The sequence below is a fragment of the Lacerta agilis genome, chromosome 18, assembly GCF_009819535.1.
Source record: "Lacerta agilis isolate rLacAgi1 chromosome 18, rLacAgi1.pri, whole genome shotgun sequence".
NCBI classification, from domain to species: Eukaryota; Metazoa; Chordata; class Lepidosauria; order Squamata; family Lacertidae; genus Lacerta; species Lacerta agilis.
The window spans coordinates 1,572,764-1,714,784 of record NC_046329.1 but is presented as its reverse complement, the minus strand read 5'-3'; the positions used below and the strand labels follow the sequence as shown (position 1 = coordinate 1,714,784).

Genomic DNA, 142,021 nt, shown 5'->3' with positions numbered 1-142,021 from the left:
CAACATCACATTTTCAGACCTGTGAGGTGCATGTTTCCTGGGGGCTGGATGCAGAGAGATGGGCTCTTGTGGCATTTAAAGCCTATTATTATTATTATTATTATTATTATTATTATTATTATTATTATTATTATTATTATTATTATTATTATACTCCACCCATCTGGCTGGGTTGCTTCAGCCACTCTAGGCAACTTCTGACACATAATACCAAACATTAAAACTTCCCCATACAGGGCCTCCTTCAGATGTCTTCCAAAAGTCATTTGCTTATCTCCTTGACATCTGATGGGAGGGCGTTCCACAGGGTGGGCGCCACCACGGAGAAGGCCCTCTGCCTGGTTCCCTGTATCCTCTCACTTCTTGCAGTGAGGGAACTGCCAGAATGCCCTCGGAGATGGACCTCCATGTTTGGACTGGACAGTGATGGGGGTGGAGACGCTCCTTCAGGTATCAGGGCTTTCAAGGTCAGCACCAAAACTTTGAATTGTGCTCGGAAACGTACTGGGAGCCAATGCAGGTCTTTCAGGACTGGTGTTATATGGTCCCAGTCACCAGCCTGGCTGCCGCATTCTGGATTAGTTGTCGTTTCGGAGTCACCTTCCCAGGTAGCCCCACGTAGAGCGCATTGCAGTAGTCCGAACAGGAGAAAACCAGAGCATGGACCACTCTGGCGAGACAGGGAGGGTCTCAGATGGAGCTGGCAAGATTGACCTGCGCCTCTATGGACAGCCAAAAGTCAAAAATGACCCCCAGGCTGTACACCGGGTTCTTTAGGGGCACAGTTACCCCACCCAGGACCAGGGAATCCTCCACCCCCACCCACCCCCTGTCCTCCAGAAACAGAACTTCTGCCTTGTTGGGATTCCACCTCAATCCATTAGCTGCCATCCATGTGAGAGCAATAGTCTTCTCCCACATTTGTTTACCACAGTTCTAAGGCAGACTGGCTCTGTTCATGCAGGCTCCATTGAGGAATCATAAGAAACTCAGAAGAGCCCTGCAGTGGGATCAGGCCAATGGGCCACTTAGTGCAGCCTCCTGTCCTCACAGAGGCCGACCAGATACCCCAAATGGGAAGAAACCCCCCCCCCCCCCGCAAGCAAGACCTGAGTGCAACAGCCACTCTCCCCACTCGCCATTCCCAGAGATAGACTGCCTCTGATGCTGCAGGCAGAACATTTGGCCATCACTAAGTTCTTGCAAAGCCCAATTTGCACAGCAGGTTCAGCAACGGTGTTGTTAATTCCCCAAGATCTTTAGAAACGTCCATCCTGCCTTCTTTGCCTTGCTCTTTGGAACGCAACAGCCATTCCTTTGGCGTTGCCACACATCCATCTGTCAAGAAGCCCAGCAGGTGTTGAGGTTCCAGCTAAAAAACAAATTAAAAATAAATACAATTGGCAACTTTTTTACCTTGACATAGCTCCCTTCTGCCGTGAAAAATATCCTCGTTATGGAGCAGATAACTTCTGGATCCAAGGCAAAGTGACATCGTAGATCTCTCTCCTGCAACAGGGCCGTATCTTGGCAAGGCGAGGTCTCCCGTCTGCAGCGGAGAGGCTGCAAGGCTGAGGAGAGAGGGGAAGAGTCGCGCTGAAACAGGGCAGAGGTGGCTTCAGGGCTGAGCGCAGGGAAAGTTAACCTCCCCTTGGCCTGTCCATTTCTCCACGCCTGGTCTTTGAAGGGGCACTCTCTCTCTCCGGAGGAAATGCCTCTTCCAAATGGAGGCATTCTTCCATCTCTCAAGCTTTGTGTGGCCATGACGAAGCCATACAGCACAGGCAATATAGAATCGTAAGAGTTGGAAAGGATCCTGAGGCTCATCTAGTCCAACCCTCAGGAATGCAGAAAAATGCTGGCGTCTTATTTATACCCTGCTTGGCCCAGCCACTCTGGGCAGCTTCCAACATACAGGTGAAACTCAAAAAATTAGAATATCGTGGAAAAGTCCATTTATGTAAGCAATTGTTTTCATTAGCTACTGGAGTTTAATATATGAGATAGACTCATGACTTGCAAAGCAAGATAGGGCAAGCCTTTGCTTGTTATAATTGTGATGATTATGGCATACAGCTGATGAAAACCCCAAAGTTGAGATTGTTAATTTGGGGTTCTCATCAGCTGTACGCCATAATCATCACAATTATAACAAATAAAGGCTTGACATATCTCGCTTTGCATGTCATGAGTCTATCTTATAAATTAGTTTCACGTTTTAAGTTGAATTACTGAAAGAAACGAACCTTTCCACGATATTCTAATTTTTCGAGTTTCACCTGTATATTAAAACCTGCAACATTTAAAAAAAACCTTCCCTATTCAGGGCTGCTTTCAGATGTCTTCTAAAGGTTGTTTAGTTAACTCATCTCCTTGGCTCCGGGGTTCCATTTCTCCACACCTTCCAACATTTTCCCGATGGAAATAGGGACTTCCTAAGGAAAAGCGGGACATTCTGGGGTAAAATCAGAAACTGGGACAGCTTCTGTAAATCCGGGGCTGTCCCTGGAAAACTGGGACACTGGGAGGGTCTGGGCTTGGGGAGAGGGGCAGATCCTTTCCCTCCTCTTGTGAATGTCATTCATTGAGCGCTTTGGTAACCACAAGTTGACACTGAGGGGGCCCACAGTTAAAACTAGATAGCTGTGTCAATCTGCATCCGTTTGCCTCAAATTGTCACCTTGTCCTTCCCGCCCCCCATTTCACATTTTGCTAAATAAAAGCAGTCAGTGATTTACCAGGCCAGAGCCTGTCAGCAGAGAGGGAAATGTTTGCCGAGGGTGACCCCTGGGGTCCCGCTGAGTCTCTCCAAAAAGATAACCGGCTTCCATTAGTAAATAATTGCTTTGCCCACTTACGATCTCAAGGACATCCATTGCAGAGACTCCCCAAAGCCTCATTCTCAGCAGGGTTGGAGCTGCAGCCGTATATTTATGGGGTAGCAGCGCAGTGGGGTTTGGGGAGGGGGCAGGAGGTAGGGGCTTTCCTGGTGATTTTTTATCAGCTGCGAGGCAAGAAGGGTTATGATAATTTCATGATTCCCCCCAGTGAGGATCCAGATTCCCCTCGAGATTTTGCCACATTCACTTCTGCTGGAAAGTGTGCCATTTGGGGAGGGGGCAGACCCTTGGAGAGCCAGGCAGAGGCCCGGGCCAGGTAGATAATGTGGCCCTTTTTTAAAATTTTATTTCAAGGCTTGAACCATATCTGCATATAAAGACAAAATGGAAAATATAGATATACAATAGTGCTTTTTAAAAAATACATAGGGAAAAGGATTATTTTAAGTATTTACTTTTAAATAATGGTGAGCGATTGTGAATATACTGACCGAGGCCCCCTTTGGAATCGGAGCCCCTCCCTGTTGGGCCTGGGAGGGGGAGAGGCCGACTCCGTGGGCAGCGCAACGAGAAACTTTCTGGGAGTGTGGCTCACTTTCGAAATTTGGGGATCAGGGGGCTCATCAGCGCTGCACTTTGATAATTTCAGACCCCAGACAAGGCAGCCTTATGGCGGGGGCTCATTGGATCAGAGATGAGGAATTTCAGAGGTGGGGGTCTGATGTGGCCTCAAGACCTCTCCCCCCCCCCGACCCTCAGGGCTCCCCCCAAGCCACACCCCCTCTCCGCAGGCCACGCCCCTCACCAGTCCTGCTTTAGTGCTTTTGGCAGCCTGGAAATGTGCCCTTCAGCTCTGAAAATGCGTACCCTCCAACATTTCTCTGATGAAAATAGGGGTGTCCTATTGATCACAACCATCATTTAATATATATACACAACCCATTTGACTGGGTTAGCGGCAATATTTCAATAGAACCTCCATGGCCAGTCAGCGCCTACCTTTGAATAGAAGGTCCCATCCCTCCACGGTTTGTGCCATTCCCAAATGTTTCCTTTTCCTGCAGAGTCGGGGTCTCTGTAGGCACCTATTTGTGTGGCGTCATCTTGCAAACCTCCGCCAGGGAGAAAGGACGAGACGAGTCTTCCATCCAGCCCACAAATCTCTCTCGCAGCAGAGTTGCCGCCCGGAGTCCGGAGCCTGAGTTAACTTTGGAAAAGCTGCCTGGGCACTTTCCGTTTTCCTCCTGCCTCCTGTCCAAAGTGATATAAATGATGGTTGAACTCGGAGAGGAGGTTTTTATTGTGCTGTATATTTCTCTGTCTCCAGACAGTCTATTAGAAAGTTCTGGACATGGGCAGCTGTGGCCGGTGGTTCTCCTTGGGACTTAGCTGAAACACCAGTGTCGGCCAAATGAGGAGATCTGGTGGGCTGGAGGAGGAGGCCCACAGGTCTTCAGCTTCCACAGCCCTGTTTTAAAGCCAGGATAATAGCCCAGTCAGTAGAGCATAAGACTTTTAATGTCAGGGTCATGGGTTCGAGCCCCATGTTGGGCAAACGTGGGTTCGATAGATGGCCCTCGTGGCCCCTTCCAACTCTACAATTCTATGAGGACCTTATCCGTATCCTCTGGGCGCCACTGAGCTCTGGCTCCCCTCTGCCCCAGACTGCAGGTCCAATAGTCAGTGAAAATGGGAGTGGAGCTCAGCAATATCTGTGGGTTGCTATATCAGGTTCCCCCATCTCTGATCCAAGCAGCAGCACTGCCATTTCTCCGATGGAAATACAGACGTCCTAGTGCATGATAATGATGATGGTGATAATTTTATTATTTATACCCTGCTTATCTGACTGGGTTGCCCCAGCCACTCTAGGTGCCTTCCAACATATACAAAAACTTAATAAAATGTTAAACATTAAAAAGCTTCCCTATCCAGGGCTGCCTTCAGATGTCTCCAGAAGGTTGTCTAGTTACTTATCTCCTTGACTCAAGGGTCGCATAATTCTACACCAGGGGCCAGCAACCTTTTTCAGCAGGAGGCCGGTCCACTGTCCCTCAGACCTTGTGGGGGAGCCGGGCTATATTTTGAAGGGGGAAAATGAACGAATTCCTATGCCCCACAAATAACCCAGAGGTGCATCTATATATATAAAATGCAAGTGTCTCTGCGTCCATTCCGTGTGTCTCTGGGTTTTCGCAACTGAGCATGTGCCCCAGGGACACAGGGATTGCATGGAGAGAGATCGGGCCGCGAGCAGCGTCGGCAGTTCAAGCGGGGCGGTTGAATCCGAATGCCCGCGCTTCAGAAGAGAGGGGAATGCCGAGGAGGAAGGCCTGAGGCCTAGCAGCCCGGGAGCGGCCCATAGCAGTTTAAATAAAAATCACCACAAATGCTATTCACCACAAATATAGCTGCACCGACCCTAATGAGCATAACTGGCGCATGCGCTCTTCGCTTAAGGTCTTTCTCACGACAACCCTGCAAGGTAGGCCGATGGGAAGACCCGAGAAGTAACTTTTCGCAAAACCAAAAAAAAGAGACGCCCCACCGCCAAACAAAACCCCTCTTTCCTTCCCTCCTCACCGCGACCTACCCCCGATGCAGGCTAGGGGCGCCTTGAAGCCGCAGCTCTCCATGGCCCGCTCGACAATCTTTTGCTCGGGGCTCTTGGCCGGCGCCGGGAAGCCCCCAAGGGACGCCGGATCCAAGGCCCTCGCCTGCCTCGGCCCGTGCTTCTCGCCCACCAAGTGCTCCAGCAAGAGGCTGTACTGCAGCGCCCCGGGGGTCACCGCAGCTTCGTCGGGCCTACTCGGGCCCGTGGAAGATGAGGCCGCCGCCATAACTGTCTGTTCCCCACCTCAGAAAACCAAGACTACGGCTCCCATCATGCCTTGCACTGCAGCGCCCGGCTCTCCCAATAGAATTCGTGCTGCAGAGGCTCATGGGAAATGTTGTCCGCTTGGCTGTTTTTAAACTCAACACTGCGTAAGCGCCGCCTCTAAAGCAGCTTGCCTCCACTGAAACTACGACTCCCGTCATACACTCCAGGCGCGTCGCTCTGTGGGGATGGCCTTAAGCTGCATGGGACGTGTAGTTTTCTGGGGCTGGGCGTGCTAGGAGCCATTACATAGGAGAGAGTTTGCAAAGGAGAACCAGACGGGAGCATATTTGAGAAGGGGCAGGTAAGTGTGCTTCAGGTGAGGCAGGCCTAGGGTCCTTGAGGGATGCTGCTGAAGGGAGAAAAGAGGCACCCAAATTGTGTAAAGGGGCTCCCTGATATTGCAGAGGGAGACTGAATTATTATACCATATTATATTATATAATAAATTAATAATTACATTATTACAATGCTGTACTGAGGGTTGGGGTGGAATTATCAAGGTTGTAATTTGATTCCCAACTGGCCAAGTGTTTCAGCCATTGCACAAATAACTTATCAGGAATTTGAACAATCCCCACAACAGCCCTGTGAGGTTGGTTGGGCTGCAACTGGCTCCAAGCAGGCGCCTGCGGGGCGGGTGTGCAGCAGCTGGGTCCGCGCCCTCCTCCTCCTCCTCCTTCCTCGGCGGTGTTCCCCGCTACGCGGGTTCAGCGGTGGTCAGGGGTGCGCGATGGGGCAGCTTCCTAAGAGTCCTGTAGAAGGAGGGTGAGTGCCGCAACCTCCCTCCCTCAGGATCAGTCCTTCGAGAACTGGCTGGGCGGAAAAGCTAGAAACCCGCTGAGGCTGGAGGGCACCCCCAAATCCCACTTTCCGACCCACCCCACAACAAAAGAACAAAAATTAAAGAAACAAGTGACTTTTTAAATTTTTTGGAGCACATATGTTCTAGCGCCCGTTATTTTAACGGGCTGAAACCACTAGTTAAGTATATACTTTCAGGCCCTTTTTGTTGCCCTATATTTTCTTCCAGTGCTTTGAGGCCTAGTGAAGAGGAACAGAACCAATGCATACCACATGCATGCAAAAACAAAACTGAAACCTTTTTCTTTTCTGGTGACAACAGCACCTCCTAAAGGAAGAAATGTACAGTGGTGCCCCGCTAGACGAAAATAATTCGTTCTGCGAGTATTTTTGTCTAGCGAAGCGGCAATGTAAACTTTTTCGTCTTGCAGGGCAGCCTTCCGCTAGACGAATGCCATTCGTCTTGCGGGGCACCACTGTATCTTGTTCTTGCATTGGAGAGTTCAGTTTGTAACCTAGGACTTGCTTGCCCTCACAGAAATTAGAACAATCTGATACCATACATATTTTTTAAGAAATGATTTATAAAATATTTGAACCCCTTATCTTAAAATATTTTATTCATCGTGTTAAAATAAAACATTCCATAACCTATTTTTTATTTTTTCAATTTTTCGGGGGGGAAAAACAAAAAAGGCTTCAGGAAAAAAACAGGTTTTTTCCAGGCCTTCACATCTCTACTTGATCCAGGGGCAGTCTGGATATATACTGGCCTATTCCGACCTCATTTTCTTAATGGTGACCCAGACCATTCATAACATAGGAATATTCTTCACAACTCTGAGCAGGGCGGGGGGGGGGGGAGGGAGTGAAGTCAAGCAACAACAATTCACTATAATGCTGTTCACCACTCCTGCTTAGGCTGCACAGAAAAAGCATTTTGGTTCCTGAAATTCATTCCGATTGTGCAGACAAAATATAGCAGACAGAATTCTACAGGATGGGGTATTAGTGTGTGAAAACAGTCCAGATCCAAGGATCTCCAGGCAAACACCTCCAGATGGTGGAGATGTCAGGTGCCATCCTGTCACCCATTCATCTTCACTCGGTCGCAAGTGGGTGATATCCAGGTGCAAAATGTGCCTGATGCTTGGCTTATTTTGGGTTTTAAGTAATGAGTTTTTCCAAACTCTACCTGGGGATGTCAGGGATTGATCCCGGGACCTTCTGCATGCTTGGTCCTTAATTCTTCAGCCTTTGTAGAAGCCACTTCAGTATAGAATCATAGAATCGTAGAGTTGGAAGGGACCCCAATGGTCACCTAGTCCAACCCCCTGCAATGCAGGAACCTCAGCTCAAGCATCCATGACAGATGGTCATCCTACCTCTGCTTAAAAACCTCCAGTAGGGAGGTCACTTTACAGATATAGAGCCACTAGCAAAGAGGCAGAACGCAACAGTGGGAGATGGGCTGCTGTATTCCCTCCTCCTCAATCCAAACAGCAAACTAGGTGCAGGCAGAGAGCCTTCTTGGTAGTGGCACCCACCCTGTGGAATGACCCCCCCATCAGATGTCAAGGAGATGAGTAACTAAATAACCTTTAGAAGACATCTGTATCGGGAAACTTTTTAATGTGTAGTATTTTATTATGTTTTTATATATGTTGGACGCCACCTAAAGTGGCTGGGGCATATCAATCAAATGGGTGGGTATAAGCTGTTCAGGTTTTGCCACCATACCTGAAAAAAAGATATTTGGAAGTATTATTGATGTGCAGAATGCGACCTTGCCACAAGGGGGCAGGAGCTGACTTTGTCTCCTCGCCTGTCCATGATGCTAATTCTGTTTCCTAGGCAAGGAGCAAGGCTGGGAAAGTGAGTTCTTCAATCTGGCCCAAATTAGTTAGCTTTGTTCCTTTTCCTGCTGCCATTTTAAAGATCTCCAGCCAGGTGTTATGCAAGAGGAGACCATCAGGAGAGCCCTTGGGCTGGGTCAGTCCAAGGGAACGCCCCCCCCCTCCCCCAGTCCAGTGGCCAAAAAGATGCTCCAAAGGGAAGCCCACAAGCAGGTCTTGAATGCAGCAGGATCTCTTCCCTCCTGCAATTCCAAGAAACTGGCATTCAGATGCATTTACTGCTTCTAACAGCAGACCTAGATGATGATGAATAAATAAATAAATTAGGTAGTATACCGCCCTATACCTGCAGGTCTCAGGGTGGTTCACGTTGTAAAATCACAATGTAAAATATAGCTGTTGTGGCAAGTGGCCAATGGTAGCCACCTCTGTGTGTTTGTCTAATCTTCTTCTAGAGCAGTCGTAGAATCAATGGCCATCACACCCTCTTACAGGAACGAATTCCACAGTTTAAAAATGCACCATGCCAAGAAGTCCTCCCCGTGTAATTAATTGTTTTATTTAGTTAGAGCAGCTTTACCCTGCTCTTCAACCAAAAAGTCTACCAGTGTAATTAATTGTTTTATTTAGTTAGAGCAGCTTTACCCTGCTCTTCAACCAAAAAGTCTCCCAGTGTAATTAATTGTTTTATTTAGTTAGAGCAGCTTTACCCTGCTCTTCAACCAAAAAGTCTCCCAGTGTAATTAATTGTTTTATTTAGTTAGAGCAGCTTTACCCTGCTCTTCAACCAAAAAGTCTCCCAGTGTAATTAATTGTTTTATTTAGTTAGAGCAGCTTTACCCTGCTCTTCAACCAAAAAGTCTCCCAGAGTAGCTTGCATACAGTCAAAATGAAACAGTCCTTCCCTTCTTAAAGACTTCCATTCTTAAAGAAAACATGACACACAAGGGAAGAGGGACTGGGAGGGAAGAGGAAAATAGAAACTCGGGCGCCAGTTTCTAAAGAGTTGTTCCTGTAACAATCAGCTGGCACAGTTGAGGGGAGAGGAGACCCAGTGGAGCTCGCCTGTCACAGCAGATCTGATGGAGGGAGCCCTGCTTCCTATCTTTCCCACTGAGGCTGCTCCAGATGACAGTTGAGGGGAGAGGAGACCCAGTGGAGCTGACCTGTCACAGCAGATCTGATGGAGGGAGCTCTGCTTCCTACAGTTGCCATTGAAATTATTCAACCCCCATTGCAAATCAGGTTTATTATCAAAATTTACAGACTTTTAGCTGTTTCCATTGAGCACATCAAACAAAAGCAATTTAAATAGCTCAACACAGCAGATGCTTCGAGTGGTTTCCCCAAATTCAGCTGAAAATGCAACTTATACTGGCTTCTCCAGTCTCTTAATAGTAATAATAAAGAGGCTGAGGGGATATGGAGAGGAGCCTGATGGAGCTGGCCTGTCACAGCAGAGCCAACGGAGGGAGCTCTGCTTCCAGCATTCAGCTTCATCCTACGGCCCTGAGTCCTAGCATTACAAGAGAGGGAAGAGAAGCGGAAAGTAGCCACACTAGGTAGAGCACATATAGCCTGAGCAGGTATCTGGCAGCATATCCTGTTCTCCTGGCTGCCCTCCAGCGCTGCTCCCAAAAATACAACCTTTGGGTCCTTATGCTCCACTTAGCTGCAGATTCTTCTCCTTCCTTGCCTCACAACCCAGTATCCTGTCCCTGCCCCAATTTCTTCTGCACGTTTGAGCAAGGTGGTGAGGAGCAGGATGAATATTGCAAAAGATGAGCCTTGTGGAACTGCTGACGGCGTCTCTTTCCCCCCTTAAAACTTTCTCCTTTTGAAGTTGGCCGCAGCAGCCCAAGACGCTTGCTTGCAGCAACCCCCCCCCCCCGGGGTGAAGCAAGCGAAAGGACACCCACCCATCAAGCCCAGAAGGGGGTCACATTTGTGTCTTTTGGTGGCGGCAGGGAGGGAAAGTGGTGGGTGGCTTAATAGCAATATTGGCAGCGCTGCAAAATAATTAGATCCGGCTTGGACAGTTTCAAGCCGTAATGGAATCAAATTTGAGTTTCCTTTTTTTGGTGACCTGAAATGCGTAAGTAGAGCTTGCTTGCTGGATCAGGCCAGCGTCACATCTAGACCAACATCCTTTTTCTCACAGCGGCCAAACAAATGCCTCAGTGTGGAAACCTGCAAGCTGGATGCAAGCGCAAAGAGCCCTTTCCCCTCCTGCGGTTTCCAGCAACTGGGATTCAGATGCATTGCTGCCTCCAACTGCGAAGGCAGAGCCATCACGGCTAGTAGCCACTGATAGGCTTCCCCTCCTCCTTAAATTTGCTGAGTCCAAGTTAAGGCTGGGCGATACCTGGTTTTGAGCATCACTATTTATAACTAGCTAAATATCACAATACAGTGGTACCTCGGGTTACAGACGCTTCAGGTTACAGACTCCGCTAGCCCAGAAATAACGCTTCAGGTTAAGAACTTTGCTTCAGGATAAGAACAGAAATCGTGCTCTGGCGGTGCAGCGGGAGGCCCCATTAGCTAAAGTGGTGCTTCAGGTTAAGAACAGTTTCAGGTTAAGAACGGACCTCCGGAACGAATTAAGTACGTAACCAGAGCTACCACTTGTATAGCAATATATCACAATGTCTGAAATAAAGATGGAGCTATGCAGAGGCACTGGCTGGCTTCACAGTTTTCCCTGCATTGAGATTTTTGTATCTCTCTAACACACACACACACACACACACACACACACACCATGATTCGCCATAAATTGCCAGGTCAAAAATTATGAAACCAATATCATGATACGGACTTCAAAATGGTCAAAATATTGCCCAGCCCTAACACATCATGATTTGTGATGTATTGCCTGGTCAAAAACTATGAAATTGGTATCATGATAGGGACTTCAAAACTGATTTGGGCGATATATCGATATATTGCGCTGCCCTCGTCCCAAGTTGGTGCTTTCTGTGGGAAGGGGTTCCATATTCTGCGCTGCGTGAAAAAGTCATTTCTTTTATCTTTAGACAAACTTTGCTGGTGGGGGTGTGGAGGCAAGGATCCTGCCTGCCTTCCTCCTTCCACACCATCAACCAGCTGCTACATTCCCTTTTTCCTCCATGGCCAGCCGGATGCTTCTGCGCAAGCAGGGCCCAGGGGCAGCCAGTGACCCTTCACCTGCTGCCGGCACCCCAGCAATCATGATCTGCGGCGTACCGTCTCCGACGTCTGCCGCATTCCTCAGAACTGCCTCCGTCAGCAGCCCTTCCGCCCGGCTGCATCAGAGCAGGGAAGCATGGCAGCCCCCTCCTCTTCCACGAGTTGTAACAAGTCTGGATCAGCTCCTCCTTCCCACCTCTGCCTCCATCAGCAGAGCCTTTCCACCTGGCTGCCAAGATATCAAAACACCCCCTGGCTTCTCCAGCCTGGCTAAGACCGTCTGCCAGTGAGCCCCTCCCAGAACAGCCTCGCATCAACTGACTCGTCTGCTTGGTGCATCAATATTGGGAGATGCTGATAATCAGCCTGGCTAGGACTGACCGCTGTTTATTTTATATATATATTTAACATTTTTTATGTTATTTTTTGAGCATTTGTACCCCAAAATGCTCCCAGAATGGCTTTCATACAATACACCCCCTGGTGCCTGCAGGCTTACAGTCTACAAAGGCACGGCACACAAGGGGAAAGGAACAGGGAGGGAAGAGGAAAATCCAGACTCGGGCACTGGTTCCTATAACGATCAGCCAGCACAATTCAGGGGCAGGAAGTGCCTGGTGTGAGAGCCAGTGTGGTGTAGTGGTTAAGAGCGGTAGACTCGTAATCTGGGGAACCGGGTTCGCATCCCCACTCCTCCACATGCAGCTGCTGGGTGACCTTGGGCTAGTCACACTTCTCTGAAGTCTCTCAGCCCCACTCACCTCACAGAGTGTTTGTTGTGGGGGAGGAAGGGAAGGGAGAATGTTAGCCGCTTTGAGACTCCTTCGGGTAGTGAAAAGCGGGATATCCAATCCAAACTCTTCTTCTTCTTCTTCTTCTTCTTCTTCTTCTTCTTCTTCTTCTTCTGGTGCTTCCTATCTCTCTCCCTCTGAAGTAGTCTAGTGGAATGGCTTCCCCCCAGGTGACCATTGAGAGGAAAGGCAATGGCATGAGGCTTTCTTCCAAAGGAGCTCAAGGGAGCAAACCTGGTACTCTGCCTCCTGCCATTTCTTCCTTGTCACAATCCTGCAAGGTTAGTCTGAGCAACGGCAGCTGGCTCACATGGTCACCCAGTGAGTGTGGAAGGATTTGCACCCTGGTAGCCTAGGGCGAGCAGCAGTGTCTGTGCAGGTGAGCAAGTGGGCAGCTGGAGGGAGGAATAATTAATAATTTTATTACTTATACCCCAGCCACTCTAGGCAGCTTCCAGCACACATAGAAACATAAAAAATAGATCTCTCAGGCCCTCCTCTTGGTTCCTGGGATGAAGTGCTCACAAGCTCTATACAGAACTCCTTGAACCCCCAGGAATCAAGCCTTGTGTTTCTGTGTTTCTGTAACCTTATATTCCAGCCTTAGAGTTATTATGCTATCTATCCGGCTTTGAATTGAGACGGGTGCAGAAAAGTTCAGGGCAGACAAGTCGCCCTCCCCATGGCACACCAGAAACCCTACCCCATGTCCAGTAACCAATTTGGGGTGGGGCGGTTATCAAAATACATTTCTTTTAAAGATTTCTGGTGTGCCTTTAAACTCGAACCCTCATCAGGGTAGCTTCCCTTAGGACACAGAACAGGATTCAAATTTTTAAAAATCAAAGCAGGTGGAAACAGCAGTCAAAAGGCCAGCATCACATCTGTGTTTAACTTAACCACATTGCAAGGAATAAAAAAAACCCAAGGATTTGAACCCAGCAACAATACAGAGCTTAAAAGTTTGGCCTCTTAGTTAAAAGGCAGCTGGAGATAAATGACTTTCTCAAGCCCTGCCTTTGAGAAGCTGCCAGTGGAGGGGGTCAGACAGGTATCCCTTGGGTGGTGGTTCTGGAAGAGGAGAGCAGCCTTGGCATCACTCCAACCAAATCAGCAGCTCAAGCGATACTCCCAGAGGGCTGATAACTGTCCGCTTATTGTAATGCAAATCATTCCACGATGCGGCTAATAATATGCCAGGCTTCAGTGGCTTGTGACTTCCTTACAGGTTCACCCAAGCAGCAGCCCCGAGGCTACGAGGCTCCTGTCTCTGTCTTGCTCTTGACGCCTCTTGCCTTGTCACTGTGTCATCAGACAGGAGGATATAGAGGTAGACAACTGGGCTGCAGCCTTGAATACGCGTGTCTGGGAAGAAGATGCTGGGCACCTGCTTTGCATGCAAAAAGACCCAGGTTCGTTCCCATGGGGCATCTCCAGGTAGGGCTGCGGAAGACTCCCTGCCTGAAGCCCTGCAGAGCCACTGCCAGTCAGTGTACACAATATTAAGCTGGGTGGACGGTTTCATTTCACTTTTTGTATACCGCTTTTCTGTATTACTGTACACAGGGCGGTTTATGAGCTGAAGGAACAACAAAACAGACAGCAAAGATTGCACAGATTCTAATAAGAATCTGATCCAAGACAAAAAGAAGTCATAATAAACAACTTTATCAAATAAAGCAACATTCAAATCCATTAGAATATAATGTTGTTTAGTTGTGTCCGCCTCTTTGTGAGCCCATGGACCAGAGCACACCAGGCACTCTTGTCTTCCACTGCCTTCCGCAGTTTGGTCAGACTCACGTTGGCAGCTTCGAGAACACTGCCCAACCATCTTGTCCTCTGTCATCCCCTTCTCCTTGTGCCCTCCATCTTTCCCAACATCAGGGTCTTTTCCAGGGAGTCTTTTCTTCTCATGAGGTGGCCACAGTATTGGAGCCTCAGCTTCAGGGCTGATTTCCTTAAGAATGGATAGGTTTGATCTTCTTGCAGTCCATGAGACTCTCAAGAGCCGGGTGCCTCCCCCACCTGCTGTAAGACTCTGGGAGTTCCAGGCACCCACCCAGGGTCTGTGGTCCTTTGGAGGATTGAGACATGGCAGAGACTGACATAGCTTTCAGAAATATGGTTTAGTCACCTATTTACACCTTCAGTCTGCCTGGAGGGAGTCCTGATCTTACAGCATGGTCATTTCAAGAGGGGCTTGTGCAGCCCTAGATTCCAAGGCATCTCTCACATCCAGCCTTCAGCCAGCATACCCAAGATGGATCCTATCCTTCTCTCCCTTCTTCCCAGCACACCTTGCTTAAAAATCCTCTCTTTTCCTGCCACTTCACACCCAGTTACCCTGCAGCCTTCCAAACCCCCCCCCCCCCGGTCTCTGTCCACATCTCGGGGCAAGGGGGGAGGACAGTTATCCTCAATGGCCCTCTATTGTTCCTAAGTCGCCCTAGCTTGGCCAGGTCCTTTTGCGTAGGCTAGTCCAGGAATTCCTCTGCAGCTTGTTTTTCTCCCTCCACATCCCAAATAATAAAAAAATCCTACCATTTATTAATTTCTAGAGTTTAGAGGAAGGACTTTAACTCAGCAGAGGTGTGACTGCTTTGCATGCAGAAGGTACCAGGGTCTTTCCCCGCTGGGCTGTGAAAGACCCCTGAGTCTGAAACCCTGGAGAACCGCTGCCAGCCAGTGCTGACAGTACCAGTTAGGTGGACCAGCAGCTGCTTTTCCCATTCAGAAGGTCCCAGGCTTAATCCTCTAAGCTGTACCCAGGCAGAGCTGGAATATCCCCCACCTGCAACCCTGGAGAGGCATTTTGAATCACCGTAGATCAGGGTTTTCCAAACTCTGGTCTCCAGCTGTTTTTGGACTACAACTCCCATCATCCCGAGCTAGCAGGACCAGTGGTGAGGGATGGTGGAAATTATAGTCAAAAAACAGCTGGAAACCCAGCTTTGGAAAACTCTGCTAGTCCTGAGCTTGCAGGTGGTCTTGTTAGGGAAATATTGGGGTATAAGAGACACCCAATATCTATCTGGTGTCAGAAGTGGATATTAGGTGTTGAACTCTGATATTTCACTTACAGTCTTCCTTGACAAATCGGGTCCAGGGCGTCATTCGATTCCTAATCTCTCCTGATTTTCTCTTCTCTTCCCCCCCCTCCCAAATATGTTGGGGTCGCTTCCCTGCCCCAGGTGTCTAGCGGGAACCTGCTTGCCATTCTGAACCGACACTACCAGGATCTTTCCTGCCTGGCCTTCACAGACGACAGCAGCCACTTCCTCTCTGGAGCGAAGGACAGCCTCGTGATAGTGTGGAACCTGTACAGGTAAGAGATGGACAAGCTGGAAGGTGTGCAGAGGAGGGTGACTTGAGATGATCCTAAGTCTGGAAGCAAAGCCTGATGAGGAACTGTTGAAGGAGCTTGGTATGTTTAGCCTGGGAAGGAGGGGAGTGAGAGACCATAGAATGGTGGAGTTGGAAGGAACCCCAAGGGTCATCTAGTCCAACCCCCTGCAATGCAGTAATCTCAGCTCAAATATCCATGACAGATGGCCCTCCAACATTTGCTTTAAAACCTCCAAGAAAGGAGAGTCCACAGCCTCTCAAGGTAGACCGTTCCACTGTCAGAACAGCTCTTGGTGTCATGAAGTTCTTCCTGATGTTGAGTCAGAATCTCCTTTCTTGTAACCTGAAGCCATGGGTTCGATTCCTTCCCTCTTCCATGTGACAGCCTTCGCTTGAGATACTGGAAGATGGCTCTCCCACCCGCTCTCAGTCCCCTCTTTTCCAGGCTCAGCATTCCCAGCTCCTTCAACCGTTCCTCCTAAGGCTGTGGGGGACTGATACAATAGCCATCTTCCAACTCTACGATTCTATGATCCATCTAGCTCAGTGTTGCCTACATAAACTGGCAGCACCTCTCCAAGGTTGCTTTCCTTCTCCGTTTATATCCCTTCTGACCTAGAGGTTGGACTAGTTGACCCTTGGGCTCCCTCCCAGCTCTACGACCAGACGATTCTAAGAGGCAAAAGTCTTTGACGACCTTGCTTGTTCCGTTTGCAGAGGTTTCCTATTCCGCAACCTTTTGGCTCACTCGTGTCTGTCTCTGGCTGACTCTCTTCTTAAAACGAAGGCTCGTTTTCCGACGCTTCCCACCATGGCTGGCTTTGATGCAGCCCCAGAACTGCAGCTCTTGCAGAGCACAGCAGGCAGTTTCCAGGGCGGGGTTGTGGGATGGTGGCGGTTGAGCCCGTCGCGCAGACCAGTGGTTGATCAGAACGAGGCGAGGGTGGAACAGCAACTCGTGCAGGGACCCTGCGGGCAGCCTCCTCCTCCTCCTGGAAGAATTTAGGTTTCGTAGCGCAAGAGCTGCCAGGATGCCAAGCCGCCTTCTGTTTGCCTCCCATTGCAAGCAGGCACCCAATTCCAGTTAACCAGGCTGCTTTGGGGGCCCTTTGACAGAAATAATGGCACGATGGAAGCCTCTGCCTCGCCTCCCCCCCCAAAAAAACTTTGCACGCTGCGCCAGAGTTGTTTGCTGGCTCCCTCCCCAGCGAAGCAGCAGTTGGCATGGAGATGCCAGCACGTCCCTGACCCCCTGGGCCAGCAGAGCTTTTGACAGGCGGCTTCTCTTCCTTAATTGCTTTGGCCATCGAGGCTACAAGGACAGCCAGCCGGAGGGGAGGCTCCCATGGTTGGATCCCGCAGCCGCTGTTCCCAGCCTCCTTTGCTCTCCAATGTTTGTCGACCATCATCCAGTGGCGGAGGGTGCTCTAAGGACAGCAGTGCCACCCTCCCCCGATCTCGCAGCCCTTAACCTCTTCAGTTTCAGGAGATACAAAATGTCATCATGTTGGGGAGAGGGCCGTGTTGTCCTCCAGGGGGCCGGAGGTGAAAGTGGGTGGGGCAGCAGAGAAAAGAAAGAAAGAAAAAGTGGGTGTGAATGAAAAAGAAAAAAAAGGAAATATACAGTTACATTACCATACCTTAATATAAGGTAAAGGGTAAAGGGACCCCTGACCATTAGGTCCAGTTGTGTCCGACTCTGGGGTTGCAGCGTTCATCTCACATTAATGGCTAAGGGAGCTGGCGTACAGCTTCCGGGTCATGCCAGCATGACTAAGCCACTTCTGGTGAACCAGAGCAGCGCACAGAAATGCCATTTACCTTCCTGCCGGAGCGATACCTATTTATCTACTTGCACTTTGATGTGCTTTTGAACTGCTAGGTGGGCAGGAGCTGGGACTGAGCAACGGGAGCTCACCCCATCGCGGGGATTTGAACCGCCGACCTTCTGATCAGCAAGCCCTAGGCTCTGTGGTTTAACCCACAGCGCCACCCACTGTGTATACAGCTTTGTATATAAGAATTTACGGCTGTGTATATTCTTATTATCCTAATGCACATTTAATTGTCAATAACCTAATAGATTCTGTGCCAGTTCCTTCCAAATATCATTGTATTTATGCAAAGAAAGTCTGTGTCTATAAGCTGTTCCTACATTGTCATGTTGTCAAGCCATTGATTAAGGGGAATTGTATCTCCATTCTTCCAATTCATCAATATCAGTCTCTTGGCCAACATTAGGGCACGTAGAATCCATTTTCGCTGTCCTGTTGTCAGTTTCCATACAATGGTTTCAAGAGCATATTCACCTCTGAAAATCTTTGAGTTTTTCCGTAGTGCATTGTTTACATAGGCCAGCACTTTCTCCCAAAACTTAGTAAGTGTGCGACATAGCAGAAGCATATGTTTCAAAGAACCATTGTCCGTATTACGTCTCCAACAGAGAGATACATTAGATATACAAACATCAGGGAGTCCAGACTATAAGAAAACCAACACTGTCTCCCGTGAAAAGCTTGAGGAGAGCCAACTGCAGACATTTCATTGCTTTTATTTGGACAACTGCATCCGGAACTGAGCCACGTTCCCTCACACCCGCCATGCGCGTTTCCTGAGACCTCCGCTTTCCTTGCCCCGCTTGCTGTGTGCTGAGGCCTCTTCCTTCCACCCTTTCCCCAGCGTGCTGCAGGCCGAGAACGCCCAGAGCCCAGAGCCCCGCCATGTGTGGTCGAGACACAGCCTTCCCATCACGGACCTCTGCTGCGGCATGGGCGGCCCCATGGCCCGTGCCGCCACGGCCTCCCTAGATCAGACGGCGAAGGTAAGGGCGGCCAGCACGCCAGGGGAGCGGAGTTCCGCTCCTCAGGTAACAGGGACTGGCTACACGGGGAGGAGTGGTAGGGGGTGGCAGCCAGGGAACCCCCAAGGGAAATCCTGGAGGAGGAAAGCTCAGGGATTGGTGGTGGGACACCGAGGAGGGTGGTGTTGGGATACTGAAGGGGCAAGAGGGTTTAGTGAGCAGGAAGAGCCGGTGACAGGGAGCAGTTCAGAATCCAGGCTGAAGCAGAGGAGGGGAGTCAAGAGGCTGCAGAAGAACCAAGGACTCTCCCTCTATGGCTGCAATAAGCTCCCCTTCCCCCTGGTCTCCAAGAACACGCAGAATAACAAGGAAGGCAAACCAGAGGCTAGAGGTGTGCAGATGCAGTTTGAAACTGCTTGGGAAACATCTGGGAGAGAAGGAGCCTTAGAGAGGGTGGAAGGCAGGGACCTGCAGTCCTGGCAACGGCTCCATAGGGGCAAGACCACCTGGGAAGGGTTGCTAAGTGGTATGCCGCTTCCTTGAATAAAAAGTCAACTTCACTGACCACGGAGCCCTGCGCCTTTCATGCTGACCTGCATCTGACTCCAGCCCTGACAGCAGGGCAGAAGCGTCGCAAGGAAGCCCTGCAGCAGCTGGATCAAGCCCCTCTAGTCCAGCGTCTTTCCCCCACAGTGGCCACCAGATGGCCCAATGGGAAGCCCCAATGATAGAAATTAGCCAGGTGCGTTTTGTGACTTTTATGGGTCCAGTTGCAACCACATGGAGGTCTCTGGATGGCAGGTTGGAGACTGACGTCTGTCTCTGGCTGGCCCCTCCAGCTTTCTCCAGCAGGTCAGCAGAAGAGCTTATTTATTGCATTTATCTCCCACTTTTTAATCGAGGAGTCCATTGTTCACCACCACCCCTTCTCACTTTAACCCCTACAACAACACTGTGAGGTAGGTTAAGACACTGTGACTGACTCACAAGGTCATCCAGGGAGCTCCATGACTGAGTGGGGATTTGAACCCTGATCTCCCAGGTCCTAGTCCGACACTCTTTAACCACTACACCCCACACTGACTCTCTAATTGTGCGTTAAACTCCCACCTCCAGATTGATTCGGGGCAGGCTGTGGGGCAGGTGGTTCTCAGGTTGTGGGGTGCTGTACACAGCCTCATACACACGCACACAAACACGCACACGGCTACATTTTGTACAGATGCAAATGGGAGCAGCAAGAAAATGTTGCAGTATGGAGCGCTTGGTATTCTTCTGTTTTCAGGGAGTTTTTTCTATAAAGATTTGTGTGTGTGTGCGTGTGTGTGTATATGTCTTCGAACATTACGGTTTCCTCCAAGACTGCTGACGCCTCCCAATCTTATGCGTTTTGCCTGCATCAGCTATAATAATTCATATACCGGCGACATCATTCTTTGCTACAGATCTTGTGGCCTGAACATTATTCAGCCAAGTCAGCCCAAAAGTTCATGGCGACGGCCGTCAGTGTCCCTTTGACAGCCACTGCTTCTCAGCCTCGCTGGTTCGTTGTGGGGATTATATGGGGAATGGGAGAACCAGGCATGCCACCTTGGGATCCCTGGAGAGAGAGGAGGGATAGAATCGCGACAAATAAATAACAGATTCCTTTAAAATTAAGCATACTGGGGAGCACGGGAAGGAGAGGGCAGGAGGGGTTTGATCCTGCAGCTTCTCCCTCCTGCCTGACACCTGCCCCTCCTTCTCAGAAAGGTGGGAGCTGGAGCCCAGCAACTTTTGCGGGGGCCACAGATCTTCTCCATCCCTGATCTGAGGAGAGGCATTCCCTCTCCCTCTTCTAGACAGAGGGTTCCCGCCATCTGTCATAACGTCAACAAATGTTATTTGAGAGCCAGTGTGGTGTAGTGGTTAAGAGCGGTAGACTCGTTATCTGGGGAACCGGGTTCGCGTCTCCGCTCCTCCACATGCAGCTGCTGGGTGACCTTGGGCTAGTCACACTGCTCTGAAGTCTCTCAGCCCCATTCACCTCACAGAGTGTTTGTTGTTGGGGAGGAAGGGAAAGGAGAATGTTAGCCGCTTTGAGACTCCTTTGGGTAGTGAAAAGCGGGATATCAAATCCAAACTCTTCTTCTCCTTCTTCTTCTTCTTCTGCCCCCGGTTTTATCTCATGTTCAATTGCAAAAGAGATTGCCCATCCATTCCCAAGCCCCTCTGCCATGTTCCACTGCCGTTCTGTCTGAGCCGCAGGGATTCCTGGCCCACCTTTGTACACCCTTGGCTGATTGGTCCTAGAATTGTAGAGTTGGAAGGGGCCAGAAGGGTCATCTAGAGTCTTTTGCCCAACGTGGGGCTCGAACCCACGAATCTGAGATTAAGGGGTCTTGTGCTGTACCAGTTGAGCTATCTGTATGGTTCCTCTTCTCCTCTCTTCCAGCTTTGGGAGATCTCCTCTGGCGACCTCCTCCTCTCTGTCGTCTTCGACGTGGGCGTCCTGTCGGTGACCCTCGACCTCACGGAATACCACATGTTCTGTGGTGGCATGGACGGCTCCATCTTCCAAGTCAACCTCTGCGCCTGGGTAGGTCCGATTCCACATGTGGCATTTATGCATTGTGACTTTGCCATTATTTCTATTGATTGTAGTTTACCGGTACTAATTATTTATTGTAACTGTTAAGAGCAAATTTCTGTTTAATAATTATTTGCTGATGTTTTGAGTGTTAATGTTACTGAATTATTTATTATATCCTAATACATTACTGGGACGTGGGTGGCACTGTGCTCTAAACCACTGAGCCTAGGGCTTGCCGATCAGAAGGTCGGCGGTTCGAATCCCTGCAATGGGGTGAGCTCCCGTTGCTTGGTCCCAGCTCCTGCCCACCTAGCAGTTCAAAAGCACGTCAAAGTGCAAGTAGATAAATAGGTACTGCTCCGGCGGGAAGGTAAACGGCATTTCCATGCGCTGCTCTGGTTCGCCAGAAGCGGCTTAGTCATGCTGGCCACATGACCTGGAAGCTGTACACCGGCTCCCTCGGTCAATAAAGCGAGATGAGCACCACAACCCCAGAGTCGGACACGACTGGACCTAATGGCCAGGGGTCCCTTTACCTTTACCTTTAATACATTACTGAATGTTACTTTATTTGAAACTAGACATTAACCCCGTTAAATTAACAGGCGCTAGAACATACGTGGTCAAACTGTTGCCCTAGCAACGCCGGGGACATGCGCAGAGCTGACTGAGCGGCTCTCGCTTATCTCGTTTTTTTTCTAACAACCGAGCAGCTCTCGCTTGACATCGCTCGCCCGCCACCACTTGTAATGGCCACTGCCGCTTAGAAGCAAGTCCACGCGAGCGCACACCCGCCGCTTCAACAGTTTCACCCGGCCGCCCGAAGTCTCTGTGCTCCAAGTCCCAACGGCTGTCCGTGGGGCACATGCGCAGTAGCGCAATCCCACGGACACAGGGACTGGACGCAGAGACACTTGCACTTTATTATTGTAGATAGGTCATTCCATTTTAAAGTTATGTTTTATTACGACTATCTGTATTGGATCAGATTAATATAAGGTGTGTGTTCTTACTTGCTGTAGACCGCCTTGTGCACTGTAAGAAGGAAAGGCGGTATACAAATTAAAAGTGAAATGTGGCAGTTAACAAAGGAACCCGCCTGCCTTACATACTGAACCAAAGAACCGGTATGTATGCTCTGTGTCGCTTCATATTGTCAACACTGACTGGCAGCAGCTCTCCGGGGCAGGCAGGTGTTTCTCCCAGCCCTACCTTAAAGTGCCACTGAGCTATGTGGGATGTCAGGTGTTGGGCAGGTTAAGACACCCCTGGGCCTAAGAGATTTTGTTTGTTTTATATTATTTATTGCAAAATAAAAAGTGCAAAATTACAAGTGCACTGAGTAAGATAAGACACAAAAAAGAGAAGAAACAGATAGTACCAATGTAGAAAACAATACAGGGGAAAAATATTGTGTACATTGCACACACACAAAAAGGCAGGGAAATTTTGATACTGTAGTTAACCAGACCTTAATCTAACAGGTATTGATAAAATGAATTCCAAATATTGTTGAATTTGTCCATGGCAAGCCTATGTTTGTACACATGAACACATGTGTACCAAAGTTGTACATATCTTCCATCATTAAAGCGAGCTGCATTGTTATTTTTCCAGTTCATCAATACCAGTCTTTTTGCCGTAGGAAGGGTGTGGAGAGTCCACTCATAGTGTTTTTTAGTGATGTTCGGTGATTGACAGGTGGGTGGGTCTGCCCACATGCCAGTCACTGAACATCACTAAAAAACACTTGACTAATGGTGTGTGTGGGGGGGAGATTTGCCACCTCTGTATGCAGTGCTATTTTTCGAGAAAAAAGAGGAGCTGGAACTGACCACTAACACCTCCCTTGTTCTCTTAGAATGGGCATGGCGCCCACCTAAGAGGGGCCGGAACTGAGTTCCTGGATGTGTGAACCAGCAGCCCCACCCAAGTACCTAAGGCAGCTTCCTGGTTCCCACCTACCCACTTTTCCTGGCAGTGCTTCAAAATATAGTTTGTAACTTCCCCCTCCTCTTTCTCTCAGCCCGTGCAAAGGGAGAGAGGCTTCCAGACAGAAAGGGATTCTGCCAAGATCTTCAAAGGGCATCGGTGAGTGCTGCGGCAAAGGTGGGGTAGAGCAACAAAGGGACATTTTTTCTTACCTACGTGCGGTGATTTTTGGTTTGATTGGATTACCCTCTGGGTCTCTTCCAAATCCACAATTCTCTAATTTGATCGGATGGGCGGAATTCCAGCCAGGCCACGGCACTCAGGAGAAGGTGCACAAAAAACACAGGTCTGAGGGCTGTCCGTCCCAACATAAACCGTAGGTTCTAAGGGGCTTTGGAAGGGAGGGGCCAGACATGTGGGTTGCGGGCGCATCCTGTAGCATGCTCAGCCCCTTCCTCTATCAATGGGGATGACTTCAGTTACGCTCGAGACACAGCCTGGAGGCCCTTTGTCTTCCCTCCAGGAACCAGGTGACGTGTCTCTCCGTCTCCACCGACGGAAGCCTGCTCCTGTCCGGCTCGCATGATGAAACCGTCCGGCTGTGGGACATCCAGAGCAAGCAGTGTCTACGCACGGTGAATTACAAAGGTACGCAAGTGCTGTGTGCCTGCATGCACCTCCGCAAAGGGTTGCAGCACAGCCTCTGCCTTGCATGCAGAAGGTCCCAGGTTTGACCCCCCACTGGCATCTCTTGAGCAAAACTCCCGCCTGGGGCCCTGAATAGACCTTGCTCCCAAGTAGCACAGGCAGCCCTGAGCTAAGTGGACCAAGATGACTCTCTGTGTGAGGCAGGTTCCCTACAGTCCGTTTGTTCATTTCTTAAAAAAAATTATATATTTTTAAGTTTCAACATCTTCAACATATACAACCAAAACACAGTTTCGTCTTTTCTCTTGATTTTCTCGACTTCCCACCCCATTTTCCACGGAGTTGTTGCATCTCTCCTTCTTCTGCTGCTCCTTCTCTTCTGCCTATCGAATCACAACCACAATATTATATTCCAATTCCTTCTGTTGCTCATAGCTCAAATCCTCCTCGCAAGTTCATCATGCTATAATATTTCTTTTAATAGTCCGAAAAAGGCATCCATTCTTCCATAAAACACACACTGTTAGAGTCTCTTAATTTTGCTGTTAGTTTTGCCAGTTCTGCATATTTGTTTTGCAGGTTTATCAAGCTCTTTGTTGAAAAGCTACCAGTGTAGTACATAAGACCAGATGAAATGCAGAAAAGGCAGGGAATTGCAAGCTCAGTAAATCAAAGCACAATAGCTTGCATCCAGCTCAAGTTTTACCCAGAGTAAAAAAGGTAAAGGTAAAAGGACCCCTGACAGTTAAGTCCAGTTGCGAACGACTCTATTCTGGGCTGCATCAATAGGAGGATAGCATCTAGATCAAGGGAAGTAATAGTACCACTGTATTCTGCTCTGGTCAGACCTCACCTGGAATACTGTGTCCAATTCTGGGCACCACAGTTCAAGAAGGATACTGACAAGCTGGAACATGTCCAGAGGAGGGCAACCAAAATGGTCCAAGGCCTGGAAACGATGCCTTATGAGGAACGGCTTAGGGAGCTGGGTATGTTTAGCCTGGAGAAGAGAAGGTTAAGGGGTGATGTGATAGCCATGTTCAAATATATAAAAGGATGTCATATAGAGGAGGGAGAAAGGTTGTTTTGTGCTGCTCCAGAGAAGCGGAAACGGGGCAATGGATTCAAACTACAAGAAAGAAGATTCCACTTAAACATTAGGAAGAACTTCCTGACAGTAAGAGCTGTTGGACAGTGGAATTTGCTACCAAGGAGTGTGGTGGAGTCTCCTTCTTTGGAGGTTTTTAAGCGGAGGCTTGACAGCCATCTGTCAGGAATGCTTTGATGGTGTTTCCTGCTTGGCAGGGGGTTGGACTGGATGGTCCTTGTGGTCTCTTCCAACTCTAGGATTCTAACACTCGGGGGTTGCGGTACTCATCTTGCTTTACTGGACGAGGGTGCCAACGTTTGTCCGCAGACAGTTTTTCTGGGTCTTGTGGCCAGCATGACTAAGCCGCTTCTGGGGCAACAGAACACCAAAACCAGAGCAGCGCACAGAAATTCTGTTTACCTTCCCGCCGGAGCGGTACCTATTTATCTACTTGCACTTTGACGTGCTTTCGAACTGCTAGGTTGGCAGGAGCTGGGACTGAAGAACAGGAGCTCACCCCGTCGCGGGGATTCGAACCACCAACCTTCTGATCAGCAAGCCCAAGAGTCTCAGTGGGTTAGACCACCCTTCTGCTATCTAGCTGAATGTTAAGATGCTCTGATTTCAGCTGGTAACCGGGATTCTAGAGGGCTGCAGCGGCCACACTAAAAACTCAAGTTTCTTTCCCCAGCCCTGGAGATGCCGGGAGTAAAAGTGAGCCGCCCTGCTAGTCCTCATGCTTCCAAGCAAATAGCTGAAATAGGAATGGAGGACTTTGCCTTATGCCAAATCAGACCCGTGGTCCACCTAGCAGAATTTCTCCTGGAGTTTCAGGATCAGAGTCCCTTTCCTGGGAGGTGCCCTTCCCAGCTCAGATACCCAAAATATTTTGTTTATACCAGGCTGCTGAACTTCCTACTCCAGAGCAGAGTTTTTAGGTGTTCTCAGCAAACCGTTTTGGGTTCCTTTCCTCTGGAATTCTCCCTGAACAGGAGAAGTGTCCAAGCCACCATTTCCTCATATTGAGTCACCTTTACATAATCTTCATTTTAGCTATCTCTGTCCAGGGGCAAAACTGTTCTCTCCCCACGACACAATTTGTAAAATCCTCTTAGCCCTGGCTGGTTGTGTGCGTGTGTTTGGCATGTGCCCTGCTTTGTTTTGAAGCGATGCTCAAAGCCTTGCGTTGGCAAAGAGAAAAGGAGCCATAAAGCCTGCATGGCTGAATCTTAAAAACCTCACAATCTGACTTGAGGGTCGTAAATTTCTCAATGTGCTGAGCCGCGCTTGGTGCCTGCACCCTCTTCCCCCTAATCCTGGGTAGAAAAAAAGTGCCAGGATATAACAATGCAGCTGGCAAGGGGAGGGTTGGTTCAGCGTCGGCCAATGGGGAGGCAGCCCTTGTCCACCCACTCCTTCCTGGAGAGGAGAGGCAAATTATTTTCGCTCGAGTTTTATTAGGAAAGGGGATTGGGAGATAAAACTGCCAGGTTTCGCAAGACCTTTTGTGGTGCAGCAATGTTTGGAAAACTGGTGTGGGTGGTTAGGATTCCGGGAATCAGCCAGTGTGGGCAGGTGGTAGTAATAATAATAATAATAATAATAATAATAATAATAATTTGTTATTTATATCCCGCCCATCTGGCTGGGTTTCCCCAGCCACTCTGTGTGTCCTGACTCCAGGGCTGCTCCTCCATCCTGTGGCTGCATGTCCCCTTGAAGTGTTGTGTGCCAGTGGGTGCCCTCGGGGTCCCAGTTATGGAATCGTAGAATTGTAGAGCTGGAAGGGACATAAGAACCTAGGAAGAGCCTCGCAGGATCACCCCAGTGGCACACGGGAGTCCAGCATCCCGTCGCCACAGGATTCACAACTAAAGAATCCCTGGCAGGGGGCCGTCCAACCTATTCAAAAACCTCTGAAGAAGGAGAACCAAACACCTTCCACTGTTGAATAGCTCGAAAACCGGAGCACTCACTTCCGGGTTTGAGATCCAAGGTACGACTGTACTTGAAGATAGCCATAATGCCATTCCCTCGGCCTTCTCTTCTCCAGGCTGAAGTTGCCTGATGCCCCTGAAAACTCCTTTCTCTACCACACAGGTCTCTCCCTGGGCACAGGAGCAGTGCAGTGGACTGGAGCTCAGAGACCTGCTACTGATTGTGCCTGGCATGATGCAGTTGGGTGCTACCCAGGGCCATAGCTCTGTGGCAGAGCCTCTGCTGGGAATGCAGAAGGTCCCAGGTTCAGTTTGCAGGCAGGACTGGTAGCATCCCCCCTGCCTGAACCCCTGGAGAGCCACTGCTATCCAGTCCGTGTGTAGACTGATTAAGGGTCTGGAAACTAAGCCTTACAAGGAGCGCTTGAAGTAGTAGAGGGGAGATAGGATAGTCATGTTCAAATATCTCAAGGGCTGTCCCGTGGAACAGGGAACAAGCTTGTTTTCTCCTGCTCCGGAGGGTAGGACTCGAACCAAAGGCTTCAAGTTACAAGAAAGGAGGTTTTGTCTAAACATCAGGGGGGGGGGGAAACTTTCTGACAGTAAGAGCTGTTTGACAGTCTCCCTCGGAAGGTGGTGGAGTCTCCTTCCTGGGCAGTTTTTAAGCAGAGTTTGGATAGCCACCTGCCATGGACCCTTGGCCTGAAATTCCTGCATTGCAAGGGGTTGGACTGGATGACACTCGGGGTCCCTTCCAACTCTACAGTTCTTTGAACACTGAGGTTGAATAGGCCCAACGGCCTGGCTCTGCATAAGTCAGCTTCCTTCATTCAACCAGCCCATTGTTCAGAAACATGAGGACTGGAATCCTACTTTTAGCGGAAGGGCACGAGGTCCCAGGTCCAGGTAGGACAGGGAGTGTCCCCAAACTAGTTTTGAACTGCTCCCCCCTTCACAAAAGGGCGAAGAGCCCTTTTCTTCCTGTCCTTTATATAACGGCGTTGTTCGTCCCTCCCTCCTCCCCTCCAGATGTCTAATTACTTTTCTCCCTTCTCCGAAAAGAATCCTGTCCAGGCGTTGGCAACTCTCTCCGCTGTTATCGGTGCCCCCGGGGAGGCATTAACATCCTTTATCTCGGCTGCGCAGAACACTTGATAAGGCGCTGCCGCTGGCAGCTCAGTTCGCAACACGTCTCTCTTTTCTTCTAAACCCCCCCCCCCTTTCAACATCGTCCTCGGAGCTTCCCTCCTCCCCACCCGCTAAACCCTGAGCGCCTGCCAGGGGGCCTGCTCTGTGCTGCTGAGCGCTGCCTACCTGTCTTCGCATCTGCTCCATGCCTTCAGAACTGATCTCTTTCCAAGGCACAGAAACCAGTAAATCCTCTGTGCAGTGCAAGCGGCGAGACAGCCCTAATAACGAGGCTTTGGAGTGCCGCTCAAACTCGGGTAATTTAATAACATTCTGTGTCCGGCACTTCCACTGAGCTCCGGGGTGGCGGGAGGAGAGAGAGAGGCCATCCTTCGTTTTGTAACAAGCTGCAGCTGGTTTTAAGTACTTGCCAGCTTCAGGAGCAGCACTTGGGTCAATAATCCCCGAGCCAGGAGCTGTGAAACGAGAAATGAGCAAGTTAAATAGCAAAAGTCTCCCATGAGCGTGCCTGCCACTTCTCTGCGCGAGTCTCTGCTCCAGCCTCACCTCGGCAGGACCCAATTAATCCCGCCACATATGGCACGGGTTGCCATAGGATTCTTTGGTCACGCAAACGTAATAGTAGTGAAAGCAGGGGGCTCCTGTTGCCCCTCTGCATGAGTTGTTGCCCTGGGTTTGCTGCCTTGGGAATGCAGTAGTGATTTGCACAGGGAACATGGGCAGAGAATGAACACCCACACTCCGTTTCCTGTGCAAGGTGCCGTTCCACTCCCTAGGAGGCATGCCCAAGGCAGTGACTCATGCATAGATTCAACAGGAGTGCCAGAAGTGGACAGGGTGAAATATGCTTTTCACACTTCACAACAACCCGAGAGATTTTCCATCAGCACATGCCTATTTCAGATCAGACCCTTCAGCCATCCAGACCACAACCTCCTGAGGGATTCCGTTCCACTGTCGAACAGCTCTCACGGTCAGAAAGTTCTTTCTGGTGTTTAGTTGGAATCTCCTTTCTTGTAACTTGAAGCCATGGGTTCGAGTCCTGCCCTCCAGAGCAGGAGACAACAAGCTGGCTCCCTCTTCCATGTGACAGCCCTTGAGATATTTGAAGATGGTTCTCCTATCTTCTCTCAGTGTCCTCCAAATGAAACATACCTAACTCCTTCAACCGTTCTTCATAAGGCTTTGTTTCGAGACCCTTCATCATCTTGGTCTCCCTCCTCTGCCCACATTCCAGCTTGTCAACATCCTTCTTAAATTGTGCCCAGAATCAGACATAATACTACAGGTGTGGTCTGACCAAGGCAGAAAAGAGTGGTACTATTACCTTGATGAAGAAGGATTTCCTTTTACCTGTACTGAATCTTCCGGCTTCATTTGATTCCCACAAGCTATAATGTTACGACAGCAGGAGGGAAGCTGCTCTCTGTCTGCTTTCTCCAAAACAAAATCAAAAATTCTTTCCAGTAGCACCTTAGAGACCAACTGAGTTTGTTCTTGGTATGAGCTTTCGTGTGCATGCACACTTCTTCAGATACCAAGAAATGCTTTCTCCAAGAAATGCATGATTTGATGCCTTCTCCATCAGTACCAGTGGGCCGCAGGCCAGTCCGAGGCAGAACTTACTATCTTCCTGACACTCAGTTGGGGGAGCCAGTGTGGTTAAAGCATCGGGACTAAGACCTGGGAGAGAGGCCAGGGTTCGAATCCCCCCACTGAGCCATGAAGCTCACTTGGGTGGCCTTGGAAGCTAGCCTCTCTCAGGCCAACCTACCTCACAGGGCTGTTGCAAGGATAAAATGGGGAGGAGGAGAACCACGCACAGCACCTTCAGCTCCTTGGAGAAAAGTGGGGCAGAAATGCAATAAATAAATAGAACCAGAGGCTCATCTGAGCTCTTAAAAAGTTGTTTATGGACAAATCCTCTTTGACCTGCCTCCCTGCCACTGGGAAATGGAGGTGGATGGGTGTGGCCCCCTGTTCTGCCCCAGCGCCTTGCAGATGGGGGGGGTGGCGGGGGGCACACTTAACCGAAAGCTCCTGAGAGCTCCAGCTGTGGGCACTGCGGAGGTCTGCCTGGTTTTGCATGCAAACTCCAAAGGCAGAGCCAGGTTTTTTTTGGGGGGGGGGGGGTTGGAGAGAAAGCACACAGGGACAATGCTGGAAATAGATCTGAAGAGTCAAAAGACCAGCCTTGAGCCGTTGGCAGCTGCAAGCAAGAAATGGCTGAGGGATTCGAATTTTGTTATTCCGGCTGCCACTGGCTGCTGTTTCCAACGGGTGTTGCTCTCAAATGGGTTGGGAAGGGGGAAAAGGCTTGCTGGACGCGCTGTGTGCGTGTGTATATATACTGAATAACGCCTGGCTTGGTGAGCGATGAGCTGAGGACCCTGTCTGGCCCACCCAGCAAGCCATTCCCGGCCCCGGCCTCTTGCTTCCTAAGTCTTCTTCCTCCACTTAGTTTGCCAGGGCGATGGATTCAACAATTTGTGAGTGCAGAGAGGTGAGCTGAGGTTGTGGCAGGGAGGGGTCGGGAGCCTGGCAGCAGCCCGTGTGGGTAAATGCGGTAATTAAAGCGCTCATTAACTCCGCTGAGTGGATGTGTGCGATAGATCATTACCGCGAGACAACTTGGGAGCGCACCGGGGCCTGGGTGATGGATGGCTCGCTCGGCAGAGGACGGAGAGGCCGCGGTGCTTGGGGCTGTGGGGGTCGCCCCCGGGGAGGTCTCCAAACGGTTCCCTCCGGTCCCCTCCAGATGCCTTCCTAGCTAATTGAAGGAGAAGCTTGGAGGGGTGGCAGGGGAGCTGACGGCAAGGAGGAACGCAAACACACACACACACACGCCTTAGATTCTGTAGAGCAGAACCGCCAAAAGGGGGAAAGATGGTGGAAGAAGAAGAAGAAGAAGAGTTTGGATTTGATATCCCGCTTTATCATTACCCGAAGGAGTCTCAAAGCGGCTAACATTCTCCTTTCCCTTCCTCCCCCACAACAAACACTCTGTGGGGTGAGTGGGGCTGAGAGACTTCAGAGAAGTGTGACTAGCCCAAAGTCACCCAGCAGCTGCATGTGGAGGAGCGGAGACGCGAACCCAGTTCCCCAGATTATGAGTCTACTGCTCTAAACCACTACACCACACTGGCTTCTCTGGTGGAGAGAAGATGTGATTCCTTGGAGGTTTTTAAGCAGAGGTTGAATGGCCATCTGTCATGGATGCTTCAGCTGTGATGCCTGCACTGCAAGGGGTTGGACTAGAGGACCCCCAGGGGTCCCTTCCATTATTCCCCCAGGCAGGGCTTGGAAAATACACCCTGCCTGAAGCCCTTGGGAGCTTCTGCCATCCAGTGTAGACCAGTGGTTCCCAAAGAGAATAGTACTGCCCCCTGGGTGGGGCGATTACCTAAGTGGGGGTTGCTAGGGGGCAGCAGGGGGTCCCTGTAAATGACAAACAGGCTCTGGAAAGCTGGCATCTCCCTGGATCAAGTTTTGTTGGATTAATTGAACTATTTTTAATTGGGCTTTGAGTGAACGGGCAATTAATTGCCGCTGTTTTGAATTTTATCGTGTCATCATCTCCCTTAGTGGGCCGTGCGAGCCGCTGCTCTGAATAATGCTTTGTGTTGTGCAGAGTAGTGAGCACACGGGGCGAGTTTATGGCACCAAGCTGGAAAAGGTTTGAGAACCACTGTTTGCAGACAATCTTGGGCAAAATGAGCCCAAAGTGTGGCTTCGTCTAAGGCAGTCTTCCTGTGCCTCTGTTAAATTTCCCCTTTAAATCACCATGAGGACTAGAAACCTTACTGTGGGGCCTGTCTCCTAAATAGAAGGGTGCATGCTCTGGGTGCAGAAAGGCTGGGAATGACTCCCCGTCCAAAAGCCCAAAGAGCTGCTGGCAGTCCCAGTCCTGAGATGGATGGCTTTGGTGTCCTGACTCAGCACAAGGCTGCTTATCAAGAACCATGAGGACTAGCATCTTGCTTCATTCATTTTCAGAGGAGGGTCCACAAGCTCTGTGCTCAAAAGGCCCTTGGGGGCCTCTTCTAAAACTCTCCCAATTTCTATGATTCTGCAGTTAGCCCCTCAAACGGCGTCCCACATGCTTCTTAGCCCTGCCATAAGCATACCTTGCCGCTAAATATCTCCCTCCCTCCAATTTGCTCCTGCAGGTCCAGTCACCAACGCCTTCATCACCCTGGCTCCAGCCAACATGCTAAACCCGGAGAGCAAGCCCCGGGTCCCCCTGCCCAAGTTCAGCCGCCACCTCTACACCATGGAGAACGCGGGGAGCCCTGCAAGCGAGGGGATGATGCTGTGCCTCGGGATGCATCAGAAGGTAGGGGAGCCTTTGGACCAAGTGACCGCCAAGCCAGAAACCCCCCTTTGCCCTTGAGGATGGTGGGCAAAAGGATGGTGGAATGCTTATGCCCCAGGTCCACTGGCATAAAGGTCTCACTAAGACACATAGATTTGTGGCTATTTCCCAGTGTTTGATCCTCGGTCAGAAAGGCACAGTCGTAGAATCATACGAGTTGGAAGGGACCCAAGGGGTCGTCTAGTCCAATCCCTTGCGATGCGCGGGTCAGAGTTAAGAATAAGGCCTATTGGCTGCCCAGGTGGAGAATAGAGAGCGGGACGTGTCTGAACTAGCAGAATGTACAAAGGGGGAAAGCGAAACAAAAAGAAGATTCATTGCTCTTCCACTCTCACAGCTCAAACTTCAGAGAAGACGATTGCCCATGATTCTTGGCTAGAGATGCTCTCGGGAGATCTCACAGGAAGATCTCACAAGCCCATGCCACAACTGGCACGTGGAGAGGGCCTTGTCCCCCACCCCCAGCAAGGCAGAGGGCTTAAAAAGGACTTTTGTCTTGCTTGCATTTAATAATAGTAGTAGTAGTAGTAATATAATATGCAGCCCATCTGGCTGGGTTGCCCTAGCCCAGTGGTGGCGAACCTATGGCACGCGTGCCCAAGTGGGCACGCAGAGCCCTCTCTGTGGGCACGCGCGCCATCGCCCCATCAGGTTCGTTTTTTTGTAGTTTGCAAAGGTGACAGCCTCTCCCCCCCCCCCAAATGCCGCAGCGGGCGGGAAACGTTCCCTATAGTGCGTGCCAGCCGCAGCGGCGGGGTGTGTGTGTTGGGTGTCCCCCCACACCGCTATGAGCTGGAAACACTCCCCAGAGTTTCGTGCCAGCCAACCAGCTGGTTGGCTGCTGCTGCAATAGGACGCTCGTTTTGTGGCTGGTCCCCGCGCGGAGCAGCCTGCAAAGACACAGAGCGAGCCCTCTTCTTTTCCCGCCCACCGAGGGCTGGCTTGCAGGGAGAGGAAGTGACGCTGCCTGCACAGTTGCTGGGAGACAAAGTTTTGTGTAGGGAAGAGCGAGAGAAAAGGGGCCAGTTGCTCCTTTCCCGAGAAGGTGGAGCCTGAGGGGAGAGTGTGTGGGGTGGCTGCGCCCCTCTCTCGCCCACAGAGGAAAACGAAGCAGCCAACAGGGCGGGGAGAGTGGAAAAGGCGCCTTCGAAGTGCCCGGCGGTGCTTTCACTCGTTTCTCTGGGGATGTTTCTGCACAAAGTTGCGCAGGGTTGCGCTGCGCGAGGCATGGAAGCGCACGCGAGCTTCAATTCCACGCAGCTCACCTCCTCCCGAGCAAACCTTTCCTGGGGCGGCACTAAGCAGCCCATGCTTCAAGGAGGTGATAAGCCCTCCTGTCTTTCCACCCGGAAAGTACTCTAAAGCAACAACGACAAGCCAGGTGGTGGCTTGAGTCCCAGCAGTCACTTTCCTTTGGTTCCTGTTGCGAAACTCCCTGCAGGTGGTGAGCGGTGGCGCTTTCCCCTTCCAGGCTTGGTGGGGTTTGAACTGCCCTTTTTCTGCTGCTCAGCCAAGCGCCCAACCAGGTTGCTGTTGTGACTGTGTAAGCCTTCGTTTAATCCCTCCTTTCTTGGTAACACACAAGAAACAGCAGTGGTTCCACAAGACCATATTCCTCACTCCCCCGCAACCACCCAATAATGCAAATATAGGATTCTTCCTTTCAGCACTAGGGCAGAGAGCAAAGACCACTTTTTAAAACCTCTCCAAAGTTTCCGAAAGTTATTCAAGCCTTTGAATTGCCTCTTAAGTAACATGTATATAATTCTACATTTTCTGGAGGCAATTTGTGTTTTCTTGAATTTTAGTAAATCAGTAATTTAAGAAAGGCAACTATTTATTTTGAAAATATTATACATAAAGTGCAGATATAAGTTCAACAACTCTCCCCCATTATCCCCCGGATTGGCACTTTGTGATAAATCATTGGGTTTTGGGTTGCAGTTTGGGCACTCAGTCTCTAAAAGGTTCGCCACCACTGCCCTAGCCACTCTCAGCAGCTTCCAACACATAAAAACATAATAGAACACCAAACATTAAAAACTTCCACATATAGGGCTGCCTTTAAATGTCTTCTAGAAGTTGTATAGTTATTGGTCTCCTTCACAGCTGCTGGGAGGGCGTTCCACAGGGAGGGTGCCACCACCGAGAAGGCCCTCTGCCTGGTTCCCTCTCACCTCACTTCTCGCAGTAAGGGAACTGCCCTCAGAGCTGAACATCTGTGTCTGGGCTGAACGATGGGGGTGGAGACGCTCCTTCAGGTCTACAGGGCTGAGTTGGGTTTTTTCTTGCGGTTTGCAACTGCTTTCTCTGATTACACAGCAAACCAAATAAAGACATGTTTTATAGCAGGGGAGGGAGAGAGAGAGGGTACGGAAGTGGGACCCAGGCGTGGTTGGCGAAGGGAACACACCTCTGAGCTCTGCATGCCTATGTGCCAAGCCTCCTTACCCTTCCGATGCAAGCAGGAGCAGGTGGCTGTTCCCTGCTTGAAGTGGCGATGCAGATCTGAGAGAGGCAGGGCTGAATGTTCTGGTACAATTATCCCTCAGGGAAAGGAACAGGTTGGCAGGAGAGAGAGAGAGGGAGTGTATTATAATCCTGTTGTTGGGCACTGAGGCAGTTATAGGCTGGAACATCTCCATCGCGCATTGGCATCTCGAGGAACGAAGTCGGCCGTAGCACATAAATTAACTTCCAGAGTTGGGGAGGCCAGTAAGATCCCTGCCAGTGGCCCATCTAGCTCAGCATCCTGTGCTCACAGTGGCCAAACAGTTGCCCCAAAGGGAAGCCCACCAGCAAGATCGGAGCACAAGAGCCCTCTCCCTTCCTGTGGTTTCCAGCAACTGGGATTCAGAAGCATTGCTGCCTCTGACCATGGAGACAGAGCATAACCATCCTGGCCCGTGCCCCTTGATAGCCCATTCCTTCACCATGCATTTGTCCAATTCACTTTTAAGCCACCTGGGTTGCTAGCCGTCACCGCTTCCTGTGGGAAGGAGTTCCGCAGTTTAACGAAGGGTTTTATTTTATCTGTCTTGAATCTTCCAACCGGGCCTTCCTTGTGTTAGTCTGCAAAGCTGCCAACAGCTTAGATCTGAAGTGCCTCAAGGAGTGCCCGATTCCTTCTGCCCTGCCTTGATCACAGAGACCTTCCGGTGGGGCACTCTTGGTGCTGTCGGACAGGCCCTGCCTCCTTTCTCTCCCTTGACTCTGAGCAGAGTCTACTCAGCATCCCTCCATCCATCCTTGAGGCTTGGGTTTCGCAATAGCTAGGCCTCTGCTCCAATCCAGGAGGTTCTCCTTTCTGCCTGGGACTCTTCTCTTGGGTTCATGCAGGTGGCTTTGAGTGGAGACCACGTGGCTTCAGGGACACTAGAGGTAGACAGGGGGTGGGGAGAGGGTCCCGCTGGCGAGCTTTCCGGGGACGCCTGGCTGCCTGACTGCAGGGAAACGGGAGGTGGCTTTGCTCTCATGTCACCCACAATGTCATAAAATCTCAGCCTCCCCACTCAAACCCGCCAACACCCCTTTGCCAGGAATGCATTTCGTTTTCCTAGCAAGGGGTTGCGTCCAATGCCCTCTCGCAGTTGCTCCAAGCAGAGGGAGATCGAGGGAAGCCGGCATTTCATCAGCCTTGCCTGTTAACCATCGCTCACTGTGGAGGCATTTTCTCCTCTCCTGCCTGTCTTCTCTCCCCCCCCCCCCCAAAACACAAAGGGTGCTTAGATGTGTTATCTCTCCTGCCTGTCATTTTTCTCTCTCCACCTGCGAGACTGATGGGGCCGTCTTCTTTGATGGATTAGCTCCTTGCAAAGGGAGGCCTCCTCTCCCCTGGCACCACACAGTTTGTCCTTTTTTTCGTCTTCCGAGTTTCCTTGAGCTGCATCAGGCAAAGTGTCTGGCTGCCCACCCCAAGGCTCTCGCCAGGTATCTCATCTAGCGTTCTTGTAACAGATTCCCAGGAGCGTCCGCTGTCAGACCTGCTCCTTTCCTCTGCAACGTTGACAGCGGCCCCAAACCTCCAAGGTGCGATGTCTCTTGTTCACCCAGCAAGAGGAAGGATGTTTCCGAACCAGGAAAGGTGGTTGTTCAGGTTGGATTGGTTTAGGAAACTTCAGCTCCCCCTCATCTTGGGGAGTCTGGGAGAATCCTGACGGCAGAACAAGATTCTAGCCCTCATGACTGCTTGGCGGAGGGTGGGAGACTGAAAACTTGTGAGAACACATAAGAAGAGTCCTGCAGGGTCAGGCCAGTCAGGGCCCATCTAGCCCAGCATCCTGTTTCTCACAGTGGCCAACCAGCAGTGTTTGAAATTAGTCCGGCTACAGGTGCATTTTGCACCTGGCTATCAGCCACTTGCGACCAAGTGAAAATTCCTGGGTGCCAGGATGTCACCTGACATCTCCACCATCTGGAGCTGCATGCCTGGGGATCCTTGGACCTGGACTGTTTTCACACACTAATACGCCATCCTGTAGAATTCTGTCTGTTATATTTTATCTGCACAATCAGGATGAATTTCAGCAGCCAAAATGCTTTTTCAGCGCAGCCTGAGCAGAAGCAGTGAACAGCGTTATAGTGAATTGTTGTCACTTGTCTTCGCTTCCCCCACTGCCCTGCTGAGAGTTGTGAATGCCTGCGTTATGGATGGTCTGTGTCACTATTAAGAAAAAGAGGTCTGAATGGGCCGATATATATGTGGACTGTCCCTGGATCAAGTGACTTTTCTTCTTTATGTTCTCAAAGCTCTTAACCCAGCCAGGGCGTAGGAAGGGGTGTATGGTGGGGGCGGTTCGCCCCGGGTGTGATCCCAGAGGAGGGTGACAAAATCCCCCCTGGGTGGATCGCGCCGCCCGCCGGAAGGATCATGCCTCCCCCAGGTGCACGACATGTGTGCCACTCCGGGTGCCAGAATGGCTAGCTCTGCCACTGAACCCAGCTCAAGTTTGTCCCTTGAACTAGCCAGATGTTTAACTGAGAACCAATCAAAGTCAGTCAGTCATTTGAAAAATAAGACTTAAGAAACATCTTGCCCCCAAATGGCATCTAGACATTCTGTTTTGGCAACTGCAACCTTGGTTTAAGGGGTCGTTGAGTGCCTGGCTTGTGTATCTGAGTTTGTGACACTGCCGACCATATCCTTCTCCTGAGTGTGATAGTGGAGGGACAACATAGCCATCGTAGAAAGATAGATAGATAGATAGATAGATAGATAATACTTTATTCGGCTATAAGCCCACAAGGGCCATTGTAGAAAGTAGGATTAAGGTAAAGGTAAAGGGACCCCGGCCATTAGGTCCAGTCATGTCCGACTCTGGGGTTGTGGCACTCATCTCACATTACTAGCCGAGGGAGCCGGCGTACAGCTTCCGGGTCATGTGGCCAGCATGACTAAGCCGCTTCTGGCGAACCAAAGCAGCGCACGGAAATGCCGTTTACCTTCCCTATTTATCTACTTGCACTTTGACGTGCTTTCGAACTGCTAGGTTGGCAGGAGCTGGGACCGAGCAATGGGAGCTCACCCCATGGCAGGGATTCGAACTGCCGACGTTCTGATCGGCAAGCCCTAGGTTCTGTGGTTTAACCCACAGCACCACCAGCGTAGGATTACTTTGGGTCAATTCTCTTTTCAGAGCCCATGAAGGGGCCAAAGGAGAGCCCTCAGTTCCAGCCTCCTGTTCTCACGGTGGCCGACCTGGTGCTTATGGGAAACCAGAAAGCAGGACACAAGCCGCTGGAGTCCAGAAGCATCACTGCTTCTGCTCGTGGGGCTAACTGCTTCTGATGCAGCATTTTTTGAGCCGTTGGTTGCATTCTGAAAAGGCATCAGCATCAGTTGTGCAGAACCATCTCGCTTGTCGCTCCTGAATTGAGGGTTCTTTCGCTTGTTTTTGAGGCTGTCTTTTTTTGTCCCTGGTTTGTTTTAAAACATAGCTTTTTTTTTTTAATACCGCCCTCTGACGGAAACATTTTCTAGGGCGGTTTTACCACAGACCGTAAAACAGCAATAAAAAAGCAGCACAATTCAATAAAAAAACAAAACCCAGCGTTGACAGAAAATAAATAAATCAGAGGTTGAAAACCTGGGGAAATGAGAAACGCATCTGCTTGGCATCAGAAAGACACAAAGGCAGGGAAGTTTTAAATGGATGGTGTTTTGTTGTGTTTTTAGTATTTTGTTGGGAACCGCCCAGAGTGGCTGGAGCAACCCCGTCAGATGGGTGGGGTATAATTAATGAAATCACTATTATTGATTATTAGATCAAGTGTCAGAGCAGGCGAGAGAGAGAGATCATGTCCCCCACAAGTAGAGGGTACAGCTGAAAAGACCCTCCCATGTTTGCCCCCCACCTCGCCCAAGGCAGCCTGGGCAGGTAGACTTAAGAAAGGACTCCACATTCTATTGATTCCATTTGTATTTTTTGAAGCGGCTATCCTGTTGCAGTATGGAAAGCTTTAATGAAAATCTCAAGACAACATGGGCAGGTGCCTGGGGCAAGGGGGCGGGGGGAGACACTGATAGCTACATCATCTTGAGGTCTGGGGGACTTCAGAGGTCCAGGGACTGAAATTGCCTACCCCCCAGGCCACAGGAGGGGAGAGGGTTCTTTCACTCGGCTTCCCATTGGGGCATCTGGTCGGCCGCTGTGAGAACAGGCTGCTGAAGCAAACCTTTATGAGGAATGGTTGAAGGAGCTAGGTATGTTTAGCCTGGAAAAGAGGAGACTCAGAGGAGATAGGAGAGCCAGTTTCAAATATCTAAAGGACTGGCACATGGAAGAGCTGTTGTCTCCCTCGGGAGGTGGTGGACTCTCCTTCCTTGGAGATTTTTAAGCAGATGGCCATCTGTCATGGACGCTTGAGCGGAGATTCCTGCATTGCAGGGGGTTGGGCTGGATGACCTTTACGGTCCCTTCCAACTCTACAGTTCTGGCCTGATCTTTATTATGTCCTTGAAGTTGAAGAAGGCCCTAGAGGGGCAGAGGGAGAGAAGCAAGAGTTTCTGTCACCTTTGAAAAAGGACGCTGCTTCCAGGAGAACCAGGAGAGAGCCAGTGTGGTGTAGTGGTTAAGAGTGGTGGACTCATAATCTGGTGAACCGGGTTCGCGTCTCCGCTCCTCCACATGCAGCTGCTGGGTGACCATGGGCTAGTCACACTTCTCTGAAGTATCTCAGCCCCACTCACCTCACAGAGGGTTTGTTGTGGGGGAGGAAGGGAAAGGAGAATGTGAGCCGCTTTGAGACTCCTTCGGGTAGTGATAAAGCGGGATATCAAATCCAAACTCTTCTTCTTCTTCCTTGCAATAAAGTAAAATCCTGATATTGCTGTGAAGGTCCTCTCTGTGTGTGTTTTGTGTGCGTTGAGAGAGGGAGAGAAACCCCAATAACACAATGTCTTCCTTTTGCAGACAGTAATAATCTAGAGATGATGGGGGGAGGCTGGAATGAGAGCGCCAGAGCTGGGCTCTGCGGATCCCCTCCGTCCTGCGCGCAGGATAAAGATCTCCTCTATCTCCCATTATCGGCTGCGTGTCTGCTCCGAAATTAGAACAGAGAGTCTCGGGCTGCGTGTCTGGAGTTCACGATGAGCTGCTGCTGCTGCTGCTACTGCTGCTCAGGCTCGAGGTGCGGGGGAGGGAGGTTTTCCCTTTCCCACTGGTGACGGGAGGCAGGTTTTCAGTCACTTCTGCAAGGTGGCAGAGTGGCAGAGCAGCTGCCTTGCACTCTGAAGGTCCCAAGTTCGAATCTCGAGAGAGGGCTGAGCTAGACAGCTTGATGGTTTGGCTCCATATAAGGCACCTTCCTGGTTAGATCAGCTCTTTGCTTGGAACCATGAGGACCAGAATCTTGCATTATTTCGAAGGAAAGGGCCACAGCTTGCTGACAGACCACCTGCTTGGCCTTCAGAAAGTCCCTGGTCCAGTTCCCCACTAATGTCATGGTCAGGTGGGGCCTGAAACCTTGGCGAGCTGCTGCCAGTCTGTGTGGACAATACTGAGGCTGTTGTGGTCAGGAAAGGAGCCCTGTGTGGTCAGGCCGGGTAGAGAAAGCCTCGCCTCACGTAGCTAGTAATTTCTTCTGCGCTTTGTTGCTTGGGGAGACTCCTGTGAGCCAGAAGATGACGCTCCTTGGTCCCTGCACCCAGGGGTCCCTGCCCCCAAATCCGACACTTCTCTTTCAGTGTGCAGCAGCACAGAGTCCCAAAACGGCTCTCTGGGCACAGAGTGCTGAGCTTTGGCATGCCAAATGGCAAAGCTGCCTTTGACCACAAGGTGTCAGGGACTGGTTGGAGGCAGAGGAAGAGGAATGAGGGGGTACCAGCTGGGGGAACCCTAAGGAAGGAAGGCTCAGAGCCCAGGGCGTGGTGGTGGGGCAACAGTGAGTGGTCAGAGGGAAAAGCCTGCGGGGAGGAAGTATCAGAAGCTGGAGGGGTAACAGGGCTCAGTGTGCAGGGAGAGTCTGTGGCAGAGGGAAGTCCAGAATCGGGGGCAGGAACTGAAGCAGGAGACGAGGGAGGCCAGGAGGCAGAGGGGAAGTCTGGCTGGTAAAGAGTCACAGATGTCTCCCCCTCCTGCTGCAAACGGCTCCCCTCCCCGCTGGTCTCCCAGAACCAGGAGAGATTGGCTGCATGCAGGCCCAGTCTCCGATTGCTTGGGGACAACCTTGGAGAGGAAGGACTTAGACAGCTGTGGGGAGCAGCAACTGCTTCATGGGGGCAAGACCTACCAGAGATTATTTGCTGTGCTCATTAGACCTGGGGCTCCTGTGCAGATCCTGTTTTTGCTAATACTGTAAAGACTTGACTACAAGTCGCTAGGTGTGATTTACTGCTGCTCTCTCCTGTCGAAAGGCATGTTCAAACCTTGCTCCCTCCAGCGGCCTGCCTTGTCACTCCTTTCTCATGGCCGGCCAGCTGATCGTATCAGTCCTCTCTCTCTCTCTCTGATTGATGCCTTCTAAAAAGAAAACCTCGCACACAATCGTTTTGTCCCCTGTTATCACTCTTGTTGCGGTGTGATCCTCTTCCTTTAAAAGAATTCCAAGGCTGGCAGAGCTTCTCCGGATCTCTTTGTGAGAGATTATCCCTTGAGCTTCTTCCTTAAGCGCTGCTGAAACTCTTTATCAGGGAGCACTTGAAATTCTTCGGCTTCCCTCCCCGCCATTATGCTGGAATACAGCTTTTGCTCCTGGGGTGTGGCTCTTAAACCCACAGCTTGCCTTTGGCATCACCTCGACCGAAGCAGACCCAAGAAACCTGGGACACACCTCAGTCCTAGGCTCAGTCCCCAGCGTCTCCCTGGAGGGCTGCCTGAAACGCTGGAGAGCTGCTGCCAGCCCATGCTGGGAATATTGAGCTAGGTGGCCCCAACAGTCCGACTCGTATGTATTTAAAATAGCTGTGTAGGAACCATGACGGCTATATGCTTAGTTTTGTGTAAGGCAGCTTCTTGTATCCTCTGGGTGGGGGGTTAGGCGTTTTTTTATTTCATGCTGTAGTGTCTTTGTGTGTGTGTTTGATATAAGAAAAAGAACATAACAACAGATAAAAATTTAAACATGGAAAACAAAGCTATAGAACAGGTACAGTTGCACATTGGTCAAAAGAACAAAAGTATGTGTATAGGATATAGGCATTACCTGGTTTTCAAGTCTAGTGGGGACAGCCTGAGTCACTCCGTTGGTTGGAGTGTGGTACTGACAAGGCCAGGGTTGCAGGTTCAATCCCCGCAAGGGGGTTGCATTGCAGGGGGTGGGACTAGATGATCCTCAGGGTCCCTTCCAACTCTGCAATTCCATGCCAGATTTGCCAGGCTTGTGGCAAGGGTCTCGAAAATGATGGTCCTTCTCTCTGTGTATGTAATAAAGGAATGCCAAATCATATAAAAAGTGCATGGGAGTTGTGGTCAAAATCTCAAATTACGCACAATTTCCTCCCATTTTCCAGAGCAATGGGTACCCAGCGCCCTATGTATGATTTGTCACCTGTTTCCAATTGGGTTGCAATTACTGTTTGAGCTGCTCAGATCATCTGTAAGACTGGCTCTTTTGACAATAAGTCTTCTACACAGTGGCATTGTCAAAAAATATCCTTGGCTTGTATCTTGAGCCCTCTGTTCTTCTGCCTCCCACAGGGATCCGGAGAGAGCAACTTGGAGAAAAAAGAGCGGCTGTACTCGCAGATGTGTGCGACAAGAGAAAAGGTGAGGCTCTCTATCCCTACAACAGGCAAAATTTTGAGTTTTGAGAGGCTTGATCTTGACACATTGCAGACTTTATTTTTCCTTGACCAAATCAGATTTATTGCTAGTTAAGTCGACCATTGTGCCATTTGCATACACAGACAATAAAAACAAGGCAGGTGTATAAGCCGCACTAAAATACCATTAACATTTTGCTTTGCAGTGAAGTTTTGGCATTGTTTTTTTAACAGTAGGCCAGCGATTCCTACACTGTGCACTGCGGCAGGTAATCCTTCACTTTGCTCCCCTTGAAAAGCTGAAATTGAAAAATAAAAACCTTGAGAAATAAAAGCCTAATGCCAGGTGGCAAGATGTGCTTTTTGAAAAAAGAAACGTGAAAAATCAGATTGGGCCTCTAGTGGCAGCAGTGAGGGGAAGCATAGAATCTTAGAGTTGGGAGGGACCCCTGAGGTTCATCTAGTCCAACCCCCTGCAATGCAGGAACCTCAGCTAAAGCATCCCTGACAGATGGCCACCCAACCTCTGCTTACAAACCTCCAAGGAAGGAGCGTCCACAACCTCCTGAGGGAGACGGTTCCACTGTCAAACTGGTTGTGTTGACCCCAAAGCGACTTCATCGCTCTTTTTCTTGCCCCTTGTCTTAAAAACCAGAAGGTGAGAAAAGGGTTGGGCAAGCTTCCTGCGGGGGAAGAGAGTCGCCAGTTCTATATTGGATGCAGTTATCTTAAGGGTCTGCATGGGCGGCCTCTACAGCCGCTAGCTGTGTTGGCAGAGGCTTGTGGCAGCTGGAGTCGCAATGCCGTCCGGATGGATGTGGGTTTCGCCATCCCAGGATGGAGTGCCTCTTCTGAATTGAGCCATTCCTCAAATTCTGCCTGGTGGGAGGCAGGTTTTCTCCACCTCTTGCCAGGGGTGGAGGGTCGCTGTGGCCCTCACGCCAGCTGCCTTTGTTGCCTCTGAGATCAGGGTCCCAGGACGGGCGAAGGCAGCGCCTTGAGCCAATACTCTGATCCTTCCTCCGCTTCTCCTCCCACCCTGGTTCCACTCCCCATTTAGTTTTCAACCCCCTTTTTCCCTTGCAGAATTTGATGGGCGACCAGGAGCAGCTGAAGATCCAAGTGACTCAACTGGAGGAAGAGGTGGGCACCTTACGCAAGATCAACAAAGGCCTCTTCGACTTCTCCAGCCGCCTCATCATGAAGCAGGGCAAATAGCAGGGGGGATGGACAGACCTGTTCCTCCGAGCCCAGCCTGGTGGCAGCAGAGTGCTGCCCCCCTCGGGACAAGAACCTGGCAGCAGCCACACACAGCGCCTGGGTGCCAAAACCTCTTCCCTGATCAGAGGGGCAGGAACACTGTTCATACATCCAAAATGGGGGGGGGGGGCAGAGATGGTGTAAGTCAGGATGGTTCCAACAGGACATTGCAAGGAGACATGGCCTTTCCCCCTTCCTGCTCCTCTTCCTCAAACAAACAGACGGGCCCTTTCCGCAAAGGATTGCGGGCCGCGCCATGCAACCTGCGACCCTGTTGCTGCTCCACCACTGCCTTTGCTGCCAGGCATTGATGATCAGTAGCACGCCTGCTTCCTTTGGGGAGGGGGCATGCAGGCGGCTTTTGGGGGTTCACCAGCCGTTCTGGCATTCCCCAACCGGCAGGCAGATCTCCTGGCCGCTGTCCGTCCAGGAGGAGAACAGTCCAAAGCTGTTATCAGCAAAGAGGCCTCAATTCCTTTTAACACTCTGTTTTTGAGAGCGACAGAGAGCCCCCCCTTGGAAGTGAGGGGGGGGAGAGGAGAGAGTTTTGTGTTTCATCGTTCCACAGGCTGCAGAAATGAGGCATTGGATTCTGGGCTGGGTAAACCTCTCCGGGTGAGTTGTGCTTCTCTCCCTTCATTAAAAACTGCACAAATCTCCCAAGCGCTCCCTGCTGTATGAAAGGTAGCCACTCAGGGGAGGGGCCCTCGTTATGCACCCCCAATGCCTTTTTTACATGCAGGGAGAGATTTATTTATTTACGTTCTATTGAGCCTGCGCAAATTAGACCTTCCTGCCATTGAACTGAACCACTAAAATTCACCATTACACAGCTCCGTCATGTACGGTGCGCCAGATCGTATCTTTAACCCTCTTGTTGGTCAGGACACGCAGCTCCGTATCCCAAACTGCTTTTCTGTAGTCTGGTGAATCTGCTTCTCCTTCCTGTCCTCTCTCTTCCCCTACAACCCTTGTCTTTCTTAATTTTACTTCCTTTAAAAGAAATACCTCTGGTTCCATGCCAGAAAAAAAATCCTTTTCCTTTTATTTCTTGTTTTTTTGTTTTGTGCTTTTTTAAAATAAAGGACTGTTTACTGAGATTGCATTTTGGTGGAGTGTTTAGAATGAAGGTGCCCAAGAGGCAACAGTATTGAAGCATACAAAAATATGCATGGAGAAAGTTGACTAGAGAAAGGGTTCCCCTGCCCCCCCTCACAACACTAGAACTCGAGGACATTCAAAGAAGCTGAATACTGAAGGCTCCCCTTGCCCTTAGTCATCACAGCTAAATGGAACCTCCACATTCAGGGGCAGCCTACCCCTGAATGCATCTGTTGCCCTGAGACCCTGCCCATGGCCAACCAGATGCCTCTTCTCTGAAGCCCACCAGCAGGACCCAACTGGCATTTGGAGGCATGTGCTTCCTCCTTCGGCAGAGGGCAAACAGCCCTGGTTGGTGGCCATTGGCACTTCTCTGCAGAGAGAATTCCCCGCTTGCCTCCGGGTCTTTGCAGAGGGCGCATCGCTCAGTACACAGAATCCTAGAATTGTGGTTTGAAAGGGGCCCCAGCAGTCTCATCTAGTCCAACCCCCCGCAATGCAGGAATCTCAGCTAAGGCATCCGTGACAGAGGGCCACCCAGCCTCTGCTTAGAAACCTCCAAGGAAGATGTGGCCTCGCAAGCTGATCTTGGGTGCTTTTTTCCCCTGCTGCACAACGGGAGCGGCTTGTGCACGTCCCATTCGATCTCGTCTCTCTGCTCCAGACGAGGGTTGAAATCTCGGCCCCTGGGGCTGAGTGTCCTCATCCTGGCTTCCTGAAGGGGCCTTTGCTTCTCTGAGCACAGGGTGGGACCAGCAGCTTCCTCCTCGAGCAAATAGGCGCCTTGGGATGCAGAGATCGCTTTCTGGTTGCCATTCCTCCCTGAAGGAGGAATGCAGCAGCGCTAGGCAGAGGCTGCCATTTTTATATCCGGCTGTTCAGCCTCCTGGCCTTTTTTCCGGGCGGCCGCCGTCCCCCTTGGTTCCACAAACTCATCCCCAGTGCCCCCTGCCCTGGAAAATGCAATCACAGTTTGCATGGCACACTAAGAGAACAGCGCAATGAAATTCAAAGCATCGGCGATTAATGTCACACATAATACTAAATCCAGTTAAAACTAATTCTACGGAATGGGCGAACTTGATTCAGTAGTGGCCCAGTCATTTGCAACTCCAGCGCACCCCTAGAGGAAATGGTAGGGGGGCAGAAGGCAAAAGACCTATTTGCAAACCGTTACTCTGTGGAACTCGCTGCCAGGAGGTGGGATTGCTACTTGCTTAAGGCATCTTCAACATGTGGGATACACATTAAGAGGCCCTTTTTCGTGTGCTGCTTCCATGAGAAGTCTGGAGGGTGGCAAGACAAGAGCAGGGCCTTCTCTGCAGTAGCTCCCCTCTGTAGAATGCTCTCCCCAGGGAGATCCACCTGGAGCCTTCATTAGGCTCTTTAGGCGCCAGGCAAAAACGTTCCTTTTTAGCCAGACCTTTGGCTGATTTAAATGTGTTGTGGAAGGGGAGATTGGTTGTTCCTTTCTGCTCTTATTTTTATTACGTATTTTCTGTTTTTTATACCATGATTTTATGTTGTGAACCACCCTCAGGTCTATGGGTATAGGGTGGTATACAAATTTAATCAATGATAATATTGCCTGCTATAACCCATAATGGTGTTTTTAATGGAGCCTCCATATCCCAACGCAATCTACCCCAGAATACAAGATATGAAGGAGGAACAGCCATTACAAGGGGCAGGGGTGGCCACTAATGTGGATGGGTTTAAAATAGAATCATAGAATTATATAGAATCCTAGAACTGTAATGTTGGAAGGGGCCACGAGGGTCATCTAGTCCAATCCCCTGCAATGCAGGAATCTTTTGCCCAACTTGGGGCTCGGACCCTGAGATTAAGAGCATCTTTTGCAAGAGTCTGAATCCACACACAGAGCTTCTGAATACTGTACCAGTTTCTGGAAACCATAAAAGGAAAGAGGCACCTGGTTGGCCAGTGTGAGAAGAGGATGCTGGACTAGATGGGCTGTTAGCCTGATCCAGCTATCAGGTTCTTATGTCCTTGTGGAGCCTCCAGGTTAGAGGCAGTCTATCTGGATTCCTAACTTCTTCCTGGTATTTTGCCACTGTAGGCAACAGGATGCTGAACTAGATGGGCTGTTGGCTCTCCTTAAGTTCTTCTCTTTTTAAAGTATTTTCTTTCTTAAAGCAGGAGCGGGAGACCCAGCAGGCTATCCCCAAAAGTGGGAGAACCCATTTTGATTTAAAGTGTGGCTTAATAACCCAGAGTGTCTGGACCGATTGCCCAGCTCGCATGCCAGTAGGCTTAGATAATAATGCTTTTAGCTTAATCAGTGCCTGCTCCCCTCGTTCCAGCAAGGAGCTGAGGGTTGTTTTATGTTTTCAGGAGGAATGCATATTTTGATCTGTTCCCGACCTCACAAATTAAAGAGTTTTTAACGGGGCCCGTCAGCCAGATGGGTTTATTCCGCTGTCCCCAGAGCACCCCGGACTGAATTTTCAAAAAAAAACAAAAAACAAGTGAACTATTCAAGCTACCAAGGCAGTGATGCTTTCAAATAGCAGTTGCTGGAAATTGCAGCAAAGGAGATTTGCTGTTGCACTCAGGTTCTGCTTGTGGGTTTCCTGCTTGGGGCATTTGCTTGGCCACTGCGAAGACAAGATGCAGGATGGGGCCCCTTGGGGGGGGGGTCTGATCCAGCCACTTCTGACATCGTAATGGACAATTTTGTGTCTGGTAAGACTATTCTTGGCTACTAGCCATGCCGGCGATGCTCCGCCTCCACGATCGGAGGCAGCAATGCCACACCCTCCAACATTTCTCCGATGAAAATAGGGACGTCCTAAGGGACGCGGGTGGCACTGTGGGTTAAACCACCGAGCCTAGGGCTTGCTGATCAGAAGGGTGGCGGTTCGAATCCCAGCGATGGGGTGAGCTCCCGTTGCTTGGTCCCTGCTCCTGCCCACCTAGCAGTTCCAAAGCACGTCAAAGTGCAAGTAGATAAATAGGTACCGCTCCGGCGGGAAGGTAAACGCCGTTTCCGTGCGCTGCTCTGGTTCGCCAGAAGCGGCTTAGTCATGCTGGCCACATGACCCAGAAACCGTAAGCCGGCTCCCTCGGCCAGTAACGTGAGATGAGCGCCACAACCCCAGAGTCATCCGCGACTGGACCTATCGGTCGGGATACCTTTACCTTTACCTAAGGGAAAGCGGGACATTACCGGGATCAAATCAGAAACCGGGACGGCTTCTGTAAATCCAGAACTGTCCCTGGACAATACGGGCACTTGGAGGGTCTCAGATGCTGACTCCTGAGCCCTGCATCTGCAACTGATGTAGATGAATATCTGAATATTTGAATATCTCTTACAGGTAGGTAGCCGTGTTCGTCTGCCATAGTCAAAACAAAATAGAAAATAAACTAATTCCTTCCAGTAGCACGTTAGAGACCAACTAAGTTTGTTCTTGGTATGAGCTTTCGTGTGCATGCACACGGTGTATCTGAAGAAGTGTGCATGCACACGAAAGCTCATACCAAGAACAAACTCAGTTGGTCTCTAAGGTGCTACTGGAAAGAATTTCCTATTTTGTTTCGCCTGTGAGGTCAGTTATGCCAAGAGGTGGTGACTGGCCCGAGGCCACGCCTAGGAAGCTTCCTGGACAAGTGGGAGGATTCGAACCCTGGTCTCTCCCCCGAGCCAAATACTCTAACCACTGTGCCACGCTGTCTCCCAAGCAAGAGCCTCTGCTTGTGCGTTTTGGGGGCAGGAGGCAGCAGCGCTATTAGATCAGGGTGGCTGGGAAATGGCTGCCGCCCACACCCCAAACTGGCAATCTCCATCCTTTTCTCCCCTCAGGCAGAAGGTGCCTCATCCATCTCACTTTAGCCTGCCAGGGCACCAGAAATGAAAAATTGGCTTGCCAGCAATGGGGTTGGAATGGTCCTTGCCAACGGTGGGGTTTCCTGCCAGGTCACTCCTGGGTGTTCCATCTCCCCTCCGATTCTAGATAAAACCTGGCCTCTGGGACACCATCTCCCCACAACCCCCCACAGCCTTTCAAATGGGGGTTTGGGGAACAGGCCTGCTTTCCTTGTTTCTCATGCACCTGCCTTGGCCATGGATCTAGTTAATTAACTGTCGGCCGCTGAGCAGATAAACTATCCATCCTGGGAATTTGCTTAATTGCTTATTTGGCCTTGTTGCTAATATATGGTGTGTGTGTGTGTGTGTGTGTGTGTGTGTGTGTGTGTGTGTGTGTAAAGGAAAACTCTCCCTCTGCGCTATTCTTCCAAGAAGGCTCTCTTTCTTCCTTTCCCCTCCCACCGGATTCGGTCACCAAAACAGCTGCCTTCTCAGCCTTGCAAAGAGAGGCTGGTCCTTCGTCCTTCTTGAATAGCTACAGTTCGTTATAGCATGGTGCTGATCATGGCAAGGCTGCAGGTTCAATCCTTTAAGAAGGATGTTGACAAGCTGGGATGTGGGCCTAGGAGGGCAACCAAGATGATCAAGGGTCTGGAAACCAAGCCTTATGAGGAGCGTTTGAAGGAGCTGGGTATGTTTAGCCTGCAAAAGAGGAGACTGATAGCCACCTTCAAATATCTGAAGGGTTGTCACATGGAAAATGGAGGAAGCTTGTTTTCTCCTGCTGTGGAGGGTAGGACTTGAACCCATGGCTTCAAGTTACAAGAAAGGAGATTCCAACTACAGGAAAACTTTCAGGCAGTAAGAGCCATTTTACAGTGGAACGGACTCCCTTGGCAGGTGGCGGGCTCTCCTTTCTTGGAGGCTTTTAAGCATAGGTTGGATGGTGAGGGTGAAAGAGGAGAGCGCAAAATATGGTCTGAAGCTCAACATAAAAAAACAACAACAACTAAGATTATGGCCACTGGTCCCATCACCTCTTGGCAAATAGAAGGGGAAGAAATGGAGGCAGTGAGAGATTTTACTTTCTTGGGCTCCATGATCACTGCAGATGGAGACAGCAGTCACGAAATTAAAAGACGCCTGCTTCTTGGGAGAAAAGCAATGACAAACCTAGACAGCATCTTAAAAAGCAGAGACATCACCTTGCCGACAAAGGTCCATATAGTTAAAGCTATGGTTTTCCCAGTAGTGATGACTGGAAGTGAGAGCTGGACCATAAAGAAGGCTGATCGCCGAAGAATTGATGCTTTTGAATTTTGGTGTTGGAGCAGACTCTTGAGAGTCCCATGGACAGCAAGAAGATCAAACCTCTCCATTCTGAAGGAAATCAGCCCTAAATGCTCACTGGAAAGACAGATCCTGAAGCTGAGGCTCCAGTACTTTGGCCACCTCATGAGAAGAGAATACTCCCTGGAAAAGACTCAGATGTTGGGAAAGGTTGAGGGCACAAGGAGAAGGGGACGACAGAGGACGAGATGGTTGGACAGTGTTCTCGAAGCTACCAACATGAGTCTGACCAAACTGCGGGAGGCAGTGGAAGACAGGAGTGCCTGGCGTGCTCTGGTCCATGGGGTCACGAAGAGGCAGACACGACTGAACCACAACAAGGATGGCCATCTGTCATGGATGCTTTTGCTGAGATCCCTGCCTTGCAGGGGGTTGGACTGGATGACCCTTGGGGATCCCTTCCAACTCTTACCATTCTATGATTCTAGAACCGCTGATCTGAGAAGAGTCCTTCTTTGCTTTCAGGAGGGAAGCCTTTTCTGAACGGAGGCATTACTCCACCTCTGGAAAGTTTCTCCTCTGATCAGGGACGAGGAACATGCCCACTTACAGATGTTGCTAGATTCCATCTCCCAACCTTAACCATTGGTGCTGCTGGCTTGCCGGGGCTGCTGGAAGTGGAGTCCAAGAACATCCAGAGAGGGCCATAGGCTCCCAAATCTCTCTTTCCAGCTAAGACGCATCCCTTCCCACCTTGGCGTCTGGAGAGCACTTTGCAGATAAACGGCTAAATTGAAATAAGCTCATCGTCTCGCTGGGCACGTTAATTCTCCAAACGGCAGTCGATTTCTGCTCCTTGCATTGATTTGTTTACATAAGCAGAAGACCTTTCGGCAATTCTTTTGGCTGCGGGGAGCGGTGGGGTGAGAGGATCCCACAGCCAAGGCTGTATGTGCTCATAGAATCCTAAGAGCTGGGAGGGATCTCAAAGGTCACCCAAGGCTGACTCGCTGCCAATGTGCAAAGTCTGCAGATACGGACACCTTTTGGGTAGGCCGTGTGGATCAACCTGCACTTTTCCTCCTCCAAAGATTCATAGAATGGTAGAGCTGGAAGGGACCCCAAGAGTCATCTAGTCCAACCCCCTGCCAAGCAGGACCTGCAACTCAAGCATCCACGACAGATGTGCATCCGACTTCTGCTTTAAAATCTCCATGGAAGGAGAGGCCACCACCTCCTGAAGGAGACCATTCCGCTGCTGAACAGCTCTCACTGTCAGAAAGCTCTTCCTGATGTTTACTCAGAATCTCCTTTCCTGTAATTTAAGGGTCTGGTGACTTCCATTTCAGTGTATCTGAAGAAGTGTGCATGCACACGAAAGCTCATACCAAGAACAAACTCAGTTGGTCTCTAAGGTGCTACTGGAACGATTTTTTTTACTTTATTTTGTTTTGAAGTCATTGGTTTGAGTCCTGCCCTCCAGAGCAGGAGGAAACAAGCTGGCTCCCTCTTTCATGTGTCAGCCCTTGAGCTATTTGAAGATGGCTCTCCTATCTCCTCTCAGTCTCCTCTTCTCCAGGCTAAACTTCCCCAGCTCCTTCAACCCTTCCTCACAAGGTTTGGTTTCCAGACCCTTGACCATCTTGGTTGCCCTTCTCTGCACACATCCCAGCTTGTCAATGTCCTTCTTAAATTGTGGTGCCCAGATTGGAAACAGGACTCCAGATGTGGTCTGACCAAGGCAGAACGGAGTGGGCTTGTGACTTCCCTTGACCTTAGGACTGCCATACGTCTGGATTTTCCCTGACATTACTGGGATTTCAAAGGTGGAATCGATGTCCAGGGGGCATTTACAAAAGCCGTCACTTTGTCCTAGATCTTAGGCAAGTCAATCAAAAAAAATTTTTTTTTTGTGAGCTAAAAAAAGCTCAGCAATTTTTGTGGGATCCTGGCTTTTACTTTGTGAAATATGGCAACCCTACTTGACCTGGACTCATAGAATCAGAGGCTTGGAAGGGAAGCTGAGGATCATCTAGTCATATAGAATATGCCGCTGTTCCGTTGGGGATCCAGCCTGTAACCTTGGCATTATCTGCACCCAGCTCTAACCCACTGAGCTATCCAGTACACTTCCTTCCACACAAGTTCAGGATCAGCACAGACTGGTGTGCTCAGGTCTGTTAAGCATACATGTAATGGTTTAATTTGCACAGAAATGAGAAATGTATTAACAAAGGTTCAAAATGGAAAATGGCTCCATGTGTGTTGCTCACACCAGGGGTTTTCCACGAGAGTTTTTCTAAAGGACTCTGAGCTCTTGCTGAGTTAACGATTAACTGTGGTCTAAACCACAGAGCCTAGGGCTTGCCGATCAGATCGGTGGTTCAAATCCCGTTGCTTGGCCCCTGCTCCTACCAACCTAGCAGTTCAAAAGCACGTCAAAGTGCAAGTAGATAAATAGGTACCACTCCAGCGGGAAGGTAAACGGCGTTTCCATGCGCTGTTCTGGTTCGCCAGAAGCGGCTTAGTCATGCTGGACACATGACCTGGAAGCTGTACGCCGGCTCCCTCGGCCAATAAAGCGAGATGAGCGCCGCAACCCCAGTCATTTGCGACTGGACCTAATGGTCAGGGGTCCCTTTAAATTTTTAACAGGTAGCTAACATGTGAGGGTTTGCAAACCTGGGATCATGCGAGAGGTATTGGGTCGCCATCTCCTTTTTGAAAGGAGTTGTTTTTGAGTCCTCTTGGCCTCCCAAAATCAATGGGTTGTAGATACAAGTGCAGATGTCTCTCTGAAAGCCACAGGGAGAACAAGGCATGTAAATGGTTCTCCTGAAGGAAGAGAAAACAGCCTGGAGGCTGGAAATCAGTCTGTAGAGAGAAAGAGAGACCTGTGCTTATAGGTCTGTTTGGATTATTTCATATTTTGAAAGATGCTCAGCCTGTGCTGCACAGCACAAGATATTGTATGGATACTGTATTTTTGATGTTTTAATTCTGTTTTGAAGAAAGTTCCACTGGTAAAAGTTGAAATAATATTTTCAGGGGTGTCGACAAGGAGCAAGTTCTTATGCTTCAAGCTTTGCAGAATTTAATATCTGCAACGAGGTCCTGCTTGCCAGCTTCCCTTTGGGGGCATTTAGGGGCCACACTGAGAACAGGAGGCTGAGCTAGAGGGCACCCTTTGGGCATCCTCTGAAGTTCTGCGCTGCTGCAGACAAGACAAGAAGCTCATTAGCAATTGTTATAAGAGTTTTATAAAGGTCTTGTATATATGTATAATAGATGTTCATGAATGTACCAAGCAAACACATACAAATATGTAAACCACATGTCTGAAACCCGCAGAAAAGTCCCGAAACCATTTTCTCTCTCCCAAAATATTTCAAATATTTCTCTGCAAGGTGGAAGGAAATGGGAAATCTCCCCATTGTCTCTTTCACAAATTCTGTCTTAAGGGCACATTTAAGACATGAATTGGCTGTGAGCCTGTGAGCCGGATTCAGGAATTGAGTAGTTATCATAACAAAAGAGTGGCCAGGATGCCTGGGTAATCCAATCAGGTAACCTGGCAGACAGGGAAAAAACAACACACCCAGATTTCCGCCCCTTGTTTGGATGTATTCTGGGGGTGGTCTTGGGCCACACCCCTTCTGTGATGTATGTATGATGTTTCTGGGGTGGTCTTGGACTCCAGGCTGGGCAATTTAAAACGTCTATATAAGGACTTGAGCGCATGGTCCCTCCTGTGTCTGTGGGGGAGCACCCTGTTGCCACAGCTTTTATAAAGACCAGGCTTACTAGCTGCTTTGCTTCTCAATATTCTCTGTTATTTTCTCCTACCAAAATAAAGAACCTACAAAAGGACTCTATATGGGCTCTTGGGTACCCCATAAGGGAAAAGGAGCAGTGTTTTTCCCCCTCATAACACAATAGTGCGCCTTTATCTTCTCACCCGCTCACCACAGGCGAGTAGCTCTTCTGGAAAGATTGGAGGAGAACTGAAACATCCCGCATTTCTGTGCCCTTGACCATTTCCATCTCTGTGGAGCACCAAGCGGAGACGCCATCTCCTCTCAAGTTTGCACGCCTGACGGGAGATCTCCCTGGCAGATCTCATGCTGTCCGTCATGCTGTCCCTCGGCAGGAATTAAATGTTGGGGGACAACCCGAGCTTCCCTCCCCTGTCCTATTTATTCTCCTTCTGCCCCGTCAATCATCCGCTGCTGACCCAAAAGCGCAAAGTGAAGATGCTCGGTTAAGTTATGCTGACAGAGGAGAGATGGTCGCTCCCTTCATAAGGAGATGCTGCTGTTTTCTTTCGCTTGGGAAGAATCCTACAATCTTAAGAGGAGGGATGAGACAAGATGGATGCAAAAGGATTGACCCGCCAAAGACGGAGCCTGTCGTGGATGGTTCCCTTGAGATTCCTGCCTTGAATGGGGTAGGACTAGGTGACTCTCAGAGGTCCCTTCCAGTTCTACAATTCAATGATTTGTTGTGGAAAACAAGCCCTAGCTCAGCTAGGTATAATTGTCAATTATTATTCCTTATTACCATTATTTATTTTTATCCATTCCATTCATGAACCTCTTTCTACATCTCCAAGAATTCTGCAGTAGAACGTAAGAATCGCACATATTAGAAACAATTTCGAATCTCATCCAGATACCAACTGATTGATATTATATATATATATATATATATATATATATATATATATATATATATCCTCTCCACTGAGAAAGACTTGATCTTGTTAAAAATGATCTTATTAGAAGGAGGTGGGACTAGACAAAATCAATGTGAGAGGATCGATCTGTCCAGGACAGCCTGGTTAGAGAGGGCTGTATCCATTATTAGTCATACTCAGAGGAGTAAAAGGGGCATGGTTAATTTAGGCCCATTGATATCAATGGGTCTTTTGTTGTTCAGTCGTGTCCAACTCTTCGTGACCCCATGGACCAGAGCACGCCAGGCACTCCTGTCTTCCACTGCCTCTCGCAGTTTGGTCAGACTCATGTTGGTAGCTGTGAGAACACTGTCCAACCATCTCATCCTCTGTCGTCCCCTTCTCCTTGTGCCCTCCATCTTTCCCAACATCAGGGTCTTTTCCAGGGAGTCTTCCCTTCTCACGAGGTGGCCAAAGTACTGGAGCCTCAACTTCAGGATCTGCCCTTCCAGTGAGCACTCAGGGCTGATTTCTTTAAGGATGGATAAGTTATCAATGGGTCTACTCTGAGTAAAAGAATAATTTGAGAGGCAATCAAAACAGATGCACTCTGAACACAACACAGGTCACAGGTTCCCAACCATTTCTGCTGCCCACTGAGGTGGGTGGGGCAGAAGGCAGGGGAGACCCAGAAGTGGGCAGAGCCAGACCACTCTGGTTCCATCCTCCTCCTTCTGTTCCTTCTCCCTGCTGACTTCTACAAGGGGCAAGACTTGAGACTGAGGAGGAGGAGGAAGATGACAATATATCAATATATCATGCGAAAACCGGTTTGAAGTCCTTATCATGATATCAGTTTCATAATTTTTGACCTGGCAATATATCACGATGTGTGCGTTTGTGCGCTATGCGAAATCACTGTGGAGCCAGGCAATGCCTCTAACTCCATCCTTATTTCGGACATTGTGATAGAGCAATATATTGTGACGTTTAGCTGCTGATATATCGCAATGTTGAAAACCAGATCTCACCCAGCCCCAACGACAGGAAGGGCACCTCCCTACTCCCTGTGGCAAGTGGGGGCTAGCAGAGGTTACTCATTCAAACACGGACCAGCCCCTGGGGGGGCCATGGTCAGAGACGGGATGGCGTGGGGTGTCAAGCTTCACATATAAACTTTCACCTGAATCTAGGATTCTATATTTTATACAATTATGGGACTGTCGGCATGCTCCTTTTGGGGTCGTTTGCCCACCTTTGGTCCCCACCTGCACTCAACTCTCACCTGTGGCTCCTAGAAGCTGCCAGCAGGTGACAGCGGCCACAATCCCAGGAGTGGCTTTGACTGGCCGGCTGAACCAGGTGAGGGGAGCTGATGGGTCTCAAACCCTCGGTGAGTTAGGGGCTTCTCCTGCATGCGAAGACAGGCTCCGGTGGACGGAGCGGACGAGACCAAGAGTGGGTCCAATGGTCAAGGAGGTGGTTTCTGTTTGTGCTGAAGAGGGAAGTGAGCGGCAGGTGGGACTAATCTCCTATCTAGGAGAAGGAAAACTCTGACCCTAAACTTCTGCCTTTGCGGGACATCTTTGGGAGAAGGAAGGACTCAGGAGTGAAGCCTTCACAAATCCAGAGTGGAGTCCCTAAGTCAGTTGGATGGCGTCTTGTACGCCTTCATCCAGCAACTCCTGCAGCCAAGCTGGTGCCAAACATCTTGACATGGGCGTACCCAGGGGGGGCAGCTGCCCCCCCCCAGAAGCAAAAAAAAAAAAAAAAAGGTTATTGGCAGCCTAAAAGGGAAAAAAGCTCTCCTCCTGAATAAAAGCTCAACGACTGGTCTTTCTCCCCCTCCCAAAATCTCAATAACAATTGAGCTCTTGCCCTCTTGCCGAGGCACAGTTGGCCACTGTGTGTGTGTGTGTGTGTGTGTGTGTTGCGCCGGCTGTTTCCCCCTCCCTCATGCCGACAAAGAGCTGGCGTGCCTATCAGAGACCGGATCCTAGCCTGCACCCTGCTTGGTCAAATGGGGATTGTTACGGAAATTATGGGGGGGGGTCACCTAAGCAAAGTCTCCTCCCGAGTAAACTCATTTGGGGTATGGAGTGATGCCCTGAAGGGGACCCATCTCTCTGCCATGATCCAGTAGGCTAGAGACCACGTGCACAGGGAAATGCCTCAGCAGGTAATCTCTGGGTGCTTCAGGCTAATATCCCTCAACCAGAATCCCATTGTTCTCTCCCAGATAAGTGCTCAAGGTATCCTGGCCAGTACTTAACACCCATTCACACTTCTCAGGGCTATCTCCCTGATATTGCTCTGTTTTCCCCATATGTTAATCTTGTTTTTCCTGTTTTTCCTATATGTCAATCATGTATAACCCTCCCCTTTGGTGATGTAGTGATGATGTAGTAATGATGTTTCCAAACTGTATTCTGGGATATGACAGGAGTTTTTAAAAGTTCTTGTAACGCTGCTCTGGGTGGGCAGTTTGACTGTAACCTATTGCTCAATAAATCCTGTCTTGTCCTTGCTCCAGTGGCTGGACTTCTTTTATTTAACTCTGCAGAAACCAGTGGGCTTATCCCTAAGGGCCAGGTGGCTGGGCAGTTCCACACCTGGGATTTTCTTTTACAAATCTTTATTACGGTAGTAGACCAGCATCAGTAAAGTGGGGTACAGTCATTTTCAATCTGTAAAACGTTTTGGAAAGCTAAAAAGTAAAGTACATATAAAAGTCTAAAAGAAGGGTTTAGGAACATTCATCGGATGTGGAAGAGAATAAAAGGTTCGTATAGAAAGACTATGGCTATCAATTTACAGAACACTTTCATATGAGTGTTCATTAAATCTAGTTTAATAACAATAATAATAATAATGTTGCAACGCAGGAATGCAGGGAAAAGAAAACTCCTGGCACTCATTCTTTCTTGCTACAGAATTAAAAGATTTCTCCGCTTTCCTCCTTTTTCTCTTGGGGGGGGGTGCTAAGCAGTCACCCTAAGGGGAAATTGGTCCCCCCACCCCCACTTAGAGAAAATGGACTGCTCGGAACCTGTCTGTGACATCGGCTCAGAATCCCCACCTCACTTTGCAGTTGAAGCTGCAGCATAGGCCCAACCGCCTTTGGGTTGCATGACTTCTGTTAGCCAGCAATCAAGAGTCTCGTCCGACTCCAAAATGGTGAGTGGACCAACAGGAAATTGCTAGGGGAGTTTTGAGTCCTTTTATTCTGTTGCAGTTGCAGAGAAAGGACGGTGGGGGGTTGGGGGGCTGCCCCTGGTGTCATTACTGAGGGGGGTGGCAAAATGACAGAAAGCCAAGCTTAAAAAATAAATTGGGCTCACCAAACTTTTTAGTTTTGGCTGGGGGGGGGCAGTACTTACTGGGGAGCCTGCGTGTCCCAGCCATGCGTCTCTCCTGGGAGTGACGTGGTGGCTTGGGAGCCTGAGGGGGCGGTGGCAGAGGGAGGCTCCAGGCAGTGCCCCCCACCCGCAGGACCCCCGTGTTGAACCGGGCACCCGATCAGCTAGCTATGCCGCTGTTCTGCTGTTTCAATTGTGGGTGCCTTGAGAGTTAATGTGCCCCACTCGTCCTGATGGACCAGCCCCCCATGGCGCCAGGGCTGTAGGGCTTCCCTGGCTAGCGACTCAAGGCGGGCAGGAGAGTTTGGCTTCTGGGTTCCTCCCTGTCTCATTTTGGGATGTTCTCTTTCTCCTCTCTCCCCACCACCACGGCCACCACCTCTGGGGTCCTGTCACTGCCAGCAGTCAGCCTCGGAGAGTCTGGAAGACGGTGGCAGGCTTGATCTCTTGAGTCCGGATTGGGTAAGTGGCAGCGGCCTAAGCAACGATTGGCAGAAGGGGAGGAGGGCCTTTTGAGGGCGACCTCCCCCCCCCCCCGGGTTATATTAATGGGTGCCTTGAGATTTAATGTTTGCTTGTGTTAATTGCTTGTCTTCTGCATCTTTTCATTGCAGGTTCCTAAAATGTCACCATTTAGTTCCAAGACATCACTGAGCTCAACGGACTCTTTGTCCTCATTGGATTCATTTTTCAATTCCCTCAATGAGGTACGTAGCAGACAGAACTGGAGGGAAGCCCTGCTGAGTCGCACAAGGGCAACCCTGAGGCTGGGGAGGAAGAGGAGGAGGAGGAGGAAGCTGGCCGGCCGGCCGGTTGTGAGCATGGGGGCAGACAGGCAGGGGGCTGCTAAGGGCAGGCTGTGCTTGCTGCCCCACTTGTCCTGATGGACCAGCCCCCCATGGCGCCAGGGCTTTAGCCTTTAGGACTTCCCTGGCCAGCGACTCAAGGCGGGCAGGAGAGTTTGGCTACTGGGTTCCTCCCTGTCTCATTTTGGGCTTCTGTCTTTCTCCTCTCTCCCCACCACCACGGCCACCACCTCTGGACTGGTTCCTGTATCCTTTCTGTGCCAACAGTCAGAATCTGAGGAGGAGGTCGCTGAGGAGGAGGACAAGACCATTGAAGAGCCAGGCACCCCCGTGGAGGAGGAGGAACAGGACCAGGAGGCAGATGATGCAGAACAGCGCTCTCTGCCCCCTGGTCCAGAGGAAGCGGCAGAGGCGAAGGAGGTAGGCTGTACTGGGAGTGCGGATTCTGGGAGGTGCCTAGCGGGGCTCATAGCTTCCAAGAATCTGGAGGTCAATTGTTTACTTTTCCCACAGGTCTGCTACGAAGAGAGGCCTACGGAGACCCCCAGCTGCCTCCCCCTCCGGCCGCTCATCTCTTTCTTCCGGAGGGTTTTCAACATGCGATCAACACCAGCGACACCAGGGCAGAAGAGGAGGCCGCTCTGTGCACAGCTGCGACGGTGGATGCGGCGACACCAAAGCGCTGTGCATCCTGGGGTGGGAGGGGATGTATAAAGGGGACTTTTTGTGTAAAATAAATCAGTTTTGATCCTGGGTACGCCCCTGTGTCTTGCTCTGACTTCCTTTGGACCACATCAGTGAGGCCAAGAGGGTGGTCTTGTCACCTGAGCAGCCCTGGACCGCCAGACACACTGCCCAGGATTGCACCCCAAGGAGGTCACTTTGGCGCTGCGAATGCAGCAGTTGGGCTTCACACACACACACACACACCTGGCACATTCCATTGTCTCTCAGAACTGCTGAGTTACAAGGGCCATTTAGTCAAACCTCCCGCAATGCAAGAATCACAGCTAAGATTTCCAAGACAAACATCCCTTCTTAAAACATTAATAATAATAATAATAATAATAATAATAATAATAATAAATTCCTTCCAGCAGCACCTTAGAGACCAGTAGCACACTTAAGTTTGTTCTTAAGTGTGGCTAGCAGCTATTGCTCAACAGTGGGACAGATTCTCCATCTCCTGATTCCTTGAGAGAAAGCAAGAGGAAGATATTCCATCGAAATTCAGCCTCCGTTTGGCAGAAAAAAGCAACGACCATCTCAGAAATGGCAAGCAATCGGGATGATTTAAAAGGCTAATAGTTCAGCAGATGGAGAGAGGGAGAGAGAGAGAAATGACCTGTTGAGTCAGCCCATCTTTCACTCTGGTGACTTTGCTGGGTGCTGTACAACAACTCGTCTATCTGAATCTGTACAAAGCAGAGATGAAAGATGTTCAGGGTTCCCCACCCCCGCAATCCTCCTCCTCCTCCTCCTGCAAAACAGTTAACTCATATCATACCACCTGTCCTCCTTCTGTCTCAGGAAATCCAGTGTTTAGCCTGCAGAGAAGAAAATAAGAATCATAGAACTGTGATGTTGGAAGGGACCCTGGGGGTCATCTAGTCCAACCCGCTGCAATGCAGGAATCACAGCTGAAAAATTCTTGACGCCATCTGCTTAAAATCCTCCAGTGAAGGAGAGTCCGCCACCTTTCCAAGGAAGTTGAAGATGGTTACCCTGTCTCCTCTCAGTCTCTTCTTTTCCAGGCTAAACACCCCCAATTCCCTCAGCTGTTCCTCAGAAGGCTTGGTTTCCCGGCCCTGGATCATCTTGGTTGCCCTCCTCTCCTCTCTAGAATAGCTAATGCAATTCTTGGTTGCATCAGATCAAGGGAAGTCATACTTCCACTCTGCTCTGCCACTCTGTTCTGGAAAACCCTATCCAGTTCTGGGCACCACAATTTAAGAAGGATGTTTACAAGCTGGAAGGTGTGCAGAGGAGGGAGACCAAGATGATCAAGTTCCTAAAGAGGAACAGTTGAAGGAGCTGGGGGTGTTTAGCCTGGAAAAGAGGAGACTGAGAGGAGATAGGAGAGCCATCTTCAAATATCTCAAGGGCTGTCACATAGAGGGTTGAGCAAACTTGTTTTCTTCTGCTCTGGAGGGTAGGACTCGAACCCATAGCTTCAAGTTACAAGAAATGAGATTCCGATTAAACTTCAGGAGGAACTTTCTGTTGGCAAGAGATGTTCAACAGAATCTCAGAAGGCAATGGATGACCAGCAACCCCAAATCAGGGAAGATGGCCATCTTCAGAATATATCTCAAGGGCTGTCACATGGAAGATGGAGCAAGCTTGTTTCTTCCTGCTCTGGAGGGTAGGACTCGAACCCGTGACTTCAAGCTACAAGAAAGGAAATTCTGACTAAACCTTAGGAAGAACGGTCTCCCTTGGGAGGCTGTGGACTCTCCTTCCTTGGAGGTTTTTAAGCAGAGGTTGGATGGCCATCTGTCAGCGATGCTTTAGCTGAGATCCCTGCATTGCAGGGGGTTGAACTAGATGACCTTCGGGGCTCCCTTCCAACTCTACAATTCTACGATTCTGTGATTCCACACCTTCCAGTTTGTCAACATCCTTCTTAAATGGTAGTGCCCAGAATTGGTCACCGTATTCCAGGTATGGCCTGACCAAGGCAGAAGTGAGTGGGACTATTATTTCCCTTGCTCTGTTGAAGCAGCCTAGAATAGCGTTTGCTTTTTTTGCTGCTGCATCACACGGTTGTCTCATGTTCAGCTTGTGGTCCACCAAGACCCCTAGGTCCTTTCCATATGTACTACTGGCAAGCCAGGTCTTCCCCATCCAACATTTTTGCACCCGATTATTCCCACCTAAGTGCAGAACTTTACATTTGCCACTATAAAAATTAATTTTCACAGAATCCTAGAGTTGGAAGAGACCCCCAGGGCCACCCAGTCCAACCCCCTGCCAAGCAGGAAACACCATCCAAGCATTCCTGACAGATGGCTGTCAAGCCTCCGCTTAAAGACCTCCGAAAAAGGAGACTCCACCACACTCCTTGGCAGCAAATCCCACCGTCCAACAGCTCTTACTGTCAGCAAGTTCTTCCTAATGTTTAGGTGGAATCTTCTTTCTTGTAGTTTGAATCCATTGCCCCGTGTCCGCTTCTCTGGAGCAGCAGAAAACAACCTTTCACCCTCCTCTAGATGACATCCTTTTATATATTTGAACATGGCTATCATATCACCCCTTAACCTTCTCTTCTCCAGGCTAAACATACCCAGCTCCCTAAGCCGTTCCTCATAAGGCATCGTTTCCAGGCCTTGGACCATTTTGGTTGCCCTCCTCTGGACACGTTCCAGCTTGTCAGTATCCTTCTTGAACTGTGGTGCCCAGAACTGGACACAGTATTCCAGGTGAGGTCTGACCAGAGCGGAATACAGTGGTACTATTACTTCCCTTGATCTAGACGCTATACTCCTATTGATGCAGCCCAGAATTGCATTGGCTTTTTTAGCTGCTGCATCACACTGTTGACTCATGTCAAGTTTATGGTCTACCAAGACTCCTAGATCCAAATTTTGTTTGCTTTGGTTCAGTTCTCCGGTCTGTTCCCATAATAAACCTTCGATTGGGGGGGGGGGGTTGTTGGTCGTCTTCTGACTTCTTCCCCATCCTGATTTTAAAAACAGGAGAGCATTTTTCCCCCCATGTATCCAAAGCTGAAGACGTGGGCAGAACTGGGCTGCAAGGAGAGGGTTTGGAATCCATCAGCTCATTGCGGCTCATTACATTTGTCTGCGGGGTGATCAATATTTTTGGGCAAGGGACATTTGGCAATTATGATTCATTTTATATAAGAAAACACCGCTCTTTAAAGTGGTGGTTATTATCATAATTGGTTTTTGGTTTTATGGACGGAGCTGCTGTTTGGGGCCAGCTGAGATTAAAACAAGATTTTGCAATTTCAACAAACCCCCCCCCCCAATAAAAGGAGTGCGGATTTCTTCAAATAGACCCATTGGAGGGGCGTATGCAACTAAGTTAGAGTAGACCTATTTCAATGACTGCACCTAAATTATTAAGGTCAATCCATTTACTGTATTTACATCCTGCCTTCCTCTCTAAGGAGATCAAGGTGGCTCACAGAGTTTCCCCCTCTCCTTGTTTCATCCCCACAACAACCCTCTGACGTAGGTCATAGAATTGTAGAGTTGGAAGGGAACCCCGAGGCCATCTAGTCTAACCCCCTGCAATGCAGGAATAGTGAGCTTCATGGCCAAGTGGAGATTTGAACCCTTGTCTCCCAGGTCTTAGTCAAACACTCAAACCATGCTGCCCCCCAATTTCAAGGGGTCTACTCTGGGTAGGACTAAGGTTTGGATGCAACCCACAGGCACTGACGGACAGGAATGTCACAAAGATGGCAGCAGTAGCTGCTGCTTGTCCACGTGACCTGAAGGCAAGCTGGTATAGTGGTCAGAGTGCCAGACTAGGACATGGGAGACTCGGGTTCAAATCCTGGGTGACCTCGGGTCAATCACTGTCCCCAAATCCTACTCAGAGTTAGACCCAGTGAAATGAATGAACCTAAGCAAAGTCATTCCCATTAAAAAAATAAAAAATAAAAATCCTTCCAGTAGCACCTTAGAGACCAACTAAGTTTGTTCTTGGTATGAGCTTTCATGTGCATGCACACTTCTTCAGATACACTGATATCAGATACACTGAAGAAGTGTGCATGCACACAAAAGCTCATACCAAGAACAAACCTAGTTGGTCTCTAAAGTGCTACTGGAAGGAATTTTTTATTTTTTTATTTTGTTTTGACTATGGCAGACCAACTACCTTCCTGGAACTGGAACTCATTCCTATTAACTTCAATAGAGTCTACTCTGAGTAGGGTTAGCATCGAATGCCAACCCTGTCTTGGATCTAATTTGAACAGGGATGTGGGGGAGGACAGTGTGAAAATGCCAAAAAACAAAAAGAACAAATGTGATTAAATTTCTTTATTTTGCTGGCAATGTTTTGACTTATTCCGCACAGCTGGCAGAGACCATCTCTTCACCCCCTCCTATTTCCCACGCCGTTTTTTAAAAAAGCCTCCGTAAATCTAAAAAGCGGGGGAAATAGATTACCTGATTACCTCTGCACAGCTGTTGCAGAGTTTCCGGAAGACCTGCTATCTTTCTCTCGCAGTTCTTTCGAAATGGAAAAAAATCTGATTAAAGGAAAGGGGAGGGGGAATTCACAGAATCATAGAGTTGGAAGGGACCCCAATGGTCATCTAGTCAAACCCCTGTGATTCTTGCCCCTCTGTTTTAAAAACTGCTCAAACTTCCACATGGAGAGAAAACGTGCCCCCTCTCCCCAGACTTTCAAAAGCCCATTTTATAACCCCTAGTATAATATATGCAACACGTTAGCGGCGCACAATAATCAATAGTATATTCTTTATCATATATTGATCACCTACAAATACAAAAACAAACATAAATACACATAAAGTCAGGATTCCTCTTCTTATTTATACACCTTACAAAAAAAAAAATTTCTAGTTCCGAATCTTGACGTTTGACTTCCCCCGCCTTTTCACCTTCGGTTTTAATTCAATATACCATTTCCTTAACAACTTTTCTCAAAAAGATTTAACTTTACTTAAAAAAAAGAAAACATACTTATCTCAATCTTTGCATTATAATCTAAATCATAACCAAATATTCTTGTAGCTAAACTTATTTCTTCTGTCCTCTATCATGCTGCTTTTAACCCAAAATTCAATATCTCCTTACTTATTCAAAATAAACTTGTAATTAACAGACTTCACACTCCGATTTCGGATACCATGGCAGACCATTTAGATTATACATTTAATACTTCAACCCACTCCCCCTCTGTCCATTGTCTTTTTCTGTCTTTCTCCAAAACCAAATCTCCAATTATCTTCCTCTGAGTGTCCACAGATCCAGGCAGCATCCACAACAAACCCAGCATCGAGCCTCAGGGCGTTCCTCATCTGCATTCTGGGCTCCTCCGTTCCTTTTTCTCCTTCTTCTTCTTCATCAAAGTTCTGAATACAAAAGCCACAAGGACTTGGAACCCGACAAGTCTGAAAACAGTCTTACAGATGTTAAACTCAGTCTTTAGATTTCCTTTAGTAAATTCAGTAAATTCACTGAGATTTCCAATAGCGTGAGTAGTAGATGATTTTCCATACAAGTGTTAATAAGGATGTAAATAAAGATGAAGATGGAAATGACACGACAAGTTGCCGGCCCGAAACTTTTCATGGGAGTGTGCCACATGCAAGCCCCAAATAAAGGGCCCCATTGGGGGCGAAGAATGGCCTCCTAAACTACAGGATTGCCTGGGCGAAACAGGTGAAAAACGCTGGCACCCTACTCCACGTTATTGGAAATCTCAGGGAATTTACCTTCGTTGATTATGTTGTTGTTGTTCAGTCGTTCAGTCGTGTCCGACTCTTCGTGACCCCATGGACCAGAGCATGCCAGGCACACCTATCCTTCACTGCCTCTCGCAGTTTGGCTCAGACTCATGCTAGTAGCTTCGAGAACACTGTCCAACCATCTCATCCTCTGTCGTCCCCTTCTCCTTGTGCCCTCCATCTTTCCCAACATCAGGGTCTTTTCTAGGGAGTCTTCCCTTCTCATGAGGTGGCCAAAGTACTGGAGCCTCAACTTCAGGATCTGTCCTTCTAGTGAGCACTCAGGGCTGATTTCCTTGAGAATGGATAGGTTTGATCTTCTTGCAGTCCATGGGACTCTCAAGAGTCTCCTCCAGCACCATCATTCAAAAGCATCAATTCTTCGGCGATCAGCCTTCTTTATGGTCCAGCTCTCACTTCCGTACATTACTACTGGGAAAACCATACCTTTAACTATACGGACCTTCGTTGATATCTTCAGGTATCTAAAGGAAATCTAAAGACTGAGTTTAACATCTGTAAGACTGTTTTCAGACTTGTCGGGTTACAAGTCCTTGTGGCTTTTATATATTCTTTTCAGAACTTTGATGATCAATATATGATAAAGAATATATTATTGACTTGGGGATTATTGTGCACCGCTAACGTGTTGCATATATTATACTAGATTGCTACATTTTATAAGCCCATCTATGCGGGGAGATGGGATATCTTGACTGCATGGTCCTGCAATGGGAAAGGACCCTTTGCACATGCTCAGAGGCTCCCTCCTCACTATATCACCCGCTGCAGGACAGAGGCTGCGCTGAGAATAGATCCTGGGTCTGCATGGGGTGGTGAGTCTTCAAATTAAGATGTTTCCATACCAAATCAATAAGCACCAAAGAGGCCAGAAGATGTTATTTTGGGAATGTACTATTTGACTATTGTCATAGGAATAAAGCTTTTTTAAACTCTCCGACTCCTTTTTCTTTTATAGGAGTCCGGACTTAAATAGATAACAGTTTGTGAGATGTTTTATCGATCCCTTGTTGAGGGGAAAGAGACAATCTTTCTTCCAAAGGGGAGACAATTATCCTTTATATAAAGTGTTAGTTGACTCTCACGCAGAGATTTCACCTTCTCTTCCACCACCTTTAAAAACGGCACTGTTAAAAACTGCCTGGAAGGCAGTAACCACAGCTGCACCAGCTGGATTTCTGCCTGTTGCAAAGCTGCTGGGAGTTCAGTTAGGCTCTGCCGGCAGTGATGCCGTTGGCTCTGCCCCCATAAACTCCCCTAAGACCCCAGACAACATGGCCATTTGTTGGCACCCATCTGTCTCGAGAGAAGTGACCTCCCGGAGACACAAGCCTGGGCAGCGTTCTGGAGGTCCTGGATTGCCCAGACGACAAAAGGCCCCTCTCTTCCTCACTGAAGGGGTCCAAAGGAAAGCAGATCAAGTTGTTTGGCACCAGCTTGGCTGCAGGAGTTGCCGGAAGGAGGCTTGCAAGGCGCCACCCAACAGCTTTAGGGATTCCACTCTGGATTTGCGTAGGGCTTACTCCTGAGCCTTTCTTCCTCCTGAAGATATCCTGCAAGGCAGCGGAGGTTTAGGATCAGAGTTTCCTTCTCCTGCATGGGCTCCCTTCCCAGGTGGACGAGCCCCTCTACAGCTCAGGCAGAAACCGTCCAGTCTGCTTCATCTTTGCATGCAGAGGAAGCCCCTAACTCACAGAGGAGTTGAGACCCATTGCCATCGGCTCCCCTCCCCTGGTTTAGCCGGCCAGTCAAAACTGTTCCCAGGATTGTGGCCACTGTCGCCTGCTGGCAGCTTCTAGGAGCCGCAGGTGAGAGCAGGGTGGGGAACAAAGGTGGACAAACGACCCCAGAAGGAGCACACATGACCCCCACGAGAGGCGCTACCCCTCCCCTAGCACCCGTGCAAGATAAAAGCACAAAATAGATAAGAACAACAAGAACAACAGCAAAAATAAAAATAAAAAAATCCAGTAACGCCACCTTCTATGAAAGATAGTTAATTATCCATTTATTAGCCGCCACAGCAATTGTCATGGCCAGTTATGGAGAAAGCGCGACTCTGTCGTCTCATAAAGCACAGCGGATGAAGGTTTTCAAAATGAGAGATGTGGATAAATGAGCTAATACGAGACGAACGAGGAACGGGCTTGTCTCGGAAGTCTCATCCTTCAAGTGGCACCTCTATTATTTATTGGAAGGCAAACTGTCTGGTTTTATTTTGCTAAATAGGGCTTTCGGTTTGATACAGTAGCATAGCATGGTGGGGCGGGGGGCCGTGGCCTCGGGCACAATATTCAGAGTGGGGGACAACCAGGTGCCAGCTTCTGCGGGGATCCCCACCACGGCAAAGGCAGCAGAGCAGTTTGTCAGGGGCTGCCACCACTGCCCAGGTGCATCCTGGCGGGACCTGTCCCTGCCTACCTGCCACCGAGGGTCTCTGCTCCCCAGAGCCCAGCCTGGCCTGGCCGCCCTGGTGCCGTCAGGGACGGGGAACAGCGGAATTGTTCACTCTTTGCTCAATGCACTATGCTCCCAGGTGGCAGCAGGAACAGCCCAGGCACATGGTGAGTGGGCACGGATTGAGGGAGGTGGGCAAGGGGCGACCCCGGCTGACCCGGCCCCATGTTCCTCCCTGTGGGTGTTTGGGGCATTTACCCGCCAAGGGCCATGTTGGCTGGCCGGGCTCCCCCCTATGTGAGCAGGCAGGTGGCACAACACAGCCTTGCTTGGCCATGGGGTTGGTGGGTCACCTCGGCAGCATTGGTGGCTTGCCTGCCCTGGGCACCTGCAACCCACGCTAGGCCACTGGTTTGGTATAAGCTTTTTCCTCTGTCAACTGAATTTGCAAAAATTAGAACATGCCGTAAGCTTAGGAAAAAAGGCCAATTTGGGTCCCTGTTTCAAACGAGACGATTTTTATCCCAAGCCTGGGGGCTGCAGTGTTTTCTCGGTGAGTTTCTGGGGGCCGCATGGCAGTGGAAGGAAAAGTGGGTGGGGCCAATTTGGTCTTCGTCCTCTCTAGGCCCCCTGGCAGGCAGCTCTCTGTATCCTCCAAGCAAGAGGCATGTTCAGAGTTCAAGGACGTGTGTGTCTCAGCCTGGCAAAAACACTTGAGGAAGGTGGCAAGGCTTCCAAGAGCCAGGCAGAGAGGTCTCAGGGGCCGCTTTTTGGCCTGGGGGCTTCTGGGCTGGCATTACCCTTAGCTCTCTAATTTCTAGGGAAAGTGTTTCTTTAAAAGCTCTCAGCTCCCATTGGCTCGGACTGGGCCATTTCTTTTACTACATTTTTATTAAATTTTACTTTTATTTGTATTCCAACATGCTGCGCACTTCTTCGCGGGTCCCTCGGGGCCGAGTAGCAAACCTGTGGCTCTTATTTCATTTGTAAATGTGACAAAAAAAACAAAACAAAACAGGAAGGGGGCTGATTATTAAAGAGATAAAATAAAATCCTTTACGAATAATACTAACAGAAAACTTCACATGGTTGTTGAAAATGCTGCCCTGGGCCGCTTTGGGAGGAAGAGCTGCATATAGATTTAATACATGAACTATTGTTCTTCGGTGACCCTTATCTCCCTGCCTTCGGAACGCCAGCAGACCCGTTTCCGTGAGAGCAAGGGCAGCCGTCCGTTCGGCTGGGTCTTACACTCTCGCACGGTCATCAGCCTGTTGTAGTTCTAGGAAGAATCGTAGAATCATGGAATTGTCATACTGGAAGGGGTCCCCAAGGGCCATCTAGTCCAACCCCCTGCAATGCAGGAAACTCAGCTCAAGCATCGCTGACAGATGGCCATCCAACCTCTGCTGAAAAACCTCCAAGGAAGGAGAGTTCACAGCCCCCCAAAGGAGACCGTTTACTGTTGAACAGCTCTGTCAGAAAGCTTTAGTCAGAATTTCCTTTCTTGTAACTTGAAGTCACGGGTTCGAGTCCTACCCTCCAGAGCAGGAGGAAACAAGCTTGCTCCATCTTCCATGTGACAGCCCTTGAGATATATTCTGAAGATGGCTATCTTCCCTGATTTGGGGTTGCTGGTCATCCTTTGCCTTCTGAGATTTGCACCATACACTTAAAGAATCCTGGGAAGCATAGTTTGCAAAGGCTTCTGGGCGCTGCAGCAGTGGGCGGAGGAAACTACCGTTCCCAGGATTCTTTGCAGGAAGGCGCATACTTTCAGTGTTAGGTGTGTGGATCTGCCGAGGGAAAGGAAATGTTTCTGAAGGGCCGGTGTGGAGTGAACAAGAAGAGAACAGGGACCCAGGAGGGTTTGGTGGAGAACGAGAGCTGCTGTAATTAGATATCACTGTAATTAGAAACTACCTGTTTGGGAAGGTCACACTTCAGCCTCGATCTTGCAGTACTAATGGTCCCTAGTAATTGGTTTGGGGAGACTCTGCAAAGTCCCAACCACTGCTTGGCAAAGTGAGCAAATTAACATAGAAAACTTAATTAATCCTTAACGAGTTTCTATTTAGCCATCAACTGTTAAAGGGAGCTTTTCGGCACACTCTTGTTCATTGCAAATCGGGTTGGCAAACATTTTCCATTCCAAGCTCTATAATCCGTTCAGGGCAACTTTGGGGGGGGCGGGGGCAGAAGCAAGAGTGGGAGGGGCCACAAATGCAAATTGTTTGCTTTTGGGTGGTAGGCTGGACCCCTCTCTATCCAGGCGAGGAGGAGGCATTACAAGGGTCCAAGGACACAATACCAGCCAGACCGAAACCGTCAAGGAAGGTGTGAGGCAGGGCTGGTGGGGGCGTGGCCTGGGAAAGAGTGGGCGTGGCCTGGGAGGATTGGGTGTGGCTAGAGAAAGGGTGTGGCCTGAGGACCAGGTAAAGATGGAGTTTTGGAACTGATAAGACAAAAAGGGAAGCAGGTCTCATTTTGCACCTGGTCCTTGAGTAGAGAAGTGGTTATACTGAGACCTAGGAGACCAGGGTTCAAACCCACACCCTCCAATATTTCTCCAATGAAAATAGAGGTGATGATGATGATGATGATTATTATTATTATTCCCTGTCCATCTGACTGGGTTTCCCCCAGCCACTATGGGCAGCTTCCATCAAAAGATCAGTCATTAAAAACTTCCCTAAACATCCAATGAACACAGGGACGTCCTAAGGAAAAGCGGGAAATTGCTGGATCAAATCAGAAGGCAGGACGACTTCTGTATATCAGGGACCCTCCCTGGAAAATGGAGAACTTGGAGGGTCTGCAGATCCCACCCACCACCCTTCAGCCTTGAGGTTCACTGGGTGATATTGGGCCAGCACCCCAATATCGGTGTTAGAAACTCCGATATATAAGCTAGGTGCCACATGGCTCCTTAAACCCAGGGGCGTAGCAAGGGGGAGCATGGGGGCGGACTGCCCCATGTTCCATATTGGAGGGGGTGACAAATTATCAAAGAACAATCACTGCCCTACTAGGGTGGTTCATAAAATACTTTTTTAAAAAATGCCTGCTCCAAAGGTCTTATCTTACTATACTAGGGATTATATAGCTATATATGAAATTTCATGCATATCGGTTAATATCTTGACCCTCCTCCACCAAAATAGCTGTTTACTTGGCTGTTTTCCTATGTCGCGAAGGCTGAAATTTCAGTTCAGTGGAGCACTTACTGTTCCCAACCCTAACCCTGTGGAAAGCCATCTAATTAGACTTTAATTTGATTTTGAAATTTTTTAAGGAGGTAATTTAATTATTGTTTGATTTTATATGTATGTTATGTATCTGATGTTAGGCACCCTGACTTCGGCCGGGGAAGGCGGGATATAAATAAAAGTTTTTTATTATTATTACTTGTTATTATTCCATTGTAAGAAAATATGAAACAATGTAAAACCATTTTTGCAGGGTGGGGGGGGAATCAATGGGGGGTTGACAATAAATTTTCTGCACCGGGTACCACCTGACCTTCCTACACCTCTGCTTAAACCAAGGTTGCAATTGCCAAAGCAGAATGTCTCGTTGCCATTCTGGGGCAAGACAGTTCTAATGTCTTATTTTCCAAATGATGGACTGACTCTGATTGATTCTCAGTTACACATCTGGCTAGTTCAGAGGACAACCTTGAGCTGGGTTAAGAGCTTTGAGAACCTAAAATAAGGAAAGTCACTTGATCCAAGGACAGTCCACACATATATTGAGCTATTTGACCTGCTTTTCTTAATGGTGACAATATAGGAACCATTCATAACGTAGGAATATTCTTCCCAACTGTGAGCAGGGCAGTCGAATGGGGTAAGTGAAGGCAAGTGACAACAATTCGCTGTAATGCTGTTCACTGCTCCTGCTCAGGCTGCACAGAGAAAGCATTTTGGTTCCTGAAATTCACTCTCATCGTGCCGATAAAATACAGCGGATAGAATTCTACAGGATGGGGTGTTAGTGTGTGAAAACAGTCCAGGCCCAAGGATCCGCAGGCAAGCACCTCCAGTTGGTGGAGATGTCGCCATCCTGGCACCCAAGAATCTTCACTTGGTCACCAGAGGCTGATAGCCAGGTGCAAAATGTGACTAAAGGTAAAGGTAAAGGGACCCCTGACCGTGAGGTCCAGTCGTGGACCACTCTGGGGTTGCGGCGCTCATCTTGCTTTACTGGTCAAGGGAGCCGGCGTACAGCTTCCGGGTCATGACTAAGCCGCTTCTGGCGAACCAGAGCAGCGCACGGAAATGCCTTTTACCTTCCTGCCGGAGCGGTACCTATTTATCTACTTGCACTTTTGACGTGCTTTCAAACTACTAGGTGGCAGGAGCAGGGACTGAGCAACGGGAGCTCACCAAGTCGCGGGGATTCGAACTGCCGACCTTCTGATCGGCAAGCCCTAGGCTCTGTGGTTTAACCCACAGCGCCACCCGCATCCCTAAAATGTGCCTAGACCCTGGCTAAATTTGATGACTGAGTTACAGGTACGTAGCCGTGTTGGTCTGCCATAGTCAAAACAACATAAAATAAAAAATTCCTTCCAGTAGCACCTTAGAGACCAACTAACTCAGAACAAACTTAGTTGGTCTCCACGGTGCCACTGGAAGGATATTTTTATTTTATTTTGTTTCGATGACTGAGTCAGACCAATGGCCCATCTAGCTCACAGCATTAGAAACTCAGGTATATGAGCTAATCGCCAAATGGAACCTTAAACCTGGGCTATGTTTGCCACAGCAGGCTCCTTCGGCCTGATGCAGCACCCTCTTCTGAAGTCCTTAACTGGAGGAAATCAGCGTTTGACAGCTCAGGGGCTGTACAAAACTAAAAAAACCCACAGCAGAGCAGCCAAGAACCCAAAGTGCTGATGCCACCTAGACCCCAAGGCTCTGAAGATCAAGACTGCAAAATCCAAGGAGACATTTCAGAAGCTCTCCGCGCTGGAAAAAAAAATGCTGGTTTTATCCTTTCTGGGCTTGGTTGTTTTTTTTAAGAAATGCATTCCAAGACTCTTGTTGAAACCTCTCTGAAAGTCCCATCTTCCCCGGGAACAGTGATCTCCTTAAGACTTTCTGCAAGCACTCTCTTGAAAACATCTCTCCCCCCCCCCCCCCGCTCCCTGAAATGAAGTCTGGGGCTTAGATTTTTGAATTCTGGTCACACGCACATCGATGCATGACTGAGGGAAAGCGGCGGAGAGCGATAATAACAGGAGGGCTTAGCTCTGGTTACTAAAAAGAGAGCTCTCGAAACGGTCTGGCTTTCACAACTCCCATTCAATACCTATATAGACCAAAAAGGCTTTTTCGCTGCCAGGATTAATGCCACCACAATAGAGATCTCTGGAATCCGTAATGGAGCCAGGGCGGGCAGGGAGCCGGTGCCCCCCACAATCCTGTCGCATTAACCCCCCTGAATCTGCCGAGGAGATTTGCCTGGCTGGCTGTGGGCATGCAGGCTGCAATATCCCGGGTGAGTGGGTGGGTGGGTGGCGGATGTTTGGCGCATTGGCACAGCCCATCGCTCTGTGCCAGCGCCGCCGCTGGGCATCACCTGTTGTCACACGCCCAGTGCGCATAGGCAGGGACGAGGGTGCTGATGGTGAAGAGGGAGGGGGTATCTGTGTGTGCGTGGGCGTTTCTCAATCGCAAAAAGTCCTAGGTTTTTTTTTGGGGGGGGTGATTTAATCCCTGTGCAACTGTCTTTTCTGAGGCTCAGCACTCAGTTTGCATGCACAAGGTCCCGGGATCATCGCTTGGCATCGCAGGATTGGGGGCAGGAGAACAAGGCCTCTTTTGACCTAAGAGGACCCCCGCAGCTGAGTCAGGTCGAAGGGGACCCAGCATCCTGTCCTCCCAGCAGTTGCCCCAAATTGGAAACCCCACAAACATGATCTGAGGACAATAGCCTTCTCCAGTTCTGGTTCTCCTGTGTTCTAAGCTAGACTGCCTCTCTCCATGGAGGCTCCACTCAGGAATCGGATAAGAAGCGGGGAAGCGTCTGGCTGCCAAATCAATAAAACCAAAGAGGGTTCCTCCAAACCATGGCTGTAGTGGGGGGGGGGGGGAACCAGGGGTTTTTTTTGCCCCAGGTGCAGCCTCCAGAGGGCTCCCTGCCTGTGTGTGTGTGTGTGTGTGTGTGTGTGCAACTGTGAGTAGGGGGTGCCAAACAGTGTCTTTGACCCGGGTGAAATAAAGCCTAGTTTCGCCCCTGATCTAAGTCCGACATCCTGTTTTCTCGTTGGACAACCAGATGCCCATCCAAACAGGACCTGTGTGCAACAGAAAACTCTCCCCAACAGCTGGAACTCAGAGTGGGCTGCCTCAGATTCTAAGGCAGCCATCAGGACTAGTGGCTAGCGACAGACCCCTCCCCTCCATGGATTTGTCTAATGCCAGACGAATGGATTTTAAAGCTAATGGACTCTGTGGAGCTGGCAAAATGAACAGCAAAAAGTAAGAAACTCTGTGGAAGGACTGTTCATGGAGGGACGGAAGCCCTTTTTGGAAGATCTGAAAAATATCATAATCAGGTGGATTTGCGAGCAAGATTTTTTGAAATATGAGCAGCGGTGGAAGATTGATAATATCTGAAAGGCAATTTGTCTTAGAATGAAGTATGCAAATGGGATGGGATTAAGAACAGCGTGGAAGGAAATATGGGAAGTCAAGTCTTAAAGAGAAACGCACAACAAATTTGGAATCTGGAATTTATAGGTAAAGATTTTAAAATTTAATAAAAATTGGGCAACAAAAAAAAGAAGAATTTGTCTAATGCCTTTTTAAAGTCTGGCAGGCCAAAGGTGGCCCAGCTAATCCAGTGTCCTGCTCTCACAATGGCTGACTGGATGCCCCCCAAAAAGAAGTGGGACTGGAGCACAACAGGAGCAACTCTGCCCACTTGCCGCTTGCACAAGTACTCGTTCACCAGCCTGCCCTACCCCACAGGGTTGTTGTGTGGGAAAAAGCAGAGATTGTCAGAAGGAAGATGGGACCAAAGAATATTATTTACAGTATAGGATAGCCATCTTCCAATATCTCAAGGGCTGTCACGTGAAAGAGGGAGCAAGCTTGTCTTCTCTTGCTCTGGAGGGTAGGACTTGAACCCATGGCTTCAAGTTACAAGAAAGGAGATTCTGACTAAACATCAGGAAGAACTTTCTGACAGTAAGAGCTGTTCAACAATGGGAGGCTGTGGACTCTACCTCCTTGGCCATCATCTGTCATGGATGCTTGAGCTGAGATTCCTGCATTGCAGGGGGTTGGACTGGATGACCCTCGGGGGTCCCTTCCAACTCTATAATTCTTTGATTCTATTATTCATTTAAAAAAGAAAAAAAGAAACCAGACCAGTCCTAGGTTATTCCTGGAGGTGGAGTCAATGATTCAGGAATCTTGCAGGAATCTGGCTCAGAAAAGAGGAAGGGCTAGCAGCGACTGTCATTGAATTGCGCTGTGCAACAAAAACAGTCCTGTGTTTTGACGTCTGCTTTGGGGGAGCGGTGAGGAAATCCGAGTTGCCCGGCTTTTCCAAAGCGCTACAAGGAAATTGTAAAATTAGCAAGAGGCGGCTTCTCTCTCTCTCTCTCTCTCTCTCTCTCTCTTTCATTACTGATAAAGCTAAATGGAGTCAGGCTATTCAAGGTTCTCAATTGGGGCTTATGATTTTTAGCCATGCAGAGCACGTTGCTCCAACAAGGAGGACAGCATCAACCGAAAACAAGAGCGCGGCAAGGGAGGGAAACCCACAATTCTGCATCACAAAAACCCCAGAGTTTCGCAGCCCTGCATACAAACAGGGGCATCTTAAGTGCACCCACAAAACTCCCATATCCTGTGGAATATGGCACAAATTTCTTTGCAAGGAGGTCTTGCACACTTTCCCATCTCACACGGCTCTCACCTATCCCCCTTCGTTGCCCTGAGATCTAGAAACTTGCAGGCCCTCTAATTGTCCCTATTGTCCAGGGACAGTTCTGGATTTACAGAAGTCATCCCGGTTTCTGATTTGATCTCAGAATGTCCCACTTTTCCTTAAAGGTAAAGGGACCCCTGACCGTTAAGTCCAGTCGCGGACGACTCTGGGGTTGCGGCGCTCATCTCGCTTTACTGGCTGAGGGAGCCAGCGTACAGCTTCCGGGTCATGCAGCCAGCATGACTAAGCCGCTTCTGGCGAAACCAGAGCAGCGCACGGAAACGCCGTTTACCTTCCCGCCAGAGCGGTACCTAATTATCTACTTGCACTTTTGGCGTGCTTTCAAACTGCTAGGTTGGCAGGAGCTGGGACCGAAAACAGGAGCTCCTGTCAAACAGCTGTTCGTGTAAGTAAGTTATTCCTGAGGTTTAGTTGGAATCATAAAGCCATTGGTTCGAGTCCTACCCTCCAGAGCAGGAAAAAACAAGCTTGCTCCCTCTTCCCTGTGACAGCCCTTGCTTGAAATATTTGAAGATGGCTACCATATCTCCTCTCAGTCTTCTCTTTTCTAGGCTAAACATGATTAATATCCAATGGATATTAATTATTATGAATATGTTATATTTTCCTCGGGTGGCGGGGAAGTGTCTAGCACCAATCAGCCCAGTGGCTGTGATCTCACAAATGTCGGCTGTCCGGTTTCTGTGAGGGAAGGGGCAGGCATAAGTTTGGCTGGGATTAAAACCTCACGGAGAGCCACAGGAAGGAGGAGCGGTTTTGTGGGTGCGGCCGAACAGAGATATTTGTATGTTTTTATATGTGCTGTAAGCCGCCCAGAGTGGCTCGGAAGACCCAGCCAGATTGGCGGGGTATAATTATCATCACCATCACCATCATCTGGTAGGGAGTCCACAGGCAAGGAGGCTGAAAGATTCAGAAAGGTGAGAGAAGAGACAAGGGAGACAGAGAACTGAGATGGGGAAGCACAGCTCCCGGACTCTAACGGCGTTTTAATATTTCGCCACCTTGCCAAAATCCCCTAGTGGTCCGTGAAGGGCTTCCGTGACAGCGAAGGGTAACGCAAGTTGAAAACACAATTACCGCCGAAAGCGAATTGATCTCCAAATAAAACAGGAGAGGAGGGAAGTGACTAGGCTGCTAAAAAGGAGGAGAGCAGCGAAACCCTTTTGTGACTGGCACTCCGCACGTGTGTCTGCGCTTCTCATCCCTGGTCATTTGGCCAGCCGGCCTTCTCCGGGGGTCCCAGTTAATGCACAGTCCTCCCCACTTCATGCGTGCCTGGAATTCAGAGATAGACTGTGGCTGAACAAGGAGGTTCTACTGAGCTGTCATGGCTGATCGCCATTTGCAGACTGCTTAAAATCCTGAGTTTGGGTCTTGACCTGTTTATTGTGGGATTTGCTCTCCCTCTGTGTAAGGCACAAAGGTTGTGGGTAAATCAGGGAAGGGGGTGAGATGTGCGTCTGCTCCAAATCCCATCAGCCTTAGCTGCCAGTCGGGGATAATGGGACATGAAGTGCAATATTATCCGGAGGTCACAGGTCCGTCCACTGAAAAGCGGCATTCCCTTCCCCCAGGCAAGAAATGGAAGGGTGCCTCTTTCTTATTTATTTATTCATTTAAAAATTTCATTGGAAATTAATTAAAATGGCTGCATACAAATTCAATTTTAAAAAAGAATACAGCACAAAGCAACAACTGCTTCTATTTTAGTAGGGCTGCTATACGTCTGGACATTTACCGGGATTTCAAGGCGGAATTGATGCCCGGGGTGGGGTGGGGAATGAATTTATCCTGGATCTTAGGAAAATAGTGGGGGGGGGGGGTTGGCACTTTGGGGTTTGTTTAAAAATGCTCAACAATTTTGGAGTCTTCCTAAAAAAAGACCATTTTAGAAGATGCATTTCCTAATTTTAGAAGATGCATTTCCTTGCAAGAGAGAGCAATGCTTCCTCCTAGATTAATGCGCATATATATCAACTTACCAGTCTTTTGACCAGTTTTTTTTTGTATATCACATGAGTTTTAAAAGTATCCTTGTGAATTTTTTAAAATTTCATGACTCTAAATATGAACAGGAGGCGTTTAATAAGAACAGAGTTTGTGTGAGGGGGGCACAGCATTCTGCATATGTTCAGAGCAGCTCTTTCCACTTTTCGCAACCCGGAGCTTCAGCAAAATGTATTGCCCCCCCCCCATCAATAAAAAATATAGCTACTGGTAACTGCGGTTCTGACCCCCACCCCCAACAAAAAACCTGGCTACGCCCATGGTACCTAATGCTCCTCTACTGACTTCTAATTAGTGAATTCGACTAATTGGATCAGAACTAGCCGATCTTTTTAGCGGTTTTGGGTGCACATGTCCTGTGTCGGCATCACCAACCCTGCCTTCCTCTGCACTCTGTGTGTGCTCAGAGATTCTGTTCCTTTTCATCTGACACCCCCCCCCCTCGCGTTTCTGGAAAAGTCTGGTGGGCCCCAGCCCGGCCCCAGCCCAAGTCTTTTCCCACCTCTGTGCCTTTCTAGCACCTTCTCCGAACTTTGCACGTGCCCATAGACACACACACGCAGTCTGCTTTCCCACGGAGCTGGAGCCGAGCCCGCCCCCAACCTTTCCTCCTTTTACGATCTTTCTCAGCAGCGTCCCTTGTTCCCTGCACTTTGCACATGCTCTGTGTGACCATTCCCTTCGCACCTCCGATCTCCTCTTCTCTTCCTCGCTTTGCCTCATTCCTCCACCCCTTTCCCCGCTCCGCACTCTGCACATACCCGGAGTCCACCGAGCTCACGTCCCTCCTCCCCCCCCTGCACTCTGCACATGCTCCGCCTGCCGCATTCCCTCCCCACCGCGCCAGCGGGGCTCCTCCCTCGCCGCCTCGCCTCTCTTGGTCTCCCGCGCTCTGTGCATGCCCAGAGACTCCTTCCTCGCCTCGCGCCGTCTGCATCTCCTTGGACGAAACGCAGACCTCTCACCTCACCTAGATGATGACCCTTCCAACTCTGCAATTCTAGGTTTCTGCGATTCTTCCTCGCGCGCGCTCTGTGCATGCCCAGAGGCAGGCTCTTCCTCCTCTCTGCTTCCTCGCCTCGCGCCGTCTGCATCTCCTTCGCCGAAACGCAGACATCTCTTTCAGATGCAGCCTATATATGTGTGCTTATTATGTGCGCGTTAGCCGCCTGTGCCAACCAGCGCTTCTTCTCCTCCTCTCCAACAGGCTGACGGGGGTGCCATCATCTCCCAAATATCGTCTTCATCCCCAGGTTGGCAGGGTCGCCCTCTGCCGCCCCTAGCGGCGCTCTCCCGCCAGAGCAGCCTCCAGCTCCGCCTGGAGAGCGAGCGAGCGAGCGAGCAGCAGCCAGAGCGCGAGAGCCGAGGCGCAGCGGCTGCGTTTGGATAGGGCGGGGGGGGACCTCACTTTCCCTCTGCTCCTGCTCTGCCCCACTTCAGCGGCGCCTGATGGGCGGGCCCTGGGAGACCCCCTCCCGGCTGCCTCCTTAGGGGACCCCCCACCCAGCCCGGGTGGGGGGCGGGCGCAGGGGTTGCGCGCCCCTGCGCCTTGCGCGCCCTGCCCTATGGAGAGGCGCCGGGCGCTTTGCTGCTGGTGGTGCCTGTCGCTCCTGCTGGCGGGGCAGCCGGCGGCCCGGGGGCACCCGCAGCCGTGCCACATCCTGGCACGGATCGGGCACACCGTGCGCCTGGGCGCCCTGCTTCCCCGCGCAGGGGAAGCCGAAAGCCGGGCGCGCAACGCCCTGGCCCGCGCCAGCCGCACAGCAACCTCCGCGCTGCCCTACAACCTTAGCCTCGAAGTGGTCCCCGGGGCGCCCCGGCAGAGGGACCCGGCCTCGCTGGCCCGCTGGCTGTGCCAGGCGCTGGTGGTGCGCGGAGTGGCCGCCGTGCTTGCCTTCCCCGCGTCCCGCAGGGAGCTGCTCCAGTTGGACTTCGCCGCCGCCTTCCTCGAGATCCCCTTCGTCAGCATCCGGGAAGAGGAAGAGGAGGAGGAGGAGGAAGAAGGGGAAGGCAGAGGGGGACAAAGTGCGAAGACCCCCATGCCCTTCAGGAGCCGGGTAAGGAGAAAAATACCCCCTCTTTCTATTTCAATTTTTTAAAAGCCCTCTGCTGATGGAGAGCCTCCTTGGGCAAGAGCAGTCTACCAGCCCAAGAGCAAGTAGGCTACAGATTGACTTAGGCAGGGCTTTTTTCCAGCTGGAACCCACCAAAAACCTCTCATGTGGGCGCCATGGGCGTAGCAAGGATTTATGTTGTGGGGTCAGGTTTTATGTTTCGGAGGCAGAACCAAGATTTGTGAAACAATTGGTCAGTTACTTAAGTATGTGTATTTATTTACTTGATTTAGGGGGGTGCAGCTGCCCCCTGCCACCCTTGGCTACGCCCCCATTGCCATTATAAGAGAACAAGGGAGGTGTTCGTGGTGAGTTCTGGCGCCTCTTTCTCTACAAAAATAGCACTGGATTTAGGGATCATGGAAGTGAAGAGTTCGAAAGGGTCCCAGGGTCATCTAGTCCAACCCCCTGCAGTGTAGGAATCCTGCCCATAGCCAACCTTCTGGTTGGGTTCCTTGAGTGAAGGACCTGGAAGGGACTCTGTGGGTCATGCGGTGCAGTGCCCACCTTGCTTTGCAGAAATCGCAGCTTCGATGAGTTACGTGGTTAGTTACTGCCCTTCAGGAGGAAGGCACCCCTCCCTGTCAGAGAGCCTGCTCGCAGGATTCTGCTCACAGAATGAGAGATTTGTAGAGTTGGAAGGAACCTCAAGGTCCACCCCTTGCAGTGCAAGGATCGCAGCTTTGAATGGTTGGTGTCCAGGAACATCCACAATCAGGAGCAGTCTATCTTGGAGTCACCCAGGCAGCGCACAGGCTAAACCGTGGCTATTAATTTAAAACATTTCTCCTCCTCCACCCATCATAAGCAAAGTCCACGGCAGGTTACAGCTACATTAGGAACGGGAATAACGTATTATGACCTATTCTTTTTTATTGTCCTGAAATACTTGTTGTTATTATTACTTGCATAACTCATTAATACTGCTGTGATTGTGGCCGTCAATCACAGCAGTATTAATTTATAATACAGTGTTGTGTTCTTTTCTCATAATGCAAGAGTTATTATTACTTACATAGCTTATTAATACAACTGTACTGTATTAGTTGTATGTAAGGCTACACATAGGGTCATAGAACTGTAGAATCCAAAGGGGCCCCCCAGGGGTCATTTAGTCCAACCCTCTGCAATCCAGGAATCATGTCCACTCAGAATTAAGTCCCACTTGAAGCCATGGGGCTTACTCCTGAGTAAGCAGGTAAAGGATTGCAGCCCAAGTGGCTGTTAATTCACATGTCTGGGGGTCAATCTTACCTGAGGGTCCTGGATGCAGGGGGAGAAATGGCAAGGAATGTCTGCAGCTATTAGTTATGATTAATAATCCTTATATTATTTCGAACCATGAGCTTCCATGTTTGGGAGAAGTCTACCTCTAAGGACCAGAGGCTGGCAAAAGGCAGCAGAGCAGGCTGCCCCTGAGTTGTGAGTGCACCTGGAGAACCTCCAATTGCAGGCGCAGTCTACCTCAGTTGGAGAGAAAGGACCGGGGAAGGCTGTGAGCCTCCTCCTCCATCATCGAATGTTGCCAGCAGCCTTTTCGGTCCTTCCCCTCGAGAGGTCGGCTGCATCTGAAGCTGGAAGCTTGAGGGAAATTGGTCGATCGCAAAGGCCCATTGTGCTAAGAGGAAGTTGTGGGTGGATAATAAGTGGTCAAGGATAATAAGGGAAGGATATCCCTTTCTCTGGTTGGCTGGGCTAGATGGAGACCTCTCTTGGTATTTCTTCTTGAAGTGAACGGAAATATATATTCTAATAATAATAATAATAATAATAATAATAATATACCCAAGGATCATCTAGTCCAGCCCTCTGCAATGCAGGAATAAAAATAAATAAATAACAAGAACCCTGTAAGTTCATTGCTTCTGCCCTTAAAAGGTTTCGTCAGCACCTTATTACACTTTGCATTGGATGAAACTGAGCCTCTCTATATAGACATAGTCTACCTTTGAGCACCAGCCGCCAGGGACTAGGAAGGCTGCATCGCCTTTATTCCATATTGGTGTCCTTTCTGAGGACATGGATCTGTCTCCTGTTTGGAAGCAGGATGTGGTCCTTTTGCCCCAAACCCAGCAAGGCCACACCCTACTCCACTCTTTATTTTAGAGCCATCGATCAGCAAAGCCTCTGCATCCAGGGGTAGTCTACCCCCTGATGCTACGGACAAAGAATTATTGGGTGTCCATTTTGCATCCCACTGTTGGAGACAGGAAACTGGGGTGGGTGAAACCCTTCCCCTCCCCTTCCTGAATTGATTTTTTGGGGGGACGGGGACGGATACTGACCTTTTCCTTTCTCACACCTGTTCAGTTTGAACCCAATGTTAGCCCTACTCAGAGTAGACATACTGAAATGAAAGGCACTGCTTACTCAAGATGATTAGTCCCAGTAAGTGAGGCACAACCCAAGAGGGTGGGTTTTTAAATTGAAGGGGATGATAACTCTGATTAGGCTTTTCGGCTCTAAGCCCAGGACCATTGGCCTGCCTGCTGGCTTTTAATGCCGTGATTGATGCAAGAGACATCCGATCGCTCCGCTCTGGAATAAACAGACGCAGCTGAGAAGGTGTTCAAAAAAGATCCAAGCCTGTTGATGGGATGTCATGCTCAGAGAGGCTTTGGGCCCCAGGACCCGTTTGTGGCTCATAAATCAATGGGAAGATAGGAAAGCAGAGGGGTGGGCGGGTGTAATCCTGCTACGGTCCTCTGCCAATTCATGCTGGGAGTCAGTAATCCTCCTATTGAGCTGGTCTGTACTACAGCTATAGATACAGATACTGGAAGATTCACTGGATAGCTCAGCTGGTTACAGCACGCTGCTGAGAACGCTAAGGTTGCAGGTTCGATCTCCATATGGGGCAGCTGCATTGCAGCGGGTTGGACTAGATGACCCTCAGGGCCCCTTCCCACTCCACGAGTCTGTGATTCTATATCGATATCCCTCCTCTGCACACATGAGCCCACAATACTGCATTCCGGTGGGCCAAAGCCACCAGGAACCCCGTCTGTGCCAGGATCCGGTAGCTCTTGGCCGTTCTGCGTTTAATTTTGTTTCTTAACGGGAAGGGATTTGTTAGCTCTCGGCCTGGGAATTTGATTTATATCAGAGGAGACGGTCTAGCTCAGGGCCGCCGAGGCTGGCGGGCAGAGACTCTCTGGGGGTCTCTCTCTGGGGACACCTCAAACCTGGGGTTTTGTGTGTGTGCGCAGAGCAGGGGACTTCACTGCTGAGCTGTGGGGCCTTCCCCCCCCCCCTAAAATGAAAAGATGTTGCTCCTCAAGATTCTGGTTTGGACAGGGTTACCAGAAGCTCAGACCCTTGGCCCATCAAAATTAGTGTTACCTGCACTAACTGGCAGTGTTTCGGGAAAAGAGGGGCGTTCCCGACTGAGGATGGAACCCAGGACTCTCCAGATGCGACGTGGTGGCCCCTCCCTGTGCCTTTCTTCCAAGGAGGTAGCATTCAGACCCACAACCACCCTGAGAGATAGCTGAGGTAAAGAGAAAATAACTGCCCCACCACCACCCAAGGTCGCCCAGTAAGCTTTGTTGACAGAAGGCAATTTGAACCCAGCACACTCTGCTTCTTCCTCCACCACACTAGCCATTGCACCACACCACCCCTGAGAGCTGAGAAGCGGCAGCTTTGCTACCGCATAGCTCAGTCTGTAGAGCATGAGGCTCTTAATCTCAGGGTTGTGGGTTCGAGTCCCCATTGGGCGAAAGTTTCCTGCATTGCAGGGGGTTGGACTTGATGGCCCTTGGGGGGTCCCACCCACCTCTACAATTCAGCGGTTCTATGTTCTTAATACCCTGGGTCAAAACAGATACCCCCTCCCCCTGGCAAGCAGGCCGAGTGCGAAGACTCTGCCCTTTGTTTTCCCAGCAGATGACAGCAAGAAAAGTTGTTTGTTTGTTTGTTTTGCAAAACTTGGAGGGAGCCCCCCCCCTCCAATTCTCCTTGAATGCATGGGGAATGCAGTTGCAGCGGGGATAGGGGACAAAATTGCTAATCAATATGTGCTGGGGCACCGGGACCTTGTCACAGCAGCACTAGACGCCTTTTGGATTTGGGGAGCAAAAGATAGCCAGATCAGGTGTAAAGATTGGGGTGGAATCTGGTTCCAGCTTTAGAAGGGGTCGGTTGTTTTGCGACACCAAACAAGCTCAGGTCTCCTCCTCCCTCTTTGCCACTCAAGGCTGCTGTTTGGAAAAATCCAGGAATTATTCCAAATTGATAAATAGTAATATCCTCCCGAGGTCGTGCCAAGATCTGGGGGCAAAGAGAGGGATTTGATTTGATTTGATTTGATTCTTTTCTGTTGTTTCCCCTCCTTTCAATCGCGCTGTCTTGTCGCCAGGACTTTCGTGAGCTCAGAGAATTCCTTCTTCGCCGCTGGTTTCCTTTGGTCCAATTCCCCGCAGCCAATATAGGCAATCTGTATTTTGCTCACAGGTTCTCGATGGGGGAAGGAGGGAGGAGAAGAAAAAAAAACCCAATTCCCTCTCGGCGCAGAGGCAAAAGGCTCAATTTTAAACAGGTTTCCAAATAAACCTGAAAAAGAAAAGCACAGCCTCTTTCCAACATCACATTTTCAGACCTGTGAGGTGCATTTTTCCCGGGGGCTGGATGCAGAGAGGTGGGCTCTTGTGGCATTTAAAGCCCATTATTATTATTATTATTATTATTATTATTATACTCCAACCATCTGGCTGGGTTGCTTCAGCCACTGAAGGCAACTTCTGACACATAATACCAAACATTAAAACTTCCCCATACAGGGCCTCCTTCAGATGTCTTCCAAAAGTCATTTGCTTATCTCCTTGACATCTGATGGGAGGGCGTTCCACAGGGTGGGCGCCACCACGGAGAAGGCCCTCTGCCTGGTTCCCTGTATCCTCTCACTTCTCGCAGTGAGGGAACTGCCAGAATGCCCTCGGAGATGGACCTCCATGTTTGGACTGGACAGTGATGGGGGTGGAGACGCTCCTTCAGGTATCCTGGGCCTTTGAGGCCGTTGAGGGCTTTCAAGGTCAGCACCAACACTTTGAATTGTGCTCGGAAACGTACTGGGAGCCAATGCAGGTCTTTCAGGACTGGTGTTATATGGTCCCAGTCACCAGCCTGGCTGCCCCATTCTGGATTAGTTGTCGTTTCGGAGTCACCTTCCAAGGTAGCCCCACGTAGAGCGCATTGCAGTAGTCCGAGCAGGAGAAAACCAGAGCATGGACCACTCTGGCGAGACAGGGAGGGTCTCAGATGGAGCTGGCAAGATTGACCTGCGCCTCTATGGACAGCCAAAAGTAAAAAATGACCCTCAGGCTGTACACCGGGTCCTTTAGGGGCACAGTTACCCCACCCAGGACCAGGGAATCCTCCACCCCCACCCACCCCCTGTCCTCCAGAAACAGAACTTCTGCCTTGTTGGGATTCCACCTCAATCCATTAGCTTCCATCCATGTGAGAGCAATAGTCTTCTCCCACATTTGTTTACCACAGTTCTAAGGCAGACTGGCTCTGTTCATGGAGGCTCCATTGAGGAATCATAAGAAACTCAGAAGAGCCCTGCAGTGGGATCAGGCCAATGGGCCACTTAGTGCAGCCTCCTGTCCTCACAGAGGCCGACCAGATACCCCAAATGGGAAGAACCCCCCCCCCCCCCGCAAGCAAGACCTGAGTGCAACAGCCACTCTCCCCACTCGCCATTCCCAGAGATAGACTGCCTCTGATGCTGCAGGCAGAACATTTGGCCATCACTAAGTTCTTGCAAAGCCCAATTTGCACAGCAGGTTTAGCAACGGTGTTGTTAATTCCCCGAGATCTTTAGAAACGTCCATGCTGCCTTCTTTGCCTTGCTCTTTGGAACGCAACAGCCATTCCTTTGGCGTTGCCACACATCCATCTGTCAAGAAGCCCAGCAGGTGTTGAGGTTCCAGCTAAAAAACAAATTAAAAATAAATACAATTGCCAACTTTTCCGGAGGGTTTTTTTTTTTTACCTTGACATAGCTCCCTTATGCCGTGAAAAATATCCTCGTTATGGAGCAGATAACTTCTGGATCCAAGGCAAAGTGACATCGTAGATCTCTCTCCTGCAACAAATGAAAGATGAGTCAACACGGCCGGCCGTATCTTGGCAAGGCGAGGTCTCCCTTCTGCAGCGGAGAGGCTGCAAGGCTGAGGAGAGAGGGGAAGAGTCGCGCTGAAACAGGGCAGAGGTGGCTTCAGGGCTGAGCGCAGGGAAAGTTAACCTCCCCTTGGCCTGTCCATTTCTCCACGCCTGGTCTTTGAAGGGGCACTCTCTCTCTCCGGAGGAAATGCCTCTTCCAAATGGAGGCATTCTTCCATCTCTCAAGCTTTGTGTGGCCATGACGAAGCCATACAGCACAGGCAATATAGAATCGTAAGAGTTGGAAAGGATCCTGAGGCTCATCTAGTCCAACCCTCAGGAATGCAGAAAAATGCTGGCGTCTTATTTATACCCTGCTTGGCCCAGCCACTCTGGGCAGCTTCCAACATACAGGTGAAACTAAAAAAAATAGAATATCGTGGAAAAGTCCATTTATGTAAGCAATTGTTTTCATTAGCTACTGGAGTTTAATATATGAGATAGACTCATGACAGTGCAAAGCAAGATAGGGCAAGCCTTTGCTTGTTATAATTGTGATGATTATGGCATACAGCTGATGAAAACCCCAAAGTTGAGATTGTTAATTTGGGGTTCTCATCAGCTGTACGCCATAATCATCACAATTATAACAAATAAAGGCTTGACATATCTCGCTTTGCATGTCATGAGTCTATCTTATAAATTAGTTTCACGTTTTAAGTTGAATTACTGAAAGAAACGAACCTTTCCACGATATTCTAATTTTTCGAGTTTCACCTGTATATTAAAACCTGCAACATTTTAAAAAAACCTTCCCTATTCAGGGCTGCTTTCAGATGTCTTCTAAAGGTTGTTTAGTTAACTCATCTCCTTGGCTCCGGGGTTCCATTTCTCCACACCTTCCAACATTTTCCCGATGGAAATAGGGACTTCCTAAGGAAAAGCGGGACATTCTGGGGTAAAATCAGAAACTGGGACAGCTTCTGTAAATCCGGGGCTGTCCCTGGAAAACTGGGACACTGGGAGGGTCTGGGCTTGGGGAGAGGGGCAGATCCTTTCCCTCCTCTTGTGAATGTCATTCATTGAGCGCTTTGGTAACCACAAGTTGACACTGAGGGGGCCCACAGTTAAAACTAGATAGCTGTGTCAATCTGCATCCGTTTGCCTCAAATTGTCACCTTGTCCTTCCCGCCCCCCATTTCACATTTTGCTAAATAAAAGCAGTCAGTGATTTACCAGGCCAGAGCCTGTCAGCAGAGAGGGAAATGTTTGCCGAGGGTGACCCCTGGGGTCCCGCTGAGTCTCTCCAAAAAGATAACCAGCTTCCATTAGTAAATAATTGCTTTGCCCACTTAGGATCTCAAGGACATCCATTGCAGAGACTCCCCAAAGCCTCATTCTCAGCAGGGTTGGAGCTGCAGCCGTATATTTATGGGGTAGCAGCGCAGTGGGGTTTGGGGAGGGGGCAGGAGGTAGGGGCTTTCCTGGTGATCTTTATCAGCTGCGAGGCAAGAAGGGTTGTAATAATTTCATGATTCCCCCCAGTGAGGATCCAGATTCCCCTCGAGATTTTGCCACATTCACTTCTGCTGGAAAGTGTGCCATTTGGGGAGGGGGCAGACCCTTGGAGAGCCAGGCAGAGGCCCAGGCCAGGTAGATAATGTGGCCCTTTTTAAAAATTTTATTTCAAGGCTTGAACCATATCTGCATATAAAGACAAAATGGAAAATATAGATATACAATAGTGCTTTTTAAAAAATACATAAGGAAAAGGATTATTTTAAGTATTTACTTTTAAATAATGGTGAGCGATTGTGAATATACTGACCGAGGCCCCCTTTGGAATCGGAGCCCCCCCCTGTTGGGCCTGGGAGGGGGAGAGGCCGACTCCGTGGGCAGCGCAACGAGAAACTTTCTGGGAGTGTGGCTCACTTTCGAAATTTGGGGATCAGGGGGCTCATCAGCGCTGCACTTTGATAATTTCAGACCCCAGACTAGGCAGCCTTATGGCGGGGGCTCATTGGATCAGAGATGAGGAATTTCAGAGGTGGGGGTCTGATGTGGCCTCAAGACCTCTCCCCCCCCCGACCCTCAGGGCTCCCCCCAAGCCACACCCCCTCTCTGCAGGCCACGCCCCTCACCAGTCCTGCTTTAGTGCTTTTGGCAGCCTGGAAATGTGCCCTTCAGCTCTGAAAATGCATACCCTCCAACATTTCTCTGATGAAAATAGGGATGTCCTATTCCCTCACCACCATTTTATTATATATCCCCAACCCATCTGACTGGGTTAGCGGCAATATTTCAATAGAACCTCCATGGCCAGTCAGCGCCTACCTTTGAATACAAGGTCCCATCCCTCCACGGTTTGTGCCATTCCCAAATGTTTCCTTTTCCTGCAGAGTCGGGGTCTCTGTAGGCACCTATTTGTGTGGCATCATCTTGCAAACCTCCGCCAGGGAGAAAGGACGAGACGAGTCTTCCATCCAGCCCACAAACCTCTCTCGCAGCAGAGTTGCCGCCCGGAGTCCGGAGCCTGAGTTAACTTTGGAAAAGCTGCCTGGGCACTTTCCGTTTTCCTCCTGCCTCCTGTCCAAAGCGATATAAATGATGGTTGAACTCGGAGAGGAGGTTTTTATTGTGCTGTATATTTCTCTGTCTCCAGACAGTCTATTAGAAAGTTCTGGACATGGGCAGCTGTGGCCGGTGGTTCTCCTTGGGACTTGGCTGAAACACCAATGTCAGCCGAATGAGGAGATCTGGTGGGCTGGAGGAGGAGGCCCACAGGGCTTCAGCTTCCACAGCCCTGTTTTAAAACCAGGATAATAGCTCAGTCAGTAGAGCATAAGACTTTTAATGTCAGGGTCATGGGTTCGAGCCCCATGTCGGGCAAACGTGGGTTCAAATAGATGTTCCTCGTGGCCCCTTCCAACTCTACAATTCTATGAGGACCTTGTCCGTATCCTCTGGGCGCCACTGAGCTCTGGCTCCCCTCTGCCCCAGACTGCAGGTCCAATAGTCAGTGAAAATGGGAGTGGAGCTCAGCAATATCTGTGGGTTGCTATATCAGGTTCCCCCATCTCTGATGCAAGCAGCAGCACTGCCATTTCTCCGATGAAAATACAGACGTCCTAGTCCATGATAATGATGATGATGATAATTTAATATTTATACCCTGCTTATCTGACTGGGTTGCCCCAGCCACTCTGGGTGGCTTCCAACATATACAAAAACTTAATAAAATGTTAAACATTAAAAAGCTTCCCTATCCAGGGCTGCCTTCAGATGTCTCCAGAAGGTTGTCTAGTTACTTATCTCCTTGGCTCAAAGGTCGCATAATTCTACACCAGGGGTCAGCAACCTTTTTCAGCAGGAGGCCGGTCCACTGTCCCTCAGACATTGTGGGGAGCCGGGCTATATTTTGAAGGGAAAAAATGAACGAATTCCTATGCCCCACAAATAACCCAGAGATGCATTTTAAATAAAAGGACACATTCTACTCGTATAAAAACACGCTGGTTCCCGGACCGTCTTTGGGTCGGATTGAGAAGGCGATTGGGCCGCATCCGGCCCACGGGCCTTAGGTTGCCTACCCCTGCTCTACACCCTCCAACATTTCTCCGATGGAAATAGGGACGTCCTAAGGAAAAGTGGAAGTGAGAGCTGGACCATAAAGAAGACTGATCGCCGAAGAATTGGTGCTTTTGAATTATGGTGCTGGAGGAGACTCTTGAGAGTCCCATGGACTGCAAAAAGATCAAACTTATCCATCCTTAAAGAAATCAGCCCTGAGTGCTCACTGGAAGGACAGATCCTGAAGCTGAGGACTCCAGTACTTTGGCCACCTCATGAGGAAGAGAAGACTCCCTAGGAAAGACCCTGATGTTGGGAAAGATGGAGGGCACAAGGAGAAGGGGACGACAGAGGACTGAGGTGGTTGGACAGTGTTCTCAAAGCTACCAACATGAGTCTGACCAAACTGCGGGAGGCAGTGGAGGATAGGCGTGCCTGGCGTGCTCTGGTCCATGGGGTCACGAAGAGTCGGACACAACTGAACGACTGAACAACAACAACAACAACAACAACAACAACAACAACAACAACAACAAGGAAAAGCGGGACATTCCGGGATCAAATCAGAAACTGGGATGGCTTCTGTAAATCCGGCACTGTCCATAGAAAATAGGGACACTGGGAGGGTCTGCAGTTCAGTTTTGAACTTACAAATCGCTGCTATTTTATCCAGTTCCCTTTTCTCAGGAGTAAACCCTCCACAAATCTGGAGCGGAGTCCCTAAGACGGTTGGAAGGTGCCTTGCATGTCTCCTCCTAGCAACTCCTGCAGCCAAGCTGGTGCCAAACGTCTTGCTCTGCTTTCCTTTGGACCGCAAGGCCAAGCGGGGGGTGGGGGGTGGGGAGTCTTGTCTCCTGGGCAGCCCAGGACCTCCAGACACCCTGCCCAGGCTTGCACCTTGGGGAAGTCACTTGGGTGCTGCTCACGCTGCAGTTTGACTTCACCCCCCCAGAGGCACACTCCATTGTCTCTCTCGAGACAGATGACAACATCCATATTCGGAACTCACTGCCTCTTGACATCAGGCAGGCGGTACCTTTGCTTTACTCTTTCTGGCGCCTGCTAAATATACATTTGTTTAGGCAGACTAAGCCTATCCATGTATGGAGGATGTTTGCAAGTTGTTTTCATTCTGGTTTTTAGCTTGTTGTAGGTTTAAATTATTTTTTTGAATGTTTTGAACTGTTGTTTTAAAGGTTTTTTTTTTGGGGGGGGTTGGCTGGTAATTTCTTTTTGTAAACTGCTTTGAGGGGTTATTTTACACAACCGAGCTATATATAAATTTTATGAAACAAAATGAATTTACAAGAGATGGAGAAACGCCTCTGTTCTGGAGAGGCATTGCCTCAATATTTCCTGCCGCATGCAAGAGATGAAGGAACACCTCTGTTTTAAAAGAGCAATTCTCCAGGAGGTGGAAGAATGCCTCTGTTTAGAACATGGTTTCCCAAATTTGGGTCCCCAGCTGTTGCTGGACTACAACTCCCAAAATTGGGAAAACCCTGATTTAGAAGAGGCATTCTCTCCTAAGAGAGGACAGAGCATTTTCTCAACCAGGCCTCCACAGACCGAATGAGCTGTTTACATCGAACAGAATTAGGATCTCCTGCTTGGTCACTATTTTGTTCCAGATTGCAGGGGCCTAATGGTTTCAACTGTGACCTTTTCATTTTGTGCCTGTGGCTCTGTGGAACTCCCTGCCTCTTGAGAGCAAGCAAGCAGGCACTATAGAAACCCTGCATTAATCCCTACGCTCTTTTCAGATCTATTTGCTTAGCTAGCAACCAACATTTCACATGTGATGATGGTCTTCATAGGACGTGGTTACCGTTTCCAACTCCCTCACCCACCCACCCCAATTTCCGGCATCACCCACAGGCACATTTTCTTTAGTGTATTTCATTGTGTTTATCAGTCGCTTCCCATTAAAGCATCCCAAAGCGATAAACACTTTTTTATTAAGAAAAGCAGTAATGAAAACATTAATAATTGTGGTTCAAGACGCTCTGTGGAGACGACTGTTCTGGAGATTCTTCTTTCTGAGCATTGCTTCTCTTCCGCCCCCAGTGTTCAACAACGCATGTGCGCATGAGGGAAGGCGTCCTGAACCAACCGTGTGTACTCACACGCCTCTCACGCTGGAATCGTGCATTATTTTTATTTATTTTTAGGGGAACGGTTGTAGCTTGGTGTTCCGACTCAGTATTAGGCAGCTCAATTTGCTCCAGTTTGAAAATCAGAATGATGAGGTCCGGAACCTTGACTTGGTGTGTAAAAGAAGGGTTGTGAGTCGCTGGCACGGAGCACATGCCAGTCTTGTAGAACGTCCCACAGCAACATGGGACTCGGGTGGGGTGAAGAGATCATACCCAAAGGGCTGTGGCTCAGTGCCAGAGCCCTTGCTTGGCATGCAGAAGGTTCAGCCCAAGTGGCATCTTCAGGTAGGGCTAAGAGGTGAGCTCCGGTTGCTCGGTCCCTGCTCCTGCCCACCTAGCAGTTCGAAAGCACGTCAAAGTGCAAGTAGATAAATAGGGACCGCTGCAGCGGGAAGGTAAACGGTGTTTCCGTGCGCTGCTCTGGTTCGCCAGAAGCGGCTTAGTCATGCTGGCCACATGACCCGGAAACTGGACACCGGCTCACTCCGCCAGTAACCCCAGAGTCGGACACGACTGGACCCTAATGGTCAGGGGTACCTTTACCTTTACCTTTTATTCCATCATAACAACAACAACAACAACAACAATTTTCTTATTTATATCGTGTCCAGCCTGCTGGGTTGGTCCAGCCACTTTGGGCAGCTTCCAACATATATAAAAACACAATAAAACATAAAACATTAAAAAACCTCCCTCCCTATCCAGGGCTGTCGTCAGATGTCTTCTAAAGGTTGTATAGTGACTTATCTCTTTGGCTTGGGGGTTGCATAACTCCAGACCCTCCAACATTTCTCCCATGAAAATAGGGACGTCTCCCATGGGAAAGTAGGATGTTCCAGGATCAAATCAGAAACCGGGATGGCTTCTGTAAGTCTTGGATTTTTATGGGAAAATAGGGACACTTGTAGGATCTGTGTAGATCAGTGGTTCTCAAAGGCTGTGGCAGGATGACTCTTGTGGTCCTTTCCAACTCGACAATTCTGTGATTCTCTGTTCCTATGTAGCTGCATTGTTTTATACTTTCTGGATGCCCCATGATTATACGATAAATTAGTGGTGTTCTGTGTTATAAATCAAGTACTGCTAGGAGCTGTTGTTGTTGTAACAACAACAACAACAACAACAACAACAACAACAACTTATTTATACCCCACCCATCTGACTGGGTTTCCCCAGCCACTCTGGGCAGCTTAAAAATACATTAAAACATCAGTCATTAAAAACTTCCCTAAACAGGACTGCCTTCAGGTGTCATCTAAACGTCAGATAGTTGTTTATTTCTTTGACATTGGATGGGCGGCTCCACAGTGTTTTTTGTTTGTTTGTTTTTGTTTTTCAATGTAGAAAATTTTTATTCTCAAAGCATCGCCCGGAGAAGAAAAGTTTGAGAACTGCTGGTGTGGATAATACTGAGCTAGATGAGGAGGATTCATAGAATCATAGAGCTGGAAGGGGCCACAGGGGTCATCTAGTCCAACCCCCCCTGCAATGCAGGGATATTTTGCCCTACGTGGGCCTTGAACCCACAACCCTGAGATTAAGAGTCTCTTGCTCTACTGACTGAGGAGAGGGCCACTTATGGCTGCTAGCCACCCCCACCCCCGCCCAATGCTGGACTAGATGTGCTTGATCCAGAAGGGATCTTCAGACATAAAGATCCACCTGGTCCAGCAATCTTTTGCCCACATTTGTGACTCTGAAAGGCACCCCTCCTTTCCTGATGAGAGGAGGGGAATTTCAAACGCCCCACCCTCATAAAAGTCCACATCTCTTTTCCATCTCTGGCACAGGTGCGCTTAAACCAGGCAGGGGTCAGCAAACTTTTTCAGCCGTGGGCCGGTCCACCGTCCCTCAGACCATGTGGGGGACTGGACTATTATTTTGGGGGAAAATATGAACGAATTCCTATTCCCCACAAATAACCCAGAGATGCATTTGAAATAAAAGCACACATTCTACTCATGTAAAAACACCAGGCAGGCCACACAAATAACCCAGAGATGCATTTTTAATAAAAGGACACTCATGTAAAAAGATGCTGATTCCCGGACCGTCCATGGGCCAGATTTATAAGGTGATTGGGCCGGATTCTGGCCCCTGGGCCTTAGGTTGCCTACCCTTGGTTTAAACTCTGCTGACCTCTAGTGGCTGGCCTGCCTCTCTGCTCTGCTTCCAACTGGGGGCTCACCTATGTATTATTATTATTATTATTATTATTATTATTAGCCAGTCATCTGACTGGGTTGTCCCAGCCACCAAAGAAGAATGGCAACTGAACATGTAGAACTGGCAAGTTTGACGTGCAAAATTAGAGATAAGAAAGAGACCGATTTTTAAAGGTGATAGGAAAATGCCTGCAGAATACTTAAAAACTCAGTGTAAAATATGTTAAAACGCAAATAGGATTTGAGTGAGAACAGCAGTGGGGGCGGTGAACTTCCCATTTTTCTTTTGTGGCAAGGGCAAGGTCTATAGTAAATATAATATGCAGCATAAATTGAAATTCTGGGGGAACCCTGGAAGGAGGGAGGGGAAGTCACAGGTGGAATGATTGATTGCTAAACTTGAAATGATGTTGAATTGTTGAATTTTGTGTGTGTGTGTGTGTGTGTGTGTAATAAAAACCTATGAGATAGCTGTAGAATAGCCAGCCTCATATAACCAACATGCTTAAGCCTAATTAACGCATGATGGAGTTCGTATTTATTCATTTATTCGATCTTTATACCACCCTTATCATAAGATCTCAGGGCGTTTCACGGAATAAAATACAGGATAAAAACAAGTAAATAATTGAAACAAAACAGCCAAACAATAACCCCCTCTTCCTGTAGACACATTAAAAAGGCTGTAGAATATTAATCAGGTTGTACAATTTTAATCACAATTTTAATTTTTTTAAGTGTCCCATGCTGGGTTGCCAGAACAGAACTGAAGAGGCTTAGGATCCAGTCTAAGTCCTCCCTCTCTGGTCCAGGATGAACAAATCATGCCCTTATATCTTTGACTGTCCCAGGATTGGGGATTTACAGCTGGCCAAACAGGAACCAGCCAGCTGAGTTGGAGATCCACTGAATCCTTAGCTAGATCCCTGCAGATCTTGCCATGGAATTGCCCCTTAAGTGGGAGGTGGGACTTTGGGTTCGGTTTTTATTATGGATTTTGCTTTTTTTAATCTTGTAATTTTCTGTTGCGAACCACCCTGAGATCTACGGATGAAAGGATGATACAAATTTAATACATAATAAATAATAATAATAAATCCAAATTCAAAATACAGATCCAAAATACGGATCCAAAATACAGATGATACAAATTTAATACATAATAAATAATAATAATAAATCCAAATTCCTTACTGGTGCCGTGAGACAAATGTAAAAGTAATAACAAAACCACTGCACATCGGCTGAAATAATAATGACAAAAATAATAATAATAATACCAAAGATATTGATTTTGGTCATATATGTTACATGTATATAAGTGTATTTGGTTCCTTTGTTTGATTTTTCATTACAGTATCTTTGGTATTATTATTATTATTATTATTGTCATTATTATTTCAGCCGATGTGCAGTGGTTTTGTTATTACTTTTGCTGTTTAGCACCACTGTGGTACTTCTCATTGGCCGTGAGACAAATACCACCCTCTCCTGCGTTGTTGCCAGCTGCGATCCCAGCAGCAGATTTTTATTTTTTTTAATTTTAAATAAATAATTCAACAACATTTCAATTTTAGCTATCAATCATTCCGCCTGTGACTTCCCCTCCCTCCCTCCATGGTTCCCTCAAAATTTCAATTTATGCTGCATGCCATAGTAACTCCAGACCAGGGGTCAGCAAACTTTTTCAGTCCACTGTCCCTCAGACCTTTTGGGGGGGCCAGACTATATTTTTTTTGGGGGGATGAACGAATTCCTATGCCCCACAAATCACCCAGAGATGCATTTTAAATAAAAGCACACATTCTACTCATGTAAATACATGCTGATTCCCGGACCGTCCGTGGGCTGGACTGAGAAGGCAATTGGTCCGGATCCGGCCCCCAAGCCTTAGTTTGCCTACCCATGCTCTAGACCAGGCACCCCTAAACTCGGCCCTCCAGATGTTTTGGGACAACAATTCCCATCATCCCTGACCACTGGTCCTGTTAGCTAGGGATGATGGGAGTTGTAGTCCCCAAAACATCTGGAGGGCTGAGTTTGGGGATGCCTGCTCTAGACCTTCACCTAATCTCACTATACAAACAAAAAGTTCACCCCCACTGCTGTTCTCCCTCAAATCCTATTTGCATTCTAACGTTTTTTACACTGAGCTTTTAAGTATTCTGCAAACATTTTCCAGTCTTCTTTAAAATCGGTCTCTTTCTGATCTCTAATTTTGCACGTCGAAACTTGCTAGTTCTACACATTCCAGCTGCCATTCTTCTTTGGTGGGTACCACCTCCTTGTGCCATTTTTGTGCGCATAATATTTGTGTTGCCGTGGTTGCGTAAATAAATCTACAGATAACTTTCTCCCCCCCCCCCTTGTTTCTCATCCTTCCCGGAACAGAACCCCTTCCACCTTCACATGGACCGGAGCAACGACTTCGAGACGCTCCTGGAGCTGCTGGCTAACATATTCCGCTCCAACAAATGGCACGAGGTCACCCTGGTGCTGTGCCAAGCGTGGGACGTCCCTGCCTTTGTGGACCTGTGGAGCAGTTACGCCGAGCTGGAGAGGACGGCCGTGGTGGACCTGAGCTTCCTCGAGGAGACGGAGGCCGCCCGCCTCCTGCGCCGCCACTTGGAAGAGTACCGGGAACTTCCCGGCCCCGCTCTGCTCTTTGGCTGCGACGCCCGCCACTCCCAGCTGGTCTTCCGGACAGCCAGGGACCTAGGGGTGCTCCAGGAGTTCCACTGGGTGCTAGGGCAGCCCCAGAATGTGGACGAGCTCCGGACGGAAGGGCTGCCCCTGGGCCTCTTAGCCTATGGGGAGGTGGGCAGGCCGTCCCTGGAGCAGTTCGTCCACGACGCAGTGGAGCTGGTTTCGAGGGCCATCTCGAAGGCCGTTTACATCCGCCCGGACCTCGCCCTCATCCAGAGCATGGTGAACTGCAACGACAAGCACACCGTCGCCTCCGAGTCCTCAGGGCGCTACCTCTCCCAGTGAGTAAGCCGGGGGTCCTGGAAATTTGTGATAGCTAGGGGGAAGCCGGGGGGGGGGGGGAAAGCATTTTATAAGACCTGGAAGCAATATCTGTGGCCAGTGCGAGTTCCCGTTCTCAGCAGACTGAGAAGGGGCACTCATCCAGAGCTTCACCTCTGCATGGATTGGGTGATGCCTGACATAGAGGAAAGCCCAAAACAGGGACCTGCCAAGAGATGTGACAGGCTAAGAATGGGGACTCTTCCAGAGATGCAACAGGCAGCCTCTCCTGTGGGCAGGTGATTCCATTTCTTCTTTGCAGGGGCTGGGTGATCTGGTCTGGCATGCCCTGACTCATATAGAGTTGCAACAGGCAGCTGCCTTTGAGGACTGGCCGCCGTGCTGTATCCCTGCAGTCGCAGAGAATGACTGATCCAATTATGCTCAGAATAGAGATGGAGTCATGGAGGCTGAGTGGTAGAAGGCAGGCCCAGATCCGCAGGCTCCCTTGGGAACCTGGGTGTTTCTCATCAGGCGCATATCACACCAGTTCTGAAGGGTTTGCACTCACTGCCTGTTAACCCCTGAGACAGTTTTAAGGCTCTGCTACTTCCACAAGTTAACATCCAACTATTGCAGCTAGCTGCTCCCCTTTCCCTTTCTTGTGGCAGGTAGTTCCACAAGTTTACATTTACAACCAATGCAGCGTATCCTACCAGGAACCCAGCCTCCTGCTTTCCTCTCCCTCTTTCTCTCGGTTCCAGGTTTCTAGCCAACACGTCCTTCCGCGGCCAGACAGGGGAGGTCTTTGTGCACAACACGTCCCGCGTCCACACAGATCGCCACTACAAAGTCTGGAGCCTCCTGAGGGACTCTGTGGGGCAGCCCACGTGGGTGACGGTGGGAACCTGGAAAGGGGGCGAGATGGAGGTGGAGGAGGGGACGTGGCCCCAGCACCTGCAGCGCAGGAACCAAGCGGAGGGATTTTGCCGCATGAAACTGCGTGTGGTGACCTTGGTAGAGCACCCTTTCGTCTTCACAAGAGAGGTGCGTACGGACCAGAAAGCGCCTGCATTTATTCAAAAGCTTTTTTTTTAAAGGAATCTTGTTTACGTCAGAGGTAAGAGGTGTGGGTTAATGTGCATAACAGCCAGTCATTGTGTAACATTCCTCACAGCCTCTTGGACCTTATGCACAACGGCTGGGAAATGTACCAAAAGAAAAAGAAAAAGAAAAAGAAAAAAGCAGTCAAGTTGCACATGCTCCCAAGGCCTGCTGGCAATTGTCTACATTGACCAGGAAATGTGCAAAATCCCCTCTCCGTGGACAGGTTAAGGCTGGTCAATGTGCAGAATGACGGGCTGTTAACACACATTAACCACTCGCAGAGGAGGATGGCCATCCAAGTCAGACTCAGAGTAGCTCCACTTTCTTAATTTGGTCATGCCCATTGATTTCAGCGGGCCTACTCTGAGTACGGCACAACCCATGTTGTGCCATCGTTTTAAGCCAAATTTCCTTGCTGAGCAAGGGCAGGGGTTTTCAACCAGGGTGCCCTGGCACCCTGGGGTGCCTTGAATGATAATCAGGGGTGCAGCGGGCAACACTGTCCTCTGTCCCTCTTCCCTTCCCTTCCTCCTCGGATGCCCTCTGGTGTCTCTGCCCCCCCACCTTGCACAGCTGTTTGATGCAGCAGCCCTGGCTGCAAGCTTCCCAGGTGAATGGTGCCTCTGGGGCTGGCCAGGGGGTGCTGGGTGCCAGGAGCTGAGGCAGCCTCAGGGTAAGCAAGCAAGCAGGTGAGGGAGCCCAGTCAGCCAGTTGGAAATGGACAGACAAGTGGGAGGCCAGGCAGGCAGGCAGGTGCTGTGTTGGCTTTTCCTGTGCTTGCTGTGTGCAAGGCCTGCCTGCGAGCTGAGTGCCCAGTGCTGAAGGGGAGCTTTTCCGCCATGCAGGCCTGGCAGCGCCCACGGCTGCCTCCCAAGGTAAGGTGCTGGCCTCATGTTCACCTTTGGCCGGTCTCTGTTGAGCCACTTAGTCTGGGGGCATCCTCTTCCCAGGCCCCTGTGGGGCAGTGTGAGGAGGCACCTCTCTTTGGGATGGGGGCAGCTCAGAGACCAGGAGCGGCAGCTATGGCTGCCCCAGAGGACTCCCAAGGAGAGGGCAGAGGGGAGGAGGCTGAGGGAACCCTCCGCATGAGAGCCTTCCAGCTCTGCAGGCAAGGGGTGACATAACTGGGTTCCTGAGGCCCACAAGGGTGCTGCAGAAAGAAGGTAATTGGTCAAGGGAGCCATAGACTCAAAAAGGTTGAAAACCTCTGTCCTAGGGATAAGGAACACCCTGCAGCGAAGAGTTCCACCAGTTAACGGCACAGGGTTGAAAGCTGAAGGAGTAACTGAGCTTAGTGAGCAGATGGAGTCAGTGACAGAGAGAAGTCCAGAATCCGAGACAGAAGCTGAAGCAGGAGAGGAGGGGATGCCAAGAGGCAGAGATGGTGAAGAGTCCCCCTCCTCCTGCAACAAGCTTCCCTCCCTGCTTGTCTCCCAGGACCAGGAGGGGCATGAAAAGTGCAGAGGAGAGGTGGGCTGCACGCAGATGCAGTCTCGAATTGCTTGGGGAAAACCCTGGAGAGGAGGAGATTTAGATGGCTATGGGTGACTTTCAGTCTTGGCAACTGATCCATGGGGCAAAACCTAGTGGGGGTGAACTGCTGGGCTCATATTGCCTGACACTCAGGCAAGTCTGTGCAGATCGTGTTTTTGCTGGTAAAGAGTTAACTCCCAACTTGCACATTGTGATTTATTGCTGGCTGGCTCCTGACATTTAGGGGGGGGGGAGAGAGAGAGAGAGAGAGAGAGAGATGCTAATCTGTGGTTTATGCAGGTGGATGAAGAAGGCAACTGTCCTGCTGGCCAGCTGTGTCTGGACCCCCGAACCAATGACTCGGCCGTTCTGGACACCCTCTTTGACGAGCTCAACTCTGAGAATGGCTCGGTCCCCGCCGAGTACCGGAAATGCTGCTACGGCTACTGCATTGACCTCCTGGAGAAGCTGGCCGAGGACCTCCCCTTTGACTTTGACCTCTACATTGTGGGGGACGGGAAATACGGGGCCTGGAAGAACGGCCGCTGGACAGGGCTGGTGGGGGACCTCCTGAGTGGGACGGCCCACATGGCAGTGACGTCCTTCAGCATCAACTCGGCCCGCAGCCAAGTGATCGACTTCACCAGCCCCTTCTTCTCCACCAGCCTGGGCATCCTGGTGAGGGTCCGGGACACGGCGTCTCCCATTGGGGCCTTTATGTGGCCGCTGCATTGGACGATGTGGGTGGGCATCTTTGTGGCTCTCCACGTGACCGCCCTGTTCCTCACCCTCTACGAGTGGAAGAGCCCCTACGGGATGACCCCCCACGGGCGCAACCGCATGAAGATCTTCTCCTACTCCTCGGCGCTCAACCTCTGCTACGCCATCCTCTTCGGGCGAACCGTCTCCAGCAAGACGCCCAAGTGTTGGACCGGGCGCTTCCTGATGAACCTCTGGGCCATCTTCTGCCTCTTGGTCCTTTCCAGCTACACCGCCAACCTGGCCGCCGTAATGGTGGGAGAGAAGACCTTTGAGGAGCTGTCTGGGATTCACGACCCCAAGGTCAGTGCAGGGTTTGGCAACCTCCGAGTGCCGCCATCTGTTGGCCTTGCACAGCACTGCCTGCCGCACAGTGCCACCTAGTGGCCCTTGCATGGCACTGCCTGCCGCACAGCACCACCTAGTGGCCTTTGCACGGCACTGCCTGCCACACAGCGCCACCAAGTGGCCTTTGCACGGCACTGCCTGCCACACAGCGCCACCTAGTGGCCTTTGCACGGCACTGCCTGCCACACAGCGCCACCAAGTGGCCCTTGCATGGCACTACCTGCCACACAGCGCCACCTAGTGGCCTTTGCACAGCACTGCCTGCCACACAGCGCCACCTAGTGGCCCTTGCACGGCACTGCCTGCCACACAGTGCCACCAAGTGGCCCTTGCATGGCACTGCCTGCCACACAGTGCCACCTAGTGGCCCTTGCATGGCACTTCCTGCTGCACAACTCCACCTAGTTGCCCTTGCAAGGCACAGCATCACCTGCACAGCGCCACCTAGTGGCCCTTGCCGTTTATGCAACTAATGCCGCAGTCCGGCTGTTGTTGCTTCCAGACCACAACCTCAGAGTTGGGAGGGACCCCAAGGGTCATCTAGCCGAACCCCGTGGAATACAGGAATCTCAAATTAAGTTTTTTTAAGTTTGCTTGCTTCTATTTAAAAAAAAAAAAAAAAACCCACCCTGTTTTGCTTTTGGGCAGCTGCACCATCCGTCACAAGGATTCCGATTTGGGACTGTGTGGGAGAGCAGCGCGGAGGAATATATCAAGAAAAGTTTCCCAGACATGCACGAATACATGCGGCGGCTGAGTGTCCCCACGACCCCCGCGGGCATCAAAATGCTCAAGTGAGTTGGGGGTGGAGTAGGTGGGGAAACTCGGTTCAGTTTGCATTTGAAGGGAGACCGACCAAATCAACACTCCCCACCCCCACCCCCCACCCCGAAATATGCAAGCCGGAACAAACCCATCTTTTGAAAATTGTGCTGCCAGCACAGCCAGGGGAGGTACCGTTGGAAAGGTGAGCGTAGCCCCCTTCTGTAATTAAGTACATAAATAAAAATACCTAACTAAAAGCAGAAATTGTAGAAGGGTTTTGACAGATTTTCCTGAACACTTGGGGTCAAAAGAAAGTAATTTGAAACAATGGTTGTGGAGACATTTCATTCCGAATCTGCTGGACAAAGCCAGATAAAGAATAATGAGTTGGGTGTCCTTCCCCCCATGACATACGGTAAATCCTGGCTACACCCATGGAGAGATAGATAGATGGGTTGTTAGGGGAGTAGTAGTAGTAGTAATAATAATAATAATAATAATAATAATAATAATAATGGGACACGGGTGGCACTGTGTTCTAAACAACTGAGCCTCTTGGGCTTGCCAATCAGAAGGTTGGCGGTTCGAATCCCCGCAATGATGGGGTGAGCTCCCGTTGTTCGGTCCCTGCTCCTGCCAACCTAGCAGTTCAAAAGCACATCAAAAGTACAAGTAGATAAATAGGTACTGCTCCGGCGGGAAGGTAAACGGCATTTCCGTGTGCTGCTCTGGTTTGCCAGAAGTGGCTTAGTCTTGCTGGCCACATGACCCGGAAAAACTGTCTGCGGACAAACACCGGCTTCCTCGGCCTATAGAGCAAGATGAGCGCGCAACCCCAGAGTCGTTCGCAACTGGACTTAACTGTCAGGGGTCCTAACAACAACAACAACAACAACAATAATAATAATAGGACGAGACCAAGCGTGGCTCCAGGAGTCAAGAAGGCGGTCATCTACTGATGCCAGGCAGGTCCCTTTGCTGTGCTCTTTTTGGCGCCTGCTAAAAGCATGCCTGTTTAAAAAGGGGGTTCTGCACATGCTGAGGAGGGACGTGGGGGGCAGGTGGGGCTCATCCACCTGGGAAGGGAGCCCATCTTGTTGTTGATGTTCAGTCGTTCAGCCTAAACCTCCACTGCCTTGCAGGATATTTTCAGAAGAACAGGCTCAGCAGTAAACCCAACACAAATCCAGAGTGGTGTCCCTAAGGCGGTTGGATGGTGGCTTGTCCGCCTCCTTCTGGCAACTCCTGCTCTGCTTTCCTTCGAACCCCATCAGCAAGGCCGAGGGGGGGGGGTCTTGTCGCCTGGGCAGCCCAGGACTGCCAGACACACTGCCCAGGTTTCCACCCCAGGCAGGTCACTGCAGCAGTTTGACTTCACACCTCGTGTGCGCAGTCCGTTGTCTCTCAAGACTCATGGATGCCAACAATATATACTACTGTAATGTTTGTGTATCTGCACTTTGCAATACCTTAGGCCTGAGCTAGGCAACAACTCAGGCTTAGCAAAGGCCAAAGTTCTGCAGCAAAGGGATGGCTGCTTTGCTGAAGCTGGAGCAACAGAGACGATGGTTTGGCTCAGCACCGTTTGCCATCATTTGTTTGGTGCTTAGCTCAGTTCTCTAAGGAGCTGGAAACACAGGATTGTAAAGTTGGAAGGGACCCCAAGGGTCATCTAGTTCAACCCCCTGAAATGGAGGTCAGTTGATCTGCAACAGAACTGGGTTATATGGTTCAAGGGCGATTCCTCAAATGTATGGTGTCTGCTTGCAAGACCTTAGACTGGAGCTGTTCAGCACTTTGGGCTTAGCTCCGTCTATCTGTTTTAATTAACTTGGGGGTTTTGGGGTCTCTCCTCATCAGGACCAACCCTCCGAAGCTGAATGCCTTCATCATGGACAAATCTCTGCTGGATTACGAGGTGTCCATCGACTCCGACTGCAAGCTCCTCACCGTCGGGAAACCCTTTGCGATCGAAGGTTTGGTTGGGAAATGTCAAAGGACTTTATTTCATGGCTCCCCGAGGCCGGCTCATTTAGAGAGGAATCGTAGCGGAAGGGTTTTGAGATGGAGAGAGAGAGAGAGGAGAGAGAGGGGGTGGAAGAGGGGGCCACCGCAGTCCCAATCTCGCCGTAGTGAAACTGGGTCACTTCAATCAATCTTTTAAGTGGGGCTGTTAAATATTAAAGTGCGGAAGATGAGAGATGCCTCTCCGGGGGTCAACTGTTTTCCTTTGGGGGGGGAGGCGGGAAGATGCAGTGGCACAGTTGGCTCCTTTGGAGACTGGGGGCTCAGTCCTCTTCCCCCCCCCACAAGCTGTCCTTTAGGGGAAAGGTCCCCCCCTTGAGGGCTGTGTGCTCTTCTGAGTGACCTTCTGGGGGACACATGCCCTATCGGGAATGTGGCGTTAAGTTTGAAAACAGGTTCGTAAGAACATTAGGAGAGCCTGCAGGATCAGACCAATGGCCTGTCTACCCCAGCATTATGGGAAACGGAGGAGCAAGACTATGGAGTCACATAGAATCATAGAAGAGTAGAGTTGGAAGGGAACCCCAGGGGTCCTCTAGTCCAACCCCCTGCAATACAGGAATCTCACCTAAAGCATCCCCGACAGGTGGTCACCCAACCTCTGCTTAAAAGCCTCCAGTGAAGGGGATCCCCTCAAACTCTCCCACTCCGTGGTGCTGTGAGTTGAACTAAACCTTAATAGGTTCTAGAGTAGCCCCCATTAAATCAGTGGACTGGAGTGAGTCACTGCCTACCTACGTCTGCGGATCTCAAGGAGTCTTCTCTGAGTAGAACTCACAATCAGTTTTGTGTTTTTTTGTGTTTGGGTGTAGTGTTTGTGTCTGGCACCGCTTTGTGCCTAGTATTTGGGGGTTCTACTGAGCCGTTCCCTGCAACCGGAGCTCCCTGCTCCTCCATGAAAATCTGTTTAATTTTTTTACTTCTTCCTCTCCACTCCTTCCCATGCTCAAATAATCTGTCTTCCCATCCCTCTACCCCAGGAGCAGCCAGGGGTCTGCAGGGGGTGGCCTTGCAAACTTTGCTGCAAATCCTCTGTGGGTTTATGGGGTGCGGAGGCGGCACAGGGGTGGGGGGTGGGGAGCACCCAATACCCCCTAACGCTTTTGCTACTTCTTGACATCCCTAATTATTTCCAGGCCGCCCTCGCTGGAGCATCATCTGAAATGCTTTTTGATCTCCCCGTTTCTCATTAGCTCTTCGGCAAACGGGGGAGCCGAGCGGAATACAAATGAACCCATTATTTTTCTTCCCCCCCCCGCACCACACTTGATTCCCACTCCCCAATAATTGATCCAGTCTCATCTGCCAGATTTATAATTTTTGAGAGAGGCGGGGGGGGGGGTGTTGCCGGGGTGGGGGAAGAGGAGATACTTTATTTCATTTTATAACATATACCAAACACAGAGAACACGTGAAAATTGAAAGATGAAAGCGATAGAATGAGTGCAGTTGCAGAGGGGTTCAAATAACAAAATCTAAGTTGGGAATGTAAGTGTTATCAGATTATCTATTTGCAAGGCTTGTGATGTGGGCTGCCGTGAAAATGATGCTGCACATGGGATAAAGGAGTGCCAAAGCACCAGGAGGTTCCAGTCCTTGTCAAAAATCTCAAATTATGCGTACTTTTCGCCCTATCCCAAGATTTGAGAGGTGTTTTCAATTGAGCAGCAATGCGGGCTAGACAATGCTACCATTCAGTGGATTTGTAACTGGCTGGCTGACCGAACCCAAAGGGTGCTCATCAATGGCTCCTCTTCATCCTGGAGAGAAGTGACTAGTGGGGTGCCACGGGGTTCTGTCTTGGGCCCAGTCTTATTCAACATCTTCATCAATGACTTGGATGATGGGCTTGAGGGCATCCTGATCAAGTTTGCAGATGACACCAAATTGGGAGGGGTGGCTAATACCCCAGAGGACAGGATCACACTTCAAAATGACCTTAACAGATTAGAGAAGTGGGCCAGAGCAAACAAGATGAATTTTAACAGGGAGAAATGCAAAGTACTACACTTGGGCAAAAAAAAGGAAAGGCACAAATACAGGATGGGTGACACCTGGCTTGAGAGCAGTACATGTGAAAAGGATCTAGGAGTCTTGGTAGACCATCAACTTGACATGAGTCAACAGTGTGATGCAGCAGCTAAAAATGCCAATGCAATTCTGGGATGCATCAATAGGAGTATATTGTCTAGATCAAGGGAAGTAATAGTACCACTATATTCCGCTCTGGTCAGACAGACCTCACCTGGAATACTGTGTCCAGTTCTGGGCACCACAGTTCAAGAAGGATACTGACAAGCTGGAACATGTCCAGACGAGGGCAACCAAAATGGTCAAAGGCCGGGAAACGATGCCTTAGGAGGAACGGCTTAGGAAGCTGGGTATGTTTAGCCTGGAGAAGAGAAGGTTAAGGGGTGATATGACAGCCATGTTCAAATATATAAAAGGATGTCATCTAGAGGAGGGTGAAAGGTTGTTTTCTGATGCTCCAGAGAAGCGGACACGGAGCAATGGATTCAAACTACAAGAAAGAAGATTCCACCTAAACATGAGGAAGAACTTCCTGACAGTGAGAGCTGTTGGACAGTGGAATTTGCTGCCAAGGAGTGTGGTGGAGTCTCCTTCTTTGGAGGTCTTTAAGCGGAGGCTTGACAGCCATCTGTCAGGAATGCGTTGATGGTGTTTCCTGCTTGGCAGGGGGTTGGACTGGATGGCCCTTGGGGTCTCTTCCAACTCTATGATTCTATGATTCTATGATTCTGTGACTTTAATTTTGAACAACAAACAATAGCTGCTTTAGTAAGGTAATGTTTAGTGTTTCTGCCAAGATTAAACTCCAGAAATCTTTTACCAGTTTGTACACTCCACCCTAAATGAGAGTTGACTGCCAGGGGATATCCTTGACCCCAAGGTGATTGACAGGTCCCCCTCCTGCACCTCCCGGAAGAAAGCAAAGCTCCAATTCTCCTTCCCCAACTGTAGCCTGTTTATAACATTAGTGTCTCATATTGAATATGAATGATCTGTAGAAAGAACTCTGTGAACTGCAAGCAGAGGCGCTGTATGTACTTTTGCAACCCAAGAAAAACTTTTAATAAAAGCAATTAAAAAACAACAACGAGAATGTGTTTTGAAAAAATTGTTCATATTAAATATTTCCTTGGGTTACCTCAGTACATACAGTGTCTCTGCTTTCAGTTCACAGAGTTCTTTCTACAGATCAGTTATATTAAGGTGCAAAGTTGCATCAGCAACAATAGGAAGGTTGAGTAGATTTGTCTTGTCAGTCCATATCGACTTATTTATCCACTCACCCACCCACTAGGATATGGTGAATAAAACTGCCAGTACTGTAACACCATTTATATCCATCTGTGGTCAGACAACACTTGTAGAATCATAGAACGGTAGAGTTGGAAGGGGACCACCAAGGGTCATCTAGTCCAACCCCCTGCAATGCAGGAATCCTGCCCACAACTGTTGCTGGTGGGGCTCTGACCACCAGGCTCCTGGTTAACAGCCAAATGCTTAGGTTCCTGTGTCCAGTTTTGGTCACCTCGCCTCAAAAATGGGAATAGAGTAAGTTCAGAAAAGGCCACCGGAATGATCAAATGGAACGGAGCATTTGGAGTTTTTCAGTTCAGGGAAAAGACGAGTGAGAGGTGTCATGAGGGAAGTTTATAAAATGTAGAGTGGCGTGGAGAAAGTGGATGGGGGAAGTTTTTAATGTTTGGCATTTTATTAAGTTTTTATATGTGCTGGAAGCCATCCAGAGTAGCTGTGGAAACTCAGCCAGATGGGTGGCATATAAATATTATTATTATTATTATTATTATTATTATTATTATTATTATTATTATTATTCGTCCCTCTCCTGAAACGCTACAGCTTGTGAACCTCCAATGCAGCAGAATGTTGGGGTACTCAGGATGGATGAAAGAAAGGACTTTTTTCACGCAGTTAAACTATGGCAGTGTTTTTCAACCACTGTTCCGCGGCACACTAGTGTGCCGCGAGATGTTGCCTGGTGTGCCGTGGGAAAATTGAAAAATATATAGTCAATATAGGCACAGAGTTAAATTTTTTAACATTTTCTAATGGTGGTGTGCCTCGTGATTTTTTTCATGAAACAAGTGTGCCTTTGCCCAAAAAAGGTTGAAAAACACTGAACTATGGAACTCACTGCCTCAAGAAGCCACCAACTTGGATGGCTTTAAAAGAGGACGAGACAAATTCACAGAGGACGTCTACTTTGCCTCCGTGGATGGAGGTGGCAATGCATCTGAATGTTAATTTCTGGAAACCACAGGAGGGGAGAATCACTCCTTTTTTGGGGGGTGGGGTGGGACTTGCCTTCAGGTTTCCCTTGGGGGCATCTGGTTGGCCACTGTGAGAAAAGGAGCCGGACTAGATGGGCCACTGGCCTTATCTTGCAGCCAGGCTTTGAAAATATTTAATGGAACCTCCATGTCCAGAGGCAGTCTATCTGGATCCTTAGGTTCTAAGGGGAACTTGGCCATGGTGAGAGCAGGGTGCTGGACCAGAGGGGCCACTGGCTTGATCTAGCAGCCAGGCTCTCCTTGTTTTATGTTCTAATATCTGGAGGACGGGAAGGCACTCTGCGCATGCTCGAAACCGAGATTGATGTTCCTCCAGCAACACCCTTTATTTTATTTTATTTTATTTTTGCATCGACCCACCACAGTATCTGTGTTTGTGCCACCTTCCAGGCTACGGGATCGGCCTTCCTCAGAATTCGCCCCTGACCTCCAACATCTCGGAGTTCATCAGCCGCTATAAATCGGCTGGCTTCATGGACCTCCTCCACGACAAATGGTACAAGATGGTCCCCTGCGGAAAGCGGGTCTTCGCTGTCACCGAGGTACGGGGAAAGGGTGGGATGTGGAGCACACAATTAAAGAACCATCATGCGTTGTTACAAAAGTTGGGTGCCAACCCCAACTGTCTGCAAGACTCCAGGGGGTTCCAGGCTGTGGTCCTTTGGAGAATTGAGAATCATAGAACTGTGGAGTTGGAAGGGACCCGAGGGTCATCTAGTCCAACCCCCTGCAATGCAGGAAGGGTCAAGCACCCATGACAGATGACCACCCAACCTCCGCTTAAAAATCTTCAAGGAAGGAGAGTCCACATCCTTCTGAGGGAAACTGTTCCACTGTCGAACGGCTCTTAACTGCCAGAAAGTTCTTCCTGAAGTTTAGCCGGAATCTCCTTTCTTGTCACTTGAAGCCATGCGTTCAAATCCTACCCTCCAGAGCAGGAGGAAGCAAGCTTGTTCACTCTTCCATATGTATGACTGCCCTTGAGTTATTGGAATATGTCTCTCGTTGTCTCCTCTCAGTCTCCTCTTTCCCAGGCTAAACACACCCAGCTCCTTCAACCACTCCTCATAAGAAACAATACAGGCCCATCGAGAGCAATTGGCAATACAGGAGAACTGTCCTGAAGGGGGTTTGGAGCTTGCCAGTGGAACTGGGTGCAAGGTGTCAGGAAAATAGAATTTTTTAGCAAGGTGTGGTGGGAAGGAGGAGGAAGAAGAAAGGCTGGGGTCCATCTTGGGCAGGCTGGCTGCCTTGGACTCCAGGGCTGCACAAGCCCCTCTTGAAATGACCAAGCTGTAAAATCTGGCCTCCCTCCAGGCAGACTGAAGGTGTAAATAGGGGAATAAACCATCTTTTTAAAGCCATGATGGTCTCTGCCATGTCTCAATTCCCCGAAGGACCCCAGACCCCGGGGTGGGTGCCTGGAGTCTTGCACCCGACTTTTGTAACAATAATATATAATAATAGCTCTCAAAATATGCTGCTGTCTGCACTTCCAGCTGCTGGCTTGTGCTGTTCTATTGGAGTTCAGTCTGAGGGCCACATTTCTCTCTAGGCAACCTCTTGAGGGCCGGGTCGATCTAGAATGGACCCGTGGTCTGACTTGGTATGAAGGAGTTCATTGTATTTTCCCCCCAAATGCAAAAATACTCAGGGGCACTCAGGGGGAAAAAACACACAGCCCAAAGATTCGGGGGCCTATGCCTTATCAGCGACCATGTGATGAGAGCCAGTGTGGTGTAGTGGTTAGAGCAGAGTTTCCCAAACTTGGTTCTCCAGCTGTTTTTTTTTTTCTTTTCAATTTTTTTTATTAATTTTAAAACAAAAAACACAAAAAACAACCCATACAACAAAAAACATTACAACAAAATACACAACAAAAAAATTAATAAAAACAATTAATTATATCTGTCTAACCCTCTTTTATAACATTGTACATTGACTTCCTCTCGCCCCCTCCGTCTGCTTTCCTTGTAAATCATCTTTAGTAATTTCTTTTTGGACTCCAGCTGTTTGTACTACAATTCCCATCATCCCTGACCAATGGGTCCTGGTAGCTAGGGGTGATGGGAGCTGTAGTCCCCCAAAAAAGCTGGAGACCCAAGTTTGGGAAACCCTGGGTTAGAGTATCAGACTAGGACCTGGGTTCAAATCCCGGCTCGCAAGGGGTGGCCTTTTGGGCCCAGTCACCGCCATCGGCCTTGCCAGCCTCGCAGGGTTGTTGTTGGGGATTAAATGAGGAAGGGGGAGAATCACCTTGAGGAAACCTTGTGGGATCCGAGCTGCGTTCATTCTCTTCCCCCTCGCCTCGACCAGACCCTGCAAATGGGCATCTACCACTTTTCGGGGCTCTTTGTCCTTCTTTGCATCGGTCTCTGTGGCTCTTTGCTGACTTCCCTCGGAGAGCACATCTTCTACCGCCTCATCTTGCCTCGCATCAAACGCAAGAAGAAGTTCAACTACTGGCTTCACACCAGCCAGGTAAGAGATCGCGTCCCAAACTTGCCAAAGCTCATGCTGACCTTGCAGGGCGGCGATCCGCAGGTGGCAGCCTCCTCTTCTGTTCCCCTCCCTTAAGCATGGGACGGAGAGTGGCTGGTTCCTCTCAGGTGCGTCTGCAAAGAAGAGAATTCCTGCCCGCCAGAGACCAACCAGCTCTTTGTGTCTCAAAAGAACCGGCTCCCAAGCGTGCATTGTTGATAGGATTTGCAGTTTAAATTCAAATAAGGGAACTTTAGGGGCGTCGTCACAAGGTGTTTCTGGTTTCAACAAGCGGGTTGGGATGGATGACCTCCTGGGATCCCATCCAACTCTATGGTTCTGTTGCATGCTGATTGAACCACTTTCCTGCTTTCTGGACTGCGCACGTTGCAAAGCGTTCAACTGTGAAAACCTGAGGATTCCCAAGGAAATCCGTTTCTGAGTATCAATGAGAGCTGTACGCACCTCACATGCTCAGAGACACTGTTTTTTTTGCCAGTTTAGATGTTATCTAGCCAATCTGAGGCCTCACCATTACTTTCTTAATTTGTTTTTTAATATATACCAGAAAATCCACCGGGCGCTGAACATGGGTTTGGAGGAACAGAGGATCAAAAAGCTGAATTTGGAGAAAAGGTAAATTAGGGAACATTCCGCACTCTGCCTCGCTGCTTGCTCTGAACTCTGTTGCTTTATCTTGGGATAAATTTGGCAGCCGCAAAGAATTTGGCTTCCATCGTCCAGATTTAATCAGCTGCTAAGGATGAGTTTCTTCCTATATACATAAAAATGTAAGGCTGTTGTCATGCTATGGTCTTTTAAAAATGATGCAGGACTTTCGGGGGGGGGGCATTAAGAAATATGGAAGTGTAGTGATGGAGGAAGGGGGAGGCTGTTGTTGAGAGGCAGCCACTCCACATCAGGATTTGACCAGGTGCCCAGTATAAACTAGCATATGCAAATGCCATGCAAATTAGTCCAGACAAATGTTATGCAACACAGGGCAGGGAAATGTTATGCCAGCTTAGCATTGGCAAGTGTCATGCAAATGTCCCCCAAATTAGCAAGGGCAAATATGCAAACCAGCACAAGCAAATGTAAATTAGCATAGGCAAATCTTATGCAAATTTCCTTCGGGAGCCTGTGCACCAAGCTCTTTAACTACCCAGCAATGGCCCCACAATTGGACATGAAGCTCACTGGGTGACCTAGGGGGGCAATTACTGCTTCTCAGCATTCCCTACCTCACAGGGTTGTTGGGGGGGGGAGAGAGAGAAATAGAAAAGAGGTTAAAAGACAGAGAAGTAAAATTCAGAAAGTAAGGGACTTCCAATGCTTCATCTATCCACTACAAATATAAACAATATTCACTTTGTCCAATATAACACCCAACAAAGCTACTTTCCATAAGCAAACATGATCTTCAATCCTCGAATCCTAATGTCATTATTTCATTTTCTTTTTCACGCAGAAAGTCTTTGAGAGGTTTCCAATCTTTAACAAATGTTAACAATGACTTTTCTCTGATTAAACATGTCCGTTTGCCATCTCAGCTCATTCCATACGTTTTAACAGCCATTCTTCCATCGTTGGTCATGATTTGTCCTTCCACATTTGTGCATGTAAAAGTCTCAAGGCCATGAGTGGCTGGGGAAACCCAGCCAGATGGGCGGGGTACAAATTAATAATAATAACAATAATAATAATAATAATACTGAACATATCTTGTAGCAAAGTTCCATAGTCCTTTTCTAACTGTATACCCATAAGTCCCAGCAGGAAGAGGTCTGGCTTCAGCTGAAAATCAATCTTCAAAATTCTCTTAATCTCAGAGTCATGGGTTCGAGCCCAAGTTGGGCATGTTTCCTGCATTCCAGGGGGTTGGTCTAGATGGCCATTGTGGTTCCCTCCCTGCGAGAAGTGAAATTACAGGGAGCAAGGCAGAGGGCCTTCTTGGTGGTAGCACCCGCACTGTGGAACACCCTCCCGTCAGATGTTAAGGAGATAAAGAACTATCTGACTTTTAGAAGACATCTGAAGGCAGCACTGTATTGGGAAGTTTTTTAACGTTGACATTTTATTAGGTTTTTATATGTGCCGGGGTATAAATAACAAAATTCTTCTTCTTCTTCCTATTCCGGCTCCTTTCCTATGTTCCCCCCGTGCCATCCGTATACAGGGTTGTTGTGTTGAGGACGATCTGCCTTGAGCTCCTGGGAGGAAAAAGGGGTGTGTGAATGAATGAATAAAGCCAATTCTGCCTCTTTTCTCCTCTCCTCCTGCCCCCAAAGGTGCAACATCCAAAAGAGCCAAGAGGAACCAGAGGTCCCGCCGCCCCCGCCGCCCTCCAACCAGCCAGGTTGGAACAACCTCCGCCGGGTGGCCGTGAAGAAGGAGGACAAACGCGTCCATTTCAACATCGAGAACGCCCCGGACGAGGCTTCGGATGATGAGCGAGAGGCCCCCGTCTGGCACTGCATGAACGGCCAGGATCCGCAGCAGGGCAGCAAGGAGGCCAAAGAGAAGGAGCTGAAGGAGCTGGAGAGCAAGATCAAGGACATGCGCGAGCAGCTGCGGGCTGCCCTGGTGCGCAAGAGCGAGCTGATGGTGGCGCTGGGGCCACCACCCAAGGCGCCCCGCCTGCCCCCCGCCCTCAAGGCCTTGATCAAGGAGAGCAACGAGGACAGGTGATGCCCGGGGGCAGGGGCCGCCTCTTGCCGGCTGGCTCTGCGGGGCGGCTCCAGCCAGTTGTGGAGACGGACAGCAACAGAAACGAGCGCACGGGCTCTGGAACACTTTCTCAAAGCTTGAGCGCTGCTGGGATACAGCTTGGGGTGGCCGGCCGTGGGCGCAGGAAAAAGGTTTGCTCTTGACTCTGCTATGTTTCCCGGAGTCGTTTTGCAAGAGGGGGCTGCGGCAGGTGGGGGGCTGAGAGCCTGCACTTTGCATGCAGACGTTTCCAGGATCAATGCCAGTTTTTGTTTTTTGTTTTTAAAGATCTCAAGTAGCAAGCGAGTCCCAGGAGAGAGCCGTTATATATATAAGGCTGCTTTGTTCGTATGTTCAGGCCCCGACACACTAGATCTCGACGCAGCAAGCTGGTTCTCGGTAGGTTCGCCAAGCAGCCGCTGGGCGCATAGGAGCAGACCTGCAAGGACTTCAAGCAATCAGTTGGCGCACTCTCCGGCCACCAGGTGCCGTCCCTCGCAGGATCCAGTGAAACGTATATTGGAATGGCAGAACAATCGGAGAGGGGGAAATGTAGTTGGTCAGGGGAAAAACACAGAGTTTTGAAAGGAAGGCAGTCTGAGGTTCAATCCTTTCCAGTGACACCAGGGCTTGGGGGAGCTGTTGTCTTTGAGCCCCCTCCATGTAGGACTCCAGCTCCCAAGATTCCCAGGGCCAGTGGTCAAGGAGGAGGATGGGTGTTGGAGTCCTGCAACACCAGGAAAGCCATGGGCGTCCTCAGCAAACGAGAGATGGGCGAATGTCTCTGTTCAGAAGAGGCATTCTCTCCTGGGAGCAGGGAAAGCCTCTTCAGAGGTTACGGCTGCTGACCAAGAGGGCGATTGAGGCCCAGTAGTAAGGCTGGACAGCATCTGCTTTCCAACATTGTGATATATATCACCAGCTAAACATTGCGATACATAGATATATCACGATGTCTGAAATAAGGATGGAGCTATGTGGAGGCATTGCCTGGGGTCAGAGTTTTTCCCACGTTGTGATTTTTGCATATAGCGCACAAACACATCATGATATCACGAGATGGACTTCAAACCTGTTTTGGGTGATATATTGATATATCACCCAGCCGTGGCTATGAGCCAGGACAGCTGTGCTCTCTGCGTCCACGATCTGAGGCAGCCATGCTTCTGAATCCCAGTTGCTGGAAACCTTGGGGCGGTGTGTGTCAGGGGGAGAGAGGCTGCTGTGCTCAGGTCCTGCTTGCATTTTGGGGGGCATCTGGTGAGGGCGGGGTGCTAAACTAGATGCCTCTCTTTGTCCTCAACCAGCTGCAAAACTCATCTTGGGTTCTTTTGAGCCGGGAGTTCAGCAGTTTCGTGGAGGGCCACAAGACCCCCCCCCCCCTGGATCCCCAGGGTGGACAAGGCCCCATGGTCTGACTCTGTTAATACCAGATGAAGATGTTCACATTCTGGAGGCTTCCGGTCTATTTCTGATAGGGCCTTTCCTTTGCCTTTCTGCAGGCGGTTTTATTTTAATGCATTTATTCCTTACAACGACTTGCTGGGTTTCCTGCACAGCTCAGAGGCCTTTGGCCTAAACAGGCTGCAACCTGGCAATTATTATTATTAATAATAATAATAATAATTAACAGATTGCATTTTTTGGGCTCAGATTGCTAGCGTTTCTCAACTCCTGTTCGAATGCAAGTGTTGGGCCAACCTGCCGAAGAGGTTCTTAGCCAATGATTGACAAGATCGGGAGCCAGTGGGAGCAACACAGACTCTTCATGCACCCTCCCCCAGCTCCTCCCTTGAGTAGCCTTTAATGGCTGGCTTGGTCCCAATCCACACTATAGAATTAAAGCAGTACCATGAAGGACACTTTTCCTCCCAAAGTATCATGGGAAGTGTAGTTTGCTCGGGGCACTGAGAATTGACTGCAATTCCTAGAGTGGGGTTTAACAACCAATCAACCACTTTTGAGAATTGCAGATTCTCTGGGAGGGAGAATAGGAGGCACACTAACGATTCTCGGCACCCTGAGCAAACTACACTTCCCAGGACTCCATGGGGGAAACTGTGGCTGTTTGAAGTGGCATCATAACACCAGAAATTCATAGCGGACTAGGAATGTCAGAATGGAATCGTGTGATTTGGACCTTAAAAACCCTTGCCAGTGTGTAGCAGGCTGCTTGCCACAGTCTTCTGCTGGGATACCAGGCTTGGCCATCCCATTCTCAGTTTTCCAATGAACAATCCCAAGATCTGTTGAGCAGCTCAGGTTTGGCGAAGGTCAGCTGAAGCCGGCAGCTCAGCTTTCACAAAGTTTAGCCTAAGTAACTTGAAGAACTGAAAGACAAGGTAAGGAGGGGCTTGTGCTGAGTTTAGTGGGTCTTTTGTTCAGGCAACATCAGTTTAGCAAAACTGAGTGTGGTGCTCTGCTTTGATTGAGCAGCTCATGTTTAGCAATGCTTAGCTTATAGCAAAGATTAACCCGCCAAGGAGCAGAGGCTCTTTTTTGCAGATCTGCAATTTGACTGAGCCACGGAATAAGTGGAAAGCTTCTTCCAAAATTAGGTTGCAGAGGACATATTGCAAATGACATCATTGCTCGGGCAAAGATCAGTTCCCGGAAAAGTCTTGCTTTCATTAATCAACGGTATAATTAAGCTCAGATGTGATGCTGGTTTTTGCCAATGCTTCCAGTTGGGACAAGGGAGTGGGCATAGATACTGGGAATCCTCAGGTTGACGGTATAATTTATTATCCCCCTCCTCCTTTCTGCTTATCCTCACAGCACGTAGGTGCGGCGAATGAACCTGCTGTGCCCATTTTGCAGCAGGGGAAAACTGAGGCTGAAAGGCAACAAGCCAGTTCACAGTTCATTCAACGCTGGCGCCCTCCAAGAAGACCCACATCGAAAGAGTGAAAAAAAATGCACCCGTGCCATCGCCACTTGCAAACACATATTGAAAGAGCCAGATCGGTGTCTGTTAAATATGGATGGATTGGTGAAGGGGAACATCAAAATTCTGCAAAATAGAATAGCATAGTTATATAGATGGACTTCATAACATGAAAAGGAACAAATTAAAACTGGCATTACTTTTAAATACTCATTTTTTAGAAAGAGAATTCAGCCTGCTTGTTCTTTTGCTCTGGTTGTACAGAGCATGTTAAATTGATTCTCTGTGTATGTGCATGTATCTTCCTATATACATAATATTGTAAGGCTGTCATCACGCAAGTCTGGGCTTGTAATGTGGCACTACAAATCCTCCACTGTGGGCTGTGTGATGAGGACCATACATTTTTATGCATATAAGAAGATATATACATGGATGGGTGGGTTCATAAAAGACCACTGCAGCAGGTGTGTGGTCAAAACCCACTCAGATTCATGCCGGTTTATCCCCACCCCCACCCAAATTAGTATTTCAGGTTCTTCCCATTCTAATTTGTTCCTATGCAGAAACACAGTTGTTCTATTGACACATCCACACCATATATTTGAACACACGGCTCCCCCGCCCCAATAGTCCTGGGAACTGTAGTTCACCCCTCAAAGGGTTACAGTGTCCAGCACCATTAACGAACTACAGTTTCCAGGAATCTGCATGGAAAGGCAGCTGCTTCAAATGTTTGGTATAGATGTGCCCTATATACACAGTGCGGGTGGCGCTGTGGGTTAAACCAAAGAGCCTAGGGCTTGCCGATCAGGTCGGCGGTTCGAATCCCCACGACGGGGTGAGCTCCCGTTGCTCGGTCCCTGCTCCTGCCAACCTAGCAGTTTGAAAGCACATCAAAGTGCAAGTAGATAAATAGGTAAATAGCATTTCTGTGTGCTGCTCTGGTTCGCCAGAAGCGGCTTAGTCATGCTGGCCACATGACCCGGAAGCTGTATGCCGACTCCCTCGGTCAGTAAAGCGAGATGAGCGCTGCAACCCCAGAGTCGTCCGCGACTGGACCTAACGGTCAGGGGTACCTTTACCTATATACTAGCCTGTTTCGTGGAGGTTTGATGTTCAGACCCCCCATTTTCCTTGCAAGTGTAATGCTGCGGTACTACTCTAATGATGCAATTCGCAAGCAATTCACCCCAAAATCTCACCTAGCTACTGGCTAGGCAAAGGCTTGGAAAAGGAACACAAACCAAACCCACAAACAAGGTAAAAATTCGAGGGGGGGGGTCCCTCTCTGCTGGAAGAATTTATTACAAAAATAACAGCACCTTGCTTGAAAACCCCAGCTGTCAAATATTCATTAAAAATAATAATCTCAGTACACCCACATTTCAGAGCTCATTATATGTTCTGCTTCAGGGGAAAGAAAATGTAGCAGGTTCTGTTTTTTTATTTATTAAAAAGAGACCTCTTTGTTTTTTATTCAGCCTAGCCAGAAGCTGTTCTGATTATGCTCAGGATGTAATATTACTTTCATTCATGAATTGCCTTTGATATAAGATATACAAAATGCAGGACAGGGACTAAGATTATAAGGGTGTGGGGAGGTAAGAAAGACTTGGAAAATAAGCCAAAATGCAATCTGCATTGCCAGTAAGATGCTCTGTTTGAAATAATTTGATGTATTCTTGAGAAGCCACCAATGCCATCACTCTTGAACGCATCTGTTGCAACCGACGTGGCACTAAGCTTGGTTTTGGACTACAAATCCCATCAGCTGCAGTGTTACACAGCTGCACTGGCTGATGGGAGCTGTAGTCTAAACTTCTATAGGGTGCTTGGTTGGCGAAGGCTGGCATTTAGCCTTTGGGCATCCAGAGGGGGTCCTGCTCCTAATGATGGGCAGATGGATAATACAGGTAGCCTGCCATATGTTGCTTGACTACAGTTCCCATCATCCTCAGCGATGCTTGCTGGTGCTGTTGGGAGTCCAGTGTGGTGTAGGTCTCCTCTCCTTGGAGATCGGGGATGGGGAACATTTGGCTGACATTGGACTCCAGCGCCCATTAGATCCCGTCAATATGGCCTAGGAACAGAGGATGATGGGAGTTGTAGTCCAACAGAACGCCTCAGGTTCAGTCGCCGGCATCTCCCTTTAAAAAAGCAACAATAGGTCAGGGCAGAGCAACAAGCAATTTCAGCTTTATATGATGCCAGAATTGCATTGGATCATCTCATTTCCTAGAATCGCAGTTGGAAGGGACGCCCAAGGGTCCTCTAGTCCAACCCCCTGCAATGCAGGAATAAAGTAACAAAAATACCACAGATCCGAATTAATGCAAGCCCAAAGGCACACATGCAACTACTTGACCAAATATTTGGATGTTGACAGATAATATATATTAAACAAATTTAGAGGGGGTTGAATGTATGAGAGAACTTTGGAACCTGTGGTTAAGCCTCAGAGATTTTGGCCTCGTTTCAGAAAACTAGCCCCATTGCTTATTACAATACTCAGTAGACTTTAAGGACTCCAAAAACAGCTTTCTGCTGTCTTCTAAAAAAAAAATTAGGATGCATTTCTTGTAAGTGTTGTAGCTGAGTTGCACAGCACCCGCTTCGCAGTCAGACGGTCCTGGGTTCAATTCCTGCATTTTCAGGTAGAGCTGGCCGTGTTCCCTGCCAGTAAGTGTAGAGCTGTAAGCTAGCTGGACCAACTGTAAGGTAACTTTACTACTCAGAATAATGAGAACTAGAAACTTCTATTTTGAAGGTGGGAGAGCATCTGCTTTGCATGCAGAAGATTGCAGGTTTGATGCCCAACAGCATCTCCAGGTAGCGGCTCTGTCTCAAAACCTGTGAGCTAGACGGACAAATGCGCTGGCTTCTGTCATCTGTTTGCTTCTGTCTAGCCGTGTTCCGGAAACTCACAAAAACTGACTAGCGTTCTTGACCTCTAGACTATAGAGGGTGGTGTTTCTGTACAGATTATACGTTGGGGCGAAATGACCTCAAGAAGTTGCCACAGATTTCAGGCTGCAGTGTGGCAGGTCTTGCTCAATTTAGGCTGATAACCACCAGGTGAAACTCCTCACAGGTGGGACTGAGGATGCCAAGATCAGTTTGGACCACTCCTTGAGGTTTGGTCATTGGAGTGGAGAAAACAGCACAGCATTCAAAGAAATAAGGGTTGCAGCCAGTCTTAAGACTTGCTCAAAGCGAATTTATGGAAATCAATGCATGTGACTAATTTAGGTGCAGATGGGAGCTGCTGAGCAGTGTTAGAAACTGAGCCATGAAAGTAGGAGCTAAATGGCACCTTAAACCATTTATGGTTATGGGTGCAACAATGGAATGTCTAGGCACTTTTTAAATAACAAGAATACAAAGCTGAAAATTAATGAGCTGCAGCTAAAATCTTTTGTTCATTTTTTCACATGCTCTAGACCTTCCCCTGCCCACCCCCCTAATATTCTTAAAGAGGATCTCCTCCAGTCTTCAGAGAGTAGCTGGAAGTGGGGAGGCAGAAAAAGGCCCTCCTTTCCTCCCACTGCAGTTTTAATCTGAAATCTTAGGCTCATTAATGCACTGAACTCAGAAACTGCTCGCGCTAATGAAATTCCGTCGCAAAACGCGTCTAGAGCAACGGGAGTTTCGAACACTGCTGCTGGGGATGGCTGATGCAACGAGCATCACATTTGTTTAATTCTGGGATTTCGCGGGGTGCACAGCAAGTATTTCTGGTGCTGAGCGGAAGACAACTGGTTTGATTTTGGGGCGATTGTGGTGTGTAAAATGGGAGATTTGGTTTCTCCTCAGCCCTCCATGAACGGGGCGTTTCTCCGGAGCAGAAGCTGCCTCTCAGACAGGACTGGATTTTGCACGGCTTGGGGGGGGGGGTTGAAGTTCTCCCTCTCCCCCCCCCACCCCAAATTGTACTCTGTTCCACCCCAAAGTTAAGGGAAAAAAGGAGCACGGAAGCAATGCTGTTAGATATAGTATTTATTATATATATAATATATATAATATATACATACTTTTTTGTACATTAAATAGAGTGAACTCTACTCTTCATTCCTGGTATAGTTTGGTGTGATTCTTCTCTCTTTCTCAACCCCTCAATCCTTTCTGCCTGACGACTACAACGTAAAAACCCTAACCTTCGGTTACCTACAAGCACTCCGTTTCCAAGCAGACGTTGGCGGGCGGCCAGCAAATGATCCCACCAACATATTGCACATGAATGGGGGTTGGGGGGGGAGAGAAAACCACCACTATGCTTGCTGTCGGCCAACCCCCCCCCTCCACCCCAAAACTACTTACATCTAAGGGGGTCTCCCCTTCCCTGGCTTTAGGGTAGAGCACAGCGGCCAAAGGTGATCTTGACTGCAAAATCAGAGCATCTCACAGACGCTCCTGGGCTCCTGTCTCGAAAAAGGCTGCTGCTTGCTTAAGGGTGTGCCTGCCGGCTGCACTCTGCACCTCATGGCAGAACTGAAAAAATAAGAATTAAGATTCCCAGGGTGCTTGGCTCTTGCCTGCTCCCAAGAAGGACCTCGTGGCAGGACAGTGAGGTCATAGGGGCAGGGTTTCCCCCCTGAACACGTCCCCTCCAGCCTCGGAATTCCCCTTGCTATTGCTACATCACCAGAGTACAAAGGCACTCAAAAGTTTGGAGCCAGCTGCGTTCTACGATGCTTCCTATTCCTAGCTAGCGCGCGCACACTTACACCCCACAATTTAAGGGGTACAGCTCTGCTCCAGAAAGGGATGGGCAAAGACTCCTGGGAAGCGGGTCCTTTTTTTGGGAGGGGTGCCCCCTGCCCTCCACCCCACTCTCTTCTTTATGTTTCCAGGAACTTGGGTGGCATTTTTGACGCACACTCCTCAAAATGAATCCTGCTTACGAGATAAGGCACTGGGCTGGGAAATATTTTAGGGTGGGGGAGTGGAGGATAATCCTAAATTGCCACGCTGCATAAAACAAGAACTGAGTTCACCTGTCAACATGTGTGCAAGGGCGTAAGAGAGGGGGAGCTGCGAGGGTTCTCACCAAATGGCAGCTTAAAAAAAAAAACCCAATTTTTAAAGCACCCCAAAAGCTCCCTCATTTAAGAACGGGTTTTGAGAGCCACCCGGTCGTCTCTCATCAAGCCCATGTCAGACTGAAAATCTGGAGCTGCTCCCTTTTGCAGTTGCTAAGGATGCACTGTTAAGATGCAACTTGCTAGATCCTTGGAGCGCTGGGAACAACCTAATCGCTGGCCTTTCCTCTGTAGAGGTTAAAAACGGGGAGGTGGGGGGGGGCACAGTCCAGCGACCAGGCAAGCCACTGCAAAGTCAGCCAAACCTTTTTGGGGGGGGGAGTGGCTTTCTGAGGACCCCCTTCCCCAGTGGCCAAAAAGGGCTTCCTTGGCGAGAGAGAAAGAACCCACCTCCACGTCTTCCCAAGAGCATCACGTTAATTTTTTTAAGTGCCCTTCTAACAAGAAAGATCCATTGCTGTTTCACTCTGAAAGAGGCTGTGTATATGCTTCTGTACTCTTTCACAGTAAAATGCAGTCTTTTCCCCATGCTAAAAAGGGAAAAAGGGAAAAAATAAAAAGCCAAGCAGAAGTTTCTATGACTCCAGCGATTCTGGGGTGACAGATCTTTCGAGAGCAGTGGCTGCCAGGAACCCCAGATTTAAAGGGGGTTCATCTCAGGGCCCCCTTCCGCACAAGGGTCTCAAGTCCTTCTCCAGCAGCCACCCATTTCCGCCCCTCCCCTGACGCAGAGTTCGCCATGATACCCGTTTTGTTCGCCTCCCCGGCGCCCCCTCTTGACACAAGCAGAGAAGCACACACAGAAAAACAGCAGTAATTCCAGGGCAAAATCAAGTCCACATCTCCGGCAGACAACAAAGGCGGAGGGGCAAGGAGGAGTCCCATGATTTGAAAAAAGCTTGGTGGGGTGGGGGGCAGAGAGACTGGCGGGGGGCTGTGGCTCTGTACGCCCAACAGGAAGGAACCAGAGGACTCTCTTCAGATGTGGGGAGCTAACTGGCTATGGGCGTGAGCCCCTCGTTTTTTTTTTATTCACATTTTTTCCTTCCTTTCCTGGGTTTGGAGGAAGAAGGGGTGGGAGAGAGAGAGAAAGGGAGGGGGGGAAGTTCTCTCCCTCTGCCTCTGGCCTTTTAAGCTCAGCATCTCCTCAATGGAGGAATTGCAGGTGAGCCCAGGGAGAATGGACGGTCGAACTGACAAGCATCCCGTCCGCCAGGAAGCTCAGGAGAGGCGGCGGGGATCTGGGCCTGCATCAGCCGCACTGTCCAAAGGCGCCGGCGTCGAGGAGTCCGCCTGCGCAAGTCCCCCCTCAGAGGCCTCGCCCGGGGGCCCACTTGCAACAGAGCCGAGTGGACAATGGCCTGCGAGGCAGTCTGTGTCCGGGGGTTTGCCGCGGCCGGTTGAGCTCTCTGGAGGCTGTGGGATGTCCTCGCGGGCTGGACTGAGGGGGGTGGCGGCAGCAGCAGCAGCAGAAGAGGCCGATCCGCCTGGTGAGGGAACCCCAGCGGTCGACGTGACCTCGATGGCAATGGACCCTACAGGAGCCTCTGCGCGGTCGCTGCTGACCAGGAGGTGGGTCATGACGCTTGAGGCAGACGCCACGTCCTGGAGGTCCCCACTGGGCCCGGCAGCTTCTGGCGCGACGCTGGGGTCCAGGAGGGAGCTGCTCAGGTTGGACATGAAGGAGGCTTCTGCGATGACGGCTGTCTCCGCCACCCAGTTGAAGTTGTCGCCCAGGGAGGCTACCGTGGCGGCTACAACGGCCGCCGTGTGGGCATCCTCGGGCGCCAGGGGGCCGTCCCCAGCGGGGCCCCCGTCCAGGTGGGGCCGCGGGCCGGCCGGGTCAGCGGGAGCCACGGTGTTGTTGTTGTTGAGGTTGTCCTGCAGGGTGGTCTGGGCCCCACCCTGCTGGTTCTGGAGCAACATCTCCTGGATCCGGATTTGCTGCAGGATGGCCGGAAGCTCGTAGTGGTGGAAAAAGTAGATCATGGAATGCTGTGGGAAAGGCAAGGAGCAGAGGGGGTGAGCTGGAGGGGGGGGGCAAAGACGGCTGGCACCTGCACTGGCCCATTCCGCTGCCTGCTTCCCCCTCCCAGACCCTTGAGTGAAACTGGGTGTTTTTAAAAGAAAGCTTACCCACCGAAATAACCCAGGCCCAGCACTGAAGAATGCAGAGTTCTGTGCCCTTTTTTGAACTTTTTTATTGATGTTTTCAGAATACAGTAAAAGGAACTAACCAAACTACATCTGAAGGCAGCCCTGTTCATCATCGTTGATGTTGGATTGTGTTTTTAATATTTTGTTGGTAGCCACCCAAAGTAGCTGATGCAACCCAGTCAGATGGACGGCATATGAATTAAATTATTATTATTATTATTATGAAACTTTTTTTATGGAAGAGCCCTTCAGATATTTGAAGATGGGTCCCATTTCACCTCTCTGTCTAGGCTCCAAATGGCTCCTTAAACTAAGGTTACAGTTGCCGAAAAGGGAATGCCTAGTTGCCATTTTTGGGCCCGGATGGCTCAAAACTTGTATTTTTCAACACGACTTTTTGGTTCCTGAAATTTGTTTTATCTGATCGTGCAGATAAAATAGAACGGACAGAATTCCGCCGTGTGTGAAAACAGTATCCAAGGATCTCCAGGCAAACACCCCCCCCCCCCAGATGGTGGAGGTGTCAGGAGACATCCTGGCACCTGGGCATCTTCACCTGGTTGCAAGTGGCCAATAGCCAGTTGCAAAATGCGCCCGGGAAATTTCGAATGCTGGTTCCAGGCTAAATGCACCCAGCTCCCTCAACTGTTCCACAAAGTCCTGCTGAGTCCAACACCACCCTGCTTCCTTGCTATGACTATCCTGAATGGTTAACTGTGTTTAACCCTGTGGGTTTCACCAAACATGGTGAAACTGCCAACGTACCTGTATGAAAAGCCACGATGTGACCAGTGCCAAGCTGCTGTATTGCCCATTGAAGCGGTAATGGTAGGCATAAAAGGCAAAATGGTACAAGTAGAAAAACCTGGAGAAGAGCAGAGACATGGGGGGAAAGGGGGTTAAAGCACATAAATCAATGCTGGGTTGCTGCAGTGCTTGCTCCGTAGGGCTTCAATCACACTTGATCTGAAGCTGCAATTAGTGCGGAATCATGGGTACTGAGCTCTTGGATCAGCTGAACTTGCCCTGTTACAGACCCCACGAAAAGACCGTTTCCACATTTATGAGAACTCGACCTTTTATCATGGCAGCACCTGTGGAACTCCCTGCCTACTGATGCCAGGCAGGTGCCTTTGCTGTGCTCTTTTCGGCGCCTGCTAAAAACATGTTTAGAACTGCACACGCTGTGGAGGGAAGTGAGGGGGGGCTCATCTGCCTGGTAAGGAAGCCCACCTGGGAGAAGGAAAACTCTGATCCTAAACCTCCGCTGCCTTGAGGAATGTATTTGCGAGAAGAAAAGGCTCAGGGATAAACCCTACACAAACCCAGAGTGGAGACCCTAAAGCGGTTGGGTGGCGCCTTGTACGCCTCCTTCCAGCAACTCCTGCAGTCAAGCTGGTGCCGAACATCTTGCTCTGCTTTCCTTTGGACACCAGCAAGGCTGAAAGGCAGGTCTCGTCGTCTGGGCAGCCCAGGACCTCCAGACGCACGGCCCAGGCTTGTGCCCCAGGGAGGTCACATCGGTGCTGCAAACACAGCAGTTTGGCTTCACCCCCAGAGGCGCAGTCCGTTGTCTCTCGAGACAGACGGATGCCAACAACCCTGAAAGTTGATGCGTGTTTTAATCTGTTTCTAGTCTATTGCTATTTTAACTTTGTTAAGTTATTGTCGCTAGTTCTTTTCTTACAATCGAACAGTGTAAATACAGTGAAATAAATAAACACACACACTCAAATCAATTCTCTCCCCTGCCACACAACTGAAAGATGGGAACGGAAACACTGTGGAAGAAGGGTGGGAAGTCAACCAAATAAGGACCATTGGAAACAGACAGGGCTAAGTTCAGTGGTCAAGATCTGGCACAGAAGAGAGCCAATGTGGCACAGCAGTTACTGAGCTGTGAGTGGTGTCAGAAACTCAGAAATATAAGCTAGGCTCCAAATTGCTCCTTCAACCAGGGTTACAGTTGCCAAAACAGAATGCCTAGTTGCCATTTTGGTGCCAGAAAGCTGGAAAATCATATTTTTCAGTACGACTTTTTGGTTCCCGAAATTCATTCCCATTTTGCAGATAAAATAAAACGGGTAGGATTCTACAGGATGTGTTGCTAGTGTGGGAAAACAGACCAGATCCAAGGATGCCCAGGCAGGCTACCTCCAGGTGGTGGAGCCATCAGGCACCATCCTGGCACCCGGGCATCTTCACTTGGTCTCAAGTGGCCAACAGGCAGGTGCGAAATGTGCCTGGTTCCTGGCTAATTTCGAGCACTGACCGGGACACCACACTTGGCGGTGAAGCTCACTGCGTGTGACCCTGGGGCCCGTTCCTTGCCTCTCATAGAATCAAAGAATTGCAGAGCCACAACGGACCCCAGGGTCACTTAGCCCAGCCCCACCGCAATGCAGGAATCACAACCTGTTTCACAGAGCCAGTGCATGAATAAGGCAGGGATGGAAGGAGGACGTCACAGGCAACCTCAAGCGGGCTGGGAGGAAAGGAGGCCTATAAACACCAGGCATGGGAAGCTTTGCCTGCCTTACCTCAGCCAATGCCTCTTGCTGGTGTTGGTGTGGCAGCAGATGGCGTCGTACTGGTCTGCCAGCCACACGATGAGGATGATGTAGAAGGCTGTGGTGGTGTCGTTGAAGAACTCGGACATGATCGCCTCCATGCCTGCCGCAGGATGGTGGAGAGGAAGAAGAAGAAGAAGAGTTTGGATTTGATATCCCGCTTTATCACTACCCGAAGGAGTCTCAAAGCGGCTCACATTCTCCTTTCCCTTCCTCTGTGAGGTGAGTGGGGCTGAGAGACTTCAGAGAAGTCTGACTAGCCCAAGGTCACCAAGCAGCTGCATGTGGAGGAGCGGAGACGCGAACCCGGTTCACCAGATTACAAGTCTACCGCTCTTAACCACTACACCACACTGGGGAGAGACAAGGCCAGCAAGCCATCAGGGAGCTCAGCATCCCAAGAGAGATGTTAAGACGAGCCTGCTGGATCAGGCCAAGGGCCCTCCCCTAGTCCAGCATCCTCTCCTCACAGTGGCCAACCAGATGCCCCAGATGAGAATTATCATCATCATCGTTATTATTATTTATATGCTGCCCATATATGCTGGGTTGCCCCTTCCACTCTGAGTGGCTCCCAACAAAATACTAAAAACACAGCAGAACACCAACCATTAAAAACGTCCCCATACAGGGTTGCCTTCAAATGTCTTTGGAAAGTTGTATAATTCTTTATCTCCATGGCATCTGATGGGAGGGTGCTCCACAGGGTGGACGTCACCACCAAGAAGGCCCTCTGCCTGGTTCCCTGTAGCCTCACTTCTCCCAAGGAGGGAAGGAGGGAACTGCCAGAAGGCCCTTGGAGCTGGACCTCAGTGTCTGGGCTGGACGATGGGGAGATGCTCCCTCAGGTCTACAGGGCCGAGGCCGTTTACGTTTTTCAAGGTCAGCAGCAACACTTTGAATTGTGCTCGGAAATATACTGGGAGCCAATGCAGGTCTTTTTGGGACCGGTGTTATATGGTCTTGGCAGCCGCATTCTGGATTAGTTGTCGTTTCTGAGTCACCTTCAAAGGTGCTTCACCACAGAGAGCACATTGCAGCAGTCCAAGCAGGAGATAACCAGAGCATGGACCACCCTAGTGAGACAGTGTGCAGGCAGGGAGGGTCTCAGATGGAGCTGGCAGACAGTCACCCTAGACACAGAATTGACCTGCGCCTCTATGGACAGCTGTGAGTCAAAAATGACCCCCAGGCTGCACACCTGGTCCTTCAGGGGCACAGTTATCCCACGGACCAGGGAGTCCCCCACACCCACCCACCCCTGAGGCCCTGAGCACAACGGCAGCAACTCTCCCCCCTTGTGATTCCCAGGAACTGGTGCTCAGGACCTAAGGTTGTGCTATGACCCGGTTCAGATCCCCACTCAGCCACTGAAGCTCACTGGGTGACCAGGGGCCAGTAGCCACTGACTCTTTTCCAGCCTAGCCTACCTCACAGGGCTGCTGGGAGGATAAAACAGGGAGGAGAAAGAATCGTGCCCATCACCTTGAGTTCCTTGGGAGGAAAAGGTGGTGCGCAAGATGTAAGAGACAGAATTAATGGGCCTGGTATATCAGAGGCAGTTCCTGGCGTTCCCGCAAGGCGGTCTCCTTACCCACGAGAGCCAAGATGACGGTCAGCAGTGGGGCTGCCGGGAAGGCAATGGTCATGTTCATCTCCAGCATTTGCAGAAGGTCCACTGTGAGAGGGAGGAGGAAAAAAACATTCAAGAGGAGAGGAGGCAGCCGCAGCCCCAGGGTGGGGGAAGAGGAACCCCTCAACACAGATGATCCCCAGGTTTGAACTCCAATTAGAAGGAATGTGAAAAGCAGAGGCTGCAAATTTTGTTTAGCACATCTTGGTCGACAAACTGTGGTTAGTGCTAGCTACAGCTTGGCTTCAAAATATATTTTTTTCCTTTGTAAATAAATTAAGTTAAATTATCACACCACTGCATCTCTCTCTTTTTTTAAAAAAAGTATCAAAGCAGTTTCAGCAATGAAACTATTAAAAAGTTAGACACCAATTACGGTAACCATTCTTAATCGCCTGTATAGGCTGGGCAGAATAGAAAGGTTTTCAGCAGGTGTTTAAAAATTGGCACAGAAGGCACCTGCTAAATCTCTAGTGCAGTGGTTCTCAAACTTTTTTTCCTCTGAGTCACACTTTCAGAATAAAAATTGCTCGCACCACACCCAATTTTTTTATCGATAAGAAATACATTGGAAAACAAAAAGAAACAACTAGCAGTACTTGTTTTATAATATAGAACACAAGTACTTTCTAATATGATCCAGAAAGTAGAAAATGCAGTTACATAAAAACTGTTCAAAATTTATTTGATTGCCCTTGAATCTTCCTGTCACACTTGCCACCCTCTCTTGCGACACCCTTTTGACAACCACTGCTCTAGTGGTAGGGAGTTCCACAGGATTGGGCCAATTACAACAATGGCTCTGTTTCTTGTTGTTGTCAAACCAGCCTCACCAACTCGGGGAAGGACCAGCGACGCTCCTGCAGGTTGTGTCTGTGATCAAGCTGGAATATAAGGGCTCACGAGCCGAAGTTGTTCAGGGTTTTTAAAATTAGTACAAGAACCCTGAACCTGGAGTGGCAGTAAAGTGGGCAGCCAGAGCAGCCGCTTCAACAATGGCCTCACATCCTCTACCTGTTCTATACCAGGTCTCCCTCAGGAGGTTGTCGAGATTTTAAAGCAGAGGTTGGGCTGTCACGGATGCTTCGGCTGAGATTCTTGCATTGCAGGAATGATGACCCTCGGGTTCCCCTCAAAATAAGCTGCGGACCTTCTGATGCTGACTGACCCGAAGTGGCAAGCCTTGTTTGAACCCTCTACCCAGGGGGTTGGGGAAAGAAGGAAACTGCTGTCTTTGTCCTCCAGCAAACTGACCACTTGGGCTCTCAGAACGCCAGCAAGACCGGATGAAATACTTACCAATAAAAACGAAGATCTGGTGGTGCGAGTATCGCAGAAGCATGGAGACAGACAGAGTCTGGAAAGAGAAGGGGTGGGCAAGTGTTAGAGCCCCAGGCTCCCTATGAATTTAGGGCAGTGTCACCCCCCCCCCAAAAAAAAACCCAACCAACCAAAATTCTAATAGTTGCTGACACCTGTGCTTTCGCCTGAATTAAATACCAAAGAAGCTCATAGACATGAGCTCCCAAATAATTAGCTCTTAATAATCTTATCTCCAGCGCTATTTAATAGCCAGTGCTTATTTAATCATCTCCTTCCTTGGAAGTTTTTAAGCAGAGCTTGGGTGGACATCTGTCATGGATGCTTGAGCTGAGATTCCTGCATTGCAGGGGGTTGGACTAGATGACACTCGAGGTCCCCTTCCACCTCTCTGATTCCATGATCCAGGGGTGGATCAACTAGGACAGTGTTTTTCAACCACTGTTCCGCGGCACACTAGTGTGCCGCGAGATGTTGCCTGGTGTGCCGTGGGAAAAATTACTTTATATATAGTCAATATAGGCACCGAGTTAAATTTTTTAACATTTTCTAATGGTGGTGTGCCTCGTGATTTTTTTCATGAAACAAGTGTGCCTTTGCCCAAAAAGGTTGAAAAACACTGATCTAGGAAACTAATGAAGCTTAAGCTTCAGGGGCCCCAATTCCACAGGGACCCCCAGAAGTGAATTTAGTCCACACTGCCTTAAATTTTTGAGTCGCACAACTCAAATGTTGTATTTAAACAATCTCAAAGTCTGAGTGTCAGTAGCGCAGATGTTTTAAAGGTGTGGTGAGCTGTCATGGAACAACCACCTCCCCTTGAAGAAGATGGTTTCAGTAGTTAACCAGACCTCATTGCTGGTTGTGAAGGCCCCATGACAGGCCAGCCTCTTAACATCACCCAACCAGGAACTTCACTGGGTTCTCAGTCAATTATTTTAACCACAGACCACTCAGGGAGCTTTGGCTGGCTCCTTCATTATACACCTTTAGGCACCAGGCAAAGTCCTTGGTCTTCAACCAGGCCTAGAATAAAACATTCAACATTGAAAACTTCCCTGAACATGGCTGCCTTTAGATTTCTTCTGAAAATCAGATAGTCGTTTATTTCCATTATCTCCTTGCCATCTGATGGGAGGGCATTCCACAGGGTGGCCACCACCATCGGGAAGGCCCTCTGCCTGGTTCCCTGTAACCTCACTTCTTGCAGTGAGGGAACTGCCAGAAGGCCCTCGGAGCCGGACCTCTGTGTCCGGGCTGAGTGATGGGGGTGGATGCGCTCCTTCAGGTCTACAGGCCCGAGGCCGTTAGAAGGGTATTCACATCCAATATCCTTTTAATTGTGTTGTGGGAGGGGGGATTATTGGTTTGTTGTCACTCTTATTTTTATTATGTATGTTGTGGTTTTTACATTGCAATTTTATGTTGTGGACTGCCCCGAGATCTAAGAGTGAATGGTGAGATACAAATTTAATTGAAAATAATAATAATAATAATAATAATAATAATAATAATAATAATAATAATAATAATAGTTTGTGCTCAAGCACTCTCCTGGGGTCTACTGGGGCTGAAAAGCAGCCCACGAGCTGACACAGAATACTCACGAATATGACCATGATGACGAATGCTGCCAGGTACGAGGTCCGCGCCATCCACATGCTGATGAATCGGTAGTGTTCCCCGGATACCACGTTGCGGAGGAACCCTGAGCAAGGACAGAAGGGAAGGGAAGGCAGCAGTGATGGGGATGGACAGGAGGAAAAAACAAGGACGTTTCAGCAACAAAGATCTCCCAAAGTGGACTTACCGTATTTTTTGCTCCATAGGGAACACCGGACCATAGGGTGCACCTCGTTTTTAGAGGAGGAAAGAAGAAAATATTTTTCTGGTTTTCCTCCTCTAAAAGCCCTGTTTTTTTTTAGGATCAGCTCAAATTTGTGCAGCTTTTTTTGCAAAGGGTAAAGCCCTGTTTTTTTTGAGGACCAGCTCAAAGTTTTGCAGCTTTTTTGCAAAGGGAAAAGCCCTGTTTTTTTGAGGATCAGCTCAAAGTTTTGCAGCTTTTTTGCAAAGAGGGAAAAGCAAAGCTTCTGTTGCAAAGGGGGAAAAGCAAAGAGGAAAAGCCCCGTTTTAATGGGGTTCAACACATTTCTACAGCTTCTTAAGGAAAGGGAGCCGTTTCTACAGTTTCCAGACAGATAATCTAATCAGCCAGTCACATGTCTCTGGGGAAACAAACAACCTCCCTCTGCAGCACATTCAACAAAGGAGGGCGGGGCTGAAAGGGAACCGGGACTCTTATCTCTCTCCCGATTTCTTGCTGATCAGCTGCTGAGCGGGGTCCTTTCAAAAACCCCTTTCTCTTTGTAAAATAAAAACATGATCCTCTTTTGGCCCCTGGGCAATTCGGCTCCGGGGACCACCATTCGCTCCGTAAGACACACAGATATTTCCCCTTACTTTTTAGGAGGAAAAAAGTGCGTCTTATGGAGCGAAAAATACGGGAATCCAATTAGTTGGCTGTGGCACCATCTAGTGTTGGGCTCCCGGCCTTCTGCCCCACCAGAGATTGCAACAGCCCAGCCCAGATCTGTAACTGAGTGATAACAGACACCAATTATATACATATGCTTAAACCTTTGTTCTCTTCGTTTTCAGCCAAGGCTTTCACGCTGGACATGAGGATGTCGTCGTAGCCAAGGAACTCGTCCAGGAGCAGGCGGCTGAACCGGTCTCCAAAGCACTGGTCTCGAGTGGGGTCTGGGGAGAAGATGGAGAAGAGGGTTTGTGGAAATAGGCGAAAAGAAAACTGGCTGTGCTGACAGCAGCAGGAAGAAGCAAGTCGGGGGGGGGGTGTTTGTGCATTTCACTCAGAAACATTCCAACTCCTGGAGGGGAAGGCGTGGGCGTTTTGTGATTTGGGAGGGAGGCAACATGGCACAGGGAAAAGAAAAAGCTGGGGCCAAGTAGTGGCCGACGCAGGCCTAAAAGCAACAAGGAGCGCCCCCGAGTTCAAATCTTGCCACCACCCCTTTAAGCTCAGTAGGTGGAGTTTCGAGCAAGGCAGTTTCCCATCTGCAGCATGGGAGTCAATCTTTCAGCCTGGCAGCACAGTAAAGAGAATCTTTGTATGAGTTAATGCTTCATTATCCCCTTTGCTACACTGTAAGGCTTTTCAGCGGCTGCTCATGAGTAACCAGGCTGATGCAGAAACTTCTAAACTAAGTTTCTTTATTGTGCAGATATATACAGTGCAGCTACAAAAAAGACGTCCAGCTCATCCTTCGGCAGAGTCTGGGAATGGCCCCTTCCGGTTCTTTGCCCAGCATAAAAGGCGCGGGATGCGGAACCCCCACCTCCCTCCCCTGTGCCTTTCCCCCCTGCGCAAGTGGGGAAACGGAAGAGGTGCCTCTTTTCCAGCCCCTGCCTGGTGCGAGGGCTCTTCCCCCCTGTCAGAGCCCTGACTCCTACTTCCTGATCCCAACTCTCCCTCTCCACTAGAGGGACTGCTGCCTTCCTCACTGGAAGAGGAGGAATTGCTCAGCAACGGAGGTGGGGGCTGATGATACTGAAAAAGCCCTGGCAACTCCTTGCCTGCTCGCGAGGGCAGCCCCCTGACATGCACCTTTGTACTTTTGTCCTTTCAGACTGTCACACTTAATGATTTAAATTGTTGATTCTTCCTTTCCTTATGTTGGCAGCTATTTTTCCCCGTTAACAAATTATATAGATAAGATAGATAAAGAGAATATGAATAATAGCAACAACATTTGTACCCTGCTGCTCAACGCCCCCCCCCCCCACAACCAGGCACAGCAAATAAACAAACCTCCACCCTCCAGCTGGACGGAAAAGCAAAACTTCTTACCCAGCGTCACCACCATGACCGGGATGCTGAGGCGCTGGCGGGTGCTGTGGGATAAGCGGAGGAACCCGTACTCAAAGGAGTATTCCACGATGTACTCTTCCTGGGGCCAGACTGGAAGGATTTTTTTTAAAAAAGAAAATGGTCTTTATGAAAAGGCCAAGAGGATGGAAAACCAGAGGTGCCCCCAAGGGGTACTGCTTAGTTCACCACAGCATGCCCATCGATTAAAAGAAGCCTCGCTGGGTGCTCCAAGGAGCAGGGGAAAGTTCCGAAAAGGACAGGGAAAATGACCCAAGGGGACGAAGTGACTCCGCTATGAGGAAAGCTTGCCGTGTTTGGATGTTCTTAGTTAAGGAAGTGAGAGGTGATATGCTAGAAGCCTGTGAAATGAATGCAGGGCATGGAAAAAGAGAAAAGTTTTCCTCCCTCTCTCATAACATGTGGACGTCCAATGAAACTGAACGTTGAGTGATTCAGGACACTCCCCCCCATACAATTTTTATTGAATTTCTATTTAAAAAAAAAAGACTTTGAATCAAATACTTACATTGTTTCCTGATAGACTTTCACCTCCTGTACTTTTGTATATATCAAATTCTTGCCTACTGCAAAAATGCCTCTAATACAATTACTTTATCATTTTCCTTCTGCTGCTGCTTTCCTGCCTGCAATTTAACTTTTTGTAGTGCTTTTCCAAATAGTCCCCTCCCCCCCCAAAATGCCTTCATTCTTCTATAAAAAGTGCATCTTTTTGACCTCTTAATATCGCTGCCCGCCCCTCTCCATGGCATTAAGGTCAGTGAGAGCAGGTCAGTTTCAAAGGCCGCATGTCTTGTCTGCAGGCAGCGGGGCCTTCTCTGCTGTGGCCCCACTCCCTCTCAAAAAGGAACCTCTTCCACACGCAAGGAGTGGCAAACACCAAAAGAAAAGGAAAGTGGCAGGTGCAAAGGGAAGGGTGTGGCAAAGGTGAGGAGTGGGAAGGAGGGTTTTTTAAAGGGTCCGCAATGTCGTATCTTTACCTGCTTTGGCTAGCATCTCAAACTCGGACACCGTCTCGCTGAGGGGCTGCATACCTTTAGACGCCGGCTCGCCGCTGAAGGAGAACTCTTGGCTCTCGTTGGGGGCTGGCACCTTGGCGCCGCCCAGGCGGGAGGGCTTGAGGAAGACCTTGGGCTCGATATCCAGCTCAAACTGGGATCAGCGGAAACAGAGGAGAAGAGCGTTCAGGGAAACGCAGAAGCTGCCTTCTACCAAACATCAGATCCACTGGTCCTTCTAAATCAGCGGTTCCCAAAGTGGGCATTACCTGGGAGGGATGCTAAGGGGCAAGGGGGCAGCAGGGGGGCAGCGGGAGGTGTAAATGACCACCGGGCTGTGAAAAGCTGGCATCACTGGATCAAGGCCATCCATTTTGTTGAATTAATTCAGCTAAATAACAGGATTGGGCAATATATTGATGTATTGTCCAAAACTGGAAGTCCCAATCAAATTTTGACCTGGCAATATATCATGAACCATTGGGGGGGGGGGTGCTATGCAAAAATTACGTGAGAAAAACCGTGAAGCCAGCCAATGGCTCTACACAGCTCCATCCTCATTTCAGACACTGTGAGATATCAGTAGATCGCAACGTTTAGCTGGTGATATATCACAATGTTGAAAACCAGGTATCGCCCAGTCCTACTAAACAGCTTTAACAGGATTTTGTGGGGGGAAACATGCAATTAACTGTTAGTGTTTTGAATTTTAGGGCTTTTTATAGGGTAGGGTAAGAGGCACTGGGGATGGAACCAGGGGGGCAGTGACCCAATATTTTTGGGAACCACCGATCTAACTCATTGGCTTCTATTGTTATTATTTGTCTGCCATAAGGTCCCAGGGCACATGACAGCAATTTAAAAGAAGCAATATCCAAAACCATTTACAGTCAGAAGAAGAGGGTGAGTCCTGATACACACACATGCCTTCGTCTCCCCCGGATGCAACAAAGTGCGTCTCTCCCTCCTCTTCAGTCTCTGCAGCCACAGCAGGAGCTCCAACTCTCCAACAGGTTGACTTCACCCACTATAGCACACTGTTCCACTGTCTCCCAAGACAGACGGATGCCAACCAACCATATATATCAGGTGGCAAAGATCATGGCAGCCTGGTATGTCTGCAGCATCACGGCTAAGAGCCTAAATAAATGGGACTAACGTCTTGAGGACCCACCCTGCCTAACCCTGAATGAGAATGCAGGTGCGCAGTCACATCTGACCCACCTGATTCACCTGCGGGATCTGCCTCTGTACTTTTGTGCACTATAAGCAACAAGGCGCTTCTCTCAGGGGGCGATAAAGAATCTAGTCGTTTACACTGAGTTTGACAGCTCCTCTCAGGAAGAACATTTGTTGCGCCACAGAGAAATAGCGCATCATCATTAAGGATCCAAAATTACTTTTATAACACGCAGCAACCTTTAAACAGCCGTACGGAGAAGCTAGGCACACACACAAGCCCCCGCAGCCTCATGCCAACCTCTCCAAGGCAAAATAAACTGTAAACAGAGAAATGAAATAGTCCCCCAGCCCCAAAAGGCTAGATGAGGTCTAATACGAAGCACAACTGCAGTGGCAGACAGCAAATGGTAGCTTTCAGCTGGTTTATTTAATCCCTGTTCTGGGTTACACTCAACGCAAATGGAAATATATATATATGAGAGAGGAACCATATTGGAGAAAATTAAATGAAATTAAGGAGTAAATTGAGTGAGTTAAATCAGCTGCGTTGCCACCCGGGGACTCCTGGCAATTTGTTCACACAAGGCATTAATTTGGTTTAACAAACCTTTAATGTACTACACGCTGGTTCGATTGCAAGGGAGGAAAGGAAATTACTCTTTGGTGGGTGGGGAAGAGGACCTGTTAATTATTGCCGGCTCTGTAGGGCTTGGAAGAAATGAAACAAAAACCCAGCCCGGCAAGACCACATAATGCTTTTCTGCACTAGTGAGAAACAGACCTTTCAATGTGGCAGCACCTGCCCTCTGGAACTCCCTGCCTCTTGATACAAGGCAGCCATCTTCACTGTACTGGTTACAGGTGGGTAGCCGTGTTGGTCTGCCATAGTCGAAACAAAATAAAAAATTCTTTCCAGTAGCACCTTAGAGACCAACTGAGTTTGTTCTTGGTATGAGCTTTCGTGTGTATCTGAAGAAGTGTGGATGCACACGAAAGCTCATACCAAGAACAAACTCAGTTGGTCTCTAAGGTGCTACTGGAAAGAATTTTCTATTTTGTTTCACTGTACTGTTTCAGACACCTGCCAAAAACTTTCATACATTTACTATATGGGACGCATCCAACCAAGTTCTACTCAAGGGTACACCCACTAAAATTAATAGGCCATAATGTGACGCCTTTTAATTTCAATGAGTCTATTCTGAGTAGGACTAAAGGCAGAGACAAACCCTACATGTTTTTGGAAAGCTGTTTGTTCGCAATGTTATTTGAAAGCTCTTTATAATATTGAACCGTATTTTGCACGGCGGTTCCCAAGATCAAGGAGCATGTTTTTGTCCAAGCAGGGATACAACTGGACACAATTCTGAATCAAGAATGTAGGGCTGAACCTTTCAAAGCTGTACTGATCGGCCATTCATTACTCGACAGCTTCCTGGAAGCAACTGTCTAGCTCTGGGACTAGATGGGAGTGAAATGTGATGGGACAGGAGTCTGGTGGCTTTGAAAGACGATGAGCATCTTGGAGGCTTAGTTTGGTCAGAATCAAGTACACACTTCCAGAGTTAGCGGAACATACATTACCTCTGGTAGATGAGCCACCCAGAGGCAGTGGAGGGCCGTGAAAATTTGTGTCCCAGGATTTTTAGACTCGTTTACCCATGTACTGGGGCGCATGGGTTGCCAGATGTGAAATGTATTGGCATTATTTTCAGCTCTCCTGCTCCACTATCTAGGGAAGCAAGAGTCATGACCGGAGTGCAAGGACACATTTCAGCCAGGCAAAACATGCTCAAGGAGGGTGTGGAGCAGGGCTGGTGAGGGTGCGTGGCCTAGGGGAAAGTCCCCAACGGCTAAATAAAGAGGCCCAGAAGGTCCACATTTGGGGTTTTCTGGCTGTTGGCGTTGCTTACACAATGCCTTGTAACTGAGACTGCTCATAAACAGTTCCTTGGGGCCTCAATTAGCCACTGAAAAGTCCTCTCTAAAAAGCATCAAGGTTTTGCATTCCCAGCAGGGAGAACCAGTGATGACGGATCGTACCCAAGAGGATCTCCACAGCAAGGAGATGGGAAAAGAACGCAGCGGATGAGGCAGCCCTCATCCTACAGAATCACAAAACTCTGGAGTTGGAAGGGACCCCCCCCCCCCTAGGCCCATACACCCCAACCCCCTGAAATGCAGGAATCAAAGCTAAAGAATCCCTTGGAGGTGGCCGTCCAACCAGTGATAAAAACTGAGATATGAAAGCTAGGAGCTAAATGGCACCTTAAACCAGGGTCATGGGCACTGCAGCCAAGTGTATAAGCAGGTTTTTTCATAACAAGAATACAAAGCTGAAAATGAATGAACTGCAGCTAAAACCTCATGTTCGTTTTTCACATGTTCTAGTCCTCATCTGAAGACTGCAAAAAGCAAAGCCATACTTCCCATGCACCTAGAACAATGGGAGTTTTGAACACTGAGTCCAACCTCTGTTTAGAAAGTCCACCCACTTAGAGGTGGTCTGCTCCGCACCACCCTACCTTGATGGAGCTGTTCTCAAACATCTCCACGCTCATTTCCTCCTCTTCTTCCTCCTCCTCCTCCTCCCCACCGGCTGCCTCGACAACCATACCCGGGAAGCGGTCGCTCTCGCAGAACTGGAGGAAGATGGGGGCGCGGCTGGAGTTGCGCTGGATCTCCACCCGCAGGATCCCGTCGCGTGGCCACTTGTCTCGGACGTGCTCCAGGCAGTTGATGGGGGAGCGGGAGAAGGCGATGTGGATATATGCCAGGATGAAGAGCACAAACAAGGCCTGGAAGAGGGAGGAGAGAGGCGGAAATATTAGAAGCAGGAGAAACAGGAATCAAGGACCGACCGCATTCCCTTCTTAGGGTAGTGCCACAGGCTAGTTTCTGCACACTACCCACCCGTCTCTCTCTCCTCCACCTGGACAAGCAAGTGGCATTATCAGAGAGTCAACCTTCCTGGGGTCACATGACTGTGCTGGGTGGGGCCAGATGCAAAAGTGGGCGGGGCAATAGAGGCAGATGCCAATAGGGGCAATAGATGGCAAGCTAGTTTCTAGACACACTGACAGGAGCGAGCCAGCAGTAAATCACACCCTGCACACTGAAGTTAACTCTTTATTAGAACAGGATCTGCACAGACCTGGTGGAGGGTGTAATGGGCACAGGAACTCATGGATCAGTTGCCGAGACTGAAAGTCCCGGCCTCCCCACAGCCATCTAAGTTCCCTCCTCTCCAGGGCTTTTCCCAAGCAATCAGAGACTGCGCCAGAGTGAAGGCAACCTCTCCTCCGCCCTTTCATGCATCTCCTGGTTCTGGGAGACAAGGGGGGAGGGGAGCTTGTCGCAGCAGGAGGGGGAGACACCCGTGACTTCACCAGCTGGACTCATAATCTTGGCCTGCCACCTCTTCCACTGCAGCTTCCGCTTCTGATTCTGAACTTCTCTCTGCCACAGATTCTCCCTGCTCACTAAGCCCTGTTACCCCTTCAGCTTCCGACACTACCTCTTCCCATTCTTCTCCCTCCTCCCTCTGACCAAGGTTAGAGTTGGCTAGAGTGCAGGGCTGATAACGCCAAGGTTACAGGTTCAATCCCCATAAGGGACAGCTGCATATTTCTGTATTGCAGGGGGTTGGACTAGATGGTCCTCAGGGTCCCTTCCAATGCTATGATTCTATGAGAATCACTGTCCCACCACCAATCCCTGGGCTCTGAGCCTTCTTCCTTTGGGGGTTCCCCTGCTGCTGCCTCCCACCATCCCTTTGCATCCAACCAGTGCCTGACAGCCTCACACTTACACACCCCACTCTGTCCTATAGAGGCATTAACAGAGTTCATGGACACATCCCAGACCACGCAAAGATGAGAGAAAGTTTTTTGGACACCCCACCACCACCACCCAAAAAAAGCTGGTGACTGAGAATTTTTGTGGGTTAGTTAGCTTCTGTGTATTGATTTGCAAGGCTGAATGAACAGGAAACTTTCTCAAATGTTTACTAAGTTTGTTCTTGGTATGAGCTTTCGTGTGCATGCACACTTCTTCAGATACGCACAAACTTAGTTGGTCTCTAAGGTGCTACTGGAAGGATTATTTTATTTTATTTTATTTTATTTTATTTTGACTATGGTAGACCAACACGGCTACCTACCTGTAGCTCAAATGTTTACAACAGGGATAGGGACCCCCGGGGCCTCCCAGAACTCATTTCACTCCAGCTCTGGTCATCCCTGAGTCTTGGCCAAGTGGGTTAAGTAGGGCCAAAGGAGTTACAGGAGGGCAGACTTTGGCTGACCGTTTGGAGGAGCTTCCAGAGAATGTTCTCTCCCGAGTCATCGCCACCCTAAAAACTCTGAGGGCAGTGGAACTACCAAGAGGGACCCCTCCTGAGAGTGTCTGAAGGCAAGAGGACAGAGTCAACTTAGATATTTGGTACCCGAGTCATGAATACTAATATCAGCACCTTGAACTGGGCCCAGGAATGAACTGTCATTCAATGCAGCTGTTGTATAACAAGGGTCATGAGAGTTCAAAACGGAAGCCAGCCAGTAAACAGGCATTTTGGATGAGTTGACGTTTTCTAGGTAGTCTTCAAGGGCAGCCCCACACAAAGTGACGTAGCACCTGTCAGGATTTCCTGCCTCAAGCGAGAAGCTTGAATAAATGACCTACAATCTCCCCTCTGCAATTCTATGAGCCTGGACTTGCAAAACTGCCCATGCAAGTTGACAGCTCTCAATAAGTTCTGCTGGGGGGGGGGCGGCTGTTTTTTGTGGGGTTAACAGAGAAGAAACGTCCTTTTACCTGGTCAGACCACCCAAACCCAGAACTGTAACGCAATGACAGGCACAGGTTCTCCAGCCAAGAGCCTTTCTCAGCTCTATCCAAAGATGCCAGAGATCAAACGAGGAGCTTTTGCAAGCTCTGCAAGCAAGCTACAGCATATATCAACATTAGCATTCCTAACACTTCTGTGTGTGTGCTTAAGCCACCGAAAAACCCCACCTTCCTATTTCTTAAGAGTTGTATTGTTGGAAGGTACCCCAGGGGCCACCCAGTTAAACCCCCTGCAATGCAGCAGTTCTTAACGGCTAGTTGCCAGTGTTAAAAACTGGGATAGAAAAGCTAGGAGCCAAATGGCTCCTGGGACCTGGGCTGTGGGTGCCAAAACAGAATGTCTAGTCGCCATTTTGGTGGGTCAGCAACACTTTTTATTTGTTATTTTGATAAGCATGAACTAATACGCAATTCACATGAGACACATTGCTAATATCACGTTTTTATCAGGTATCTGAAGAAGTGTGCATGCACACGAAAGCTCATACCAAGAACAAGCTTAGTTGGTCTCTAAGGTACTACTGAAGGATTTTTTTAAATTTTTTATTTTGTTTTGATGTTTTTATCAGAAATTGTTAATACATGTTAATTTGGTGTTTACAATAAAAATATTGGTGTCATACTTCAGTTTTCAAAAGACTCTTTATTATTAAACTCCTTAAAATATTGTCTATCTTTAATATGTACTTCGAGGCTTCAAAGCACATACATTACAGTAATCCTTGAGCATCAGTTAGGCACAAAAAATAGAACCCAGACTTTTTCAGGTGCTCGCAAGTGGAGAATGTTTCGGCGCAAAATGCACCTGGCGCCCTGCTAATTTTGAACCCTGCTAGTCGCCTGTGGCGATTAAATGTCGCAACCGGCCAACCAGGAAGAATCTTGTAAAAGCGTAAGAGAGGAGCAGAGAGGGAAAGTGTTTCCAACTCGAAATTTATGTGACACAAATTATTTACAGGAGTCTGTGAGCAAATGCTCTGCTATATGTATGTTTGAAACTGGAAGTATTTAGGATTCAGCAGGTGGAAAGCAAAGGCTTCCTTGATATACAGTATGAGGGGTGGGGAGCCTTTCTCAGGCAGAGGACCACATTGAGAAACCTTCAGGAGGGGCCAGTGTTGGGTGGGGCCATGGGCAAAAGTGGGCAGAGCAAGAAATGTATTTTTTACTTTGCGTAGACTAGTTCCTACACACCTTCTCTCTGCTTCGCCCAGGCAAGGAGGAGGCCTGATCTGAGTTAAAAAACACATTTCCAGCCAAGGAGAGTGCAGGGCTGGAGAAAAGTGTGACTAGGTAGAGGTCTGGAAAATGGAGGTTTGGAGGGCCACATCCAGACCCCGAGGTCCCCCCAGCACAACGTATTTTATATTTATTTATCCATTTATTTAATCTATATACCACGCTTCCTCAAAAGAACTCAGTGCAGATAACTGAACCAAATAATTGAACCAAAACAACAAACCCCACTCCTTCCCACAGATACATTTAAAAGGCTGTAGGATATTACGGTACTCAGCCAAAGGCCTAGTTGAAGAGGTGCCTAAAAATATATAGTGAAGGCGCCAGGAGAGTATTCCACTAACAGGGAAAAACAAAATAAAAAATTCTTTCCAATAGAGACCAACTAAGTTTGTTCTTGGTATGAGCTTTCGTGTGCATGCACACTTCTTCAGATACACTGAAACAGAAATCACCAGATCCTTAAATACAGTGAGGGAGTGGGGAGGGGTATATTTAAGGATGACTTCTGTTTCAGTGTATCTGAAGAAGTGTGCATGCACATGAAAGCTCATACCAAGAACAAACTTAGTTGGTCTCTAAGGTGCTATTGGAAAGAATTTTTTATTTTGTTTTGACTATGGCAGACCAACACGGCTACCCACCTGTAACCACTAACAGGGAGCCACTGCAGAAAAAGGCCCTGTTCTCATCTTGCCACCTCACGTGGAGGTACACAAAGAAGGGCCTCAGATGATGAACACAGTCAACCCCCCCCCCCAAAAAAAACACTTTACCTTAAGAAGTACGAAGAATTCAAATATACGACGGAAGGAAGGTGGGAAGAGGCGGGCGTAGGTGACGGCCATCTTGAAGAAAAGGGCATGGAACAAGCGGTCACGTACGTTGATGAGGGGGTTCTGGTTGAGGTTGCGGACCCCACGGTTGTTTCCGGCAGGGGCCCTACCCCCCACATTATTGTTCATTGGGTGGTGGTGGTGGTTGGCTTGGTTCTCTGACATCCTTTTCCAAGACAGGTGTTAGCTTTCCACAGGCGAATTCAGATTTGGTGGGCAAGCCAACTTTGCTCGGATAAGAGAAAGTGCTCAGGAAGCGGCCTACTACGGGGTCGTCTTGGTAAAGTTTCTCCAGGGGGGGGGGAGAAGAGGCCGAGAGGGGGGGAGGCAGCAGAGAAACAACAACAAATAAGAGTCACTCCTGCCCCACAAGGGGGGAAAATCCACTCACAGCAGGATAAAAAGAAATTGTCTTTTAAATGAACTGATGCAAAAGTTTCAGTAACTTTGTAAACCGGTGGGAATTTTTGGGGGGGGGGCACCTCAGATACGTACTGGGTTGAAATGTCACCCAAAGAAAGCAAGGGAGGGGGAATGTTAAGCTTCCTAGGTTGCAATTTATATAATGTTGGGAGGTGGCGGGGGGGGGGGGAGACTGAATCTACCGGGACTTTTGGGTCAGAGGGGTGCAACACTAATAATCGCCAGAAAGAAGAGGAGCTACCCCAAGACGACAGAGCAAAAGGGAGTCTGGGGTTCCAACACGGTAGGGTTCAGAGGGGGGAGGCAGAGAGAGATCCTAAAGAGATC

At 49.3% G+C, this 142,021-nt stretch overlaps 3 protein-coding genes across 5 annotated transcripts; 2 read left to right on the top strand and 1 right to left on the bottom strand.

The window, feature by feature from the left end:
• Positions 1-15,471: 15,471 nt before the first annotated feature.
• LOC117039474 (WD repeat-containing protein 18-like) lies at positions 15,472-43,883 on the top strand (the record flags this gene model as incomplete). Its single annotated transcript, XM_033136586.1, has 8 exons — positions 15,472-15,668; positions 18,368-18,509; positions 20,923-21,066; positions 23,087-23,151; positions 23,516-23,640; positions 31,986-32,152; positions 42,328-42,396; positions 43,479-43,883. Coding segments are annotated over 8 exons (1,041 nt in total), but the record flags the coding sequence as incomplete, so codon positions are not given.
• Positions 43,884-78,974: 35,091 nt separating this feature from the next.
• On the top strand, positions 78,975-112,703 carry GRIN3B (glutamate ionotropic receptor NMDA type subunit 3B). The gene is made up of 10 exons (XM_033136866.1): positions 78,975-79,622; positions 96,070-96,665; positions 97,410-97,692; positions 99,526-100,287; positions 100,981-101,126; positions 102,958-103,073; positions 107,853-108,004; positions 109,779-109,943; positions 110,512-110,579; positions 112,235-112,703. Exons 1-10 carry the CDS (start codon positions 79,131-79,133, stop codon positions 112,632-112,634), a joined length of 3,180 nt encoding a protein of 1,059 aa, XP_032992757.1. The 5' UTR covers positions 78,975-79,130; the 3' UTR covers positions 112,635-112,703.
• An 8,963-nt stretch (positions 112,704-121,666) lies between these two features.
• TMEM259 (transmembrane protein 259) lies at positions 121,667-141,534 on the bottom strand. Of its 3 annotated transcripts, none has more exons than XM_033136539.1 (11): positions 141,212-141,534; positions 136,874-137,146; positions 133,149-133,320; positions 132,130-132,240; positions 130,899-131,021; positions 129,869-129,969; positions 128,241-128,298; positions 126,903-126,986; positions 125,279-125,411; positions 123,504-123,603; positions 121,667-122,576 (listed from the first exon to the last, which is right to left on the bottom strand). In XM_033136539.1, the coding sequence occupies exons 1-11, from the start codon at positions 141,434-141,436 to the stop codon at positions 121,803-121,805; spliced, it is 2,154 nt and encodes a 717-aa protein (XP_032992430.1). In that variant the 5' UTR covers positions 141,437-141,534; the 3' UTR covers positions 121,667-121,802. The 3 variants fall into 3 exon arrangements, with proteins under 3 accessions (XP_032992430.1, XP_032992431.1, XP_032992432.1); XM_033136540.1 differs by having other exon boundaries at positions 133,203-133,320; XM_033136541.1 differs by lacking the exons at positions 121,667-122,576; positions 123,504-123,603 and having other exon boundaries at positions 125,275-125,411; positions 133,203-133,320; positions 141,212-141,532.
• Between the last annotated feature and the right edge of the window lie 487 nt (positions 141,535-142,021).

Bases quoted from the DNA above. Each gene is read 5' to 3' on its own strand.
- GRIN3B (XM_033136866.1), top strand. From the start codon at position 79,131: ATGGAGAGGCGCCGGGCGCTTTGCTGCTGGTGGTGCCTGTCGCTCCTG. The intron at 101,127-102,957 runs GTGAGTTGGGGG...TCTCCTCATCAG, and splicing joins GCGGGCATCAAAATGCTCAA to GACCAACCCTCCGAAGCTGA. The intron at 108,005-109,778 runs GTACGGGGAAAG...CGCCTCGACCAG, and splicing joins GGGTCTTCGCTGTCACCGAG to ACCCTGCAAATGGGCATCTA.
- TMEM259 (XM_033136539.1), bottom strand. From the start codon at position 141,436: ATGTCAGAGAACCAAGCCAACCACCACCACCACCCAATGAACAATAAT. The intron at 131,022-132,129 runs GTAAGAAGTTTT...TCTTCTCCCCAG, and splicing joins GGTCATGGTGGTGACGCTGG to ACCCCACTCGAGACCAGTGC. The intron at 128,299-129,868 runs GTGAGTATTCTG...TTCTCTTTCCAG, and splicing joins TCGTCATCATGGTCATATTC to ACTCTGTCTGTCTCCATGCT.